The sequence below is a fragment of the Anabrus simplex genome, chromosome 5 (genome assembly GCF_040414725.1).
Source record: "Anabrus simplex isolate iqAnaSimp1 chromosome 5, ASM4041472v1, whole genome shotgun sequence".
NCBI lineage: Eukaryota > Metazoa > Arthropoda > Insecta > Orthoptera > Tettigoniidae > Anabrus > Anabrus simplex.
In genome coordinates, this window is record NC_090269.1 from 258,480,687 (window position 1) to 258,624,865 (window position 144,179).

The 144,179-nt window shown below is 40.5% G+C and overlaps 1 protein-coding gene across 1 annotated transcript; it reads left to right on the forward strand.

Annotated features, from left to right (window-relative positions):
- Positions 1-19,483: 19,483 nt before the first annotated feature.
- LOC136874818 (phenoloxidase-activating factor 2) lies at positions 19,484-82,979 on the forward strand. The gene is made up of 5 exons (XM_067148496.2): positions 19,484-19,687; positions 32,053-32,523; positions 50,537-50,805; positions 79,617-79,774; positions 82,724-82,979. Exons 1-5 carry the CDS (start codon positions 19,503-19,505, stop codon positions 82,919-82,921), a joined length of 1,281 nt encoding a protein of 426 aa, XP_067004597.2. The 5' UTR covers positions 19,484-19,502; the 3' UTR covers positions 82,922-82,979.
- The last annotated feature ends 61,200 nt before the right edge of the window (positions 82,980-144,179 follow it).

A 144,179-nucleotide genomic window follows, 5' to 3' on the forward strand; every position in this document is an offset into this window, starting at 1 on the left:
AATCTGGGTTTTCGGTGAGGAGTGTAAAATTTAGGACTTTCAAGAAACTAGACCAAAAAATATGCAGATGGACATTATTACCCCTTCAACGTGTAGCTGTACGAAAATTTCGCCAAATTAGTCAATGTACAGGCACACAGTCGTTACGATTTTATTTACATAGATAGATAAGGAACCTGCTCCACGTACAACACCTTTTGGGCTATATCCGCTGGACTTAACCTGAAAATCGGACCGTTTATGATATCTCCCTTATTAATCCTCCTGTCGAAAAAATGCACATGAAAAAGTTTTAGAGATGGAATTCCATCACGTTTGGTCGATTTCCAGTCAGGTTGGTCTTGTACTGTATATATTGTGTAAGAGTAAAAATCACCATTTCGGTTCCCTATAAACCGCCAGTCCATTCCGGAAACATGAAATGTTATTGACGATTAACACCTACCGTTGGACAGGTGGATGTTAATGTAAAGTTTGACTCAAATATATTCAGTAGTTTTCAAGTTGTAAAAAATACGCTTTACACGCACCCGCTCTTGAGTTAAGTCCGGTGGGACTTGTACCGAAAAACGGTCCGTTAATGATATCTCCCTTATTAATCCTCGTATTGAAATGATGCAGAGAAAAAAAGGCTTAGAAATTAATTTCCATTAAGGCAGGTAAATTTACATTAAGATTGGTTGTGTATATTTTGTGGGAATTCAAAATCACGGTTTCGGTTTCGTATAATCCCCCAGTCAATTCAGGGATTTAGAAACAATATTTGCCCTAAAACCTACCAAAGGACAGGTGGATTCTAAATATCAAGTTTGGTGGAAATATATCCAGTAGTTTCCAAGTTATAGACAAACAGACAGACACCAAAACTGAATAGATGCACATGGTCATTATTACACCTGAAACGGATAACTGTACGGAAATTTCGCCAAAATTGTCAATGTACCGACACACTCTAGAAGTGCAGACCTTTATTTCGATAGTTACTGCTTTGAAACTGTACGACGTATCTACAAACGGACTTCACCATCAGACGTCCTTTCAGTGCTCTACATGGTTGGTCCTATGACATCTTCTCGTATCTCCTATATTTATGGGTTGGATTGAGTTAGAGTCATTGAATGGGGTGAAATTTTGTACAGTTTTCACATACCACTTTATATTAATGATACTCATGTGACAGCTAGAATCATAAAATTTGGCTATAACATGACCAATGTTCATGTCAATGTGCGTGCCGAATGTCATGATTCTACCTTTCCTATAAGTGTGCCAAATGATAACATGTACGTGTAAAAGTACAAAATCAACTTGAAATCGAGAAATACAGCTATATTTAACGTATTAGGGATAGAAATACGACGAAAAGTCATAGGACAAAAGTTGTAGATCTCTCCAAAATGAAACGCCATTTGCTTTCTGACTTGTGATACGACTTACTGATTAGCCACCAATTACCCCGAAACGAAGGTCTGCACCGTCGTTAAAATTGCATCCATATTTCGGAATTTTCCTGGGCCAAAAGTTATATATTTGCATAGCTTAGAATATTTCCTCAAAGAAAAGAGTGTCCAGCATTCGGAATTAGCATTCGCATACATACGTGGTAATTAAGGAAGAAAATAATACAGTTTAGTAATTTGAAATTAATAGAAAATGGATTATAACTCAGGACATCCAGATGAAGACAAATATGTAAAAACCAAGTGAATGTATTGGAAAATCAAATGCTCCTCAATAAATTATGCCGGTGTGAGTTATGGATATAAGAAAGCGGTAATTGGAGAGGAATTTAGGCGCAGGGATTCTTAGGTAATCAGATAAGAAGATGAATATTTGTGCTATTACTTAAGCTATTCGAGGACGGTTACAACCTCCAATGATATTCCGCCAATATCCCGCAGAATGGCCGATTGACGACTCTCTTGCTTTCTACCCAAGGAACAACCACGAATTTAAAGGAATGATGAGGAAAATGGCAATACGTTACTTCCCTGCTGGCAAGCAGTCAGAGACGTTGCCATGGTAACCCATATATTCGTTGTCGGTCTGTCGGTCACTCAATGCAGAGCATGGTATCGGCGGAAAATAGTAAATTTCTCCGTCATTTGAAGAGTAAGGTAAATTATGAAAATTACAAAAGTTGATTATAATGAAGAGACCTTTCACATACGGTCCACAGAGTTTACAGAAAATCAATAGTATGAGAGAAAATGGAGGAAAACCGTTGTGGTTTTCCTATAAAAAACCACGTCTTTTCAAAGATTTTAAAATGATATGCATATCGAAACCTTCCCCGGGATGAGTATACTCTAAATATGAAGTTTGGTTGAGATCTATCCAGCCGTTTCGACGTGATGGTGGAACAGACAAACAGACAAACAAACAAACAGACAAACAGACAGACAGACACGAAAATTAAAAACCACCGATTTGGTCTTGAGTTGACCTAAAACGGATAAGTATTTGAAAATTTGGCAAAACAAAAGGAATTACAGACAGCGGACCCCCTACAACTTTATTTATAAGATTATGTATTTGTTTCATTCGTTTACCCTCCAGGGTTGGTTTATTGCCCGGACTCAGCGAGGGTTCCCTCCTCTACCGCCTCAAGGGCAGTGGGCTGGAGCGTGAGACATTTGGTCAGGGAATACAACCGGGGAGGAGGACGAGTACCTCGTCCAGGTGGCCTCAACTGCTGTGCTGATTAGAGGCCTTTTGGATGATGGGAAGATTGAAAAGGATGAGCAACGGAAAGGGAAGTGGCCGTGGGCTTAAGTTAGGTACCATCCCAGCATTTGATTCGAAGAGAAGTGGGAAACCACAGAAAACCATTTCGAGGATGGCTGCGTAGGGAACCGAACTTCCCTCCACTCAGCTGACATCCTGAGGCTGAATGGATCTCGTTCGAGCCCTCGTACCACTTTTCAAATTTCGGGGCAGAACCTGGAATCGAACCCGGGCCTCCGCTGGTGACAGCTAATCACACTAACCAGTACGCTACAGAGGCGGACTCTGTAATTTATTTCGTACATAATGATTCTCTCTGTCGTTTACAAGAAATATATTATCCTCTTGTTTGGATCGTATGTCGATAATCACCAGAACGTCGTGAACTTCCTCCGCATTGGTAAGTAGAGGTGGCAAATTCTTCGTTTCTAGGCCGCGATATTTCATTTAATCCTGGCTTTCTTTCTTGCCATCTTCGAAGGAAGTTGAGGGATTTTGTCGTTTGCTTTTATCTGTACACCTTTAGGCATGTCCAGTTCCATTGCTAAGCAGTTAGTGTGCTGGTCACAGGTCCAACGGGTACCGGGTTCCAGGCCCGGCTGGGTCGAAGAATTTAATATTAATCGGTTAATTCCTCCACCTCAAGGACTGGATATGTGTGTGCATGTTTGATCATCCTAGGTATTGCCTCATCATCACAGATGCGCAGGTCGCCTATAGGTGTCAGTTCGAAAGATTTCTTTCAGGCCTCTTCGGAGGCCAAACGCCATTATTTGTTTTTATTTTCTTGCTAGTTGCTTTACGTCGCACCGACACAGATAGGTCTTATGGCGACAATGAGACAGGAAAGGCCTTCGAGTTGGAAGGAAGCGGCCGTGGCATTCCCAATCCTAACCATTTCCCATCCTTGCATCGCCGAAAGTCCTTCGATATGCTAGTACGACGTTAAACCACTCGCAAGTAACTTTGTGAGAGATTGAAAAACTAAGAAACTGTTCTAAATTATTTTATCAACTCTTCACAATACACGAAGAGAACAGATATTAAGTGTCGCTTGTGTTCTGTATCTTCAAGGATAAAATTAATTTATATGTATCTACAACTCGTAATTATGTACCCGTCTCACTGTACCTGAACAATATATTTCCATATTATACCTCTTCACGGAAAGACACGGTCAAGTATCCACATACGACACTAAAGAGAACAGGGACCTGTTCTCAGCAGGCTTAAACCACAACTTCCGAACCTTGCAGTGACGACCCCTACTATCCTCCTCAGCTCATTAGCGACTGCAGGGAATCTTGCAAGTAATAACCCGCTGAGCGCAACTCGACCTGTATCTTGTCAAGGTATATAGGATCTCTCAAAGCTCACAATATTATCTGCATAAGTGTTCATATTCAAAGCCTGCTGGTGAGACGTCGACTACTCACCAACCTCGGACGTGGCACAACAGCTCGAAGCTTCACTGACATCAGCATCAATTAAACAGCATTGTGCCATTACAAGGCGGAAAGCAACAGCTAGAGATAACATCATCAGGAAGCTGACCAATAAGAATTTGGGTGCCAATCCTCAGACATCAAGAACCTCAGCTTTGGCATCATTGTGACCCGTTGTGTGGAAAGAGACCCGAAGTCTGGAATAGACATTTTACAGCAAAGCTGTGTCAGGAGTGTAAAAATTGCATTTTTATGTTTTAACTTCTAGCGCTACCTATGGGTCTTGTTAACAAACCAAATCACACAGCAGTTCAAATCTTTACCACTAAATGCCATGAAAAGTTTGTACAACTATAAAGAAAATAAGTGAAAGCTATAATTGCGTTTTTCTCAAAATACAATTTTCTTAATAGTAACAGTCATTAATATCTTCTGAATATTAAAAATCCGACTTTTAGTCCCTTTCGGCGGAACGGGTCACATTATGTGTCTGCTGCAGAGTATGCTGCACCAGTGTGGAACTGTTTCTGCATGCCCGATACCAACTACTCTTCAGAAACTATATCTACTGATAGAAATAGCGCCAATTCACATCAGGAGAGAAGGTTTTACTGATTTGTAGAGCTGGAAGATGCAAATGGTCCCCCACCATCCACTTTATGTACACTAACTCACAGTTTGGTGAATCACATCTAGGAAGCATTTCCTATCTAGAGCGTAGTCTTTAGGGTGAACCCCAGAAAGCAATTGCATCGCGAAGTAGAGGAACGAATTGGGCTACCCGAACATTCAGTTCAAAGAAGTAGGTCCCGGAAGTGATCAACCTTACACCGTGCGGAAGAATTTAAACCGTTTGCGAGTTGGTGTGCCACGATGCAAGATGACCTTGCAGGGATGGGGCCTCTCACTAGCTCATCCAGATGTTCAGTGCGAGTGTGATATTGTGCATAATCCAGGCCATTTTATGACCTACTCGCAGCTAGAACATCCATGTACAATTCAAGATATCGCGAAAGCCAATGATGTAGCCACAGGCTACTTGCTGCTATGATTTGCAAAATGACCTCGATAATTTTGTGAGATGGACAGTTGGCAACGGGGTCAAAAGTCAGGTTGTGAGTTTCACAAATAGGAAAAGTCTTCTCAGTTTTAATTACTGCGTTTATGGCATTAAAATTACCTTTGGGGATCATTGTAAGTACCTAGGTCTTAATATAAGGAAATATTTTCATTGGGGTGATCACACAAATATGATTGTAAATAAAGGGTACAGATCTCTGCACATGGTTATGAGGGTATTTAGAGATTGTAGTAAGGATGTAAAGGAAAGGGCAGATAAGTCTATGGTAAAACCCCAACTAGAGTATCGTTCCAGTCTACGGGACCCTCACCAGGATTACTTGATTTAAGAACTGGAAATAATCCAAAGAAAAGCAGCTCGATTTGCTTTGGGTGATTTCTGACAAAAGAGGAGAATTACAAAAATGGTGCAAAGTTTAGGCTGGGAAGACTTGGGAGAAAGGAGAAGAGCTTCTCGACTAAGTGGTATGTTCTGAGCTGTCAGTGGAATGACATCAGTGGACGAATACGTTTGAGAAAGATCACAATTTGAAGATAAAGTTCGAATTCAATAGGAAAAATTGGGGCAAATATTCGTTTATAGGAAGGGGAGTTAGATATTGGAATAACTTACCAAGGGAGATGTTCAATAAATTTCCAATTTCTTTGCAATCATTTTAAAAAAGGCTAGGAGAATCAATAGATTGGGAGTCTGCCACCTGGGCCACTGTCCTAAATGCAGATCAGTAGTGATTAATGATTGATTTGTATAACTGCTGTTGTTCGGTCACGGATATTAATATACATTAGTACCAGGTCTAGTTATGAAAATCTACGATATAAGAATCAGTTCATTCATGAACTGCCTCACTAATAAAGAGGCTAATCAGCCCTCAAATTTTGGAATCCGCCTTTGGTAACATCGGTAAGTCACGTAATCACGTGCGTTGTTAGGTAGAATGCCATTTAACATGAATTATAGTATGTTTAAGAAAGAACATAGCATCGAATTTAATGGCATGCAAATAAAGGTGAGCATCGAATTTAATGGCATGCAAATAAAGGTGAACTAAATTATTGTAACATTTTTTCTTCTGGTTGCTGAACGTCGCATTAGCTCAGGTTCTTGGTGACATGGGGACAGTAAGGGGAAGTAAGTGTCCACAATTAAGGTACAGCCCCATAAATTTCCGATGTGAAAACTGGAAAAGAACGGAATGCCATCTTCAGGGCTGCTGGTGGTGGGAAATGAGACCAGTAACAAGCAAATGCAAATCTACAGCTAAGCGGCCCTCAGCTCGCAGCCAGACCAATTTATGTAAACATATTGTTGATTTATTGTTTATCCAATAGTTCAGAATATTTGTAGCACATTTGGAACATGAAATGATTCAGAAAATCATCTCCAGACACACACCTTACCGCTAGAGATGCGAGATGGCAACTAACATATCACGTGACGCGCGCTAATTTTCCCACTCTTTCATAAATAACAATGTTATTTGCTTTACGTCCCACTAACTACGTTTACGGTTTGCGGAGACGTCGAGGTGCTGGAATTTAGTCCCTCAGGACTTCTTTTACTTGCCAGTAAACCTACCGACACGAGGCTGACGTATTTGAGCACATTCAAATACCACCGGACTGAGCTATGATTGAAGCTGACAAGTTGGGATCTGAAGGCCAGCGCCTCAACCGTCTGAGCCCCTCTCAAGTACCGAAATATATATTGGCGCCCCCAAATATTCGAATGAGGCATTTTAAAGGACAAGGAATCAAAACGAAAGAGAAACGAATTGTAGAAAAACTGTAAAAAAAAAAAAGTGTGTCAGTTTGGATGTTTTAGCGCGAGCGATCGAGGGTTAAATTTGAAGATCTCCGGAGTAAGGAAGTAACCAAACCAAACCAAACCCCATGGCACTACAGACCTTGAAGGGCCTTGGCCTACCAAGCGACCGCTGCTCAGCCCGACGGCCTGCAGATTACGAGGTGTCGTGTGGTCAGCACGACGATTCTTCTCGGCCGTTATTCTTGGCTTTCTAGACCGGGGCCGCCATCTCACCGTCAGATAGCTCCTCAATTCTAATCACGTAGGCTGAGTGGACCTCGAACCAGCCCTCAGGTCCAGGTAAAAATCCCTGACCTGGCAGGGAATCGAACCCGGGGCCTCCGGGTAAGAGGCAGGCACGCTACCCCTACACCACGGGGCCGGCCAAGGAAGTAATTAACAATCAGTAATTTTTCAAAAAAGAGGAAAATTACTTTTTGTGTTTGTACCGGGCGGTACACCTCCACGCCGCTAATTTAAAATGTGCGCCTGTTGAAACTCCTCTGCTGGAGGAAGTCTGAACTTTATTGACGGTGTTAATTTTCAAGTTTCTCAGAAGATGTCACTACCTGGAAATTTTAGAGTTTTTGAACTGTGTCATTTTCGACGTATTTTTGTTTTGCTTGTAGTAAGAAGTGTGAACTTTCTCTTCTAGAGGACACTACTGCAGATCAAAAATAGTACACCCTAGTGCGGAGTGAAAGAACTATTTTTTGGAGAAAATTTTATTTCAAAAGTTTGTTTCTTGTTAAATTTCTTTCTGTTATTGTTTAAGTTGGCTGTATACCCCTCTCTTTCCCCTTGTTTTGTATTTAGCCAATCCCGAATTTCTTTAATTAATTTCTGCCCAATCTGATGTATCTTCCCCCAACTTGGATATGTTTCTGTACCCTAGCCAATAAAGCCATTGTGGGCGGGTGTTCTCTTCCCTAAAACGCCTAGAACCTTCTGCGAGAGTATTTAAACTGCTGATTTTTGGGTCTCCGGGCCGACTTCTGTTCCATCTTTCAGTGTGTAAAGTACATAGCAGGGGGCGGGAAGCGCCTCTTTCTTCTCCAGCTGTTCAACACCAGGTAATGGCCTCTTAATAACTTCTTTTCTTGCTAGGTCGGCAGTTTAACTCTCGGGGCGGGTTCGAAGCGTTTCCACTATGTAACCTTTTCCTAAAATGTAACCTATCTTTTCATCTATTCTCTTTTAAAGCTGCATATTGGGATAGAGAGTGCTAACCCTCTCGAGCTCCCACTCATATTGTTTTGAGGTGAACTTAGTTTTCACAACCTGTTCTTCCTTGACGTAATGTAAATTGTTTCTTGTTAAGTCACCTCTTTAGTATGGGATTAGCCCTTGTATTAACGGCCTAGTGCCAAGTAGGTATTAAACAAAGTGCATCAGGAGTGCAAGTTCGCCTCCTCTCAAATTGTTATTTTAGAGGTCATGTAATCAACCTTCTTTTCATTTAATAGACCTCTGTAGGTTGGGTATTTTACCCCTGTGTCTATGTCCAGTGAGGACAACTTGAAGGTGGAGTTTGGTGTGGCCCGTAATTGGCCTAAACTTTGAGAGCCGATTGCTCTTTTGGAATTTGACTTTTGTATGCCTCGAGGAGGCTTTTCTGTGTAAAGAGGAGCTAGTGCTCCAGGGCATGATTGGGGCCTTCTGCCCCTTTGTTGAATTTTGTATATCGTAAGGTTGGGCTTCTAGCTCGAGAATAGTGTGTTTGGCTCTCGGAGCCCAAATCCTGTAATCTCTGTAATTGTACATTTCAAATTGTGTTTCGGCTACCAAGTACCTGTTCTATGTGTTATTACTTATCTTGAAAAGAAAATATAACCTTGTTAAATTTTAAATTAATTTTACTTTCGTAGCTTGAGACCCGTTCACACCCGCACCTTCTTTCACGCCTAACTACCACAAAACACGGTAACAAGTGGTAGCAGAGCGTGGTTGAATGGGTCTCAATTTAGCCCCTTTTGACGGCTAAACATTGCTGTGATCCCAACTCTAACAATTTTCTCAGTTGCTGGAATTTTTTTAATTTTTTCAAAATTGTTCTGTCATCATGCCCGGACCTCGCGATGTTCTCCATCTTAACTATTTGCGCAAAGAGGAGTTAATCTACGAATTAACTATTAGAAATGTGCAATCTGGAGGCACGGTTGCAGTAGACACAAATAAGCTTAGAGAGTCCCTTGATTTGCCCATTTCCATCCCCACCTTGGGAGAGAAAGAAATTGACGACTCTCTTTCCACGATCGTCGAGAATATTACTGGGCTAGCTTCTGTAGTTAGTTTTTTTGATGAAAATGATCCTTCTAATCAAATTAAGCGTGTGCAAGCTAGGCTGTTTCATTTCTCGAATAGAGTTAACGATCTGTTGTCTCTAAAACTGAATGACGTTCAGAAGAAAGAAGCTAGTACGCTGCTTGAAAATATTTCTGAATTATCTAGTAAGGTCACTCAATTGTTAACTGGGGAGGTTCCTCCCAAAAGCGATCTACCCACCACAGTGAATGTAGGTAGCGAGGAAGAGCCTCATAAGGGAGAAGTCAATAGGATAACCGTTGCTGCTCAAACTATCTCTGCCCCATTGGACAACGAATCTGAACGCCGTACATCGTTGAGTAACATCCGTTCGGAATTAACTACCTTGCCATTGAAACCTTTACCTACTATGTCACCCGGGTTTAGCAGCTTGCCTCATCCATTGGCAATGTTGCTCAGAGGTATCTCTAAGTTTTCGGTTAATACCACCAGTGACGTAATTTCATTTTTAAGATTTCTTGTTGAATTTCAGGATCATGCCCTTGTGTTTTCTCTTTCTCCATGTCAAATTTTTCAAATCATCTATCCTTATGCAATTGGTATTCTCTCTGACAAAATCGTAAGAGCCATTGCCGAGCAATCATCTATTGAGGATTTCCATGCCCACTTGCTAGCTAACTTCATCCCGGCTAGGGCCAGGTCCTCCCTTATTCAGAAGTACTATTATCGGGTACAGCGCTTGGATGAAAACTTGGCAGACTTCATCCAAGATATTAAGTTTTATACTAAGGTGTTTGCTCTTCACTTCCCTGAGGATCAGATTGTACAAGCTATTGTGGAAGGGATCTCACCACCCTACAGGTCATATTTGTGTTTCGCGGCGTGCCCGCAAACTTTCTCGGAACTTGAAGCATTCTCCGTCTCAGCAGAAGGAGTTAGATACGCCGATTCTTTGCGTGTAGCGAAAGAACCCCCGCCTTCCTTTAGTAATACTCGGCCTCCACCTCGCCGATCAGTCACCCCTCGTAAATGTTATGCTTGTGGGTCGCCTGACCACCTGCGCAATAAGTGTCCACTGATCAAGTCGAGTGGGACAAGGAATGGGGCTGGTTCATCACAAGGCTGTTTTAAATGTGGGGCTTTCTCACATATCGCCAAGAATTGCCCAAATTCGAATAGCACCCCCTCTTGCTCAACTTCTGGTGCAAATTCCACCTATGCCAATAATAAAAAGTGACCAGTGGCTTCGGCTGAGTCGACTAATCCATCTTCCCGAGACTCAGCCCCTGGTAAACAGGTTGTAAATTCAGAGAACGGTCAGTCTTCAAATTCATCTTTGGAATGCCCTAAAGAATGTCTTAGGATTGCGGCGGATACCCCCGCACCTGTTCCTTTTCTTAAGATTGAGTTAAATAACGAGCCCATAACAGCTCTCTTAGATTCAGGCAGTGTTTGTTCGATTATTTCGGCTGAATGGTATTCTAAATTGAAATCTGTTTGTAAACTACCTGACTATGTCTCCTCTCCAGTTCAATATGTTTCGGCTAATTCATCCCCATTAGAAATTTTAGGTTCCTTACTGGTCAAAATTCGTATTTTTAAATTTACATGGAAAACCAAACTGTTTGTGGCTAAGCACTTGTCTTGCCCCATCATACTGGGAGCGGACTTCATTTCTTACACTGGTCTTGTGCTCGATCTTCAGAGTAAGTCGTGCACATTCAAATTTGCGTCCAATTGTAAAATTCCCTTGTTAAAGTATAATTCTGTGTCATGTTCATCTATTTCGCCTACCCAGGATGAGATGTTGTTAGACCTTAGACATCTACCTGAGGAGCAGGCTGATAGTATTCGTAAATTATGTCAGTCATTTCCAGAGGTGTTCTCTGATACTCTTGGTGTTACTGACCTTATTGAATACAAAATTGAGGTCACGGATTCGATTCCTGTCCGTTTTCCACCTTATAGGCTATCTCCACCTAAAATGAAGGCTCTGAAAGAAATTATCGATCAGATGTTGAAGGATGGTATTATTAGGCCCTCTAAGTCAGCGTATTCTTCGCCTATTTTTCTAGTCCCGAAACCCCAAGGAGGCTTCAGGCCTGTCATTGATTATAGGGCTCTCAATCGGAAGGTGGTGTTGCAATCTGTGCCCCTTCCTGACCTTCATTCTTGCTTTTCATGGTTTCGTAAGGCCAAGTTCTTTACTATCTTCGACTTGAATCAGGCCTATAATCAAATTCCCCTTGCCGAAAAGTCTAAACATCTTACAGCGTTTGCCACGGACTGGAACTTATACGAATACAACCGCGTGCCTTTCGGGCTCCCCACGGGAGCAGCTGTACTCACTAGGCTACTAGATAGGGTCTTCTCCGACATCAAATTTGAGTACTTATATCACTACTTGGATGATGTCGTCGTATTTTCAGAGACTTTTGAAGAACACCTAGATCATCTGCGAGAAGTTCTCAATCGCCTTCGTAAGGCTGGGTTAACTGTTAAGTTGTCCAAGGTTGCCTTTGCTAAGCCCTCTATGTCATTCCTAGGGAATATTGTGTCACCTGAAGGTGTAGCAGTCGATCATTCTAGAACACAGGCCATCCGTGATTTTAAACCTCCCAAGGACATTAAAGGTATCGCCAGGTTCATTGGTGTGGTGAATTTCTTCAGGAAGTTTATTCCTAACTTCGCTAATAGAGCGGCGCCCTTAAACCTTCTTCGTAGGAAAGGCATCAAATTCGAGTGGGGACCTTCTCAACAAGCCGCTTTTGAAGACCTTAAATTAGCTCTCTGTAATGCCCCTGTACTTACTATGCCTGATTTCTCGAAGAAATTCATCGTCCAAACCGACGCGTCGTCGTCAGCAGTAGCTGCAGTCCTTCTTCAAGAGACTGAACTAGGGAGGCGATCCATCGCCTATGCATCTAGGACCTTGTCGGCTCAAGAAGCCAAGTATTCCATCTATGAGCTCGAAGGTTTGGCAGTTTTATTCGCCTTAGAAAAGTTCCGTCTCTATCTGGAACACGTCAAATTCGACCTGGAGACAGATAATCAAGCCTTAAGCTGGGTCTTAGGTAGGCCGCGTCGTACTGGTCGTATAGCCCGTTGGGCCATCCGTATTTCTGCCTTCCAATTCGATGTCAGGCATATCAGAGGTACCGAAAATGTTGTTGCTGATGGACTCAGCCGTATGTTTGCTAACGACGTCGAGACCCATGAACCGGTCGACAGTTCATCACCTCCCGAGTCCATACTATCTGGTGTTAATGCCATCTTAACAGATGCTCCCATGCTTTTTAGGGATATTGAGAAATACCAACGTGAAGATCCGACGCTGGCTCCGATAATGGAAACCCTTTCTTCTGGGGAACATGTCGTCCCTTATGTTCTGAGGAATGGTGTTTTATGTTGCCCTTCGAGGCATGACAAGATGATGAAGGTTGTCGTTCCAGCTGTTCTTGTGCCTATGATCTTCAAATACTATCATGAGACCCCATTGGGGGGGCATCTGGGAATATTTAAAACTCGTGAAAAGATTCGTGAAATGTTCATCTGGAAAGGTATGGACGGTGAAATCCGTGAACTTGTAAAAGCTTGTAAATCTTGTTTGCTCAGTAAACCCACCATGTCCACCAAGGTAGGCCTTTTGTCTTCGCATCAAGCGTCGCGCCCCATGGAACGCCTGTATATTGATTATGTAGGACCCTTCCCCCAGTCAAAGGGAAATGCTAACAAGTTCATCTTTGTATGCGTAGATGGCTTTACTAGATTTTCCTGGTTATTTCCGACTAAGCTGGCTACCGCTCAGTCTACCATTACTTGCTTAAATTCTATTTTTGCTTCTTTTGGTCCGTGCCAATATATTGTATCTGATAATGCTAAGGCTTTTACATCTAATTTATTTCGTAAATTCTGTTCTGACTTGTCCATCTCTCATGTAACTACTTCTGCTTATTACCCTCAACCATCTCTGGCTGAACGGGTTAACCGTAATCTCAGGTCCGCACTTATTGCCTATCATCATGAAGATCATTCCAGGTGGGACACGTCCCTGCATTGGTTAGCTTTTGCTTTGAATTCGGCGGTTCATGAATCACATAAATTTACTCCAGCCTCGTTGATGTTCAAGTTTGTTCCCAACACGCCGCTCTCTAACCTCTGGTCTCTGAGTGGCATTCTACCCGAGACAATAGATCCGGACAACATTAAAGATCTTTGGAAGAAGGCTAAAGCCAATCTTAAAGTGTCTCATGAAAAGGTTAGGGAAAGGTATGATCGTGGACGGAGACCCACCCCTTTGAAGGTAGGTGACCAAGTTATGGTCAAGAACTTTGTTCCCGCGGGCAAGCTTGCCCCCAGATTTCATGGGCCTTGTATCATTCTCGATTTTCTTACGTCGGTTACGTTGTTATTAAGTAATCCAGCCACCGAGAGGATATTTAGGGTTCACCTGTCCCAGGTGAAACCGGTGGAATTTCTGTGTTAACTTGCTTCATATTATTTTGAAACGAATATGAAGGTTATATTTTTTTTGAGTTTCACTTTTAGGCTTTCTGCCCCTTCTATAATATTTTGTTTCATATGTAAGTATTTTTGTAAAACCTTCCCCGATCCGTTAAACTGCCATTTTGTCCTTACCATGGCCATTACCACGCTCCCGTCTCCTGCTATACACACTGTGGCTTGCTTATATTAAATGCCATGGATTTCTGCACGCCGCTGGCCCCTCAGCCTCTCCAACAAGCCTGTGCCCTCAAAAAATGATGATAGTCCAACAATTCTGCCGCCTAGCTTTAATGTTTCAGTGCCCCCGCAGCCGCGCGGCGCCGTGCCGCGACTGGGCTAGAGGACAGGCCCCCTCGACCCCAGCGAGGACCACATGTGCACGGCGAGCCGGAGCTCTCCTCCCGGCCAAGGCTGATGTGCGGGGCACGACCTGCTATTTGCCTGCAGCCTGTATATATTCACCGCGGGCGCGGCGTACTTCTACACCACTGCTCCCCTCATAGTGCGGGCGAGCGGTATCTCAGGTACTTGAGGGGTCCGAGCGGCCTCCGTTTGGACGCAAGCTGCAACGGCCGGTCTGGCCCACCAACTTAATCAACATCAACTATATGGAGAGTTACTATTAGCAATGACTACACTTGGGAATTCAACAGCAATATTTGGTGGACATTGCAAAATTTTTCATCACTTTTAAGTATTAAAAGTTTATCTTCAGAATTCAACTTCTACAAACATAAAGACTTTACTTCACCTGCAACAACAAAATTTTGAAACAGAATCAAAACCAAATTAAGAAAATCTTATAAAATGCTTCTGCAATCAATCTTCATATTAACTTGGACCTTGTTTCAAACAAATTTCATGTGTCACCCCTGGAGGAACTTTTGGGGGGGGGGAGGTCTGTACCGGGCGGTACACCTCCATGCCGCTAATTTAAAATGTGCGCCTGTTGAAACTCCTCTGCTGGAGGAAGTCTGAACTTTATTGACGGTGTTAATTTTCAAGTTTCTCAGAAGATGTCACTACCTGGAAATTTTAGAGTTTTTGAACTGTGTCATTTTCGACGTATTTTTGTTTTGCTTGTAGTAAGAAGTGTGAACTTTCTCTTCTAGAGGACACTACTGCAGATCAACAATAGTACACCCTAGTGCGGAGTGAAAGAACTATTTTTTGGAGAAAATTTTATTTCAAAAGTTTGTTTCTTGTTAAATTTCTTTCTGTTATTGTTTAAGTTGGCTGTATGCCCCTCTCTTTCCCCTTGTTTTGTATTTAGCCAATCCCGAATTTCTTTAATTAATTTCTGCCCAATCTGATGTATCTTCCCCAACTTGGATATGTTTCTGTACCCTAGCCAATAAAGCCATTGTGGGCGGGTGTTCTCTTCCCTAAAACGCCTAGAACCTTCCGCGAGAGTATTTAAACTGCTGATTTTTGGGTCTCCGGGCCGACTTCTGTTCCATCTTTCAGTGTGTAAAGTACATAGCAGGGGGCGGGAAGCGCCTCTTTCTTCTCCAGCTGTTCAACACCAGGTAATGGCCTCTTAATAACTTCTTTTCTTGCTAGGTCGGCAGTTTAACTCTCGGGGCGGGTTCGAAGCGTTTCCACTATGTAACCTTTTCCTAAAATGTAACCTATCTTTTCATCTATTCTCTTTTAAAGCTGCATATTGGGATAGAGAGTGCTAACCCTCTCGAGCTCCCACTCATATTGTTTGAGGTGAACTTAGTTTTCACAACCTGTTCTTCCTTGACGTAATGTAAATTGTTTCTTGTTAAGTCACCTCTTTAGTATGGGATTAGCCCTTGTATTAACGGCCTAGTGCCAAGTAGGTATTAAACAAAGTGCATCAGGAGTACAAGTTCGCCTCCTCTCAAATTGTTATTTTAGAGGTCATGTAATCAACCTTCTTTTCATTTAATAGACCTCTGTAGGTTGGGTATTTTACCCCTGTGTCTATGTCCAGTGAGGACAACTTGAAGGTGGAGTTTGGTGTGGCCCGTAATTGGCCTAAACTTTGAGAGCCGATTGCTCTTTTGGAATTTGACTTTTGTATGCCTCGAGGAGGCTTTTCTGTGTAAAGAGGAGCTAGTGCTCCAGGGCATGATTGGGGCCTTCTGCCCCTTTGTTGAATTTTGTATATCGTAAGGTTGGGCTTCTAGCTCGAGAATAGTGTGTTTGGCTCTCGGAGCCCAAATCCTGTAATCTCTGTAATTGTACATTTCAAATTGTGTTTCGGCTACCAAGTACCTGTTCTATGTGTTATTACTTATCTTGAAAAGAAAATATAACCTTGTTAAATTTTAAATTAATTTTACTTTCGTAGCTTGAGACCCGTTCACACCCGCACCTTCTTTCACGCCTAACTACCACAAAAACACGGTATCAGTGTTAATTTCATGATATATCTTGAACCAGCAAGTGTACAAATGAGTTCATCTATTAAAAATGATATTTTATTAATAATAAGAAGAAATTGCGCACAAATGTGCATTGCATTTTAGAGTAATTCAATAAGGAAATTGTTCTTTTACAGCAGTCACTAAAATGGTATCGATCACATCGTTTGTTACGCAACACACACACACACTTACTGCACAGATGGGTCATGAAAACCAGGTCGTAAGCACAGTTTCTGACGGAAACCATGTATGGTCAGTCTGTTCAGAGCACTCCTCAGTTCGTTGTTCGACCCATTGCGTCCGTCCTGTAGAATTCCAAGTCAATTTCCGCTCGTTTTCTTAGTCTAATTTGAAGTAGTTCCTGTTCTTATTGTGTGGAGGGTAATTGTAGTCTCATCCTTATGTCTTCCACAAGGAAGGTTTCTCTGGCTAGCTCATAAGCAAGTCTTGATGGTGACATTTTGGAAATAATTCTTTTCAAGAATCTAGCCTTGACATTATCAATAACTCTAAGGTCAGATAGAGTTAGATGTTCCCAAATTAGCTCCAAACCGTATGTCAGGGCTGGTAGAACCTTTGCATAGAATAGCGCCATGGTTGTATTTAGAGACAGTTTAGGGGTTCCTTCAGATCATAAATATTTCTGACCGGGCGAGTTTGCCGTGCGCGTAGAGGCGCCCGGCTGTGAGCTTGCATCCGGGAGATAGTAGGTTCGAGTCCCTCTATCGGCAGCCCTGAAGATGGTTTTCCGTGGTTTCCCTATTTTCACACCAGGCAAATGCTGGGGCTGTACCTTAATTAAGGCCACGGCCGCTTCCTTCCAACTCCTAGGCCTTTCCCATCCCATCGTCGCCATAAGACCTATCTGTGTCGGTGCGACGTAAAGCCCCTAGCAAAAAAAAAAAAAAATTCTGATGGCTCTCAATGACCTTTCTCTTACATGAATTATAAAAGAAGTAGAAGAGGACTGGAATGTAATCCCCAAGTATTTGAATGAATTTACAACTTCCAGGGCCGTTTTTTTTCGTAGATCACGGAAGGAAGGAAGGAAGGAAGGAAGGAAGGAAGGAAGGAAGGAAGGAAGGAAGCGCAAGAGTTGAATGGGTAGACAAAGCAAGACATAAAGCTTCCAGAAATTAAGTTAAAATTTTGAAAAACTTTGTTTTTCTTTCTTTTCAGCCGTTAACAAATTCACAATGATAATTACAATATGACAATTACAGTAGTTGATCAAATAGCTCAGAGACCAACCATATAAATGGGAACACCCTAACCCTGAATAAGTTCTACACGAAAGAAGAGCTCAATAGCTCTGAAACCATTACACCAAATAACCTCGGTAGGAGGTAATAAATTACCATTACAAAATGCTGGGTGGAAAAAAAAGAAAATAAACAAGGAAACTAATAGCATAGGACCTTAGACACAGTAATACTTTAGGCCAGCCTATACAACCATAACCAATTCCCAGTAACACAGAGAAAAGGAACCGAAGCCCCTCAGAGATTAAAAGGTCGAAACATAACCCAGTAGTTCATTAGAACTGGGAGATCATAGCGCAGAAAAGAGTACATACCCCATTACCTTATGGCAAGTATACTCGTTACTTCGAGAAAAAGGATCAAGAGATCCAAAATACAGGAGCGGAAGGCCCATACTACAAGACCGTGAAAAGAAATGGAAAACTAATAATTAAACTTAGGTCGAGATCAATAATGAACGGAGGATAAAACAAGCACTCTTAAAAATATTACAAAATGCCCCTAACTGGGCAACAGCCCCGTGAAACAGTGGTAAATTCATACTATGGAGTGAACAAAATACAAGAAATAATGAAGTACCCGAAATCGAGAAATATATTTAGAGGTTAAGAGAAAACTTGGCCACCAACCTCAAGGTGCTAGGAAGTTAACGAGGGTGCCATCACTCGGGCTTCTTCATATTTTACAAAGCCCATCAGGCAACATAAAGAGTCCGAAGACGGAGATCAGAACCTACATGAACATAAAGAAAACAAACGAAACCCTACAGTAAACGTTTAGAAACACGAGAACCTAGCAGTCACATACTAGAAGAGTCGTAATAATCTTCTCAAAACAAACACTTAAGTACATAAGTTCGGTTTTCTGCCGTACCCTTAATTACTGCCGCTGTACTCTATCAGTCCTCCAGCTCCCACCCCCACCCCCCACCCGCCATACTTCTCCTTAAGGGAGAAATCCCAGCCGTAACACACTCAGAGATCCATCGTTGGTAAACAGCTTTGCACTCAAGAAACACCCAGGTTATACAGGGAAATGGGGATGCTTCCAGAACACGACGCAATGTTTTCTCCCCTTGGCTCAACGTTACACGAGAAGACGGACACAATTGGTGGAAAAAGGTAAACAAGAATCGTTATCACGCACGAAATATAGAATGCCAAAGCAGGTTATCAAACACTGAAATACCAATTTTCTCCCAGATAGTTAATCATCACAAAGAGGCCCCACAACATGACGCTAGTGACATCTAGTCCAATATTCATAAACCATTGCACAGTTAAGAGTTTCAGTCTTTTCTGAACTCACTACAGTACAGTAACACTAGGAGGCAATTTTAAAGCAGCCGGAAGTGTCAAACTACCGGCACAGTTATAACTTCAAGTTTTAAAAACATTGTTTGAATTAGAAGTGATGCAATAGAAAATGCACTTGGAACAACAATGACAGCAAATAACATTAGCGTAAAAATAACAATAACAAAAAGTCAAGAAAATATTTCAAAATATACATGTGATTTAGTCTATGACCTTTGTTTAAATGATCTATTACACCCGATGATGAACCAACTCAAGCACCGTCCATCATCTTGACTGATGTTCCATCCTTACACCACGGAGGATAAAGTTCTGCTGGCTGGAAACCAGCTTGAAGTTCAAATGTAAGACATAACACCGCAGCATAAAGGCGTGATGATACACCCTATTTCCACTGATATCTCTTTTTTTTTAAATTGTCACATCCTTATACCGGGGAGGTCTTCAATTATTGCACGAATTGGAGATCGAACTCAGTGTCTCCGAGGAAGTGGAATAGATACCAATCCTACGCTATCGAGCTAGTTTTCTCGTAGGCAGATTTCTATAATCAGTTGGCGTTTAAGAGTGTTTGAGTCCTGTATTAGAGTTATTCCTGATAGCCTTATCTGGAAGCACAGCGATCATTCTTTTTCTTCCTGACTTCACGATAACCTTTTCCAGTAGATAGATCTAGCTCTCAGTCATACCCTGCTATGTCTGTGTCCCTGTTCTGCTGCTTGTTTCTCCTGGTTGTTCCTTTGGCTGGCGCAGACATCGCCAGTCATGCACCCTGTAGGTGCCCCGCAGGACGTTTCGGCGACTGTGAATGCGTCTTCGAGCACCAGTGCGATCAGGACAAGATGATCATCCAAAACGATGAAGGACCTTTTCCTGACAGGTAAACCTTTCATGTGCAAGTGACTTATCGTTGTTAACGGTTATTTACTGGTTTGAATAAGTCCCCTCCATGGATCAGTGGTAGAGTGTCGGCCTCAGGGTCCCAGTATCGTAAGCTCAAACCCAGCAAAGGTAGTCAAGTTTCTGAAGAGCAGGAAAAAAAAAGAAGAAAAAAAAAGACGCATTCGACACTTCATGTCCTGCGATGTCGGATGTAAAAGATTTCTGGAGATTCATTTGGTGTTTATCCGACAACGTTAATTAGGAACTCAGCCATAGATTGCCCAGAAGTATTCCAAGTAAAACATAATATCAAAATTGACACACAGGCAGCCGAAATGCCTGCTCGTGTAGCTAAGACCATACCATTTTATTTTTACAAGCACATGAACACGTAGGATCACTCTTCAACTTCATATCTTTCTCTTCGTGCGGAGTTTTCTCTGTGACCAATACTCCGTGCGTTCGTTGGCCTGCTTCCGTTGTTAATCTGTCCAGGCTCTTCCGGTCTTTTTAGTTCTTCCTGCGGCTTGAACCCCTTCCAAATTTTTTATTGTGTTCCTAAGTGTATTCCTTTCTAACAGCTGGGCCTCCGAGTAGTCAAATACCTGTTTGTTAAGTTTGTTTGCATTTATTCTGTACAGATGTTCGAGAAAAGCTAGTCTCCGTTTCTTCATGGTTTCCGAGATTCTTTCCACCTTCTAGTAAACTTCTCTGTTGCTCCTAAGTTTCCATCCGCTTTCAGTTTGGACAGCCCCTATAATTTTTCTAAGGATTCTTCTTTTTCCAAGACCTCTGGCTTCCGAGTGGAAGTAATAGAACTCAATCATTATTTACATACATTTTCAATATACTCAATGATAAAACTAAACTCCTCAGTGCCTGGACAAGCATTCACTCTCATACAAACAGGCGTTCTGTTTTGACTACTATGCTGAAATATATTATTATTATTATTATTATTATTATTATTATTATTATTATTATTATTATTATCCTTTACTACACAATATTTTCAGTTGGTAATATAGCGCGTATTTCGATACACTGAGTACAAGAAGTAGAATGTAATCATTATTTACATATATTTTCAATACACTAGATGAGAATTTTACAATAAAACTCAACTCCTCACTGCCACTTTATTATTTTCTCCTCTGTATAAGTTTGAACCTCTTCCACTTACGGTCCATACTGAGCAATCAGGGTCATCAAAATGGCACCCTTTTGTGCCACATTGTGAGTGTAGCTGGGGTGTTTACTACCTTTAAGTCTTCTGGAAATGATTTTAGTGTAAGACAAGTGGTAGAAATGATTAGAGGAAGAATTGCCACTCTCTCTTGTTTTCAGATTCTTGATACTTCCATATATTTCCATCTTCTCCCTGTTTTTCTGTTTCACATTGTGATCATTCGGGATAGCGATATCAGCGAAGTATGTGCGTTGGTTCCTTTGGCCTGTTAATGTTATGTTTGGTCTATTGTGCGAAGTTTTTTATCTGTTTGGATCTAGCGATCCCAATAGAGTTTAAATGTTTCAGTTCCCCAGTATACTTTGTGGGGAATATTTGTAGTAATTTGTAGTAAGACTGCCTGTTATTATTATTATTATTATTATTATTATTATTATTATTATTATTATTATTATTATTGGAGGAGAATTCAGATTTCGGCATGGATTACCTGCTATGAGACGCTAGGTTAGATAATTTATCAGGTCGATGACCTAGATGGTAGGCCCCTTTAAACAACAAGCATCATCAGATAATATTTTATCCTTAGTTTGGAAGATGGATGAAGTTAAAATGGAAATTTCATTCCATGTTGAGAATATTGCTTCTCTTCATTTCATCTGCTATTCTCGGACTCTTATAACACTGAACGAGGGCAAGATGTTTTGCTGCTCGTCGTAAAAAGCTATTGATTTCACAGTAGGTTAGGGAATCATATTTGCTTACTAACAACAACTTGAGAAGTACACAAGGTATGAAGGATGAGTTCTCCACCTAATTAATACTTTTTACAGTGTCAATATTATTTACACAAAAGTACAGTACCGGTTTCGACCTGTAAATAGGTTATCTTCAGCTGTTGAAGAACCTGCTTAATAGCGACTGTACCGGGCGAGTTGGCCGTGCGCGTAGAGGCGCGTGGCTGTGAGCTTGCATCCGGGAGATAGTAGGTTCGAATCCCACTATCGGCAGCCCCGAAGATGGTTTTCTGTGGTTTCCCTTTTTCACACCAGGCAAATGCTGGGGCTGTACCTTAATTAAGGCCACGGCCGCTTCCTTCCAACTCCTAGGCCTTTCCGATTCCATCGTCGCCATAAGACCTATCTGTGTCGGTGCGACGTAAAGCCCCTAGCAACAAAAAATAGCGACTGTACAGAATAAATACTACTAAAATTAAAATTAAACAAGAATGCCATTAAAATAAACACGAATTCCACTATTCTAAAAATTATACTTAAGGTTAAGATATGTACATGTGGTATAGTTTTGGGGGTAAGAGGGCTTTATCCCTGGCGCCATGATTTCTACATATTTCAAAAATTGTATTTGCTGAGGTTGGATACAATTCTAAGAGTTTATCAAGAATCACTGACATTCTGGTGTCAAGTTCGAATATCTATGTTAAATGCCAATGCTATGACCAACGGTTTTATGAGATGTTTCAAAGAAGTGTTTGCTAAGAGAAGGTAACTTTTTACCCCTACACACACGTGCGTTTGTTGTTATTATCATTATTCTTTCCCGTTTCGTACAGGCAGACTAAGGGCGAAAATAATACAACTATTCTGTTTAGGGTGGGTTTTGATGTTTGCCCTGTAATTGTGCATCCTCTGGCTGTGTTGTTTATTTCTCTCCTTTTACCGGAGGGCACCTGTCTTCCTTTGTGATGGTTCGTCCTGGAACACCTTTTGTTTAAGCATCCTCCTGAAAGATGTTCTGGTCTTTCTGTTCCTCCCAGTTCCTGGAGATCTTTGTTTTCTTCCATCAATCGTCGTGACTTTGTCTTCCTCTTTTGCCTGTAAACGAGAAGCTGGTTGGTCAATTTGACATGATGCTTCCCGTCGACGTGTCATTTCTTCCTGACCACGTCCGTGATTTTTTTCATAGTATTTGTAGAGCTCCTGGTTGGGTATCCGTTCCTTTGCTTGACTGGTCCTAATAACCTCCTCAGTATTTTTCACTCCTGTATTATTATTATTATTATTATTATTATTATTATTATTATTATTATTATTATTATTATTATGTCCGACTCGCTGGCTGAATGGTCAGCGTACTGGCCTTCGGTCCAGAGGGTACCAGGTTCGATTCCCGGCCGGGTCGGGGATTTTTTAACCTTCATTGGTTAATTCCAGTGGCCCGGGGGCTGGGTGTTTGTGCAATGTGCAGACCCCAATATACCTGCAACTCACACACCACACATAACACTATCCTCCACCAAAATAATACGCAGTTAACTACTCATGGCAGATGCCGCCCACCGTCATCGGAGGGTCTGCCTTACAAGGGCTGCACCTGGCTAGAAATAGCCACACGACATTTATTATTATTATTATTATTATTATTATTATTATTATTATTATTATTATTATTGGACATGAAATCACAGTTTCAGGATAAGCAATCCATTCTGTGAGATATGCTTATCTACTTCTTCTTAATCTGCTTATCCTCCAAGCTTTGGTTTCTTCTTCGGACTCAGCGAGGGATCCCACCTCTACCGCCTCAAGGGCAGTGTCCTGGAGCTTCAGACTTTGGGTCGGGGATACAACTGTGGAGGAGGGCCAGTACCTAGCCCAGGCTGCCTCACCTGCTATGCTGAACAGAGGCCTTGGTGGGGGTTGGGAAGATTGGAAGGGATAGCCAAGGAATAGGGAAGGAAGCGGCCGTGGTCTTAAGTTAGGTACCATCCCGGCATGTGCCTGGAAGAGAAGCAGGAAACCACGGAAAACCCTTCCAGAATGGCTGAGGTGGGAATCGAACCCACCTCTACTCAGTTGACCTCCTGAGGCTGAGTGGACCCCGTTCCAGCCCTCGTACCACTTTTCACATTTCGTGGCAGAGCCGGGAATCGAACCCGGGCCTCCGGGGTGGCAGCTAATCACACTAACCACTACACCACGGAGGAGATATGCTTATAATTCTATTATTTATGAAAATAAAATAGTAAGGACCGTATGTCTGTACACTGACTATTTTTTTGCGAAATTTTTGGTTCAATTACCCATTTGAGGTGTAATAATGAGCGTCTGCAAAAATTTTGGTTTTAGTGCCTGTTTCTCTGTTTGTTTGTCTGAGTTCTTGTAACTTGAAAACTACTGGATATAATTCTACCAAACTTCATATTTAGAATCAACCTGTCCTTGGGTCCGGGTCCATGACTAAATGGTTAGCATGCTGGCCTTTGGTCACAGGAGCCCCGGGTTCGATTCCCGGCAGGGTAGGTAATTTAAACCATCATTGGTTAATTTCGCTGGCACGGGGGCTGGGTGTATGTGTTATCTTCATCATCATTTCATCCTTATCACGACGCGCAGGTCGCCTAAGGGAGTCAAATCGAAAGACCTGCACCTGACGAGCGGAACTTACCCTCGGACACTCCCGGCACTAAAAGCCATACTCCATTTTCTTCTTCCTGCGTTCCGGCCTTCTAAGGACCACGTTACAATTTCAATTCTTCCTCCTTAGTTGTTCTTTCCTTTTCTTCCAGTATTCTTTAATTGTTTCACTGTGCTTCTTTTTCCTGTCTTCAGTCCACTTTGTGCCTGTTTTCTCTTCCTTCCTCCCTTGGAATCCTTCCATTTGTAAGACTTTCTTCCTAAAAATCTTTCTTTCCAATTTTATTTTATTTTATTTTATTTTATTTTATTTTATTTTATTTTATTTTATTTTATTTTTATTTAACCTGTCCTTGGGTAGGTTTTAGGGCCAAAATTGTTTCTAAATCCCCGAACTGACTGGGGGTTTATAAGAAACAGAAGGCGTGAATTTGCACTCCCACAAAATATACACAACCAATCATAATGGAAATCTGCCTGCTGTCGTGTCATTTCAAGGTGGATTACAGGGTTTAAGTAAAGTGTCACCTGACATTTTTCGATAGAACAGATAATAAGAGAGGTTACCATCGACGATTCGTTTCACGAGTCTTCAGACACAGCTCCACTTCCGGTTTCAGATGAACACACTTTGTTCTGTTTTATCCTACTGCCACGTGCTTTAACATGCCGTATTTAACGTTTGAACGAATACAGTGATGTAACTTCGCATGAATTCATGAAGAGGAATCGAGAAATCTATTAGTCTATTACCAATTCCCGTGCGAAGAATGGGTACATATGCTAGTTGTTAATATTATTGGAAGATCTGAATAAATTACCGAATGGCGCGTACACAGTCTTGGAAGAGTTCAAGTTAAATATAAAAACAGAAAGTGGTTGTCTACACCTTAGTTCCGTTTGTTGATACGGGGTTGGGGATGAGTTGAGATGAATTTACATGGCATTATTTTACGGCCGGACACCCTTCCTGATGCCAATCTCATTTGAGCTAATGAAGATAAAATGAATGACGGTGAATGGAATTGGGTAAGTGGGTGGAAGGTATCGGTTGTTGTCAGCATTAGACTGGAAGTGAAAATGGAAAAAATCACAGAAGAATAGATACCTGTGTACGATTCCCGTGTCTCGCGAATGCAGAGCTTGGCTCCGTAGCCGCAGCGCGTTAACACGCACGGCCTCTCCGCTTGCAAATAAAGAAACAAATGTTATGGAATACAACCGAATAAGGTGATGCCAGAAATATTAGATTAAGGAATTAAATATTAAATGAAGCAGGTGAATATTGTTACTTGGTTTGTAGAATTCATTTTATATTCTATTTATTTATTTAGTTATTTATTTATATAGTTATTTATTTATTGTCCACGTTCGTAGCCTAACGATTAGAGTTACTGGCTGCTCTACTCTGTGGTCCGGGTTTGATTCCCGGTACTTCTAGAAATGTAAGAATGGCAGGAGGGCTGGTACATCATTAAAATAGTGCATGCAGCTCACCTCCATTGGGGTTGTGTCTGAAAAAAGCTGCATTACTTCGGGAGGAGGACACGAGTTTAGTCCAGCTCCTTGGCTGAATGGTCAGCGTTCGGTTTGGAGGTAGTTAGTGGGACGAAAATCAATAATATTTAGAGGGCCCGAGTTCGATTCTCGACCGGATTGGAGGTTTCAACCTTAAGAAGTTAATTTCCTTGGATAAATGTTTAAACTTTGATGGACGCTAAGTAGAAAAACAGCATTGTGTCTGTTTTGATATATGCCAGGCGTCATCAGGTACTTGTTCTAGGGAGCCGGTGTTACTTGCTCCGCTCCTGACAGCTGTCAGTCACATGACAAGAGAGCAGAAGACAGGCGGGTTGCGGTACTGCACTTGCAGCTCGGAAATGTTACAATATGAACAACAGCAATGAAATACATACCGGTACATAAATAAATCATCTTTGAGGAATTATCAAACATTATAATATAAATGGAGTTGAGTAGTGTAATATGAAATGTACGTAAATCCTAAAATGTGTTATTTTAAAGTTTTTCTAGTAACGCTATGCCTTCCCGGCCTTCATATTTATCATACTTGTTGGAATTACATAAGGAATAACGGCGCTACAGATTAAATTTTTAATGTGATTCAATATTTTATTACATATTAAATATTTTGTGTGTTATTTTCTTGAAGTATCAAATACTCTTCTTCCCAAGAAGGTTTGAAACTTGTTGGCGTCGATGACCTAGGCTGTGGTGAACTCTCTTCCATAGTAAATACAACATTTACCGCCTAGGCTTGGACGTCGTGTGGTGTGAGGATAAACGCGGGAACACACTACTGTCACCTCACATGAGTTCAAGCGTATCGTGTCGCAATCTAACCTGTCTAGAAAGATGTGCTATACCTTAGCCCCAATGACCTTCAGTGCGTACTACGTCATGCACTTCCCCTACTTGCTCACTAAGCTGCTCTCGTTCCTCAAGAGCGGGGGCAAACTGGCTCCCAACCAAGGCACTTCGCTCTCGATTGACGATGCCTGATATATGCTATATAATAATAATAATAATAATAATAATAATAATAATAATAATAATAATAATAATAATAATAATAATAATAATAATAATAATAATAATAATAATAATAATAATAATAATAATAATAATAATAATTTTAAGTCCCACTAAATACTTTTACGGATTTTGGAGACACCAACGTACCAGAATTTTACCCCGCAGGAATTCCTTTACGTGCCGGCAAATGTACCGATACAGGACTGTATTTGAGTACCTTCAAATACCAGCAGACTGAGGCAGGATCGAACCGGTCAATTTGGGCTCTGAAGGCCAGAGCCTTGACCGTCTGAGCCACTCAGTGCGGCTGTTGGTTATATTAATCTACGACTTTAAAGAAATCTCTTTCATATTTGGTCCGGACATTTACAAGTGAGATATTGTAAAATTAATTTCTGGAGAGCAATCAATTTTAACACACATTAGAGAGGACTAGTACATAAAATTTAGCCAATTGTTCAAATAGCTTACCAGAAACTGAAACTAACGATATAAAGGGATACGAGAGTAAATCACAAGAATAATTGTCAGTTGGAAGAGGAAAAAATATTAGTCAACACATTATAAATGGGAGCTATCTCACTGACAATGTCTACTCACTGTAGTATAGCAACAAAATTAAATGAAAACGTAATTTGCAGTACCTAAAAACAAAGTACAAGAAACTATAAGAAAACGAAGGAAGAATCCAATAGAAATACATAGATCCTTATTATAGACTGCTATAACTTTCAGCGTTCAGTCTGCAAGCCTATCCCCCTGTGGGTGGGGGTGGTAGAATAACACCCACGGTATCTCCTGCCTGTCGTAAGAGGTGACTAAAGAGGTTAAGTTGGTAGCCTGGGTTGGCTACCACGGGTCCCTTAGTTGAGTCCTCACATTGCTTCCACTTACTTGTGCCAGGCTCCTCACTTTCATCTAAGCTATCCGACCTCCCTTGGCCAACACTTGTTCTTTCCCGACCCCGACGATATAGCGTATGGAGGCCTAGGGTGTCTTTCATTTCCACGGCTTTCTTGGTCCTTGTCTTTCTTTGGCCGATATATTCATTTTTCGAAGTGTCAGACCTCTTCCACTTCTTCTCTCTGATTAGTGTTAATAGAGGATGGTTGCCTAGTTTTGATTCCTCTTAAAACAATGATCACCACCACCAACCACCATATTCAAGCCTATGTGAATTTACTAAAAGCCCCCACAATCCTCAATTTGTATGATGCTTTGCGGCCTCGTTTATACCTCTTATCTCTAAACCATTAGAAATTGAGTCTAATCATCGTCGTCTTGGTCTCCTCCACTTCTCTTACCTTTCATGACCGAGTCAATTATTTTCCTGGGTAACCTATGTTTTCCATTCGACAAACATGACCCCAACACCCTCGAAGCCAGTTTATGTGTACCGCTTCATCCATCGGGTTCATCCCTGAGTGGCTCAGATGGTTGAGGCGCTGGCCTTCTGACCCCAACCTGGCAGGTTCGATCCTGGCTCAGTCCGGTGGTATTTGAAGGTGCTCAAATACGTCAGCCTCGTATCGATAGATTTACCGGCACGTACAAGAACTCCTGCGGGACAAAATTCCGGCACCTCAGCGTCTCCGAAAACCCTAAAAATAGTTCGTGGGACGTTACGTAAGCCAATAACATTGTTGTTATCCTTAACTTAGCCTTTATCTCCTCATTCCGAATACCCTCCAGCTATTGTTGCCACTTGTCAGTACCAACGATTATTCTCGCTACTTTAATGTCTGTTACTTCTAACTTTTGAATAATACACTGAGTGGATAAAAGTCACGGGAAGGGGTGTCCCATTAGAAAATGTGCCGTGTATGATCCCTGAGAATTGCGGCAAGCTACGGCGTAGCTGAGCAGTCTGTCACAGACACCAGTGTCGTGAAGAAGGCAACACGTGGTGAGTTAACCAACGTTGAACGTGGGATGATCGTCGGCGCAAGGCGCATGGGTCGTAGCATTGCGAAGATTACACGTGAATTTGGGTTTCTGAGGTCAACAGTGTCGAAGGTGGATATCCAATATCGCACAGAAAATGTTACCACCCGCGTAAACCGCCTTACGGGAAGACCGGAACTGTTTAACGAACGGACATCAAGTCGCCTCCGTAGAACCATACTGGACGCTAGACGGCCTACTGCGAGTCAGATCACCGCCCAGTTGAATGTTAGGAGTCAGGAACCCATTTATGCCAAGACTGTAAGGAGGCAACTGCACCGCATAGGCATCAGCAGCCGACGACAAACTCGTGTCCCTTTGCTGACACCTCGACACAGAGCTCAGCGATGTGCGTGGGCTCGCGAACATCGGCAATGGACCATGGAGCAGGGGCGGTGTGTGGTATGGTCCGATGAATTCCGGTTCCAGTTGTATCGAGCTGATGGGCGCGTGAGAGTGTGGCGTGTGTCCCATGAAGCTATGGATCCTGTGCGTCAACAAGGTTGTGTCTGGGCAGGAGGTGGCTCAGTTCTGGCCTGGGCGGCGTTCTCATGGCCGCAATTAGGCGCCATTGTGCGGCTGCAGGGAGCGCTGACAGGTTCACGTGTTACGTACACATTCCTTCAAACCATCTGAATCCCGTTCTGGCCCTGGAGTACCGTGATGGAGATGCCATGTTTCAACAGGACAGTGCACCATGTCACCGCTCTGTGGTGGCACGCAGGTGGTTGGAGGAGCACTCGAGTGAAGTTACGACCATGGATTGGCCCTCCAGATCCCCCGATCTTAATCCACTCGATGGAATGCTGTCGATACTGGTGTACGCTCCATGAACCCCACACAAACTACACAAGACCAATTGTGGACAGCAGTGCAAGACGCGTGGGTTCAGATCCCTTCAGAACGATTCCAACACCTTGTAGAGCCGATCCCTCGCTGTATTGCTGCTGTTTTGAGGGCTTGCGGAAGAGCAGCTCGTTATTAACATCACATTCAGTGTCTTCCCCTGATTTTTGCCACTTGGTGTATGTTCTGAGTCCACCCAGCTGTGACTCTCGAACAGCAAAGTTGGACTGAAAGCAGACCAGTGTTTTCCAAATATAATTTAGGCTTTCGGTTGTTTTACCGTTCAGCCATCCTATATTTGTATTATTCTTAAACTTCTTTATTTCCTACCAATTGTCATGGAATATGATGACATGAACTTATAACGCAATTGCAATGTTAATACGAAACGCAAGCACCCCCCTCCCCCAGTCCCCGAGCCAGGAAATTAACCAACTAAGGCCAAAATATCTGACCCGTCCAGGAATCAAACCCGGAGCCCCTTGAACCAGACTTCTGTCTTACCGAATACTGTTGGGCGCAACTGCGGTCTCACTGCATTAGCTTTGCTGCACCTTGGTTCAGTCTCACTTACTACAGTGTACTACCCTGCTGGCAGAATAAAAATATTAAATACTTGAAATGATCCAATGTTGTATTCGCAACCTGACATTCAAGTCTCTTATGTTTCTTTCCTACTGATTTAATTTTGGAAATGCTAATTTTCTCATCTTTTCTCAAGTTCCAAGATATTACACGCATGTTCATAAAATACAGAACACCTTGAAAGACTAGAGATAGGAAGTTCATATTCATAGGACGACTTCATTAGTATGTTCTGCAGAAACGATTAGCATTTCAGTTACCTAGGCTCAGCATGTGTCCTGTTGCCTAGTAGGTATTTTGTCCTCAATGAACACTGATAACTTGTTCCATGCGTGATGGCATCGGCGCGTATAAGGCGCGAATGGCGTCCTGGGGTATAGCCATCCATGCTGTATTCACCTGGTTCCACAGTTTATCTTTGGTTATTGGCACTGGGTCACAGCGCTGCATCCGTCGTTTCACCATATCCCACACATTTTCGATTGGCGACAAGTCCGATCCTTTTATTTCCTTCCCGACGTGAATCAAAATGCACAGGTTGTAGAAAAATTAGATTCTACTTCCAAATTTAATTTGTGCTCAGATAATATCCTTTCGGTTTGAATTCGTAAAATTCACATACCGATTTTCACTAAATTCTGTTTACCCATTTTCTCGTGACTCGGCGTTGATATGAACTTGGTAACAAAAATCCAAATTCATGAATATCTCTGTGATTATATGCGGTACGGTAACAATGTACAAGACATAAGTGATCGAAAATTTAATAACTTCTTACATAACTACTACTAACTTACGACATAACTAAAGTTATGTTAGTTATGTGGTATTTATCGATACGACCACTAATAACATAAACAACTTATTTGAGAATTACATTTCAGGCCTTCCCCTAAACTACCATTTCACTCAGCGTGAATAAAATAATTTATAGCCTAGATTGTAGCGGTACATCACCCAATATTACATACCGATTTTGATTAAATTCTCTTCAGCCTTTTTCTCGTGATGCGTGAACATATATACAGACAGACAGAAATTACGGAAAAGTAAAAAATGAATTTTCTTGTTACTGTGGACAGGACCGATACAGAAATGCAATTCTTTTCAAATCCTGAGCGATGTATAGACAAAACTCTTATTTTATATATATGGATTATGAAATGAAGAAAAAAAGGACGAGGCATTTTTTTCTGTGCGTTATTAAAACAATGACTGAAGTTTTTCTATGTCATAAATACTTCCCCGGGGAGGAAGCACAGCCATCGCTTTATTGCTCTCCTTCATTTTCCTTCTGAGTTACTCTGGTACATAGAACGCGTAATCCGTTACGCTGTGAATCGCCGGCAGCTTATCACTGTTGTAGAGAAATAATGTATTTATTTGTGTGTGTTCTAACATTCTTGCACTGTACAGCAGTTGTTACTGAAGATTTTGATGCTGTGGTGTGCAGCGATACATCACGGCATGACTTGTACTGATACAGAGATTCGCTATGATTTCTGTCCGTGCTTGGTTTGTTATTTAGCTTTTGTTTCTTAAGCGTACTTTATTTATTTTGCCACAATTTTATCGCTTTCTCACAAGGGCATTTAATTGTTCCCATTATCTTCGTGGGGCGATATGAAGACACAGCTGCCTGGGCAAATTTATTAATGTAGTTAACTGCATCCCTCACTCTGATTCTATAAAAATTATCTGTTGTCTATTTTCTCCCATTTTCCCTTGAACTTCCATACTGAGGTTTTGCACGTGCAGTAGTTTACCCATGTTGTTGTAAAAACATAAATAGGAGAATCTGAATCAACAATCAAGAAATTCAGAATGTCTATTTTGGAACGGTGAAATGTTCCTTTCTCTTTACAGAAAATTCACTGAGACCTGTCCTAAGGATGAAACCTGTTGCATGGCTCCATACGTTGATTATTTTGAAGAATCCACGGAGCAAGGCCGTGAGACAACGTCCACAACAGCCTCGCCTGTCAAACCTGTACGAGAAACAACTGTGGCTACTAAGAATCCCACTACCACGACGACGACGACAACAACAACTACTACACCGACACCAACAACGACAACTAGCATCCCCACCACCATCACCACCATACTTCCAGAGGAGGAAGAGCTCATTCCACCCCCGCGCCCAAACACTGACGGAGGGTGTGGTGTACGGAGGTCTGCAGAATCCGATTCTCAGGAATCATCTACGTCATTCGGCGAATTCCCTTGGATGGTAGCTGTATTGAACCTCACATTCCAAACACATGCTTCATACCAGTGCGGAGGTACACTCCTTAGCCACCAGGTTGTGCTGACGTCAGCCCACTGTGTAAACAGGTAGGTAACTTGATTAGCCAATTCGTAATTTGCACTTATTATTATGTTCTTATTATTTATGTTCCGATTCCAAACCATTATTTCTAGTAACGCTTATCTTTCCTGCTTAATGAGTCACTGTTAGCAGGGTGTGTTTAATCTTCCCAAGTCCAAACTGATTCATAAATTAACGCATTTTTGCAGTGAAATATAATTTATACGATTGAAATATATCAAGAAAAGAAAATTCACATGCTCCCGTCGCTTCTATAAGAGCTATAGTATGCTAGTAACTAATAAGCTTTTGCGCTTGTTCTGGGTAGTTGCCTGGATGCCAAACTGAGCGAGTTCTTTTCTGTAGGTGAAGAATGATTTTTAAATGAAAATAGTTTTCTGAAATCTAGTTATTTATATTGACGAAGGTATTCAGTGTACCCAACTTATGAAAATCTACGTCAGTTCCATCATTTGCATAGGATGCTTAAAGACGACTAACAAAATATTCTCGAATATTATCGAATGACGCCAGTTACATTTGAGATAGTATAAAGGACCTTACTATAAGGCACAGAAAAACATTCCATTTCAGCAGTAACACTGAGGTAAGAGTATTGATGAAGTTAAAATATTTTTGAATATAATAGACTATAATATTTTCCTTCCTATTATACATAATTATTTTAAAATGTTAAAATCTAAGTGAAATGGAATGAAAAATAATTGTCTTCGTTTCTTTATATTTAGCCAACGGCCGTAGCCGTGTTGAAACACCGGATCCCGTGAGATCTCCGAAGTTAAGCAACATTGGGCGTGGTCAGGAGTTGGATGGGTTGCCACGCGCTGTTGGTGGGGGATAAGGGAATGGAGGAGCGGAAAGGAAGTGGCCACCCTACCGCACGTAAACTCCGGCTCAGGAACGCCTCTGCGGAGGTTCGGACCTGCCTTCGGGCAGAATAACCCTTACCTTACCTCTTAATATTTCGCAATCCATGATTACCAATCTGCTGACAAGCTTCAACTGGTGCGATGAAACCGATATCGGACCAATCAATCAATCAATCAATACTGATCTGCATTTAGGGTAGTCACCCAGGTGGCAGTTTCCATATCTGTTATTTTCCTGACCGTTTCTTAAATGATTTCAAGGAAACTGGAAATTTATTGAACATCTCCCATGGTAAGTTATTCCAATCCCTAGATCCCGTTCCTTTAAACGAACATTTACCTCAATTTACCCACTTGAATTTCAACTTTATCTTCATATTGTGACCTTTCCTACTTTTAAAGACACAACTCAAACTTATCCGTCTACTCATGTCATTCCACGCCATCTCTCCGTTGACAGCTCGGAACATTCCGTTTAGTCGAGCAGCTCGTCTTCTTTCTGCCAAGTCTTCCCAGCTCAAACTTTGCAACATTTTTGTTAAGCTACTGTTTTGTCGGAAATTACCCAGAACAAATCGAGCTGCAGTTCATGAATCAAGTAATCCTGGTGAGGGCCCCATACACTGGAACCATACTATAGTTGGGGTTTTACCGGAGGCTAATATGTCCTCAAATTAACATTATTGCTAAAACCCCTAAACACCCTCATAAACATATACAGAGATCTGTACCCTTTATCCCATTTATGTGATTACCCCAATGAAGATCTTTCCTAATATTAACACATAGGAACTTACAATGATTCTCATAAGGGACTTTTACCCCATCAACACAGTAATTAAAACTGACAGGACTTTTCCTATTTGTGAAACTCACAACCTGACTTTTAACCCTGTTTGTCATCATATTCTGTCCATTACACAACATTATCGAGGTCATTTTGCAGTTGTTCACAATCTTTTAACATTTATTACTCAATACAGAATAAAACCATCTGCAAAAAGCCTTACCTCTGATTCCACATTTTTTCTCTAATTCTCTGAGCTCTATTTTCTAGAAATATACCCACCCATTCGCTTGGTTTATTGGCGCCAGCTAGCAACCAGCTCGCGCGTGATATAATTAGAATTTCAAACGCTTCAACAATGAACCTAGTTTATACCATGTAGCACTAGCTGGCGCTAGCTTGTCATAATCATACCTCGGTCTACCCCTACCGTTCTTACCGCCTACACTTCCTTCAAAACCAACTGAACAAGTCCTGGGTGTCTTAAGATGTGTCCTATCATTCTATCTCTTCTTCTCGTCAAATTTAGCCAAATCGATCTCCTCTCACAAATTCGATTCAGTATTTCTTCATTCGTGATTCGATCTATCCATCTCACCTTCAGCATTCTTCTGTAAACACCACATGTCAAAAGCTTGTATTCTCTTTCTTTCTGAGCTAGCTATCGTCCATGTTTCATTTCCAATTCCTATATCAATGTCTGAAGTGAGCAAATTTATTTTCTTAAGAAAGCTCTTCCTTTCTTGTGCTAGTCTGCATTTTATGTCCTCCTTATTTATGCCATCGTTAGTTATTTTACTACCCAAGTAACAATATTCATCTACTGCCTTTAAGACTTCATTTACTAATCTAATATTACCTGCATCACCTTCCTTCGTTCGACTGCACTCCATTATTTTTGTTTTGGACTTATTTATTTCCACCTTGTACTCCTTACCCAATACTTCGTCCATACCACTCAACAACTTCTCGAGATCTTCTGCAGTCTCAGATATAATAATAATATCATCGGCAAATCCCAAGGTTTTGATTTCCTCTCCTTGGATTCTGATTCCCTTTATAAATTCCTCTTTGATTTCCTTTACTGCTTGTTCTATGTAAACATTGAAAAGGAGGGGGACATACTGCAGCCTTGCCTCACTCCTTTCTGGATTGCTGCTTCTTTTTCACAGCCATCGATTCTTATCACTGCAGACTGATTTTTAAACAGATTGTAGATAATTCTTCGTTCTCGGTATGTGATCCCAATCACCTTCAGAATTTGAAATAGCCTGGCCCAATCAACATTATCGAATGCCTTTTCTAGATCTACGAAAACCATGTACGTGGGCTTGTCGTTCTTACTTCGATCCTCTAAGATCAGTCGTAAAGTCAGGATTGCTTTACGTGTTCCTACATTTCTTCTGAAGCAAAATTGATCTCCCAACTTAACTTCAACTTGTCTTTCCATTCTTCTGCAAATAATACCTGTTAAAATTTTGCAGGCATAAGATACTAAACTAATGGTGCGGTAGTATTCACACTTGTCAGCACCGGCTTTGTTGAGAATAGGTATAACAGCACTCTGCCGAAAATCGGGTGGCACTTCTCCTGTCATATACATCTTGCACACTAGATGGAATAACCTTGCCGTGTTGGTCTCCTAAGGCAGTCAGTAATTCAGAGGTAATGTCATCAATTCCAGATGCCTTGTTCCTATTTAGGTCGCTCACAGCTCTGTCAAACTCTGACCTCAAAATTGGGTCTCCCATTTCATCAGCATCAACAGCCTCTTCTTATTCCAGAACCAAATCATCTACGTCTTCACCTTGATACACTGTTGGATGTGTTTCTGTCATCTTTCTGGTTTGTCTTCTTTCCCTAGAAGAGGCATTCCATCTGAGCTCTTAATATTCATACACCTAGATTTCCTTTCTCCAAAAGTTTTCTTGATTCTCCTGTATGCAGCATGTACCTTTCCTAGGACCATACAACCTTAAACACCCTTGCACTTCTTCTTCAGCCATTCTTCCATAGCTACCTTGCAGTCTCTATCCACTTCATTCTTTAATCGCCTGTATTCTTTTCTGCCCTCTTCATTTCTAGCATTCTTGTACTTTCGTCGTTCATCCATCAGGTATAGTATCTCTTGAGTTATCCACTTACTCTTAGTTATCATTTCTTCCTTCCTAACATTTCTTCAGCAGCCCTACTGACTTCCTTTTTTTAATGATAATTCACACTTCACCTCTTGTGTTTCCTTCAGTCTTTTCATTTAGTCCTTGTGAAACATGTTCTTTGAAATAATCCTTAACACTCTTTTCTTTCAACTTGTCTAGATCACATCTCCTTACATTCCTTCCTTTCTTCAATTCCTTCAACTTCAGATGGCATTTCATGACCAACAAGTTGTGGTCAGAGTACACGTCTGCTCCTGGAAAAGTTTTGCAATCCAATACCTAGTTTCTGAATCTCTGCCTAATCATTATGAACTCTATTTAATACCTTCCAGTGTCTCCAGGTCTCGTCCATATATACAGCCGTCGCTTGTGGTGTTTGAACCAAGTATTAGCAAAGACTAAATTATGTTCAGTGCAGAATTCAACCAGCCGGCTTCCTCTTTCGTTCCTTTGTCCCAATCCGAATTCCCCTACTGTATTATGTTCTCTTCCTTGGCCTACCACTGCATTCCAGTCTCCCATCACAATTAGATTCTCATCAACTTTTAAATATTGTATTAAATCTTCTATATCTATATTCTATATTCTATATTCATATCATATATTAATTCGATTTCCTCATCATCTGCTGAACTAGCAGGTGTATACCTGCACTATTGTGGTGGGCGTTGGTTTGGTGTCAATTTTGACGACAATAATTATTTTACTATACCGGTCGTAGTAGCTTACCCACAGCCCTATCACCTTATTCATTATTAAACCAACTCCTGAATTTCCCCTGTTTGATTTTGTGTTGATAATTCTGTAGTCGCCTGAACAAACATCCTGTTCTTCTTGCCAACGTACTTCACTTATACCAACTACATCTAACTTTAAGTCTATCCATCTCCCTTTTCTGATTCTATAACCTACCACAACGATTCAAACGTGTAACATTCCACGCTCCGACTCACAGAATGTCAGTATCCATCTTCCTGGTAACCGCCCCCTCTCGTGTAGTCCCCACCCGGTGATCCGAATGGGGGACTATCTTGGACTATTTTACCCCCGGAATATATTACCCGGGAGGAAGTCATCATCAGTTCATCATTCATACAGAGAGAGCTGCATGTTCTCGGGAGTTAGTTACGGCTGTAGTTTCCCATTGCTTTCAGCCGTGTAGCAGTATCAACACAGCTAAGCCATGATGAGTATTATTACAAGGCCGTATCAGTCAATCATCTAGACTGCCGCCCTTGTAACTTCCGAAAGGCTGCAACCCTCCTTTCGATGAACCATTCGTTAGTCTGGTCTCTCAACAGATACCCATCCGAAATGGTTGCACCTGCGGCTCGGCTATCTGCTTCACTGAGACGCGCAAGCCTCCCCATCGGGCAAAGTCACATCGTTCGCACGGGAGGGTACTTTTCTTAATGTTTAGTTACAGGATTTGTATAACCTGTTTGAAGTGTATATTTACATATTTCTTTATTGTGGCATTGATAAATATTTTACGACCTCGTTTCTGGATTTATAGTTATTCTTATGTGTTTAATCTTATGTTTTAGTTCTAATGGGCCTAACCCTAATGTTTATGCAAACCTCATAGCATTACCGTCGTGCAGGTAGACTCTACTTGTTACTCGCTTCAGTAAGTTTGCATTCTAACCTATTACTGCATAAACATCCGGGCCCTAGGTAATGACTCTACTATGTATAGATATATTTGCTGTAGTACCCGGTTCTGCTTGGGCACATACCTGAATGTTTAATTTTGCGATTTTTATTACTTGTTTGATGTGATTTTTTGTACATTTCTTTATTGAGACATTGACTGATACTTTACAAACGCTTTTGTAGATTTAGATTTATTGCTATGTGTTTCATTTTAAGATTTAATTTGAGATCATTTAGTTTCGCGTTAAACTTTGCCCTCGTGGCAGCCGAGATTGTCTAAGAAGTAACTAACTCTTTCAAATAAATCATGAAAATAACTTATAACTCTATATATTTACACGTTTCGTTATAGATGTGATGTAAACGATCCCAAATGTCACTGGGACTGTCAACAATTAACATCGCGACCCCGAACACTGAGGTTTCAACACTGCCGTTTGTTTGTTTATTTCTCGCGGACGACGTGACAGCACAGGACTTCCAGCTTAGGAACTATGCACAAGATAATTAGTGTACATTGTTAGCTGGGACAAAAAGGATAAACGAAATTTTTCTTTGCCGTGCGTACAGTATGCAGCGCGGTCATAGAAAAAAGCCTCTGGAAGGGAATGTTGCCCCGAAAGGTCCACTTTTCTTATGACAGAGATGTGCAAAAATAGGTTACAGCTACTAAATGACCTCTGTTTCATGACCTGCAGACAGTATGCGCCGCGCCAATAGAAGTACTTGTGTTTTTATTCTGCACAGGTTGGTAAGAGAAGCTGTGAGCTTTTATTGCTGGCAATTATGGCATGATGTCAGCCAGTGGCAATGTTAGTAGTTACTGAAGTAATAGGCTAAAGAATGGCACGTGCTACATTCATAGTGTGCCATTCCACTATTCCAGTAATAAAACTTATTAAACATTATGAATAACGTTATAAAATATCATGGAAGTTCAGAATAATGCAATGTCGAAATATATAGGATTGTAACGGCAGTGATAAAGACAAAATAAGTATTCGAATTCTTAAAAGAACCAACACTGTACAAGACACACAAATGAAAAGCAAGCTTAGGAAGAAGACGTATTGCGATTGAGAAGCGATCTGAATCTTATAAAATATCGAGAAGAAATTATTAACATCCACCAAATAACAAGATAGCGCAAAACATATATGAATATTAATATAAAACGCGTTTTATAAATACATATAAAATACGCGGCAAGACTTGGTTATTAGCCATACTACAGACGGCAAGAACGAGGCCTTGATCAGAGAAGCAAGAGGTCGATATAACGCAATATCATCATTGTATGAATTCATAAAGCAATTTTTACGACATATAAACTGAGATAATTGCGGACTTCTTGGAGGTCTGATAGAAATTATTATTACGCAAAGCAATACGAAATCTAATTGTTAATGTATGTTAGAAGGCTTGATATAATTCATATGCTACAGCTCATTTCATATTTTATCTTTGTAATTGAGCAAATCAAGTTCGTCATGGGTTTCTAAGAAGACGTGAGGCAAGCTACCTGGATAAACCCGAACTGGACCAACGCCGCAGATGACATCTAGATTACCAGCCACGCAAGATGACCATCACCCACGACTGCGGAGGATGAACAAACAATGATATCATCCCGGAAGCCAAGGAAAAGGAGAGAAGTTCTTAAATAAAATGTATATAGATTGGTAGATATTAACATGAATAACGATTTGTAGTGAAAGCCAAATATGTTTTATCGTCATTGGCATCAAAATAACCTAAATTGTGTTAGATTCTCGAGAGTGATATATTTGTTATGTCAATATAAAGCAAATAGGTAGTCTTCTTAAAAAAACATAACTAACCCATATTATGCCGTACCGTATCTGAAGTTCTTATGAGGAGAATATTTTAAGATTTGTATAATATACCAATTCATGTGTAATGTGTATATAAGTGATACGTTACCATAATGAGTTAGGATAGCACTAGATATGGATATAACAGAAGACAGGAGAAATGTTGATATTATTTAAGAAGATAATGTATCCACAAAGACGCACACGAGATGCTGTCCGTTGATACAATTATTTTATTTACATGTATTTACAAATTAAACACACACATAACCTTAACCGCTGTTGGCACAAAGAAAACACTCACATCACAAGCCGCCATTTTAAAAACAACTGAACGTCACTTCGATATGGAATCCGCAACATTGCATGTCACACGAGTTAAATATTCTTTCTACACCATAACTCTACTGAACAATAACTCGTCGTAACCAATAATTCGCTAACCACTAACTCTCTTCCAACAACTCACTTAACAGTAACTAACTGTCACCGTCAATATCGTCTTCTTATATATACCCTGGCCAGGCTTCCTGAAAGATACATTACAAAAAACTACCTTCGTGAAAATTCTAGATTGCCCAATACACACATTACAATGTACAGAATATTCTCAATCGTTCTAGTCTACCTATACCATTCTGGAAATTACAGCGTGTTTCACAATTAGGGATTACAAATTATATTGGGATGAATTTTTTAAACAGAATGACTCCAACCTTCGATGGAAAAGACCTATCCATAGTAACTACAACAGATTCATCGGTGTAGTTAAAAGAGCAGAGAAACGATGTATCCCAAGCGGATATCATAAAAAATACATCCCCGACTGGAACGAGAAGAGTGAAAGGCTATTTAAAGAATTTGAGGCCAAAGTTGATCCAGATATAGCTTTTGAACTGTTAAAATACCTAGATGAAAACAGGAAGAGAATTTGGCAAGCAACTTCAGAGTCCCTAGACTTCACTCACTCCAGCAGGGAATCTTGGAGCCTGATCAGGAAATCGTATACACCAAACAGCAAAATTAGACCGAAAACAAGCATCATTCTAGACGACATGGCCAAGCATATGACCTCTACCTCAAAGGTTTCAGTAGAAAAACATCTCTTGAAGGTAAAGGAACGTTCGGCTCAACGATCCTCTGAATTCTCTGCCCCATTTCAACCACAAGAAACCAATTCAGCAACATACGACGCACGGTGCTTAACAAATTTCATCACAGTCAGCACAGACCAATAATTCTCCAGTCTGGATTGCTTGTGCCTGTCGTTCACTCCTATCCGAAACAGAGATGGAGTATTTTAAAAGCCAATTGGGATGAATTTTCTAAAACCTGGGAAAGCGGAAAGTGCTGATGGTATATATCCAGAGTTCCTTCTTCATCTTGGACCAGCTGCTGCTAAATGGCTTACTAACTTCTTCACAAACATACTAGGGACAGGTAACCTACCTTCACTCTTCAAGAAAACAAAAATAATAGCTGTATTGAAAACATCTCAGGACCCAACAAAAGTTGGGAGTTACCGGCCAATGGCACTCCTCAGTGTTACAATTAAGTTTCTGAAAAGGCTGATATATAATAGGATCTCTGCGAAAATAAATCAGCATATTCCAGTCGAGCAAACGGGATTCAGACCTGGACGAGGATGTGAAGAACCCAAATTGAAAATGTATTTGAGAACAAAATGGTGAGCACGAGTGTCTTCTTAGATCTGGCAGCTGCTTATGTGTGGCAAGATAAGCTCCTTCTTAAATTTAACAGCATCATGCCTTGCCTAAAACTCTCAACATTACTCAGTAACAAGCTGAGTAATAGGTACTTTCAGATTTTTCAGAAGATTCCAGAAGTAAAGTACATACGATAAATGGTGGACTCCCCCAGGGCTCTGTATTGGCCCATCTCTATTCAACCTGTACACATATGACCTCCCAGTAACCAAATCCAGAAAATTCATCTACACAGATGACATCGCATTGGTCTCCCGACGTCAACGCTTCGATGAGTCTGAGTCGATGCTTACATCAGACTTAAAGATTCTAGACAGTTACTTTCGTCAGAACAATCTTAGACTAAACCCTCAGAAAACTGTTGTGACTACCTTCCACTTGCGGAATAGGAGTGCTTGGTACAAACCAAGCATACCATTCAGAGGAGAGAATCTACAGTATTGTAGTAACCCAAAATACCTGGGAGTCACCCTGGACAGGTCCTTGACCTACAAAAATCACCTCTGTAATGTGTCAGCCAAGATCAAGACCAGGAATAACATCCTGAGGTGATAATGCTCAAATCCTGAGATCCACTGCTCTTGCTCTTTCTTATTCCGTCACTGAATATTGCTGCTCAACCTGGCTTAACCGTGCTCGCACTGGACTAGTAGACACCCAGCTGAACCAAGTAATGCGTATCATTACAGAATGCATCCGACCAACTAACATACACTGGCTTCCCACTGTAATCCACATACCACCTCCATCCCTAAGAATATCACAGTCACTGCTTAACTTATGGAAGAAAATAGAAAACAATCCTCACCTCCCAATTTATTCTGACATAGCAGCTTCTCCAGCTAAACGACTGAAATCCAGACACCCTTCTTGGCGTACTGCAATGAAGCTACAGGACACCTCCTTTAACGTATCGGACGCCTGGAAAGAACAATGGCAACAGCAATCCTCTTTACCACATCGTCACATCACTGAGAACCCCTGAAAGTGCCCAGGTGGATTTTCCCTTCCCAAACGGCAGTGGAGAACGCTAAACCGAATTAGAATCGGCCAAGGTAGATGTGGTGCCACTCTCTTCAAACTGGGATGGAAGACATCACCGCAATTTGAGAAGAAAAGCAGACAGTGGATCACATTGCATTTGAGTGTCCTTTGCATGTTTATAGAGGCTCTGTAGAGGACTTACACTGTGTCTCAAGCAAAGCTGTTTTCTGGCTCACATCTTCTGATATAGAGCTTAAGTTATGAACTTGAGATGGCAGTTGTACATATTGTATATAATATTGTATTCATCATGCGCTAAATAAATAATAATAGTAACCATTAAGAAATATTTAAAGCTATCAGGTCAAATGTTAATTAATTGTTTCCTTTTTTAATTTTAACTTCATGATTTCGTTTTCCTTTACCAACATTTCTATTTTGAATAAATAATAGAAGTCATGATTTACAAGGTGTTACTTAAAATTTTCTGCAATGGTATAAGATAACAAAAAGACGTCAAATTATCGAGTATTCTTGCGACCCAATGATACATCAATTTAGCTGATAGATGAAATATTACTTGGCGTATCGATGTGTCTTTGATCCTACGTAAAAAATATATATTCTTGAACTCTGAGAGACTCTTCAGAATTTCTTTTACGTGACCCATGTTGGACGCGGGAAGGGCGTTATAGTAAAATTCTACCACAGAAATGTCTGTGTAAAATTATGTACTGTATAAGGCTTTTCTGTGGTTCAACGTAAAAATTACTTCAACACTAATGACTATCAGTCAAATGGCTAATATTTGCCTATGTCCAATAAAATCAGGCCAGATAAAATGTATTACCTCTATAACACCATAATTATGGCCTTACGAAAAATTCATGAATTGTAAATGTGATACTTTGTTGGCAAATTGTCTTAATTATCACATTACAACTAAACAGCAATTCATCATTTTTATTATGCACAAATCAGTTAATTAGATATAACACATGGGTGACCGGCCCCGAGAAATCTCGGTTTTATTCACGATATTGTTTTCGGTCTTCTCATGACATCTCTTGACCATATATTGAATTATTTCGGACTTGCACATTGAGTAGAATAAATCGTAGATGTATATCTGCCACTTTTCTTTTATTCACGGCCTCTTTTATTCTTTGATTTAGTCTCGAAACGTCGACTTTATTTCTGCCGATTCAGTCAATGACAAGATGGAGCGCCCGCGGAATACGGTGTTAGCTGACGACGATAAGAATTATATGCCTATGATCGTTCAAATGGATACAGTGATAATCAATTAGTGGAAAATGAATGTGAGAGTGATAGTGGAGGTGATATTCAAGCCTCTACACGCCGTAATTTACCTAGTGTGCTTATTTATTCAAGTGACTGACGACGACAATGATGTAAATATTAATGATGTGTTGTTGAATTGACACGCATTTGCTTGTTTATCTTAGATATTTTAGGTAATACTAGGGGCATTGGTCAGTACTCATACCAACTTTAAAGATAGTATCTTGACTGGTTTAATATGTATGTACATTTTTATAACCAAGTGCACCCTAGTATGCTTAGTAGAAAAATGTCCGGTCCACAGGGTATGTGACAAGCTCAAGCATCCAGTCAGCAATGTGTATCTTAATTTTCGATTTCCATTTTCGATGGTGGTCGTGTATTAGGGATCTTTAGCCGTTATTTGACGTTACAGCATAGATCGTTATGATATTAACTTTCCCATTAAAATTTTTGAAAACCTAAAATTAGTATATCCACTTAGGAAAGTAATGTCATTGTATCATTGCCTAGAAAACTAATTCCAGTATTACCAACTGTTGTCCCTTACTTATAAAAGTTCTCCATTTCTTCCCTTAGATCATATATTATTTCTGATTTGGTTTTTATTAAACATTTTTGCCTTAGACGTTATTTTACTGGACGAAAACTGCTCTAGCATTTTCATTAGACACGTTTCTCATTATACCAGGCAGCCCGCGAGCTCCCGTACTTTCTACTTGCCCCATGCACTAACGATGTATGGGATGCCTAATCACTTGTTTCTTAAGGAACTCTACAACGTGCTGTGTTTCGGATGTTGTGAAGCAAATAACAGCCATTTAGCTGCACACGTTCCATAACAGGGTGCACTTGTAAATACGCAAAGATGTAGCAAAGTAAATTTAATAACTTATTAATTTATACACGTGCAGACATTCCACTCTATAAAAAAGGTGTCAAAATACGTGTGTAGAAGGCAGACGTCTGTTTGGAACCTTCTGTGCACACCGTCTACGAGCTTCAACTACATTCCGACCAGATTCCTCATAAAATAAAATGATGCCTGTATATTCGTTATTGTTGAACACACTAACTATGGCCGATATGCAGACAGCAAATGTAGTGCTGCTGTACGATACTCCAGCCTAGTACTATGCGGTCGAAAACGAGCTTTACTAATGCAAGGGGTTGTATTATACTGGTAGCGCTGAGGAACATGCTGCGAGTGACCATCCGGTTGTTATCTCTTCATATTCTAATGTACAGTAACTTGCCTGCTGGTAGTAGAGCCCCTGTGAAAATACGTTAGTAGATATCCCATTCATCACTTTTGCATGCGGGGCATTTATAAGTAGAAAATACGGCGCTCGCGGGCCGCCTGGTATATAGACCTCTTACCTTTGATTATACTGATTTGGAAGACATCTCAGTGTAGAGTAGCACTAAACATGAGAAACTGTCCATTGTACTTACGTTTTTGTCTATAAGTAGCTGTCGCACGCGTCCATGACGGGGTAAATTTTACGTCATTTCAACAGTAATGCCATTTAGCGGATATGCGTGGCAACAGAAGGAGACAAACCACACCTCAACTAACAGTAGTCAGTCAGTGTAATGTTATAATTGGTATTCACCAGTGCGAAAAAAAGCTTTTATCTTGGTTTAAAGGTACGAAAACCGAGGTAACAGTTAAATTTATGTTCACCAACAACATTATCTCTGATAATGGGTATTATCTCGGTTTATAATTTTATAGGAGAAAGGTTGGCCGGTAAAATAGGAAAGAGAAAATGGCAGCTCGTAGACGTCTTAAATGTTTAACTGAAAGAGAAAATTACTGGGACGAGGAATATGGCCAAGGAATATGCAATAAAACGTCCTAGATGGATAAAAATAGCACGCTACATACTTCTAGGACTAAGTGACACACATTTTAGGTTATCTAAAGCTTCGACACTGTCATTGTTATCCATGTTCGAACATAACCTGGGATTCCCAACACATGGGTAGACTTGAGATGAATTCTCGATTTCTAAGGTGTGTTATAAAGTTATTATTGCGATGGTTAAGTACACTACAGCGCAGAGAATATTTTTGGTCGAGTGTTATTTGCACAAGAAGAAGGTGCCTTCGAAAATTCCGCAGACATTTTCCCGGTACGACAGTACCATCAAAACTTTGCGTGCAACAACTCGTTCACAAGTGGCGTGGTACTGGTCACGCAATCAATAAGAAGGAACAGGGAAAGAGAACAGCTCTCACACAGGAGAAGTTAGAACATATACAGGTAATACTGCAAGTCAGTCCACGCAAGCCGCTCAGGAAACTGGTATTTTATATTCGTTAGCACGTAATGCAACACAAATATAACATTTTCGATTTTACCGGTCTCATTCAGTCCATAATAATAATAATAGTAATAATAATAATAATAATAATAATAATAATAATAATAATAATAATAATAATAATAATCGTATTGCCTCAGCAGCCGTGTGCAGACATTTCAACTTGACGCCATCTGGCTGTCTGCTCGTCAATTTCGACGTTCCGTTTTACTCTAGGCCCACTAGGTGGCAGACAGAGTAAACCGAAACTATCTCGGGCGTCTATGCCTGAGATTTAATGAATTTTGTCGGTTAAACACCAAATGTGTCACCAGAGATCTTTTACATGCCGACATCGTACGACATGGAGTGCCGAATGGACTTTTTTCCGTCCTTCAAAAATCCGACTACCTCTTCGGGGTTTGAACCCGCTATCTTGGGATCCGGAGGCCGACACTCTACCACTGATCCACAGAGGCACTCATTCAGTCCATAATATACAGATTTCATTGCAACAATAAGAATTTACAAATGGCTAATAAATAGTGTTCACGACGGTATCGTGGATCTGAGCTTTATTTATATTTACATATTCATTTGTCCTGAGCAAGTATATAACTGGTGAGATCAGATTCGTTTAGTATCTATAGGCCACCAAGAAATGTCAATTTCTAAAAATATGTACAACTGCAAAAGGTACACATAATAAAGTAGAAATCAAACATGATTGTTTGCTGGTTAAACAACATCTCTCTGGTAGCTAATTTTGTAAAACATATACGAAAGGGAACTGAGCAAGAGAGATGAGTATCTCCTGCGTCAGCTGTCAACGCTTCTTAACACGCCAAGCGATTTGGCGCTGGCTTGAGGATTTCCACGGTCTGTGACCAAACGTGTGAAGCCTTAAATTATACTCCCTGTTCCATTGATACTTGACATGATGTAAAGTCTTTGAGAGAATGGATTGTGGCCAATAGGTCTCCGGAAACGGACTGACTAGCCCATAACCCTGACATAAACTGCATAGAACATCTCAGGGATGCGTTAAATCATCTACTTCGCTCCAGATCACTACAATTCACATTACGAACCGAGTTATGATAAAGCAAAAAGTAGCCTCACTTCCAGATAGTCTATCGCATTTGGAGTCTCATTACAGTTCTACTCTTAAGGTTAGTCGTACTGCAATAGCACTATCTGGCCCTGTGAGGAAAGCAATGGCGAACTACCTGACTCCTCGTCGTGCTTAGTACGTCTCATTGGGTCATCGCCATAGGTTTTTGCGGTTTCCCTATAACTGTATAAACTTCGGTGAGACTATCTGAGGATCCACCCAGCCTTCGGGCTGATGACCTAGCAGACAATAACATGTGTAGTTTAAATGGATAGTTTATTGCTCCACGCCTCATTCCAATTTACAGATGTCCTCAAGGAATTTCAGTGTGATACTAACATCAAATTAAAGAGAAATAGAACCAGGGATAAAAACAACTGCGGAAGAATAATAAGTGCGAAAGTGTATTGAAATTAAAAGAAGACATTATTCCACTCCTTCTGGGAGGTGCCTCTTGAGACAGTTCCCTGAGTTGTCTGTTGAGTTCCATGCAGAGTGTACGTTGCCTTGATACTCATAAGATAAATTTGTAGGCCTCTGGAGTTGTTGATCTTTTCTTTATTAGATCGGAGAAAGTGGACGGGCTTTTATGGCATGTGACATAGTTAGTATATTAACTTGATGTAGATATTCATTCTTAAGTCTGTTCGAAACTTTCACTATCCACGACGTCAGAAAATTTTTAGATTTCTGTTCATTTTAATGTATAATGAATTTACTTTATTTACTTTACTTTACTTTACCTCGAAACTGGGGAATCAATTTTTATACTGTATAACAACATTTTAAACCATACCTACTACAGCAGCAGTAGATATTTGTAAAAACATTTTCTTTTTACTGGGGAACCAACTCCTGTACTGACCCTTGAAATGTTCAGTAACAAACTCGAGTATCCCTTAGAAGATGGTTGGGAACCAACTGACATATTTGGGAACCAGCTCCAGCTCCAGTCTAGCCTGAGGTAGACATCATTTAACCGGCTCCACAAAGAAGCTTCTTCCGTTCAAGTGGGAAAATTACGTTCTTTTAACCTGGTATCTTGGTATTACGAATCTACTGCTCCTTCTGGGAAGGTATCCCTTGCCAGCAGTTCACTGAGCTGTCTGTTAGGTCCCATGGATGGGCATGTTGCCTTGGTGCTCCTGAGGTGAGATTTTACGACCTGAAGTAGTTGACCTATTTCTCAAAACGTTTATCAGATGGTACCAAGTCGGGGAAGGGGATGGGCTTTTGGAGTATGTAATGTAGTACTGTATTAGTTTGTACCAAACCTTGTAATCACATTTTAATTTGAAAATGTAGTTTTGGATTAGGCCTGGTATAATGAGATATCTGGAGAGCCCCACATAGGGCGAATTTGTAATTAATGAAGTTTCTAATTTTTTAACTCTGTGAATTATCAAGATGTAGTTTGGAACAAGCCCTTGTTTAAAGGGTTATCTGATGAATCCATAAAATGTTTGATTTTGTTTTAAAAAATTATCCATCTTTCTAACATTTATGAACTGCTACGAGTTACTTCGAATGTGTAGGTTGGACCAGCCCTTGTTTAAAGTGGTATTTTATTTTTTTATTTTTTTTTTCGATTTTTTTGATTTTGATTTGATTTGATTTGATTTGATTTGATTTGATTTGATTTGATTTGATTTGATTTGATTTGATTTGATTTGATTTGATTTGATTTGATTTGATTTGATTTGATTTGATTTGATTTGATTTGATTTGATTTGATTTGATTTGATTTGATTTGATTTGATTTGATTTGATTTGATTTGATTTGATTTGATTTGATTTGATTTGATTTGATTTGATTTGATTTGATTTGATTTGATTTGATTTGATTTGATTTGATTTGATTTGATTTGATTTGATTTGATTTGATTTGATTTGATTTGATTTGATTTGATTTGATTTGATTTGATTTGATTTGATTTGATTTGATTTGATTTGATTTGATTTGATTTGATTTGATTTGATTTGATTTGATTTGATTTGATTTGATTTGATTTGATTTGATTTGATTTGATTTGATTTGATTTGATTTGATTTGATTTGATTTGATTTGATTTGATTTGATTTGATTTGATTATTTATCATTAACAGAGTTACTGATTCTCCAATTACAGATGATATAATACATTCAAATAATAACAATATTAACAGAACTTACTACTACCACTAATAATTATAAATAAGCAATATATAATATATACATATTTACAAAACACATTAGGAAGAAAAAAAGACATGAAAACAGAAAAGTGTTTATACATTTGAAATGACCGAAGGAAGGAAGTATAACTTTCAGTTACTAAATGGGCAGAACAAGATACAAGGAACACTTTGTCTATGAAGCGTCCATAAGATGTCTGCGAATTTCACTAGCTGACGAGTGAAATATATCCACTATCCCGCTAATTTCGTTCAGGGATCTTAGGGCCTGCATAAACCAAGAGCTCCTGTGTGATTCCGTTCTGCACCTGGGTAAGTGATGATTTGTTTTAAATTTATTCTTCACGCCTTTGTCATTGAAAATTGTTGTTTATCATGGTATTGGATATGATAGGGCTATTGCTCCTACTAAATTTTATATGTAACTCCTTGTATTACAACTTCTTTCTTCTTGGTAATATCTGCGCCTTTCAAATAGGCACTCCCAGAATTACGAGTACTTGGGATCAGCATGGCCATATAATCTTGTGGTACACCTTGTGGTATGTTCAAAAGATCTTTTCCCTGTCACCTAATCCTTTGGTCACTTTCTCCATGATCGAGAAGCGATTCACGAGAAGGGATTTATCTCGTTTCATTATATGACCATACGAGCAAAACTGCGTCTCTCGAAGTTCTCGCTGATAGGGGTGATTTTAAATGTTCCTCTCGGGCGTTCATTTCGAAATCTATCCTTCAAGGTGTTGCAAGCAGAACGTCGTAGCATTGACATCTGCGCCCCAAACAGTTGTTGATGAAGCTCCTCTTTCTTGATCCAAAACTCAGAACCATATTGAAGAGGAGGATGGATGATGGATTTACACGTCTTGCCTTTCAATATGACTAGCGTCTGCCTATCGCACATGATTCTCCTTAACTCACGCCGTTTTATCTTGCATTACTTATTGTATAATAAATATATTTTAATGTTCCTTTATTTTTTTGTAATCAGCTTGATCTTAAACAAATCCAGCAGCTTTTTCTCCTTCTTCCTTGCCATCCTGCACTGTCATTTCAGTCGTATGGTCACAAACTAAACTTTGTTTTTCATATCCTCAGCCGCGAGGCTAAGGGAGTAATCGTACGGGCAGGAGACTGGGACTTCGCCAGCAGCAAAGAACCCCTGAAGCCTCAAGACCGGAGGGTGAAGTCGATCATCATTCACCCACAGTTCAACGACCGAACTCTCATCAATGATGTGGCTCTCTTAGTGCTCAGCAAGCCACTCGAACCCGCTCTTCATCTGGACACCATTTGTCTACCAGAACCCGGCACTGACTTCACGGAACAGCGATGCATTGTATCTTCATGGGGTTCACAGGGCACGGGTGAGAGTACCCCTATGAATACATATTTAAAATAATAATAATAATAATAATAATAATAATAATAATAATAATAATCATGGGGAATAATAGCGAGTGAAATCGTCTTCCGCTTCACAGCAAGATGTCAAGGGTTTCAATTTCGGTTAATGCATGTGTAGTTTGGAAGTGAAAAATTACATATCTTTACACCTAAACTTGGAGGTAGCGTGGCTATAATCACACCAATAGTCACGTAAAACAACAAGCTTACTTTATTAAAGTACTAGCTGATGTACCAGTGCTTCCCTACGGAATTCTACATTGTGTACAAAATTCTAGGCTAGGTAGTGTATACGTTGTGAGCAAGATTGTATTAAATTGCATAGCTCTTAACGTTTGCCTAGAAACGCAACGGGAAAGTCACCAAGCGTCTTTTCTCATATGAAGACTACCGAGCTCGATAGCTGCAGTCGCTTTAGTGCGGCCAGTATCCAGTATTCAGGTGATAGTAGGTTCGAACCCCACTGTCGGCAGCCCTGAAAATGGTTTTCCGTGGTTTCCCATTTTCACACCAGGCAAATGTTGGGGCTGTACCTTAATTAAGGCCACGGCTGCTTCCTTCCCACTCCTATCCCTTTCCTGTCGCATCGTCGCCATAAGACGTATGTATGTCGGTGCGACGTAAAGCAACTAGCAAAAAAAAAAAAAAAAAAAAAAAAAGTCGTATGAAGACTGGGTTAGGAAATGTTCGTTGTAATGGTAGCTATTTGCTTTACGTCGCACCGACACAGATAGGTCTTATGGCGACGATGGGATAGGAAAGGCCTAGGAATTGGAAGGAAGCGGCCGTAGCCTTAATTAAGGTACAGCCCCGGCATTTGCCTGGTGTGAAAATGGGAAACCACGGAAAACCATCTTCAGGGCTGCCGACAGTGGGGCTCGAACCCACTATCTCTCGATGACTGGATACTGGCCGCCCTTAAGCGACTGCAGCTATCGAGCTTGGTCTGTAATGGTAGGACTGCTTGCCTACCATCAGTCACAATCAGGGTGGGGAGTTTTCATCCATTATAATGGCAGACACTCACTCTCCACCTGCCGTTTTACATCATCAGAAAGACTGTCTTAGTGGTTTTCCCAACTGAAATGAACATAGGTCATTACAATGACGTCAGTAGGAATGGCGCGATTAAAAGCAATGCTTTCATATGAAATACTCGATCAAATGAAAAATCACACATTTTCTCACTTTTAATGAACAGTACTACGCTGCCGATCTACCAGCCCAATCTCCCAGAACAGGAATGCCCAAGCCGCAAACAGACGTGGTCGATGATCACTCTTAGTTTTTTTCGGTGGGGGGGGGGGGCGGTGAATATTGGAGAATCCAGCCGTTTCCTAGGAGTACCCTTATAAGTCGTAAAATCCCAATTCAATACACTGGCGGCGGAAAAAATCTGTCTGACTTGGAGGCAAATTTTCCCTCCAAGACGGAGGAGAAACCCCCTCTTCACTGCTAATTTTGAATAAAATGAATGTAGAATTTAATAAAAGTGAAGAGGAAGAAGCTTTTATTAAGGAACGGCTCCTTTTTGGGTTGAATTTTGAGATACTTAGTGAATTGCAGTGCTATAATTTGGAATTATAGGCCTACACTGTAACTCTAGACCATACTATAGGTATCTCTAGGTCATACTACTACTAAGTGAGTCTTTGCCTTAGTTGTGCACACTACTAATTCAAAACAGCGCGCCAGAGCAGGGATCGAGTAGCTGGAATACTATGACGAACCAGTGTGTTACGTACCAGCAGTATCAGAAAATGTATGAACCAGAGGAATGATATGCTAAAGAAGAACGTTTTATAACTCCCTAGCTATTTCCCGCCAATATTCAGTCAGGCTGTTATACTCGGTACGCAGCAGTAATCCCATCTATCGGAGACATAAGAGACAAAGAATATCACAACAAAAAATGGTCAATGTAATATTATTGTTGATCAAAGTTATGCGCTTTCGATATTGTAGGCCTTCACATTTAGTTCTCCTCCGACTCTGAACTACCACTCTTATCATAGTAGGTACGGTAAAAGTGAATAAAACATAAACGATCGGATATTGTATTCTCTATAACATTTGTTATGTAGTACATTTCGGTACGACCTATAACCTAGGTCTTTAAATATTAAATTTTAGGTGCCTTTCCCTAAACTACAATTTCATCCAGGGTGAATAAAATGTTTATAGCTTAGACTGTAGTTTGATATTCCCCGACTCTATATACCGATTTTCACTAAATACTGTCAACCCATTTCCTCGTAGCTGGGCGTTGATATGGACTTAGCAGCAAAAATACAAATTCATGAATATCTGTGTTATCACAGCCGGCGCGGTAAAAATGTTAAAGACAAATGATCGGAAAATTAATTCTATATAACTTTAGTTACGTGGTATATATCGATACGGCGACTTATAATATAAATATTTGAGAATTAAATTTTTGGCTTTCCCTAAACTACCATTTCACTCAACGTGAATAAAATAATTTATAGCATAGATTGTAGTGGCTCATCCCCCGACTTTACATACCGATTTTTGTTAAATTCTGTTCAGCTGTTTTCTCGTGATGTGTGTACATACAGACATACATACTGATAGACAGATAGACAGACAATTACGGAAAAGTAAAAAGTGTATTTCCTTATTACTGTGAACATGACTGATACAGATATACGATTATTTTCAAACTCTGAGCAATGTACAGACAAAACTCTTATTTTATATATAGATATTGTCCCCTTTTCCGGCGTCGCTCAGTCGGCGGAGCGAGAGTCCCAAAGGGTGGAACGTTCGCAGGGCCATTTTTACTGTTTCGGGACAGACCTTATGACTTTTTTAATTTGCAGGTTTATAGGTGACTGGATGGGTGACACAGCATGATAAAAAATCGGAACAAAAAGAACAATAACATTTATTAAATACACAACAGTCTGGACATGCAGATGAGAAAAGAAAAACTACGTATACCAATACAATTCAAATTGAGAGCTCCTGATCTGTAATGTGAACATATTGTACCGGGAAATGATTAGGGATCTGGACATGAGAATCTTCACGTAGGGGTGGACGGCTCTTATGGAGCAGGTACAGAGAGGCGTACGCCGAGCAAAATAATAGTTGGGCTTAAAGCTTAATTTATTCACCATCATGTATTTATGGGCAATGTTTCCTACTGTATTATTCCTGCTCCTTTTCACGAAATATTTGTTTCGTTGGCAAATTATTTAAACATTAAAGCAAGTTATTTTACACAATTTTCGTAATGCAATGTTTACCTGATTTAAAAACATGATATCCACAAAAGATTGCCTTTATCTTGATGTTTTGAAAATAATTTGTTTTTACGCAAGTCACCATAAACTAACTGAAATGAATGTCTTTCACCAGAAGATCAAATTCCAAATTCCAAATAATGAATTGTTTCCCTACAGTCTTTTTAAATAATAAATATCACTTGTTTCCTACAGTCTTTTTAAATAATAAATTTCACTTTAAAATAAATACTCTTTCACTTTCAAAGTTTGTGAAGTTCTCCCTTAAAGTTTTTATACGTATGAAAAATTTTACACTTCGAAAATAACGCTAACTAGAATTTAGTAAAAGTTTAGTTTCCAATGAGCGTTGTAATAATTGTTCGTAAAGCTGCTAAACGAAGTCACTGATTTTACTATTCCACTTGGCAAGAAGAAAGTTTGTTTTGTGGAATTTTATGCACTTGTTTTGAAATTGGTTTAAAATACACTTCATATCACCTGTTTTTACTGGAACTCAGGACTGGAATGTAGACAGCTGCTGGTCAGCGAACAGCAAGTTGTCACCATAGGCAGCCGGTGTCGTGAAGTCATCACCATAGCACCACGCTCCATATCCCATGTTGATACCGCAGTTCCATTCCCTTGTTGACACGTCCCACGTCGACTCGAGATTCAGCTTGTGTAGCGGCAGGCAGATATGATAATAACGAGAAATAGGCACTCGTCAGGATTTCGCTCGTCACTGTGTAGTGTAGCGAACACGAGAAAGTTCAACTGACTGTGATTGCTTGGTAGTGTCCCATTCGAAATAAGTCGTATTTGCACTTCATAAATGTATGCACGGCATTTTGTTATGTGCACTTGTTCACTGTTCTTAACACTAGCAGCAAAATTACGAAAACTCATTTATCGGAATAACTGTTCACAGTACTAATATAATCATTGGTATGATACACGAAAAAAAGGTATATTTACAACAGTAGAAGTGTTCTAAACACATGCATGTTTGTATGTTCAAATAGCTACAGTGTTTTGAAGAAGTCGTCTAATGCGGCACTGTCTTGTTCACCCGAGACGAATCACACTTGTATTAAATACCAATCTTCAAACACTTTCATTGCGTTACTTGCTTTAAAAGACTATGTATTTATGTATTTCACTGGAAAATTGCTTTAATATGCACCCGCTTTTAAATTAAAAATGTTCCAAGTTAAAGATAAATCTGGTGTGAGTACAAGTTCTAAACACTCGCTTTTGACTGAGCTGAAGTTTAAATACATTATACCACAGTTTAAGTTACTGTCACACATTCTAGAAATAGTCCTAGTAGTTCGCGAAAACTAAGTTCGTATTTTAATTTTCGAATAATTTGTAAGTCCACAAGTATCACTTTGAATACAAGTCTTTTGACGACAATTACGGCAGAGTTCTTACCGGCGAACCTCACTCGTGGCGGCTATGTTCGAACCTCGGCGTAGTCACTCGCGTACAACATCGTGTTGTTCCTTCAGCTGCGAGTTATGAACTGACTTTTACTTGGCGAATCCCTGTCCTTTTACACCATTCCTTTCCATGCAATCACGCGCTGTACACGTGATCGGCGCGTCATAGCAATGTCACTCCCTTGCGTGAAGCTCGTGACGTAGTTACTCTCTCTCACTCAAAAGTTCCAGCTGTGACTTTGTTTACTTCGCAGTACCTCACGCTGAAATAAATTATGTTCCAGACCGCTGGCGGTTCCTGGTATAATATGTACACTGGATGCTTATGGGTTCCATTCGTTACAACCCATCTTCATTTAAACACCTTGTCCGAAACCATGCTTCGGTCAAAATCGTCGGTTTACGGAACTGTAACATTGAACCAATCATAATGTTAGCGAAAGTCGTTATGACCAATAGTGCTACATTAGATCATTAAATTATACAATATTCCCTTGATGAATAAATTCTTTACCAATTTTACTGCTCCTTTATACAAGTTCTGGGCTAATCCCCATCAATTAATTCACCAATTCACCATGACTCTTTGGAAAATTCATTGATTAATTCTCTGGAAATTTCCTTTACAAATCTTTGGAAAATTCTTGCAACATTTTCATTGGGAAATTCTTTCGCAAATACTTAGAAAATTCGCTTACAAATACTTAAATCTTTGAACATTATCGTAAGAAAATCCCTTTAACATTTACTTGGGAAATTCTTTTACAATTCCATTGGAAAATTCTTTTACATTTCATTGGAAAATTCTTTTAACATTTCATTGGAAAATTCTTTGGCAAGTTTCCCCTCCTTCTCAGATTACGTTCAACTGTATTATTTTTATTAAAACTTTTAAACAATCATTCACTTACTAATTTACTGTGGATAGACAGCAGAGTATCACGTAGTGAAACGCGCAACAAACGGAATCAAAACTCCACATGACCATAAACCATATGAAAAATCACCAAAAGAAATATTACTGTTGAAACACATGGATAAACTGTCACACAATTACACAGTCTCCCCCAAATTTTTATCAGCAGATTTCATCACAGTATTATTATTATTATTATTATTATTATTATTATTATTATTATTATTATTATTATTATTATTATTATTATTATTATTATTATTATTATTATTATGTCTCCCTTATGTCTCCCTTCAGAATTAGGTTGAATATCCTCGCATTATTTGCAGATAATAGCAATGAATCACCATGACATGCGATGAATGACCAAAATAGGATGAATAAAAACAATCATCACCACCATCACTTAGGGATACATCGAAGAATGCACTCATATAACCTCATGGAAAAAATTATTAAGTCTTTACACAATACAAGCTGTTGAGCCGAAATTTATTAATAATCCCTGAATAATTAACCATATCACCATAAATCACAATACCCTTACGACTAACATGTACCATAGCGGTCATCGTGTTGTCTATTATTATCATTAAAATTAATCATCACAATCATCGCTCACATTTAACTCTCAACAACAACTTTAAATTGTTCCGACTCATTATTGTTATATCCATGATTGTTATTCCTAAACGCATCATCTCGATGAGCTGCCTACAGTCCACAGCTATCACCTTCCCTTTTTTTTTTTTTTTTTTTTTTTTTTTTGCTAGTTGCTTTACGTCGCACCGACACAGATAGGTCTTATGGCGACGATGGGATAGGAAAGGCCTAGGAGTGGGAAGGAAACGGCCGTGGCCTTAATTAAGGTACAGCCCCAGCATTTGCTTGGTGTGAAAATGGGAAACCACGGAAAACCATTTTCAGGGCTGCCGATAGTGGGGTTCGAACCTACTATCTCCCGAATACTGGATACTGGCCGCATTTAAACGACTGCAGCTATCGAGCTCGGTACCTTCCCTTTTAAGGTCAGAATTACTTCACAAGTCATTCTCTACCAATACTTCGATTAAATCGTTGCTGTAATATAATCCGATAATTTATTATTATCGTCATGATTTTTAATGAAGTCATACATCTTCCTTATTATTATTAGCCTTCATTTCCCCGTAATCCATTTTTTAAGACCGTAATTACACGTAACCTCGTGAAATTCACTAACAAATGGGGTTATCAATCACTGAATCAACACTGTAACATTCAAAGAAATCAACAAATGAAATCAATGAATCAATAAATCACTGACTGCTCTACCATCACCACAATTTAAATACTACATCTCTAACTAAATCTACGTTGCATTATATAAGAATACAATCCAACTAGCAATCTACCGAAAGAAAGGAAAATGTGACAAAAGTACTTATTATTCCGATGTAAATCTCCGGCGTCTTGAATATAGGTGTAGATGTAGGTTCCTCCTCCAGATTATGGCGGATTGTAGGTGAACAAATTCATCTGCTGGCTCACACACGTCGGCTTAACACATCAGGATTCCTGTGCAGTCAAATGGTGTAGAATTACTCCAGCGGTGTTTTAGAGTTCCCCAGGATTTCCTTCTTGGTCGGTCCATGATGACAACTGGCCTTCGTTGATGTTGCTGAAACTAAAATTTTATATTAAAATTGGATCCACACTCGTTGTAGTCTAGCAGTTTACCTTACAGTACTTAACTGGCGCAATTATGTACAATGTGGTTCAACCCTGCAGAAAGCTTCAATTCTTGACCTTATTTATCAGTTTACAGCACTTCACTGAGTTGTTGTAATCTCGAATATTCCACTATATTACTGTTGAAAACGATGTTCCTCGGCCAGGTTTACTCTCGAAGCTTCCATTTCAACGATCATCTTCCCTCGTAATACCTAATAGAACATTCCAAAAGTTTCTGCGGCAAACTCGACGTAACGTCTTCTGGTGACTGTCTGTGGTTTGGAATCTTTCACCCAGGAAAATGTACTGCAATGAGATATCGTACTAGGCTGACCCGTCAGTACAGAAAATTAAATTGGCACACTCGAATACCGTAACATCGTACAGTACTATCTCATAGTCAACAAATTTCTTCAACAGCTTTAGCAGTGACTATCGTACTCCATCTGTATCTCAGTCTTACGGAAAACACACTGTTCGTCTTCCTTCCAGAATGATTCTCTGACTATAGAACGGCTTCGCTAATTCTCATTGGTCGACAGCTATTCTGCGACGTGATTCGTTATTCCGTATTTGGTGTAGATATTTCTGGAATCTCTCTCCCCTTCGTCTCCGGCACTCGCTATGTGACGTAACCCTTTTGATGTATGATGTCCTTGACCTCCTGACACAGTTTTAACTCGCCCGCAGCGGAACCGCCTGGTAACCAGCTGATGATCGTTCGTGCGTAGACGCGTGTTACATTACGAGAATTGAACCAACCTCTCTAAATCCAATAAAATGCCATTTGGACGGGTACAATATAGACTTGCAAATGTACCCGTGCCTCGCTACGGTATTCTACATTGTATATGGATTTCTCCGTAAATTACTGTAAAGACTGTGAATAAGGTTATATCGAATTGCATGTCTCTTAGCGCAACCGAAAAACAAAACAAGGAGGACGCCATACATTGTTTCCGATGTAAGCAGTGGCCTACGCTGAGTCCAAGACGTGGACTACCACTAGACTTAGGTTACTCTTTGGCGATGGTTGGTTTAGTGAATGTCAAGTCTTTTAAACGTTTTGATCTGCAACAAAGAACAGTTGCCTTATGGATAAAACAGGATAAACAGGGACATAATTGCCCATAATTGCACATAACCAGCCATTAACAAAAGTCAAGGAGTCGAAACTCCAACACTCCTTATAGAAATTACTAAAAACCTAAGTGGTCTTATGGCGTAAAGATACAGAGGTTAATCGCATACTACAAGAGGGTGACTAAAGGTGAAACCGTTAAAGCCAAGACGAGATTGACAAAATTTAGAGTTTGAAAACTTCAGTAACCCAATTGCAAGGTTGAATGGGAGATGGCGGAGGGTCACCACTATTCTTTCCCTTATATTACGTATTTCCCGGTAGGCAACAGAAACACAGTCCCAGACTTCGCCAAAATCCTACATTTAAACCACCAGTTTAGAAAATTGCATTAAAAGAAAATGGCTAAAACCTTCCCCTCAAACTACCCTCAGGTGCTATCACATGTTTAGGCAAATTCTGCCATTACCTTGTGTCGCTGGATGTTCTTCAAGCAGGCCGCACCCCTGCCTCCTAGGCATCCGTCAAGTCACACTCCCAAGCACTGGAGCAATTCAGACAAGACGGCCCTAAAGTGCCCTGCTTATGTAGTTCTGTAAGGGGAAGCCTCCCGATTAAATTGAACCACACTTTGCTTATATGCTGAATTCCTGAACACAACCCCGGTTTTGATTGGCTAGAGAACATATTTACAAGCATCTGATATTTAGATTACAGTAGAGGAGGAACCAGCTGAAGTGTTGACAACTCAGGTACATTTAAAAAAAACAGTCTTCAGTAAAAGGTTTACTAATAACCAAAATGATATTTCCTAAGTTCTAGGTTTGTTTTCAGTGCCTGAGAGTGAGCTAGCAAATCTATGTTAGAGCCATCTAACTGTAGAAGACGAAATTCTTTGGGAGTTTACAAGTTCAAATCCATTGCCATAGATGGCCGTAGAGAAGGCGCGCAGTTTAAATAGCCGGGGAACACACTTCATACACACAAAACACATCACACTACCACCCACCACAGAAACGCGTAATAGTGATGACATTCCACCACACAGCGTTGGCGTCAGGAAGGGTATTCAGCCGTAAAACTAGACGTAACTACGGTATGGGCTGATTAATGAATTTAGTAATAGGATAGGATTAATAATATCACTTTCCCCCATGTGTGGGACCGGTAGAATACACTCACGGTATCTGTAGCTTGTCGTAAAAAGCCACTAAAAGAAGTACCAGAAGCTTTCATTTTTTAGCATTTTCGACCCTGACATTGCTTCCATTTACTTGTGTCAGGCTATTCGCTTTCATATTTCTTATCTGACCGGTCAACTGTTCTTTTTCTGTCCCGACGGTATTAGGTTTCCGAGGCCTGGGGAGTCTTTTATTGTCAAGCCCTTTATTGTGTTTGTATTTCTTTGGACAATACGTTCATTCTAAGCATTGTTGGAATTTTTCATATTTTGCTTTGGATGGTTGCCCAGTTATACTTCCCCTTGAGTCAATGAAAACTTGATAAACTGTATTCCTTCAGACCATTTACAAATGAAACTGACCAATTAAAGGATGTTGTATATAAAATACATGCATTAATGTAAGTAACCACCAAACACACACTTTCCTTGAAATATACTGATGATTCAAATTTTGCACAATAAATGATAATGACATTACATAGACAATAATAGTTTGTATGTGGATACGATAATAAGATTTTGAGCTTTTCTTTTCACAGAGAGCTTTGCTCTGCGTCCTCAAAAGATAATCTCCTCTGTTCACGAGTAAGACCTCTAAACATGAATGAAGGTTTGAATGACTTGAACTTAAGAATGCTTTACCGTTGTCTATACTAAGTGGTACTCTCGTTTGCCACTAGATGGCTCCCTGTGCGCAGTTTGAACCATCTCGTGATCAAGAGAATACGAATTTGGAAAACAATCAGAAAGAAACAATAATAGTGAAAGGACACCTATATAAATCATTAATGGCTGGCAACCACGTATTACTTTAGTGACAAAGAATGTCCCTGTTGAAATACGTATTTACACAGCTTCTCATATAGGGAGCGTGCACGGTACTAGTAACAGAGCGCTCTGGCGGAGTTCCGAGAATTAATACGGTGAGAGTGCGTTCCGCTGGAAGACTTGCTTAGTAGTTACGGCAAAAAATATCGTTGCATCTTGTCGTCGTCCGACTCGTTGGCTGAATGGTCAGCGTACTGGCCTTAGGTTCAGAGAGTCCCGGGTTCGATTCCCGGCCGGGTCGGGGATTTTAACCTTCAGTGGTTAATTCCAAAGGCTCAAGGGCTGGGTATTTGTGCTGTCTCCAACATCCCTGCAACTCACACACCACAATAACACGCAGTTACCTACACATGGCAGATGCCGCCCACCCTCATCGGAGGGTCTGCCTTACAAGGGCTGCACCCGGCTAGAAATAGCCTCACGAAATTATTATTATTATTATCTTGTCATCAAGATAAATATGAAGTAATACTATGGAAGTTGTAATGCTGTACATATAAAAATACATTTAAGGCTCCTTTCACACGGTCCACTTGCTTTCCACGCCACGCCACGTCACTCCACTCCACTTCTCAGACACTTGCCGTCCACTTCCGTCAACTTACCGGCAACTTCTCGTCCCCACCTCATATTTGCGTCTCGGTTTGAATCTGGTCCATGGACGCGCACATTATCCTTGGGATTTTTATTCTTCCGAAAAGAAGGTTGAGGTGAAAGAACAGTACTAAGGTTCATTGGGTCCATCCATTGAATGCATATCGCCTAGAACGAGGAACTCATCGTTCTTCTAGATGAACGTACCATTGATCTAAAAATGTTCCTTAATTACTTTCGTATGAGTGGGAATTTGTTTGAATTGTTGTCAATCCTTGAAGCAAGTTTACAGTGTCAGGACACCAACATGAGAAAATGTATTCCGCCGATATTTTGAAACAAAAACTTCAAACTTGTGACGCACACAATGTTGACCGTTTGAACGACTGATTTAGTGAGCTACCAGTATGGCCTTGCTACCTACACCTACCTTCTGTAAATAAGACTGGTAGTTCTCACAAATAAGATTTTTTTTTAATTTTCTTTACAAGTTGCTGTACGTCGCACCGACACAGATAGGTCTTATATCGACGATGGGACAGGAAAGGGCTAGGAGTGGGAAGGAAGCGGCCGTGGCCTTAATTAAGGTACAGCCCCAGCATTTGCCTGGTTTGAAAATGGGAAACCACGGAAAACCATCTTCAGGGCTGCCGACAGTTGGGTTCGAACACACTATCTCCCGAATACTGGATAATGGCGGCACATAAGCGACTGCGGCTATCGTGTTCGGTCCGAATAAGAAAATGTTATGTGATTTAATTGGAAGCAGTTCTTTTGAAATGAAGACTGCTAAAAAGCCTTGATTAATTATTTTTCAATGACCCATGTATTGTAATATCGAAAATTGTTAACATATAACACATATAGCCTATTACTGTAGATATCAACCTCTCTCTCTTTGGAGTTGTCTAGTTCGGCAGAAAGTGGAACCGCTTCATGGGAAACTTCATTCCACATTTGAAGCCTTTTATTTTATTTGAATAGTCTGTCGTTCGTTAATCCCACTGACAAGGCCGATTTTGTATTTCTATTATTAACTTTTCAGTATCTATGAATGGAACCGACATTTTGAAACGAAATCTTCGAACTTGTAGCTCATATATATGTTGACTGTCTGAAGGAGCTAATCTGATTCAGTGAGCTTCCGGTCGCCCAGTGTGGAAGACACTTCAGGCCGGTCGACAGCAGCCTGCTGTTGACGAGAGTGGACGGAGCAAGGTCTGTCTAGGGAGGTCAAGTCACGAATGCTACTTATGAAGCCGCCATATTGGGTCTTTAAGCGAGCGTAACCAAAGGCAAGTGCATTCGAATTAAGAGGATTTCGGTACCCTACATTGAAATAAAAACAAAATGCCAACTATTTTTCAAAAAGAATTTAATTGATCATCTACTGGTCATGCATGTATAACTGCATAACACTTAAATGATATGAATACATTCACAGCTATTTGAATGGAAGATCATTAACAGAGCCTGATTTTTTTTTTTTTTTTTTTTTGAGAAACAAGAATCAACCGAAAAGCTCATCCCCTACTCTTTTACTTCCTTACAACTTGGTCTTACTGTGTTTCTTATTATTATCATCTGTCAAATATGTAATCTTATTGACAGAAACATAGAAATCTGTACAGTACCTGTGTCATATTATGATTACCGGTACATGAAATACTGAACTTGAAGTACTGTATCTAAAGTATTAAAATACAGTTGTAATAAATTACCTTCAGCGTTTTCCTTATTAAGTAATTACCGATACTGCGTTTCTAAAAGGTTACCTCAGTATGTTGACAAACACTCAATGCCTCTTGAGTTGTGTGAATTAAATTATGTATGGTAACTGTTGTTATCCATTCATGTGGTATTTCTTTGAGTTCTAAGGCAAAAATATTCTGCACATATGCAACATGAGTGATATTCTTAGCTACTCTTAACTAGTTTATTGATAACCCATGCAGCTATATAGTACAAAGTGGTGGTGGTGATTATTGTTTTAAGAGGAAGTACAACTGGACAACCATCCTCTATAAACACTAGTCAGAAGAAAACAATTGGAAGGGGTCCAACACTTCGAAAAATGAAGGTATTGGCAAAAGTAAGATGAAGGCCTCCAAGTGCGTGGAAATGAAAAAACTTCCTAGGCCTCGAATGCGCTAATGCCGTCGCGGTCGGAAAAGAGCAAGTGTTGACCAGGGGAGGTCGGATGGGCTAGAATATTGAAAGCAATGTCAAGACTCAGCTAAGGGCCTAGTAGTCAAACCCAAAATAGATTTCCCCCCTGTGGGTGGGGGCAATAGAACAACACCCACGGTATCCCCTGCCTGTCGTAAGAGGCGACTGAAAGGGGCGTCAGGAGCTCCTAACTAGCGAGCGGTGGGTTGGCGACTACGGGGCTCTTACCTGAGTCCTAATATTCATGTATATGATAATAATAACAACAATAATAATAATAATAATAATAATAATAATAATAATAATAATAATGGTTAAGAAAATTAAAGCCATTGGTAGACACTATTCTATAAGAAATATAAATTTAGTCACTATTAAGTGGAGTTAACCTTGGTTAGGCTATTTTAGGGATTACATTAGGATATTATGTTAGGCTAGGCTACGGTACGTTAAATTACAGTAGTTGGTTAGTGCGAGTGAAGCGAGTGTTGTGATCTTTAAGAAGGCCTATTTGTCCAGCCATATAATGTACTCTAGTGCATTTAAGATGAATGAAATGTAGCTGTAAATAATAACTACAGTACAGTGTAAGACTGCTATTATCAATAAAATTGTTGTAATGATGGCAAGCTAGACATAAATTGTTGGTTTGAAGTGATAGGCCTATTGTTTGTTGTGACTGTAATTGGTAAATGAACAGGAACAAGCATTTCAAGTATCTGTGAAATATTTCTACGTTGCATATAGGGATAGAAAGACTCCGTCTGTAGTTTACATGAAAAGGAATGGAATGAAATGGCATATGGCTCTTAGTGCCGGGAGCGTCTGAGGACAAGTTCGGTTCGGCAGGTGCAGGTCTTTTGATTTGACTCCCGTAGGCGACCTGCGTGTCGTGATGAGGATGAAATGATGGCGAAGACGACACATACACCCAGCCCCCGTGCCAACGAAGCTGACCAATTATGGTTAAAATTCCTGAACCTGCCGGGAATCGAACCCGGGACCCCTGCGACAAAGGGCCAGCACGCTAACCATTTAGTCATGGAGCCGGACACATGAAAAGGAAATTTTCATAAACATCAATACTACTATTACACATTTCCTGTTACTTTTCTTGTTTGTTTTGAAAGACTATTCTCTTTCTTTGGGAGGTTTCCTATTATATGTCAAAGACTTGGTTGGATTAGGGACGATGAAAATTGTTGGGATGGAATTCCACTTGAGTAGTTTCCGTCCATCTGCCCTCATTGGCTCAAATTGCGATTCTTCAAAACTGTAGTAGAAGAAAATACATAATAAGACCTATAAATTTAATATAAAACATCGTTCATATAAACATACTGTTATTCAGGAATAATACGAATGTATAACTTCACTAACCTCGCACAAGACTGAATTATCTGTAGGTTGCAATTTTTCACACCTACAGTTTTGTACCCACTGAGCTCTCCTTTGTTTATCTCCCGGGAAGCGAAACACTCTCATTCCGTCAGTTGTCTTATTTTGACAATTTGGTGCGGCGCAGTATCCCATTTTCCTTCAAAATACAAGTTAATAACTCACATCATTACATCGGGCACGCCCACATAACAACGATATTTGAGACACAATATGGCCGCCACCGCAAAGGATTGTGGTAGCGTGACCAGACCTCCCTGGACAGACCTTGGGACGGAGGTTGCGCCACACGAAGTGTCTCGTGTGAACGCTACCGGCCTTTTACCACACCTCTGGTGGAGTGGAGTGAAGTGGCGTGGCAAGCAGTGGATCGTATGAATGCTAGCGGCCTTTTACCACACCTCTGGTGGAGTGGAGTGGAGTGGAGTGGAGTGGAGTGGAGTGGAGTGGAGTGGAGTGGAGTGGATCGTGTGAATGCTAGCGGCCTTTTACCACACCTCTGGTGGAGTGGAGTGGAGTGGAGTGGAGTGGAGTGGAGTGGAGTGGCGTGGCGTGGCGTGGCAAGCAGTGGATCGTGTGAAAGGGCCCTAAAACCCGATATAGTTGTCACAGGGCGATATTAATAACAATATTGTAACTACCTCATATCTATGAATCTGTGAAAACTCAAATTTCGCGAGTGAGATTTCCGGTGAAATTGACTGTGTATTTGACAAGCTATTGACAGGCAGCATCCGGTAAGCGAATAAACAGGAATTCAGTTGGAATAAGTAGATAACACGTCAAGTTCTGATAAGATAGATTATACCAGTGGGTTATGTTCTTTATTATTGGTGGCAAGAAAAGTTGCTAGCACACAAGCTACGTAAACAATGTCGCTGATATACGGAATATTTTTCAAGATTTTGAAAATTTTCACCCTCTGTATGCATCTTTCAACATGAATTTGCACACTTGCTACATTCTGATTTTGTAACACTTCATCTTCTGTAAATCTCCCATTGTGAAGAAAAGGCGGCATAAGAAGTAAAGAATGAGCTGACTGTGTTTTAAAACCTGGGAATCCTTTGTCGGCTAATATAACGTCCCCTTCACCCAAAAGATTTAGGAAGCCTGAATTACTAGCTATAAAAGTATCACTTGTTCTTCCACCATAACGAGGGGAAATAGAAACAATAGTTTCGTTTGGGGCCACAGCTAATAAAAATTTAAATGTATAACATGACTTGTATGAAGAATACATTTAACATCTCTCATCTATTCTTGCTGGCGTTTCTGATTTCATTTCAGTGCAATCTATTATAACTTGTGCGTCAGGATAAAATGTTTTAAAAGCGCGAGGCAAAGTATTTTGCACAGATAGTTTGCTAGGCCAGAAAATAAAATTAGAAGTGAGTTTCTTGACTACTCCGAGAGCAGTAAAAAATGTTCGCGCAGCAGTAGTCCGATGTACACCAAATATGACTACCAAAGAAGCAAAGGTCCAACTTCATTTTCATTAAAAAGAGTAAACAAACATAGTTATTACTTATATTTTTAGACACTTTAGAGACAAATAAAGAAAGTAAAAAACTGAATGTTACAAATGAAACACTTGTTAAATCCTTGAACTGTGCCTCACTTTTTATGCTCTGGTATCAATGAAATCCTCTGCATATGTCCAGAGAGTGTTGGGACCACAAATTTTATCCACCTTTCCCGAAATACTTGAAGGTACTGTGCTTGAGTAGCACTGTGTGCCTACATCATCCCCACTAAAAACACAAGTGAATTCGAAAGTCGTTGCTTCAATCTCAAATGCTGCTTGCACCGACTTGTGTAGTTTTTCACACACACATTTTTAACAATAAATTCACGAGTTTCCTGATTAGAAGACGTATGTATATTTGAGCATTTCATTCGTTTACTCGCTCTTAAACCGGGATATATCACATTCTCTTTTCGGTTTCTTCCTATAGCTCTCATGAAACACAGATGGTACATATGACGGATGATTTTCAATATTACTTGGCTTCCCTCCAACAAAATGTTCACTGCAAATAACGGAGCATTTGGTGGATTCCGATGGAATTCCATCTGCACTGAAAGGCAGGAAAACATGTATTATTATTATTATTATTATTATTATTATTATTATTATTATTATTATTATTATTATTATTATTATTATTCGGCGTAGTCAAGACACGTGCACATGGAAGGACATGAATGTAAACATACGAACCTGCTGCAATTCATAATTGAAATAAAATGTACTATTTCAAAGTGTACTTAAATGAACGTGTTCTTGACTTGGCATACATGGTATGTTTGAAATGTGTAATATGAAATGTAATTCCTTTTCCATGCGTGTTTCTTTGTGTGTTGTGGCAGTTCACTGCACAACAGTTTCCATTTGATTTAGGCATTTTGATACACTACTACTACTACCACAATTTCACACCCACAGTTACACAGCCTGGACTGACTGCTCAAGACAAGATCACCAAAATGTTACCGATTTCTTCCGCTAGAGGCGCTAAGAGCGGCCGTGCACGCTCCCTATAATCGCAGACCTGTAGTGTTTAGTGTTGGTAAGAGCTCTCGAACATCGGGTCGGCGGATGCAGGGTGAGTCTGGGCCCATAAGTGTCCACGGCTGGTCCGTGGTCCAACAGCTCTGCACTCTGACCGGCCAGCCGAGCACAGGGGTGATGGCCACGGCTCTACGCCTCTGAATTCTTCGGGAGACGGAGAGTGGTTGGTCCCCACCTTCGACTGTCTTGAAAATTGTTTTCCATGGTTTTCCATTCTCCTGCACTAAGGTGAATGCCTAGACAGTTCCTAGTATAGGCAACGAACGCCTACCCCTTCACTTTCTCCAAGCGTCTCGTGGCCTGAGAGACGGCGTCACCGTCTAAGAGGCTCACCTCCATCTTCAAGGAAGGAATTAATACATGCTAGTAATAGTCGAACATCTTGGAACGCGGCATCATGACCCATTGATAGAGCGTGCTCAGTTGTCTGGCTGGTTGAGACGGATATTGATACGAGTACCAACGGAACTGGCATGTTTGGCTAATATATACCTTGTCGCAAGTACAGAGAATTTTGTCCACCCCAAGGTGTATTTTGTATGGCTTATTACTAAGAGCGGTGCAGCATTTGTAAGGTAGGCCCTTCAACGATGAAGGGCACCATCTGTTACAAGTACAATGTGCCTTAAAGAAAAATAAGGAAACAAGATCATGCATGGAGAAACTTTATTTTACAGGCAGATAAAAGAATACACAGTAGTGTACATTGCTATTCAACATACTCACTATTCTTATCCAAACACTTGTTCCTCTACATCAAGACATCGATGTTGGCAAGACAGAAATTTGCTTTCACTCTCTGAAGCCACGTCATGACGTTCATCCTCGTGCTTCATCAACGATCCGAAGAGATGGAAATCACTGGAGGCCTGGTCGGTTCTAGGCGAGATAAAGAAAATAGATGTATGTGTCTTTTGTGGGGGGGGGGGGTGCTGTGAGGCTCCGCCCCGCCTCACAGCCCGTGGTGACCTACCTGTTTGGACAAATGACCGACAAGCGAGTACTAACGCAGGAACATAGCCTAGTACAAGAGTACAGAATAACTTGAGGTGCAAAGGCTAGTCTTCTGCCAGCTACTTCCACCCCTCCGTAAAGGAGAAGTTATGAGAAACCTCCCTAAACCCACCAGGCAATCCCATATCTCCTTTCGGCACTGGTTACCCTGTCGCGGTCGTACCAAGACATCCCCGGCGCTAGACCACTGCCGCTCAAGAGCCACTGTCACCCCCGGTCCATGGCCGCCTGCAAGGCTTCCAAGGTAGAAAATGGAGAAGATAATGAAATAAAAAAGAAATTTTGACGCGCGGTCGAGAGAGAATAATAAATAAAAAGTAGTCTTGCAAACGACCATGTGGATGGCCAGTAATGCGAAAGCTCTTCCCAAAGGAGCTACTTCGCATACCCCCTTCAAATTAGGATATTATTGCAGCCGTCACTTATAACATTGAGGACGGACCGCATAGAGAATCTGGTGCCGCCCCATTGTTGTCACAGCGGTGGTGGTGAATATTGTTTTAAGAGGACGTACAACTGGCAATCCTCCTCCGATAACACTAATCAGAGGTGAGTGGGAATAGAAGGGATCCGACAATTAGAAAAATGAAGGTATCGGCCAAAGAAAATGAAAGACTCCCTAGACCTCGTGACCTAATAACGTCGGGGTCTGAAATGAGCAAGAGTTGATCATCTGACGTCGGGTAGGACAGATGAAAGTGAGGAGCCTAGAACAAGCAATGCCAGGGCTCAACTAAACACCCCATGGTCACAACCCATGCTCCCAAGTTAAGAGTCCCTGGAGCCCTATTTAGTCACCTCTTACGGTAGGCAGGAGATTTCGTGAGTGTTATTCTACTGCCCCCACCCACAAGGCAAGTTAAAGTATATTAACGCTCGCACAAACTTTACATCTGGTAGAATAGAAATAACTGACATGGCGAGTATCACATCTGGACTAGCATTCATCTCTGGTCTTCTGGAGGTAATTCCCCGTAATATTAACATTGTTACTGCTGAGTGTTTCACTAGAAACTAACGAATAGTACAGGGCAAGGTACAGTATATTGCGGAAATCATATTAAGGAGGTTGTCACGAAAGTTTACGGATCTCTTCAAATGGTTATGAGTTATGAGAGTATTTGGGGGGTGTAGTAAGGATGTAAGGATAGGGCGTGTAAGTCTCCGGTAAGATCCCAGTGTATGGGATCCTCACCAGGACTATTTGTACGAGAACTTGAAATGATTCAATGGAAAGCAGCTCGATTTGTTTTGGGTGTTTCCCGACAAAGGTGTAGTGTGACGAAAATGTTACAAACTTTGGGCTGGAAAGATTTGGAAGTAAGGGGACGAGATGCTCGACTATGTGGTATGTTTCGAGCTGTCAGTAGAGAGATGGCGTGGAATGATATAAGTAAACGAATAAGCTTGAATGAAGTGTTAAAAGTAGGAAAGAAGTATGAAGATAAAGTTGAAATTCAAGAGAAAAATTGGGGCAAATATTCGTTTATAGGAAGAGGAGTTAGGGATTGGAATAACTTACCAAGGGAGATGTTCAATAAATTTCCAGATTCTTTGCAGTTATTGAAGGAAAGACTAGGAGATGTGCCACCTGGACGACTACCCTAAATGCAGATCGCTATTGATTGATTGATTGATTGATTGATTGATTGATTGATTGATTGATTGATTGATTGATTAGTGGCGTATGCTGGGATCAAGACGTGGACTAGCAGTAGACTTAGATTACCCCTTTTCGATGGTTGGTTTAGTGAACGTCAAGCCTTCAGCGTTTTGAGCTGCAGCCAACGGAGAAGCCTGCTGTGTCGTGAAATCTGCTTCACAAGCTATTGCCCTGGCCTCTGCTACTGGCAATGCTCAACACCTGATCGGTGGAGATGGTAGCCAAAGGTTTAGCAAATTAAAGTCCGGTTTTGTGGCTAAATGAATACAATGCTTGCCTTCGGTCCGATGGCCCGGGATCAATTTTCAGAATCAACCTCCTCATACTGTTAATTCCCTTGGCTTGGGTATTGGGTGTTTATGACGTCTTCGCCATTCATTTTATCCTCATTAGGACACCACCAACCCTACACAGATACCATGCATTATCATCATCATCATTATTATTATTATTATTATTATTATTATTATTATTATTATTATTATTATTATTATTATTATTATTATTATGATTATTATTATTAAATACAAATGCTCAATTTTACAGCGGTCGTACCCATTGTTCACTGCTTTATTAGCTTCCTCCGGAGATCAGTGGTGGTGTCTGACCCACGATCACGGGTTCGATTCCAACCAACAAAAGAGAACCTGAAAGATTGCATTTCATTTTAGCAGTTGTACCTGTAAAAATTAAAACGATATCGCTCCTATAACAGCAGTCCTGCAGTGTCTTCCTACAAGGATGTAGAAGGAAACAGGAGTGAAATATCAGTACTCTGTAATCTATATGATTAAGTCAGAAGTACGAGATGAAGAAAAATATACGATGAGTAACACATGGTTGATAGCAGTGGCGATCTGACGGACCGAAGCCTAGCACACCTATCCCCCCGGTCCCAGCTCCTATCCGATATACAGCAGCAAGCCGCTTGGGTGAGCAGAGGGGAGAGGGGCGAGAGTCTGGGCTGCGATATCAGTCTCCGATGCTTAGCTCTCAGAAATACGTGCGACGTTTTTTCTCACTGCTTTCAAGTTTTGAAAATGGAACAATGTGTCAGATGCATACATTATAACGTGCTTTAGACTTCCATCATTCTCAACTGAGGTTTGGGCTTCACCGATAGCCTTGGTAGCCCTCAGTATACGCCACTGGATGTAAGGTAGGCATTGGGGAAATTTTGACAATTATGGCAGGCCACATTCCCTGCTGCCATCACAATCGCGTTCGAGAGTTTCTACTATAACGGCAGGCTCACTTCGCAACCGCCATTCACAGTTGAGATGGAGTTTTCATTATAAAGACAGGCTCCTTTCCTAATGCCAGTCAGAATCGAGTTGGAGATATTTGATTATAATCGAGAAATGCAGCGCTATCTAACGTATCAACAATCGAAACACGACAATAAATCATAGGAGCATAGCTGTAGATATCTCCAAATTGACCTGCAATTGTGCTATCAGTTGTGTAATACGACTTATCGTTTAGGAAAAAACTATCCCGAAACGAAGGTCTGCACCGGCATTAAAATACATCCATATTTCGACATCTTCCTGGGCTAAAATTTATACACTTGAACAGCGCGGAATTTTTCCTCAAAGAACAGAGTGTCCAGGTTTTGAGATTACCAATTGCATATATACGGGTAAATTAAGGAAGAAAGCGATACACTTAAGAAAGTTGAAATTAATAGGAAATGGGATTATAAATGAGGACAGTCGGATTGGACAAATACGTAAATACCAAGTGTATGTATTGGAAAATAAAATACCCCTCAATAAATTGTGATGGTATGAGTTACGGATATAAGAAGGCGGCATCAGAGGAGAAATTCACGCGCATGGATTCTTAGATAAACAGATAAGAGGATGACTTAAGCCTAAAGAGGGAAGGCAGAAGCAAGAAATTAAAGCGGAAAACAGAAGTAGAATAGAAATACAGTAAAAATAATAGCAAATACCAGATAACACCTTACGGTGTGAAATAATGGGCTACACTCCGCCGTACTGTTCAAATATTAACAACACCCCTTAGTGCTATCCGAGGACAATTGTATCCTCCAACGGCATTCCGCCAATATCCCGCAAAATGGCAGATTAACATCTCTCTTGCTTTCTACCCAAGGAACAACCACGATTTTAAAGGAATGATGAGGAACATGGCAATATGTCACTTCCCTGCTGGCAAGCAGTCAGGGACGTTGCCATGGTAGCCTGTAGGTTCGTTGTCGCTCCGTCATTTGAAGAGTAAACGAAATTATGAACATAACAACCATTGTTTATAATGAAGGGTTGTTTCACACTTAGTCCACGGATTGCACAGAAATTCAATAGTGTAAGAGAAAATGGAAGAAAACTGTTCTAGTTTTCCTGTAAACCCCCCGTCTATTCAGACATTTTAAAGTCATATGCGCATCGAAACCTTCCTCGGGATGAGTATACTCTAAGTATGAAGTTTGGTTGAGATCTATCCAGCCATTTCGCCATGATGGTGGAACAAACAGACAGACACCAAAAATAAAAATCACTGGTACGGTCTTGAGTTGACCTAAAACGGATAAATATCTGAAAAATGTGCAAAACAAACAAAATTACAGACAGTGGACCGCCTACAGCTTCATTTATAGTCTATAGATTGAAGATTAACTATAGAGGACCCATAATTAGTTCAGATAACGTGTTTTGATAAAAATTATTCCATGTACTGCTCGGGTACTTTTTGAACGTTTACTTTCAGGATTTCTATTAATTGATAATTGTCTGTGAAGTGATTTTTTTAAGCTTTCTTTATAGTGACGTTTGATATTTTACGAGTTTCTTTTGCTTTTACTTCACACCGACACATACAGGTCCTATGGCGAAGATGAGATTAAGGTGCAGCATGATGTGAAAATAGGAAATTGCCAAAAACCACCTTCAGAGCTGCCGACAGTGGGGGTTCGAACCCACTATTCCCTGAATGCAAGCTGACCCAAACCACGTAGCCACTCGCTTTGTTTTTGTGTATTTAATGTAAACTTTTAGTTTTAGTTTATTTTGTTTAGTCTGGAACTTTGTCCTTGACAGCCCTGATTGCTGGGAAGTAATTGATACTTTCAAATGATAAAAATAAGTGATAACTGTATAGATATGATGTGCACGATTCCAACTGTCATTCTGACTGTCACCAATCAGCCTACCGAACTCGAAAACTGCGAATTCAATACAATTCTCGGTCATTTTGGACATTTTCTTTCTTACGCCTTCTGATCCATATGCCGATGGAGCTGATTTTGGACTTAAACGGCATCCAGAGTGTCTCAATTCATCTCAGTGACCCTGAAAAGTATGGATTCGACACTAATAATGGTCGTTATCGACAATCTTTATATGTCACTCCCTCCCAACCCCAACTGTAGAGGGGATAGGAGTGTTTTTACCCCACAGTATTTTGCTTCAGATAGTAAGACATATGTGTACGAAGTTTTGCTGAAATTACGGTTTTGCAAATAGTCGCCGTCATTTGTAATCGTTTAGCTTTGCCGATATCTTCACGTGAATATATTTCTCCTTAACAGCAGGCAACCAGCTACAGAATGAATTGCGGTTAGAGTAAGCCTTCGCCTGCATTTATTGGAGTGATAATTTAATGATTTAACTTTATGATTACGGAAATTTTACAGAACGTAGAGACCTATCAATGCCTGATGATTGACCGGCAGGTAATTCTGGAGAGAATAAAACAAAAATGAAGCAAATCGGTCCAGTAGAACGGAAGGACCGACTGGACAAATCTGCTATTAGTAAACTTTTTAAACATACAAATTCATAAAAACCATTTACTGAATATATTCGTACAAATAATCAAAAATCTTCAAAATAGCACACTCTTGCGTCGATACACTTCTCGAGGCGGTGTTTCCATGCCTGGAAGGCATCCTGGAAGGCCTTTTCCGGAATGTCCTTTAGAGCCGATGTAACATGCGCCTGGATTCTTTCAATCACGTCCCAGTGTTTTCCTTTCATGACTCCTTTTAACCGAGGAAACAAAAAAAAGTCAGTGGGAGCCAGGTCAGGACTGTAGGGAGGCTGGGGAACCAATGAGGTGTTGGTCCTGGTCAGGAAGTTGTTGACAATGGAGGCGCTGTGACTCGGCGCGTTGTCGTGATGAACTTTCCACGTGTCCTTGATGTCGCTTCGGCAGCGCGAGACCTCCTTTTCAGTCACAATGCGGGAAACGGTTATTTTTGCCATGTTTAGAGTTTGTGCTATCAATTGAAGGCTCAGCCGTCTGTCAGAGTTCAAACAATCGCACACACGCGTCACATTTTCGTCGACTCGTGAGTTTGATGGCCGTCTACTGCGAGGTTCGTCGGTGATCTCCTCTCGGCCCTCCATGAACGACTTGTGCCATCGGAAATCTTGTGATTTGGACAAGCAATCAGTTCCAAACGCCGGCTGAAGTAATGGAAACGTTTCGGCGGTGGACTTTCCAAGTTTAACACAAAATTTGATAGCGTACCGTTGCTCTACAGAACGATCCATTGTGCCGTGTTACATGAACTCAAAACGGGCTTGACGGAAACGCACATCCTGACTCTCCGGCAGCTCGCTGCCGAATGAGACAAAGAGCGTTTGAAGCTAAGACCCCCCTCCACCTAGCCCAGCAGGTTAGAACATGCTGCGGTGTACAGTTGCGTCAGAAAAAAATTGGTCGTATCACTTATGGAGCGCACGTTGTATAAATAATAATAATAATAATAATAATAATAATAATAATAATAATAATAATAATAATAATATCAAAAAATAGAAAATATATCAGATGTAATGAGGAAAAGGAGACTTATGTTTTTTGGACATTTATATCGAATGCAAGATAGTAGATTAACCAGTAAGATTTTCAGATATTTGTGGAGTAAGAAATCAACGACAAGCTGGGTCAACGAAGTAAGAAAGGATTTAGAAAAAAACAATATAACAACAGAAGAAATAAATAATAGAGAAGGCTTTCGGTTAAAAGTATTGAAAATAGAAGGATTCCAAGGTAGGAAAGTAAAAACGACTGGTTCAAAGTGGTCTGAAGACAGAAAGAAGAAACATAGTGAACAGATGAAAGCGTACTGGAAGAAAAGGAAAGAACAAAGAAGAAGGAATTGGAATTGGCACGTGGTCCTCTGGTGGCCCATTCGAAAGAATAATAATAATAATAATAATAATAATAATAATAATAATAATAATAATAATAATAATAATAATGGGGAATGATAATCGAGTGATATAGTAACCGATTTATCACTAGGGCAGCCATAGTTTGAATCCTAGACAATTCATGTGAGATTTTGGAAATTAAAACTTACATCCTCGTAGTTCTCATTCCACGTGCAACTAGAGATCCCATGTCTATAATAACGATTCTAACAGTGACATAAACACGTCTTACAAGGGAACATCGGCAATGGGTTAGTCGCCGATCGCGATGAAACTTGGAAAATACATTGAGTTACACGTAAAAACGATGTCGGCATCAATTTTGGGTGCCAACATTCATTAGGGCGTTAACTACGGGGCCTAAAATTTGCGACATTTCAAATTCCGCGCGATCAGCGATGAATACCTGCTGGCCAATGCTAAGCTGGCACACTGCGTACTTGGAGACACGCCTCTGCACCTCCTCCCCTCAACGCTCCAATTGGTTTGCCACCGCACGTTTCCCTTCTCCCCGCGCTTGCCGGCTGCGATCTCGAACCAATTGGAGCGTGGAGGGGAGGAGGTGCAGAGGCGTGTCTCCAAGTACGCAGTGTGCCAGCTTAGCATTGACCAGCAGGTATTCATCGCTGATCGCGCGTAATTTGAAATGTCGCAACTTTTAGGCCCCGTAGTTAACGCTCTAATGAATGTTGGCACCCAAATTGATGCTGACATCATTTTTACGTGTACCTCAATGTGTTTTCCAAGTTTCATCGCGATCGGCGACTAACCCATTGCCGATGTTTCCTTGTTAGTGTAATAATAATATTAATACACTGGCGGAAAATAATAAGCAAACACCAAGAAGGGGTTGTGCTAGGTTAACGAACGTTGGTAGGCGTTTTTATTCATCTGAAAGATGACTCTGATTCAAATTTTCCGCAAATCGCATTAGCGTCGCGCTAGTAGCGGCCCCATGACGTTGCACATCCAGTTTCTTGTAAATACAGGCTGTACTGTGCGAGAGCATTAGTTACCTGTGAGATTGGACTCTGAGTGGGTGAAGAATGCCTTTACGACGACGAAGAGACCAGTATCAACAGCTCACTGCGGTTGAACGAGTCCGTATAATAGGGCTACGTGAAGGTGGATTTTCCTTCCGCTCTATTGCAGAACGACTTGGCAGGAATGTCTCCACTGTGCATGCGTGCTGGCAACAATGGTTACGAGAAGGTATGCTCGCAAGAAGACCGGACTCCGGATGTCCCCGTCGCACCATCGAGAGGGAGGACCGCCGTATTCGGCGTTTGACTGTGGCGCAGTGACTGCGTCTGCAGCAGCAATTCGGGCGGCGGTTGGAACCGCAGTGACGCAACGAACTGTTCGAAATCGGTTACTTGAAGGATAGCTCCGGGCCTGAAGCCCTGCGGTGTTCATTCCATTTATCTCAAACCACCGCCGTCTCTGACTTCAGTGATGTCAAGCGAGAGCTCATTGGAGGACTGGATAGGAGTGGAGGTCCGTTCGTTGTATTTTCCGATGAAAGCTGGCTCTGCCTTAGTGCCAGTGATGGTCGTGTGTTGGATAGAAGGAGGTCAGGTGAGCACCTGCATTCCACCTGTCTGTGGCGTCGATACACTGGACCTACACCGGGAGTTCTGGTCTGAGGAGCAATTTCCTATGACAGCAGGAACACTCTCTTGGTTATCGCACCCACAGATGTGTACTTCCGTCTGGTGATTCGACCCGTTGTGCTGCCATTCTTGAACAGTATTCCCGGAGATGTTTTCCAACAGGATAATGCAGGCTCAGAAGCCAATACGGCGGTTTTCCCTCTCCGTCGTGGCCTGTCAGGGCCGGAAGACAATTTTCTTGAGATAGTGTCTTCCCGTGACGATTGTTGCCAACGCAGATGCACTATGGATACACCCTTGTCAAGTTTTCCTGCAATATCACTGAAAGATCATCCCCCTTCTGTCCGCCCTATTACACGGCCTCGTTCCAACTCAGTAAGCTGGTGACACTGCCTTCTTCATCTCCATAAGGGCATATCGGACTCACAACGTCAACACCGGACGATGACTAAAGCTCGAGAGAGAGCCATCTCGGTGGTGCAGGCCTATCAGCCTCGTTTTGGGCTTTGAGCGCTATTTCCGAAGTTTCTTCTTTCCTGGGCTTGACTGTTTGTATTGTGCCCGGTGTTGCTCTTCATTCTCGACTGGTCAGGATGTGAAGTGTACAGCGCGTATTTAAAGCAAAATTGCTTTCCAAGGACATAGCGGTGCTACTAGCACCACACTTCGTCGACTAGCGCGCAACTTTAAATGGCCGTCATTTTTGAGATGTTCAAACACACCTCCCGAATTGCGTTTATCTTGCACAACTCCTTGGTGTTGGAATTTCATCTTTCTCCATATCACCTCTCCGTACGTCATCAACATAGTCGAGATGCTACAACAAAGAGATAACTTTGGATGATTTGCAAATTTTCTCTTCATAATATTAGTATGGATATACTGCTGTCTGGTTGGGGGCGTGATCAGCTCAGTATACCCAATGACTCAGTACACTCGTCCATAATTTATAATTACAATAATTATTTCTCTCCCTACTGTCTGTGAAAACCCTTGGGAGAGGTCAAATATTAACTTCCAATATTTGTAGCCCAGGCACTAAGTCGAACACCGAGCGAGTGGACCTTGCGGTTAGGGACACGCAGCTGCTGCTGACTTTCCATCCGTCAGGCTGAGGCTGAAATCTCGGTCGATCCTGTGTTGAGGTGCTCGTCTCAATAATCTCGTGGTGCCAGGAAGGCCTTGAAGCAGTCCATAACCAGAATGAGCCTAGGTTGCACCAGCCACTGGGATAAGCTAGTGAAAGTTTATATACTGCAGCCTCTCAACACGGGTATACCTAAAGACTCAGTACACTCGCCCATAATTTATAATAACAATAATCATTTCTCTCCCTACTGTCTATGAAAATCCTTTGTAGAGGTCAAGGATAAACTTCCATTATTTGTAACCCAGGCACTAAGTCGAACACCGAGCGAGTGGGCCCTGCGGTTAGGGGCACGCAGCTGTGAGTTTCGAAATTTGGGAGATAGTGGGTTCGAACCCCATTGCCGGCACCCCTGAAGATGGTTTTCCGTGGTTTCCCATTTTCACACCAGCCAAATACTGGGTCTGTACATTAACCAAGGCCACGGCCACTTCTTTTCCACTTCTAGATCTTTCCTATCCCATCGTCGCCATAAGACCTATCTGTCTCAGTGCGACGTAAAACAAACTGTAATAGAAGGGAACTAAGTGGAACAGAGTATTTAGCTCTATGCGACCTGTCTTTCTCCTCAGGAGGAAACCTGGCACTCATTTTTCGTTTTGACTGATTAATTAACAAACCATGTACTTCTCCATAAGTGGAAATAGGTTTCTAAATTTTTCGACTTTCTGACGAGGAATCGAACCATCCAGCATTTGCGTATTGAGGCGAGTTTAGTCGCTACAGTGTGCCCGCTCACCATATCTGCAGCCCCAGTGGTGATAATATTCAAATCCACACTAACTAGAAACTTTATATCAACAATACCTATCACTGGATACGTATTCTAAGTCGAAACTTGGAGGCGTTGACCCCGACACAGCCCCGTTCGAGATTTTCTATTTTTTGATCTGCAAAAGAGAATGAGTTTTTAATTAAAACAATCATTCTGATAATAATAGACTACATTATTTTAGGGCACTTTGCAGTATTGTTGACATTTTGTTGATATCTTCCAGGAAGAAGTGATGGCGGTACAGTTCTTCATCAGGTCAAGTTATCCGTGCTCGATCATATGAAATGTCGTGCTGCACTTCGCAAGACCAAACTCGGCAAGTACTTCCGACTGGATAAGAGCTTCCTGTGTGCAGCCGGGAAGGACAACTCTGCTTGCGAGGTAAGTCACAGTGTCACAGCCCTCTTGCTGTAACGGTAGTTGAAAAGTCCGAGAGAAAAAAAATCGTCTAACCTTCAAGAAATGAACGAATGATGTTTCAGTGTCATCTGGTAGCATTTTTAGAGTAATATGAATTAAATTTAATATAAAAAGGTAAAATCAAGCCAATTCATTAATTTTCAATGGTTTGAAATGTTTGCATTCAATGGATAAATCGTCTAAACCTCAGCACTCAATATCTTAAGGTGGAGATGCGAATGCTTCTTCTTCTTCTTCTTCTCCTTCTTCTTCTTCTTCTTCTTCTTCTTAATCTGCTTAACCTCCAGGGTCGGTTTTTCCTCGGACCCAGCGAGGGATCCCACCTCTACCACCTCAAGGGCAGTGTCCTGGAGCTTCAGACTTTTAGGTCGTGGGATACAATTGGGGAGAATGACCAGTACTTCGCCCAAGCGACCTCACCTGCTATGCTGAACAGCGGCCTTGTGGAGGGATGGGAGGATTGGATGGGACAGGCAAGGAAGAGAGAAGGAAACGGCCGTGGCCTTAATTTAGGTACCATCCCGGCGTTTGCCTGGAGGAGAAGTAGGAAACCACGGAAAATCACTTCCAGGATGGCTGAGCTGGGAATCGAACCCACCTCTACTCAGTTGACCTCCCGAGGCTGAGTGGACCCCGTTCCAGCCCTCGTACCACGTTTCAAATTTCGTGGCAGAGAGCAAATGAATAAAGTAGAAGTACTTTTGTACTAGTCCTATACCCTGTATAAGGAAAATAAAATTAAATATGAACTTAGGAAGACTTTGATAATACGGAACGTCATAGTATTCACTATTTTTATAGGACCATCAAATTAATAAAATTGTCGTTAGTATAATATTAATTTTCATTGTGTACTCCGGAAAGTGTGTATATTTATCGATATTCACGATCTCACTATTGTAAACTTCGCAGATAGCCCCTTTCTCTTCACAGTATCTTGTAGTTGTTGTTTTTTTTTTGCTATGGGCTTTACGTCGCACCGACACAGAAAGGTCTTATGGCGACGATGGGATAGGAAAGGCCTAGGAGTTGGAAGGAAGCGGCCGTGGCCTTACTTAAGGTACAGCCCCAGCATTTGCCTGGTGTGAAAATGGGAAACCACGGAAAACCATTTTCAGGGCTGCCGATAGTGGGATTCGAACCTACTATCCCGGATGCAAGCTCACAGCCGCGCGCCTCTACGCGCACGGCCAACTCGCCCGGTTCTTGTAGTTGTGACAAAATTAATCAACCTTTCTGTTTTTGAATTGGTACAACCATTAACGTCTTCTATATTATATTTAACGGAATAATTCATCTCCATTAATGTAACCATGAAAACTGAAGAAGCTATGGAGTTCAAATTATTAAAATGGCTGCCTCAAAAATGACCTTGGGTTACGTGATTTTTCCTTTGGACTGCTCAGTTGTGTTGGACACAGAATTAGACTGATTAAAACTTCTTTGTTTCAAAAATAGTATATACTTATGTACTGAAATGAAATGGCGTATGACTTTTAACGCCGGGAGTGTCCGAGAACATGTTCGGCTCGCCAGGTGCAGGTCTTTTTATTTGAAGCCAGTAGGCGACCTGCGCGTCGTGTTGCCGATGAAGTGATGATGATGACGTCACATACACCCAATCCCCGTGTCAGCGAAATTAACCAGTGGGGGTTAAAAATTCCCGAGCCTTCCGGAAATCGAAGCCGGGTCCCATGTGACAAAAGGCCAGCAAGCTAACAATTTAGCCACGGTGCCGGACACTTATGTACTATAGAGACTAGAGAGATACTAATGAGCAATCAATATTCAATAACATTTTTGACGACAGATAAAATATTTCGTACAATATATCATTTCATTAAGCTTTAAAACTACGTCCTTGGATCAATGGTAGAGTGTTAACCTCCAAATCCAAAGATGGCTTGTTCAAACCTAATTAAGGTAGTGCGATTTCTGAAGGGCGAAGAAAAGTCCATTCGACACCCCATGCCGTACGCTACGACGTTGTAAAAATATCTCTGGTTACACATTTGATGTTTGCCAGACAAAATGTATTAAAACTCGGCCACAGATCACCAAACAGAGTCCCGTTGCTCTATCACCTGGCGGAGTAAAATGGAACGTTGAAGTTGTTACGTAGGCACCGCAAAAATAAAAAATTTTCAACACGTTAGCTGAGGGCATATATCTTCTTCTTCTTCTTTTTCTTCTTCTTCTTCTTCTTCTTCTTATTATTATTATTATTATTATTATTATTATTATTATTATTATTATTATTATTATTATTATTATTATTATTATTATTATTTCGTTTTTGGGGTAGAACCCTGATCTATTTTATTCAATCGAACTCTTTAATCTACTTTTCTTTCTCAGTACTCTGACAAGTCTATCACTTCTAAACACATATGCATAGGCCTACATGCCATCAAGTGGCCGTTCCATTGTTCATGTTCTCACTTTGGTGAAGCGTTCACTGGTATTAACGCATTCCTGTCCAGCTCCATAGCTAAATGGTTAGCGTGCTGGCCTTTGGTCACAGGAGTTTCGGGTTCCATTACCGCCAGGGTTGGAAATTTGAACCATAATTGGTTAATTCCCCTGGCATGGGCATTGGGTGTGTGTATCATCATCATCATCATTTCATCCTCATCACGACGCCCGGGTCGCCTACGGGAGTCAAATCAAAAGACATGCACCTGGCGAGCCGATCTCTTTGAACACATCCCGACACTAAAAGCCATACGCCATTTTTAACGCAGTCCTGGAACCTATCAGATTATGTGTTGATGTTGTGTATATCATGCATCTTTTCTGTGTTCAGATTTCACTTTTATGTACTTAGACCGAGGTTCTTCCAATGTTACAAAATATCTTCTTGACATTCATCAGTTTTGAAGCTGACTGCAGATCGTACTATGTTCCTAGGCGGATGGAGGCAGTCCACTCATGTGCCAATCGAGTCGGGACCCTCGGCGCTATTTTCAAGTTGGTGTGTTGGCTGGAGGACTAGGATGTGGAGCGAAGGGAACTCCAACCCTCTTCGCCAACATGTCACTCTTTAGCAACTGGGTCTTCAGCGAAATGGAGAAGAGGAATCTTGACAATGAGGCTGAACATCCGTGAATAACATGTGATTGAGATTATGTAAACCAAATTAATGAAATATACTAAAGAATTCTGACTCGTTGTTACAGGTCGCTTCATATGTTTATGAAGGTATTTGGGGGATGCAACGATGTAAAGGAGAGGGCATGTAAATCAATGGTAAGACCCCAATTTTAGTAAGCTACTGTTCCAGGTATGGGACCCTCACCATGATAAAAAAAAAATCGAGAACTGGAAATGTTCCAGAGCGAAACAGCAAGATTTGTTGTAGGCGATTTATGACAAAGTGATATTCTCCTTGCAACGAAAATTTTGCAAACACTGGGTGGAAGGAATTGGGTGTAAACAAACGAGCCGCTCGACTATGCGGCATATACCGAACTGTCGGTGGAGAGATGGCGTGGGGTGACATTAGTAGACAAATAAGCTTAAGTGGAGATTTGAAAAGTAGAAATTATCATAATACTGTACTAGCAAATGTACCCGTGCTTCGCTACGGTATTCTACATTGTATTCGAATATCGAAGTAAATACTGTACATGCAGTAAATAAAATTGTTTTAAAATTGCATGTCTCTTAGCGTTTTGCCGAGAAACAGCAAGGGGATGTCCCCATACGCTGTTTCCAATGTAAAGTGTTTGTTACGGATTTGTGATATAACGGGAGACTCACTTGCCTACTGCCATTCACAATCGAGTTGGGAAGTTTACATTATAATTGCAGGCCCCATTGCCTACTGCGCGGTCAAAATCGATTTGGGGAGTTTTCGTTACAATGGCAGTCCTCCTTTTCTACTTCCAGACAGATAACAGTTGAGGAGTTTCTATTATAATGGCAGGCAATTACCCTACTATCAGTCGAAATTGAGTTGTGCAGTTATAACTATAATGTCAGGCCCATTTTCCTACTGCCAGCCAGCTTACTGCCAGTCACACCAAGTTGGTGAGTTTCCATCAAAATAGCAGGCCACTATGCCTAATGCCAGTCACATTTTAGATGAGGACATTTGTTTATAATGGCGGGCACACTTGACCACTGCCAAATACAATCGGGGAGGGGAGTTTTAAACATAACTGCATGCTCCCTTGCCTTCTGCAAGTCAAATCGAGAAGTGAATTATTCATTACAATGGTAGGCCTTCCTTACTAATGCCAGTTACACAGGAGTTGGAGAAGGACCCCATTCCTACTGCTGGTACTGATTACAATAGCGGACACACCCTTTCTCGATCGCTACAAATCGACATCAGTGAATATATAGATCGACATACGAAAGTATATGCGTGTTTACAATATTGAAGACCTTCATTTACAGATTAACTGCTACTAAACGTACGTCACATCGACAAAGGATTATACCATAAGACACGCCGGATTTAGTGGCCTAAATGGCTGGTCCTATGATATGTCATCTATTCTTGGGTCACACTGAGTTAGAAACGTTGAACAGGGTAAAGTTCTTGTAAGATTATCTTACATTGGATTACTTTTCGGATAATTATGTGACAGCTACATACATAGCATTTGGCTCACATATGGCTACTGGGTGGGCCAATTTTCGTGAAGAGTTTGATGATTCTATATTTCCTATAAGTGATTGAAAGTATGAATTATGCATGTGAAAAGTCCAAATTTACTTAACATCGATTAATAGAGAAAAATAAAACGTAAAAAGGATACAGATACGACAAAAATGTCATAGGACATCCCGAAGATCTGCACCATCATTAAAATTTCCTCTATATTTCGATATTCTTCGGGGATAAAAAGTGAAAAATTTAAAGATCAGATCTTGAAAGTTTTCTGTCCGTTACAGGCTAAAATGTATAATTTTGTCAAATTTCAATTTTCTTTTTCGTCTGGCATATTATGCCGCAATCTGGATTTTGCGCGAGGAGGGTAAAAATTAGGACTTTCAGGAAACTAAACCAAAAAAATATGCAGCTGGTCATTATTACCCCTTAAACGGGTAGCTGTACGAAAATTTCGCCAAAATAGTAAATGTAGAGGCACACAGTCGTTACAATTTTATTTATGTAGATAGATAAGTAATCTGCTCCACGTACAACACCTTTTGGGCTATGTCCGCTGGACTTAACCTGCAAAACTGACCATTCATGATATCTCTCTTATTGATCCTCCTGACGAAAAAATGCACATGAAAAAAAGTTTTAGAGATGGAATTCCATCACGTTTGGTCGATTTCCAGTCAGGTTGGTCCTGTACTGTATATATTGTGGAAGAGTAAAATCACCATTTCGGTTCCCTATAAACCACCAGTCCATTCCGGGAACATGAAATGTTATTGACCTTTAAAACCTACCTTTGAACAGGTGGATGCTAACTATAAAGTTTGGTTCGAATATCTTCAGTAGTTTTCAAGTTGTAAGTAATACGCTTTACGCGCACCCGCTATTGAGTTAAGTCCGATGGGACTTGTACCGAAAAACGGTCCGTTAATGATATCTCCCTTATTAATCATCGTATCGAAATGATGCACATGAGAAAATAGGTTTAGAAATTAATTTCCATTAAGTCAGGTAGATTTAAATTAAGTTTGGTTGTGTATATTTTGTGGGAGTGAAAAATCACGGTTTCGGTTTCGTATAAACCCCAGTCAGTTCAGGAATTTAGAAACAATATTTGTCCTAAAACCTACCCAAGGACAGGTGGATTCTAAATATGAAGTTTGGTGGAAATATATCCAGTAGATTCCAGTACTCGCGTACATACGGAGTAATTAAGGAAGAAAATAATACAGTTAAGAAAGTTGAAATTAATAGAAAATGGATTAAAACTGAGGACAGGCGGACGACGACAAATATGTAAATGCCAAGCGAATGTATTGGAATATCAAATGCCCCTCAATAAATTATGCTAGTGTGAGTTATGGATATAATAAAGCTGTAACAGAGGAGAAATTTAGGTGCAACGATTCTTAGGTAAACAGATAAGAAGATGGCTAATGGTGTTCTTACTTAATCTATTCGAGGGCGGTTATAACCTCCAACGATATTCCGGCAATATCCCGCAGATAGTCCGACTGACGCCCCTCTTGCCTTCGACCCAAGGAACAACCACGAATTTAAAAGCAAGATGAGGAAAATGGAAATACGATACTTCCCTGCTGGCAAGCCGTCAGAGACGTTGCCATGGTAACCTGTAGGTTCGTTGTCGGTCTGTCCGTCACTCAATGCAGAGCATGATACCCGCAGAATATATTAAATTTCTCCGTCATGTGAAGAGTAAGGTAAATTACGAACATAACGAAAGTTGTTTATGATGAAGAGACGTTTCACGTATGCTCCACAGAGTTTAGAGAAAGTCAATAGTATAAGAGAAAATGGAGGAAAACCGTTCTGGTTTTCCTATAAACACCCCGTCTATTCAAAGATTTTAAAATGATATGCATATTGAAACCTTCCCCGGGATGAGTATACTCTAAATATGAAGTTTGGTTGAGATCTATCCAGCCGTTTCGACTTGATGGCGGAACAGACAAACAGACAGACAGACAGACAAACAGACAAACAGACACGAAAAGTAAAAACCACCGATTCGGTCTTGAGTTGACCGAAAACGGATAAATATCTGAAAAATTGGCCCAAGAAAAAAAGAAATTACAGACAGCGGACCCCCTACAACTTTATTTATATAGATGAAGATAAAATTTGATTTCAACACCATACATTAGAGCAAATATTTATTTAGGGTAAGGGGAATTAGGAAATAAAATAAATTATCAAGGGAGATGTTCAATAAATTTCCGACTTCTTTGACATCATTCGAGATTGATAGGGAATCGGTTATATGAGCAGGCCTAAATGCAGATCAGTGGTAAATAAAATTAAACAAACGTCTCTGAAGCGCCCTTATTTATGGCTAGCATGCCAGCAATTTCGCCATGGACTTAGACATTAGCCCAGTAAAGATCTTTCTTTATGTTTACACCTTGGTATTTACAGTGATTCCCACGAGGTATTTTCACCCTATCAATACAAGAAAAATTTCAGTGAAAATATGATGAGAATTTGGCAAAAGAAGAGAGTAAATAAATTCAATCGTGCTTCTTAGTTGCGTATAAAGATGTAAAGGAGAAATAATATGGTCTTAGTTACCCCGTGCAGGCATTTTCATTTTACGCATTTGGACCCTGAGTAAAAATGTCGACGATCCTGTTTACTCTACCAAATGCAGGAGAAAACCAGAACTCTAATGCCAACACCTTGATGTCGGCAGGTGAAAGATCTCTGGTGTCCCATTCATTGTTTACTCGCTAAAATTAATTTAGAAACTCAACAATCGGTGGCATAATAGCGTTCTGGTTTTTGTTTTATTTACATCTTTATACGCAACTAAGGAGCACGATTGAACTTATTTATTTTCTTCTTTTGCCAAAATCTCATCATATTTTCGTTGAAATTGTTCTTGTTCTCTTCTGTGTTGACAGGGTAAAAGTACCTCATGGAAATCAGTGTAAGTACCAAGGTGTAAACATGAGAAAGATCTTTATTGGGGTAAGGTCTGGGTCCATGGTAAAATTGTTATCATGCTAGCCATTTGTCCAAGGGGCCCGGGTTCGATTCCAGGTGGCGTCGGGGATTTCAACTTTGAATGGTTAATTCCTCCGGCTTGGGGACCTAGTATTCGTGCCGTCTTCAACATATATCGTCTTAGGTAGGATCCCATCCTCACAGACGTGCAGATCGCGTACAGTGCACCAACTCGAAAGGAAGGATGTAAAGGAGATGGCTTGTATGTCGCCGGTAAGACCGCAGTGTATGGGACTCTTGCCAGGATTATTTGATATTCGAGAAACGAGAAAGAACCAAAGAAAAGCAGCAAGATTTATTTGTTCTGGGTGATGCCCTAAAGAAAAAATAGAAAAGAGTAGCGCTCCGAAAATGTTGTAAACTTGGCGTTGGGGAGACTTCGGAGTAAGGAGACGAGCAGGATGACATGGAATGATATTAGTAGATGAATGGAATATTTTAAATTACGAAAATTCATAATATGATGATACAGTTGGAATTCAAGACGACAAATTGGGGCATATATATTTTTTATAAGAAGGGGAATTAGGGATTGGAATAATTTCCAGGAGAAATGTTCCATGAATATGAACATAATGTTGGAACTCCAGAGGACAAGCTGGGGCAAATATTCGTTCATAGGAAGAGGAATTATAAAATGGAATAATTTACCAAGTATCATACTTCATTGAAATAATTCAAGAAAAGTGTAGGTAAACCATTTTTACAAGTTGCTTTACGTCGCAGCGACACAGATAGGTCTAATGACAACGATAGGACAGGGAAGAGCTAGGAGTATAAAGGAAGCGACCGTGGATTTAATTAATGTAGAGCTCCAGCATTGGCCTGATGTGAAAATGGGAAACCATGGAAAACCATCTTTTGGGTGGCCAATAATGGGGTTCGAACCCACTATTTCTTTTACAATATGCTTTAAATCACACCGACACATCGTCTTATAGCGATGATGTGATTGGAGGGGGCTAGCGACCGTGGCCTTAATCAAGGTGCAGCCCCAACACTTGTCAAGTGCGAAAACTGCAAACCACGGAAAACCATATCCACGTCTGCCGACAGTGGTGTTCGAAACCACTATCTCCGGAATGCAAGCTGACAGGCTAAACCATTAATAGAGGATCGGCCTCCTGGGGACAACCTTAAAATACAGATCGGTGGTGATTGATTGATTGATTGATTGATTGATTGATTGATTGATTGATTGATTGATTGATTGATTGATTGATTGATTGATTGATTGATTGATTGATTGATTGATTGATTGATTGATTGATTGATTGATTGATTGATTGATTGATTGATTGATTGATTCTCTGTCCAGGTTTTGTTGGCTTTAGATTTGGCTTTGTCAGTAAATTGGCGATTGTGCTCTGAATGTAGATCTACCCCGTACAGTTTCCTGTCTGTGACAGTGATCCCCTACACAGTAGTATCAAAACTGGATCTTCACTGAATGTCAGAGGTTTCCTTCTCCGATGAGTTCCGGTGTCTGCCTCATCAAATTGATGGAAGATGGCGTGTCAAACGAAAACTAGCGGAGAACAAACACCTTGCAACCATCGCTGGAAGAACACACCTTAGTGGTGGAAGCAGTATAACCAGTGGGATATTTCATGGCATTCTCTGGCGCCATTTATTCGCGTGAAAGTAAGTATGGTACTCCTGGTTATGAATTCAGCATTATAGATCCCGTACAACCTTACATACTGATTATTTCCACTGGGGCGGGGATTGGATCCTACAACAAGGCAATGCAAAATTCCACATGCCTAGAAGTGTCTGAACGATCAAGACGTTCAAATACTCCTCTGACCCTGTAAGTTGCTGAAATTGAACTCAATTCAGGTCTCAGATCACCTCGATCATCCTGCACATACTGCACCCTCCAGCAGCTGAGGGATGTACTACCGGCAGCAAGCGTCATAACCTATTATCGGATCACTTTCGTCTAGCTGCTGTTCGTGCTGACGCAGCGCTTACAGAGGATATTAGTTGGTGGTCATAATAATGTGGCTCGACAGTATACGTGTCCGCCCTTGGATATGAACCCACATCCACCGTTAGTTTCATATTTTTTAACATTATAAATGGCCCGTATCTATTTTCATTTCCTTGTACTTGCCACAATTTTAAGGAAGTGGCAAAGGCAGGGAGTCTTTAGGCGGAAGGAAGAAGCTTTAATTGGTAGAAGAGTTAAAAAGCCGACGTAAACAGGAATTGTTTTCCAAATGCCTTATCTCACATTGCTAATACCAATGTGGCTATAAACAGGAAGCGTATTTCTAGGGCTGGGTTTCTTATTTAATTACATATTCCAGTCCTTCAGTTGTAGATAAAGGAAAATGAAAAATGTCGGCGGATCGTGCTTCTGATATGGTTATACCTGCGTTTCATTTTACATATTATTGGTAATATTATATACATTTACATATTATGTAAAGAATGTAACATTTTTGTACATTTCTAGGTTATTTCTTTAAATAAAATAAAAATGGTGTCAGTTGGTTTAATTTTCAGACTACAGGCCTAGTAAAATAATATATATATAATACATATATTTTAATTGCTAAAAGTCAAAAAATTGGGATTTTAAACCATTTGTCGCTGAAATACAGTAGGTCCGAGTGTCCCAGCTGCATACCACAACACTAATACTTTCTCAGATCCTAAGATGGCTAGTTGTCTTTATTTGGTCAAGAGTTTCTAAAAAATCTCCATCCAGTCTTGAAACGAAATCCAGGTTATTCAAACTCTCTACCTGTTTGTAAGATCATTAGTGGTGAGCAAGAAGAGCCCCGAGAAGTTATTTCACGCAGCCAGTCGTATATTTTAAAACATGCACCGATGACTTCCTGCGATGTTGAACGGTCCTTCTCAGCCTACAAGCGAATTTTATCAGATCAGCGCAATAACATCATAATGGTGACACACTGCGCATCGCGATAAAAATGGTACCGTACCGTTTAATACTTAATAGGTGTTTAAAGACAGATTCTACTATGTTAACTTTATTTAGTAACATTTGTTTCATTTTCAGGTCATGAAGGCAACGGGAAATTAGATACAATATGTTGTGTAATATACTCCGCGGTGTAGACTGCATAACATATTTTTTAAATATTTGAAATATTTTGATTATACGTTTAATTTGATTATTATTTTAATACTGTCAAAATTAGAAAGAAATATAAATTATATAAAGTAACAACGATGACGGTTTTATAAAATATCAAGGTATTTAAAACAATTGTATTGTCTCATATCTTAACCATAAGTCATAATGAAAGGAATATAATTTTTTTTTGTAAATTTAGTGCGTTAATAGTATTACACATTTTTATTAATATTACATACTTAATGACATATTTTACTGATATTTACTACATTTTTATGTACATATTTTGCACTTTGATATTAAATAAAATTCCTAGCGCTGGTAATCTGGTATAGATTTCATATCTGAATTAAATACTGTACGGTTATCGCAGAATTCTTATTGCAAATCGGATAACTTTTCATATAGTAAATATGAATTCGTACCCTCATCCCGAGATGGCACACCTTTCTTCAGGCACACTCCCATGTATCCCCCTAACCATATACCAGCCCCCATGCCAATCTTAAATTTCTCGTAGTAAAGAAAATCGAATCCGAATCTCAAAGATGGCGTTAAGGCTAACCGTTACACTACGGGGATGTACAATTTCGCAAACAATGAATGTGAAACTTGAGGAGTGCGACATGTACTTAACCTCCACGTGGTGTGCCCTGGGCAACGAACTGCTTATGCAGGACGGCAGGCAGTCTACAGAAATAGGCGACCGAACGAGATGTTGGATCCCACACGGTCAATGAAAGCTACATCAGAAGATGAAACCTTCCAAAGGCACTTATCGGAGCCAACTGACAAGAACACTTGGAAAAAGCGCTCATATTCTACAGTAAATGCAGAGGCCTGTCAAATAACAAATGTGAATACCTTAGTAAACTACCTGCTGACCTCAACATCCTAACAATACAAGAAACTTATCTGACAGAGGAAGATTTGGAAATTACAGGTACACTAGCAAGATACAAAATGATAGAGAGACTTCTCTCACCTGTCCATAGATCAATTATATGTATGCCAAAAGTAACATTTTCAACAGTTCAGAAGTGGACAGGCAAATAGTTAAAGATATAGAAATAATCACTCCCAAAATAAATCATTCGACTACCACATCAGTTTACAAACCACCTCACTCCAACTGGCCAATTCCACCTCTGCCTCCACTACCCACACCTTGTAATTATGTAGGAGATTTTAACAGCCGTCACAGACTGTGGGGATACCCAAACATTGATGAAAATGGAGAAAAACTTGCCATATAGTGTTAAAGGCAAGACCTTTCTCAGGTTTGATGCTAAAGAAGAGAAAATATTTCATTCTGCTACACGGCAATTTGGCACCAATCATGATCTGGTTATTGTTCCCATAGATGATAAAAAACTTACTCTTAGACCACACAAGGGAAGTCCTTCAACATTTCCCAAGAAGCTAACACAGAGCCGCCCTTATCAGTATTGGTCATGAAATACCACTTGCCAGACCCATATAAAAATCAAGATGGAACTTCAATCAGGCAAACTGATCCCTTGAACTTACCGTTCCATCGTTGGTCGTCCGCCTCGGCTGCTTCGCTAGGGCAATATCGCACTCTTGGATCTTGGGGTCATTGCGAGTTATTTTCGGTCACTTCATCGACCAAACGATAGGGTTCAGAAGAGAGCAGAACTACTTCAAATAAGGGTCAAAAATGTGCTTACTAAAATATATATTCAATATAAATAACGATAATTTATTTATTAAATAGGCAAGAAAAGTCAATTAAAATTTTCACAACATGTTTTAACGCCATCACAATGCATAATGTGAGTGGTAACATTTTACTGAAATTGTTTATTATTGTCTTTCAAAGAATGAAAATGTAGTGTAACATTCGTGGACAGCAAAAACCAGAAAACAATTTTAGAAAAACCTGAAAATTGGACAACATTGATCCAAGCGATGGCTGAGAGTTAATCCACATGATACGTGGAAAATCTGACTTTCAACAAATAGAATTTCAGACATACATTTAATACATTTAAGGTTATCCCCCAGTCGACTATCCTCTCCGATATTGGAACATCCCCCATATGGATCCTTAGTCGAACTAAATCGACTATCAGTTGCTAAGGATAGGTTGCATGGTGTTAATTCCAAGTTAACAGCAATTGTCATAATCAAAAGTAAAATTCCACCGTGCATTGCCATCTCGTGATACCCTTCAGTTACAGAGGAATCATGCATCACCCCGAACAGATGTTCAGAAGGAACCAACACCACTTGATCCGAGCCGATCTTACGTTACATCATTGTGAAGGAACAAAACTGCGAAATGCAGGAAAACATTAATTCATTATGCATTTAGAAGAAATGCCAAACACTGAATTTAAAGAAAAGTGATAAATCACTTGAAAATGTTCTTACTAAACCAAATTTCAGGTTATGAAAGAGTTACGTCTTAAATTAGTTAAATACGAGTCCACAATATATAAAATAAAAGGAAATCTTTCTAATTTTCTACAACTACGACTGCAATTACAAATCTGTCTGCCTACACTTGCCCCATTAAAGCAAACTACAAGTGATCGGTAGATCAACGTCTCACATAATTAATGTGAATAACGAAAAATGAATATAAAATGTATTTACAGCTGACGAATCGAAACTGTGTTCGTAGTGTAAATCCTACATAAATCAACCAAGTATCAACACACGGCATTATCATAACATCGGAAATCCGAACAATAAATCTTAAAGTAAAGACAAGCAAATAGAAAACGAGAGTTCATCGAACTTGAACACGCGCGGCTAAGCAATAGTAATCAGTCTCCATTAGCCAGGTTTCCACATGGGTAAACCTTACATTTTTGCCGCTATGATGCAACGTTATTATGGAAGCACCTTCTGGCTAGTAAGAATTATGGCGAAACGTGGCCTAAATAGTACTTGCTAATATCTTTCACATTCGCATCCACTACTGCAAACAGTAACATCGTTGAAGTCGATTCACAAAAATGCCTAACTTATTGCTTTACTGTGTACAGACGACGCCCTCATTCTGTCGTTGAGCCTACGTTACAGTGTCTACTCATCCTTAAGTTATATAATACACCCGGCATCATAAATCTATCGTTGAGCCAACGTTATGGTGTTTACATATCATTCATACTACCAGGCGCAATCGAAACTTTTAATACAATGTCCGGATATTTAAATCCGATCCCCGTTGAAATACTAACACATGAAGTGAAATTCGCAACAAAAGTGAACTCGACTCTCGTTTGACATTACTTAATATCAGTGAAAACAATAATCCCTACCATGACGATTTTCACGGCATAACTCGAGTGTGAGGCTCCAACTGACCTGCAATGTCACCACTCCAAACATATATCATCGTGACCAAATGTCTTATAGATAAATACAGGACCCTCATTATACTGCGTTCACTACTAATTCTTTTATTTAAATATATTTATTCAACATAAACTTTCTTCTGTATCCATCCACTGTCGACAAGTGTGGATGACGTCACATCCCATAGCATGGGACGGAAGGTAGCCACCCTCCTTTGCCACGTGTCACCTCTGAGATATATAAAAATTCGAGCTTCCTATTACAATTGACATGGGGCCTCCTGTAATAATTTTAATACTTACAATTCTTAGGGCACAAAGGTCATGAGTTCAATACCATTAAAACATATTCTCGGCTTTGCACATGATTTTAGACGTATTATAATCAACGCAAAACAAGAGCTCATTCTGATCCGTGATCGAAGTGATTACAATTCTCTTAAAGCAGCAGAAACACCAGTAGACTCGAAAATTACACTTTATCGTATATTGTGGAGGATTCCACATGCAACATTATCTGATCGAGAAAAACTTCGATAGCTAAAGATTGTAGGAAAGAATGCATCATTACCAATAATTTCTCGAAGTTGGGAGCTGCATGAATACCCTGTGTTACGACCTACAAAGAAGCATAGCTGGGCTGTTAAAACGTCACGTTTTACTGAAAAGTCTTTGTATATTATTTTTGGATTTCAAACCCATCGTAAATTCAACCATGAAAAATATAGCTCACAGTTTGATCACTGTAAATTAAGAAATATTAGACTATATCTCAACGGAATTACTTATACGAAAACATGGATATTCATTTTGAGAAAAATAAATTTGGGTTGCTCTTTGACATGTTTTGTAAATTCCAATCATCGTATTATCAGAAAGAAGACCGTCCGCTCTTCTCACCTGAAGAATTTAAAAATAAAGCACCGATTGTAGTTATATACTGCTCTTATCATGAAAATCTATAAAATAATCTTCCGTCGACATTCGTTTAGAATTTGAAACGTCTGAAAATATTCCTGCTATCACAACAGCCGATTGTCTTATAATTCATATGTGTTATGTCACTTACCATCCGCTAACGAATATTTTTACAAAGCTATAAACATGGATAGCTCTTAGAAATTATATAGGCTTTTGGGGTTATGCCGTGTCAAGAAAATTAGGGCGATATTCTTTACGTTTCGCAGAGAACTATGCTCTGCGTCATCAGAAGAAAATCTCGACTATCTTCGAGAAAGGCTTCTAAAACAATGAGCTTCGAATTTAGACGTTACCCAATAGAAGTGGAAATGGTACGTTCATTCGTCACCGGATGGCTCCTCGGAGGCGCTACAGCGCTAGCGTTCGAAGCGGAAGCTGACGGAATCATCAGAACCAGTCTGAGAGTGTCACATAACAGGCGTACGCACATATGAAGGTATGACATTGACACAAGTCTGGAATGAAACATCTGGCGATGGGGAACGTACGAATTTGGAAAAGACCGAAACGAAATAACAACGGTGAAATGACAAGAAAGGGAACTACCTACGTAAATACTTAATGTCTGGCAACCAGGTATTACTTAATTGATAGCCAGTCTCCCTGTTGAAATTATTTGGACTTCTACGTATTTCTACAGCTTCCAGTATAATCCTAGACCTGTAGCGTCTTGTGTGAGTGCAATCTCGAGCATCTTGGAACATGACATCATGACTCGAGGATAGAGCGTGCTCAGCTCTTGCTGATTTGTCTGGATGGTTGAGATGAATATCACGTTCATATTTTTACGAACAGACGGACAGAGTGGCTATGGAAAGTCGAATTTCACTCGTAGTGGCTAATTCCTTTATGGAGCATTTTGAGGAGGAGGCTATTTTTTCGGCGCCCGTCAAACCTATGATATGGTGGAGGTATGTTGATGATACATTTGTGGTCTGGACAAAAGGTCCTGAAAAACTTCATCTATTACTAAACCACCTAAATCAGCAACATCCTTCAATTTAATTCACTGTGAAGATGGAGTCGGACGGATGCCTTCCTTTCTTGGATGTTCTAGTAAGAAAGAAACCGGACGGCTCCTTGGGACATAACTTCTCTCATAAACCTACCCACACAAATCGATATCTTCACGTGTTTTCACAACCATCCAGCACAAAAACAAGGCATTTTCACGACACTCACCAAGAGGGCGAGACAAATTTGTGAGTCATCAAATATCCAGGTGGGGATGGTCACACTCAAAATCACGTTCAAGGTTAATGGTTACAGCTATTTGCAGATTCATAGCGCCCTTCATCCCAGAGAAACGACGAAACAAAACAGAAGGAAGAAGTGAAGGGAACTGCCTACCTGCGTTACATTCATAACACCACAGATCGAATTGCGAAGGTCCTCCACAAACACAAATGGCACCGTCACTAAAATTTCTCACAGTCTGGGTAAAACCTAGGACAAATTGTCCCCACTTTTACATCCCGCCGTATGTGAAATTCCCTGTACATGCGGTAACGTATACATTGGCCAAACATGCCGGTTCATGGGTACTCGTATCGAGGAACATGAACGTAATATTCGTCTCAACCAGCCAGACAAATCAAGAATAGCCGAGCACGCTTTATCGTCGGGTGATGTCATGTTCCAAGATGCTCGAGATTTCATTCACACAAGAAGCTACAGGTCTAGGATTATACTGGAAGCTGTAGAAATACGTAGAAGTTCAAATAATTTCAACAGGGAAACTGGCTATCAATTAAGTAATACCTGGTTGCCAGCCATTAAGTATTTACGTAGGTAGTTCCCTTCCCTGTCATTTCACTGGTGTTATTTCGTTTCGGTGTTTTCCAAATTCGTACGTTCCCCATCGCCAGATGTTTCATTCCAGACTTTTGTCAATGTCATACCTTCATATGTGCGTGCGCCTGTCACGTGACACTTTCATACTGGTTTTGATGATTCCATCAGCTTTCGCTTGGAACGCTAGCGCTGTACCGCCTCCGAGGAACTATTTGGTGACGAATGAACGTACCGTTTCCACTTCTATTGGGCAACGTCTAAATTCGAAGCTCATTGTTTTAGAAGCCTTTCTCGAGAACAGTCAAGATTTTCTTCTGATGACGCAGAGCATAATTCTCTGCGAAACGTAACGAATTTCACCTTATTTTCTTGATACGGCATAAACCAAAATGTCTATAAGTACGGGCCGTGAAAGCATCAGTGGCAACATATATAGCTCTTTATCACAAGCATTAGTGTGTGCTTCTACACCGTACACTAAGGAACAGAAAGAAGAAAAGGACTACAAGGTTACAGACAATCTTCTTTATAGCAAACAAAACTGTGAATGTACATCCTGTTCGCCTACCAGCGTAACTAATACGCAACATCTTATTTATCTCACACAAGTAAGTGACGTTACTAAGTTGTTCTATCAACATAGAACTTTATATCAGATGCCAAAACATTTGATTCAATGTTTACCACCAGGATTTTTATCTACATTCGCTGCTCCTTTCGTAGATGCTTTTTGGGACATCCTTCCTCTCCACAGTAAGATGTCAATCGATGTAGCTTTATGTACGCCCTGTCGACGCCATTACAAGCATCGAGGTAAAAATGGTTCGGATGATTGGGATGTACCTAAGCCGAAGAGTGTAAACTGTACACAGTGTACAGTCAATTAAGTAATACCTGGTTGCCAGCCATTAAGTATTTACGTAGGTAGTTAGTTCCCTTCCCTGTCCCTTCACTATCGTTACAGTACCTGATAATAATTCAGAAAGGAACAAAACATATTAATAACAACAAGATGAGAACTACTTCTTTGTAAAGCATAACATTCATAGTATAATATATTTAAAAATTAATTTCATAAACAATAAATGTGTTTGTTTAACTTAAATGTTGCAGGGGCATTACAATTTTGGAGGCATGCTACCTCTTCGCAGTAAGCTGTAAAGGAGTACAGCAACTATGTCGGCAGCATACTGTTGTATAACCAGTAGAAGTTTGATTAATTTTGTAAATAATTACACAATAATTATTTCATTAAATTCAACTTGTTCTACTTATTGCATTCCCTTTGCCTCCTTACACCTATCGAAATTATTCACACTCATACCATCTATAAAGGCTTGAGTTTATTAGAGAGTGATCTTGATAACGAACAATTCTAAACATCCATAACCATGTCGACGTCATCGCTTAAAACGTAATGACCTTAGTATAGCACATGCTCAGTTCCATCGGAGACAACTCTGGCACAGGTAGACAACTAAGTAGAGATGAGTTTTAGGGGAAGGAAAAGATGGGTCTTGTATGAGGTAAGGTAACATTTTGCGACGGAAAGTCCAGAGTGACAACCGTCTAAGCCATTCAGCCTAGCAGAGTAAGGTAGGTGTTGGTATACAATTTCTAATTACTAGATTGTGTGCCCAAAAAGAGCTTTCCAATCCTCTCCGCTGTTGTTGTTTATTTGTCCGTCGGATGGAGACGCAAAGCCTTGAGCTGACCTCTCGATGCTATTCGACAGGAGAAGGCTATGTCTTACTAGCGGATTTTACCCTCTCTCCATACTACATAACATTCATTTTATCTTCTCCGACGTCAGGAAGGGCATCCGGTAATATATATTAACAGATTCATCTCATTCACAAAAAACGACACCGTAGAGAAATGAGACAAGGAATGGACACGCGTCATGCATCCTTAGCCATCAGTCCACATTTCAAATCACTCACGCTGTGACGTCATATCTCTGTCAGGAGAAGGCCGGCGCGTTCGGTTGTGTGCATTTTTAAATTGCCCGCGCTTATTACCTCACTGCTCTGTTACCACTCCAAGGGGGCACTAAGCCAGATGAGGAGGAGGGAAGGACATCTGATCGTAAAACTGGAACTAAGATGTGTAGTTAAGCCCTTCAAAATGACACCTGTAAGGAGGGAAGGGCATCTGTCCGTAAAACAGGGCCAAAGATGGCGATGAGAGGGTCATCTATCCATAAAACTGTGCCCAAGATGGCGACAGTGTAGTTAGGCCCCTCCAAAGTGGTGACGAGAGAGGATCTGTCCGTAAAACTGAGCCAAGATGGCGACAGTGTTGTTAGGCCCCTCCAAAATGGTGACGGGAAGGGCATATGACCGTAAAACTGGGCCCACGATAGCTACAGTATAGTTAGGCCCCTCCAAAATGGCGACGGTAAGGGCATCTGGCCGTAAAACTAGGCCCTGTATAGTTAGGCCACTCCATGAGGTTAGGCATGCTCTCTTATGCGAATCCCTCATTGCCCTACTACTCAACATGGCGTCGGGAAGGGCATCTAACCTTAAAAGTGAGGTTAGGCTTGCTCTCTTACGTGAATCCACTTGTCCTACTACTCAAGATGGCGTCAAGAAGGGCATATTGCCATAAAAGTTAGGATAGGCCACTCCGAGATGACGACTGTTGCCGTCGGGAAGGGCATCTTCATGTAAAAGAGGTTAGGCTCCTCCGAGATGGCGACTGTGAGGTTAGGCTTGCTCTTTTGCAAAATCTGCGTCGGAAAGGGCATATGACCGTAAAAGTGAGGTTAGCCCCTCCAAGATGGCGACTGTGAGGTTAGGCATGCTCTCTTATTAAAATCCGCATCGGGAAGGGCACCTGGCCGTAAAGTGAGGTTAGACCCTCCAAGATGGCGACTGTGAGGTTAGGCATGCTCTCTTATTAAAATCCGCATCGGAAAGGGCACCTGGCCGTAAAGTGAGGTTAGACTCTCCAAGATGGCGTCTGTGAGGTTAGGCTTGCTCTTTTATGAATATCTGGCGTGGACAGATCGTATGTATGCTAGGGGTCAGTGACCTTGCCAGCGGTCAATGACCTCGGGTGCTGACTTAGCACAAAAATGCTGACGGTTGTTTGTTTTAGAACATACACTGCTATGCTACTGCATGTGAATTGAATGAGAACATTCATTGTTTCATTAAATAATTAATTCATACACTCGTCAAGCTATCTCCCCAGTTTGTAGTTATCCGTGACTGGAAAGAATTTTCCTCCTGGTTTTTTATGCATGCAGAAATTCAGTCCATGCATTCATACACTCATTCACGCATTCATTCATACGCTCACTCATTCATTCATTCATTCATTCATTCATTCATTCAGTCAGTCAGTCAGTCAGTCAGTCAGTCGTCAGTCAGTCAGTCAGTCACGCATAATGGAATGTTCTCTCCTTACCTATTGGGGTTCTGTAGCGGCAGGCTGAGAGCATTCATTGAATTCATTTCAGTAATTCATTCAATTACCCATTCATTAAAGAATGCTCTCTCCCCAGTTAGTGGATATCCATGACTTTGGGATAAGAGTGTTTATTAATTCACGCATATATGAATACAATTCAATTATGAAATCATTAATTTATCAATACATTCATTCATTCATCATTCATTAATTCATTCATTCATTCATTCATTCATTCATTCATTCAGTCCAGTCATAATGTATATTGTATAATAACTCTGTACAGTCTGGTGATACAAAAGTAAGCACTAATTCAACTTATGAAGGGTAAGACACATGTTGTCCTGGACTATATAACACTGTTAACATAGAGGACAAAAATAAATAATTGAATTTAAAATCTATAATTTAGAGATTGGATGTAAATCGTCAATATTCTTAATTGTAATGTTTAATGTAGTAACAGATAAACAAAATATAATAAAGAAAAGAATGCATGTATCAAAACAATTTTTATTACAGATGATCTGAAACTAGGGGACGGGAGCAATCTATTAACACGCCCAAGCTGAAGATATACAAATGATCATGGTTGAGGGTGACATTCCCAATGTCATTATGTTAAAGACAACCTCAGTGAATTTACCAAGTGAGAAACATGCCGTGTTTTCAAAACGGGTATTGCGGTGTAAAGTACGTATTATATCAATGGAATTCGAAGTTTTACCATTTATCGTTCCACTTCCAGAGGCTAAAAAGTAAAAGGTCTGTGATCAACTATTTTCAGGGTGAAAATAAAGACTTTCACTGTAGAATTAATGTTTGAGTGGAAATCAATGCTTGTTGCCTGTTGTTTAAAGAGCCCTAGAGTAGCAATCAAGCTCAGAGTTTGCTCAATTTATTATAAGTAAAATCATAAAGCATGAAACTCTTTGCTAAAATGTAAATGTAAAATGTAAACCCCAGTGTCAACAGTCCTGAAGATGGTTTCCCGTGGTTTCCCATTTTCACACCAGATCTTAATTAAGACCACGGTCATTTCTTTCCCGATCCTAACCTGTCCCATCTTCGCCGTAAGACCTGACCGCGTCCATGCGATGTAAAACAAAATGATTGATAAATCACTATGATAACATATGAAGCTAACGTAAAATCAATTAAACTTCACATACTGCATATTTTATCAAAATTGTTGTTGTTTTTGTTGTTGCTTTAGTAATCTGTCAATAGACTGCTTTGATGCAGCTCTCTATACTACCCTATCCTGAGCTATTTTTTTCATTTTTACGTAACTACTGTGGTGTATTTTGTCAATGTGGGGTGCTAATAAATATTATGTTCATACCAATGGCTAAAAGGACGAAAATCTTAGCATAGATAATTATAGGATGGTCGACCCACAACATCAAAGATCGTCAAACGGTAATCATTAGGACACCATAACGCTATAGGCAAACAAATGTTATTTCACTGGTGGTGACTTGTCGGAGCACGGAAAGGCATGCGCTTAATACCTCGTTGGGTCAAACCTAGTATATCAGACTTATTATTCATCAATCAGCAGAGCCAGTGGACGCCACGGCGGGCTAACCGAAAGGGGTGTTCGTGGTAAGTACAATGTTCAAAAAAAAAAGGGAGAAGGAAAAAGTAAAGAGTGAGAGAGAACGTACAATAAACCAAATGTAAGACAGGAGAATTGATTTAAAATAAGTTGTATTTAAACTTCAAATGACTAGAATAGGCGGCGTATAACAAACAAAGAATGGAATTACAAACATTTAACAAGGGCTCAGCCCGTTTGACAACCAAAGTACAATCAAGAATAATAATAATTAAGAATTCTTGGAAATAACGATTATGATTTTCAAGAAAAGCCCAAGACCAGAGTTCGACAGAGAAAACCAGAATCAGCACCTATAATAAGTTCACTGCCTTTTTTTAAGACACTTTGGTTAAGAAATATTTGAAAAATAATGATTTAAGGCCACCCTTACAATCTTCATTTAAAACCCAAAGGAGGGCGAGAGAGTTATAGCACGTCGGGAGACAAAAATTTTTACAACTCAATACCGGAAAAGAAGAAAGGGAAAGAAAAAGGAAGCAGAGTGAGAAGGGAAGAAAGAAAAAGGGGGGGGGAATCCTTCCAGGCTGCTTAAACGCTATCACGTTGGCAATGTAAGCGACCACTCGAGCCTGTAAAAGAGTTCAGGATGTGGTAACACTTCTATCACTTGTCCAAGCGCAGTTTATTTTGGCGTATGAGATAGATAAAGGTATCAGTCTGAAGGACTCAGTTAGAACGGAGACCATGAAGCCACTAAATAATTTAACATTCAAAGTTCAAATCTTGATATAGACCACGAAAGATATAAAAGGTTGTAACATTTTGTTCACCCAGTCTGTTGGTAAACAATGCAGCTATTCACAAATAAAAGTAGGTAAAACGTCGCTACGGGCCAGCCGCTAGCGAACAGTTCCGCTCTCGCCACTCGTGTTGTTTTCCAACTCAATGTCTGACCGCGGTAACTAAGGAATAGCTTGCTTATATAGGTGGTGAACAGATTCGACAAGTTACTCGATGAAAAATACGTAGGTGTGACGTCACAACGAGGGAAGAGCAACAGTGCCGGAGAACAGGCCAGTTAGTGAACAGCTGGGCGAGCAAGCAGATGAATGCGACAGAAGGCAGAAGGTAAGATGTAGTAGAGCGGTCGTAACATATTCCCACTACTCGGCGAATCCGAAGGATGGGGGAGATGACGATGATGATCCAGAGGCGGAGAAGAAATTCCCATGGTGACCACGGAAGATACCATCGCCGGAACTCGTAGAACGATGGAGCAGAAACGGAAAGCAAAAACCAAACAGGCATAAGCAGGGAAATAAAAAAAGAAAAAAGGGAAGAAAGGGAAAAGGGATGGGATGGGATAGAGAGATAAAGAAAAAAGGGGTATAAAGTAAAAAGGAAGAGAAAAGTGATATGGAGTGAAAGAGAGAATTACAAATATATACATATATACATTAATAAAAAAGGAGTGGCCTATATATATATATGCAATAGAAATAAATGTTTTACAACAATATATGTAATTTAAAGTAAAGTTTCCCATATTAGAAATAAAAAATGGAATATAAAACCCCCAAAATTTATATATGGGAGCGTCAGACATACGGCGAGGGTGAGTGGAGAGAGCAGAACTGAGTGAGCAAAACGAATAGAAAAAAATGCAAAAAATACAAGTATAGAAAACTCAAAATGGACAAATGAAAGAAGATAAATAACCTAACCAAAAGGAACAACAAAGGCAGCCTGGAAGAAATCTCTATCCCTAACCCTCAGGAACAGAAGGAGGAAAAAATGTCTTCATCTGAGAAAAATGAGCCTTTTTAACATCAGTAGGAGTGTCAAGGGATTGGAGGAGGGCAGTGGTCGGAGAGGGAAAAGAGAGGATACGGAAAGGGCCAATCCAGCGAGGGGAGAGCTTTGCAGATAAATTTTGAGAAGTAGAACTAATGGGGTGATTCTTTAATAATACAAAATCAGAAACTTGAAAAGATGGAGAACGGACTCGGGAATTACAAGCCTTACGATGAAGATCTCTGGCGTGAAGAAGTTGTTGAAGGGCGTGATTCAGTTGAGTATTAGTAAGAAGATGAGAGGGGGTATCCAATAATGAGGATAAATTCCAAGATAAAGAAAGGGGTGTGTGTAACTCTCTGCCAAGAAACAACTTGGCAGGATTAAAAGAGGTTGAAGAATTAATAGTAGCATTAATTGCCAAAACAAAATGGGGGAGTTCGGAATCCCAAGACTTATGGTCAGTAGAATGAAAAATAGAAAGAAAGGTTTTGAGATTTCGAGGGTAACGTTCTACAATGTTACCCTGAGGATGATATGGGGAGGTAAAAACTTTCTTGATACCGTGAGAGAAACAAAATTTATAAAAGGCTTTTAGAGGCATTATCGGAAATTAATACTTTAGGAAGACCAATGATAGGAAAAATCTGAGTGGATAATAAATTAATAATTATTTGGGAAGAAATATTTCGTAACGGACGAACAATAGAAACTTTGAAAAACCGTCGAGCAAAGTGAATATATAAGCATTTGCTTTTGAAGATTTAACTAATGGGCCAACAATATCAATATAGAATTTTTCAGCGGAATAAGTGGCAGGAGAAGCGGCATAGGTACCATAGGGTTGGTGGTTGAGTGGCTTATGTTTTTGACAAGAATCACATAAACGAACCCAAGAATATTGTCTTTTCTCATCTGTGGCCAAAAAAATAAAGAGGCAAGACGAGCATAAGTTTTGGCCATTCCAAAGTGGCCCCCAACAGGTGAACCATGGAAATACTGAACAATCATAGGACGTAAATTTGAAGGAAGAACGAGGCGAGAAATAGCACGTAGAATAGGTTTAAAAATAAGGAGATGATTCTGCAAACGAAAAGGACCAGAGTGATTTGGAAGAGAAAGGTCTTGAATCAGCTGTTGACAATACGGATCTTGTTTCTGATGGTCTACACAGGACTGAAAAGAGAGGGGAAAATTTGTAAGGGAGGAAATAGAGGTAATAGCATTAACAGGCAAAGAATCAATTTCAGGATCATGGGATTGATTATCTTCAAAAAGGCGGGATAAAGCATCAGCAACTGAATTATGGAAACCCGATACAAACTTGAGCGAAAATTTAAAGCGAGATAACCGAAGGAGCCAACGACCAGTACGGCCTATTTTAGGAGCATTATGAAGCAACCAGGATAATGCTTGATTGTCGGTATGTACTACAAATTCCCGATGGTCCAAGTATTCGGCAAAATGTTCAATAGCCAGAAGAAGCCCCAGAGCTAGACAGAATATTTTCGTTCTGCAGGAGATAAAAGACGACTAAAATAGGCAATGGATAAGGTTTGGCCATTACAAGTTTGTTGTAAGACAGCACCAAGAGCGACGTCAGAGGCATCAGTTGAGAGTTCAAAGGGGAAGGAAAAATCGGGGATTTGCAAGAGAGGGGCATGAGAAAGTTTTGATTTTAAGGTATCAAAAGCAATTTGTTGAGAATTAGTCCAATTAAATTTAATGAATGCCTTTTCTTTTAAGGAGATTTAAAGGTTACGAAATTTGAGAGAAATTAGGAATGTATTTGACATAAAAGCCCCCATGCCTAAAAGGGAGCGCAATTGTTTCAAATTCTGAGGAGGGGGAATTTTATGAATGGCGGAAACACGGTCAGGATCAACAGCGACATCCTGTGAGCTGAGGATATGACCAAGAAATTTGATAGATGTTTGAGCGACAAGAACCTTGGAAGGGTTAACAGTCAAGCCAACGGAACGAAGACGTGTAAGAACTTCACGGACATGCAGTAGGTGAGATTCAAAATCAGGAGAATAAACAAGGATATCGTCAATAAAAGGAAATAAATATTTGTACTTAAGATCGGAAAATAAAGAATCAACAAAACGCTGCATGATCTGGGATCCAATATTTAACCCAAAAGGAACTTTTTTGAACTGATATAAACCATTAGGCGTAATGAACGCAGTGTAGTGAGAGCTAATGTCATCAAGGGGAATCTGATTGTAAGCGGAGTTGAAATCAAAAATAGTAAAATAATGAGAATTAGAAAAATGTTGAAAAGCGGATTGTAATTTAGGCATCGGATAGGCATCATACAATATACGGGAGTTCAATTTTCTATAATCGACAATAAATCGAAAGGAGCCAACAGGTTTATTAACAATGAAGGCAGGAGAAGCATAATGGAGAATGAAGGAACGATAGTGCCATCACGAAGCATCTTATCAATTAATTCATTAAGAATCTTCATCCTAGGATGGCTGAGAAAATACGGAGAAGAACGAACCGGAGTAGTGTCAGTCAGATCGATATGGGCACTGAAGTTCTTAACAGTCCCTAAGTTACGGGTGATCACATCAGAAAATTCCTGGAGGAGAGACTGTACCTGATCAGAATAAAGGGAATTAATTGTGAGGGAGGAAGACTGATGGAAAAAGGGATAATCAAAGGGGTTTACCAACGGAACAGATTTAGATGAAAAATGAAAAGAAACCTGGGAATGAACTGAATCAAGAATGAGACCAGTGTGAGAAAAAAATCAAAACCTAAAATGAGAGGAGACGATAAATGTACAACCACAAGAAAAGTAAAAGGCCAGGAAAAATATTGCATTTTAGTGTTTAAAGATATAGTGCCAAGGATATGAAGGGGTTGGTTTGATGCGGAAATACATTGCCGAGAAGATGGAGTATACTGCAAATGAGGAAAATTGGCTTTTAATGATTCAAAAAATGGTAAACTAATAAGGGATACGGCAGCACCTGAATCTAAAAGAGCAACCGATGGCAAATTATTCACAGTTATCAACACATGAGAAGTACATGGAAGAAAAGAAGTATTATATATACTAGAAGAAAACTGAGGAACATTTTCCGCAGGAGAAAAAGTAGATGAAGGCAGGTTTTAACCAATAATACGACGACTGCCTAACGACGTGGGTGGAAGGCGTTTCCCGAAATTGAGGCAGTACAATACTTAGAAATATGTCCCTGACCTTTACAACGAAAGCATGTTATAGTTGAACGATTTGTTGATGGAGAAGGGGAGACGGAAGGCGAAGGTAACGAAATAGGTAGGGGAGGGGGTACGATACCAGGTGGGGAAACAGATGAATAATATGAAAGATCTCCTAAGGAATTAACGACATGAGACTGAGCCAAATTATATAACTGAAGCATGGTAGTGGGGGGGGGTTAAGTGCATCAAGGAGCTGACGAAAGGAAGGAGCAGCATAAAACGGAAAATTGAAATTAATTCAGAAGTATTATAAGCAATGTTCAATACATCACTATAGGTAGTAATAGAATCAAGATAGTCATGTGTAGATTCAGTAGGTAGTTGGTGGCGACGGACAAACTCAGTACTTAATTTGTAACGAATCTCATATGGTAAAAAATAATTGTGTATTATAGTCCGTAAGTGAAACCATGAAGAAAAATTAGACATATTATCTAGCCAAAATTTGGAAAAGAAACCAGTAGTTTTAGCCGACAAAAGACCGATTAATTGAGGAAAGGAAGCAAGTGTAATATTTAAAACAATTCTCACAGAGAAAAGCCAAATGGTCAAGCTGCGAGGATCAGTAGCCTGTAGCTGAGGTACAAGAAGCAATGACTGCTTAACTATCTGAATATTAAGTGCACTGTCAACAGAAGTAAGATGAGGGGAGGAAGAAAAATGGGATGGTGGAGACGGAAACATTGCATGTTGAGCAAGGACTGGAGGAAATTTTATGTCATCAGAAGAATGCATTAATGAATCAGAAGAAGGAGAGAAAGAAATCAAGTCCCCGACAGGAGAGTTGGGTAAGGACAAATGATGATATGAAGGAAGTGGTGAAGAATTAGAACTGTCACCCAGAGGAAAGTTATCCGAAAAACATGCCATAACGATAAGTAAAAGAAAAACAGAGCGTATAATTAATGGAAAAGATTGTCTGCTACCATTTGTGGTGTATTTTGTCAATGTGGGGTGCTAATAAATATTATGTTCATGCCAATGGCTAAAAGGACGAAAATCTTAGCATAGATAATTATAGGATGGTCGACCCACAACATCAAAGATCGTCAAACGGTAATCATTAGGACACCATAACGTTATAGGCAAACAAATGTTATTTCACTGGTGGTGACTTGTCGGAGCACGGAAAGACATGCGCTTAATACCTCGTTGGGTCAAACCTAGTATATCAGACTTATTATTCATCAATCAGCAGAGCCAGTGGACGCCACGGCGGGCTAACCGAGAGGGGTGTCCGTGGTAAGTACAATGTTCAAAAAAAAAGGGAGAAGGAAAAGGTAAAGAGTGAGAGAGAACGCACAACAAACCAAATCTAAGAAAGGAGCATTGATTTAAAATAAGTTGTATTTAAACTTCAAATGACTAGAATAGGCAGCGTATAACAAACAAAGAATGGGAATTACAAACATTTAACAAGGGCTCAGCCCGTTTGACAACCAAAATACAATCAAGAATAATAATAATTAAGAATTCTTGGGAATAACGATTATGATTTTCAAGAAAAGCCCAAGACCAGAGTTCGACAGAAAAAAACAGAATCAGCACCTATAATAAGTTCACTACCTTTTTTAAGACACTTTGGTTAAGAAATATTTGAAAAATAATGATTTAAGGCCACCCTTACAATCTTCATTTAAAACCCAAAGGAGGGCAAGAGAGTTATAACACGTCGGGAGACAAAAAAATTTCAACTCAATACCGGAAAAGAAGAAAGGGAAAGAAAAAGGAAGCAGAGTGAGAAGGGAAGAAGAGAGAAAAAAGGGGTGGGGAAATCCTTCCAGGCTGCTTAAACGCTATCACGTTGGCAATGTAAGCGACCACTCGAGCCTGTAAAAAAGTTTAGGATGTGGCAACACTTCTATCACTTGTCCAAGCACAGTTTATTTTGGCGTATGAGATAGATAAAGGTATCAGTCTGAAGGACTCAGTTAGAACGGAGACCATGAAGCCACTAAATAATTTAACATTCAAAGTTCAAATCTTGATATAGACCACGAAAGATATAAAAGGTTGTAACATTTTGCTCACCCAGTCTGTTGGTAAACAATGCAGCTATTCACAAATAAAAGTAGGTAAAACGTCGCAATGGGCCAGCCGCTAGCGAACAGTTCCGCTCTCTCCACTCGTGTTGTTTTCCAACTCAATGTCTGACCGCGGAAACTAAGGAATAGCTTGCTTATATAGGTGGTGAACAGATTCGAGAAATTACTCGATGAAAAATACGTAGGTGTGACGTCACAACGAGGGAAGAGCAACAGTTGCCGGAGAACAGGCCAGTTAGTGAACAGCTGGGCGAGCAAGCAGATGAATGCGACAGAAGGCAGAAGGTAAGATGTAGTAGAGCGGTCGTAACACTACTACATACTACATCTGCTGTAATCTGCTTGTCATATGCATACATTGGTCTACCCGTACCGTTCTTACCGCCTACAGTTCCCTCGAAAACCGACTGAACAAGTCCTGGGTGGGTGTCTTATTTATTTATTTATTTATTTATTTATTTATTTATTTATTTATTTATTTATTTATTTATTTATTTATTTATTTATTTATTTATTTATTTAATTTATTATGCTTCCACCAGGAACAAACCTAATGATGTGAAACACATATACATATATTATTACATTAGAAAAAAAAACATATATTAATTTAAAATTATCATATCTCTCATGAAAGTCCTTGTAAAATAAAGTGATAAATGAAAGAAAAATACAATTTTCTTCACTAACATAATATTACCAATATTCAGTTACATATGCACATAGTATAACAAGGTATTTAAAATATTACAATTAAAAATTAAGATGTGTCGTACTATTCTGTCTCTTTTTCTGATGACATTTAGCCAAATCGATTTCGTCTCATCAATCCCTTAATTTTAAAATTTAAACAGTTTGTATTCAATGTCCCTAACTTACTTTTGGCATTTACATTGACTGACAGAGCAAATGCAACACCAAGAAGGAGTGGTCAGAACTTTATGCCAATTGCAGGGTAGACTGACGTCACTGAGGTATGCTCATGATGTGAAATGCGCCTCTGTGCTGCGCACGTAGCGAACGATAAATGGAACACGGCGTTGGCGAATGGCCCACTTCGTACCGTGATTTCTCAGCCGACAGTCATTGTAGAACGTGTTGTCGTGTGCCACAGGACAGAAGGGCAGGTTGGTCGCTTCGTCAAATCGCAGCCGATACCCATAGGGATGTGTCCACGGTGCAGCGCCTGTGGCGAAGATGGTTGGCGCAGGGACATGTGGCACGTGCGAGGGGTCCAGGTGCAGCCCGAGTGACATCAGCACGCGAGGATCGGCGCATCCGCCGCCAAGCGGTGGCAGCCCCGCACGCCACGTCAACCGCCATTCTTCAGCATGTGCAAGACACCCTGGCTGTTCCAATATCGACCAGAACAATTTCCCGTCGATTGGTTGAAGGAGGCCTGCACTCCCGGCCGCCGCTCAGAAGACTACCATTGACTCCACAGCATAGACGTGCACGCCTGGCATGGTGCCGGGCTAGTGCGACTTGGATGAGGGAATGGCGGAACGTCGTGTTCTCCGATGAGTCACGCTTCTGTTCTGTCAGTGATAGTCACCGCAGACGAGTGTGGCGTCGGCGTGGAGAAAAGTCAAATCCGGCAGTAACTGTGGAGCGCCCTACCGCTAGACAACGCGGCATCATGGTTTGGGGCGCTATTGCGTATGATTCCACGTCACCTCTAGTGCGTATTCAAGGCACGTTAAATGCCCACCGCTACGTGCAGCATGTGCTGCGGCCGCTGGCACTCCCGTACATTCAGGGGCTTCCCAATGCTCTGTTTCAGCAGGATAATGCCCGCCCACACACTGCTCGCATCTCCCAACAGGCTCTACGAGGTGTACAGATGCTTCCGTGGCCAGCGTACTCTCCGGATCTCTCACCAATCGAACACGTGTGGGATCTCATTGGAGGCCGTGTGCAAACTCTGCCCCAGCCTCGTACGGACGACCAACTGTGGCAAATGGTTGACAGAGAATGGAGAACCATCCCTCAGGACACCATCCGCACTCTTATTGACTCTGTACCTCGACGTGTTTCTGCGTGCATCGCCTCTCGCGGTGGTCCTACATCCTACTGAGTCGATGCCGTGCGCATTGTGTAACCTGCATATCGGTTTGAAATAAACATCAATTATTCGTCCGTGAGGTCTCTGTTTTTTTCCCAACTTTCATCCCTTTCGAACCACTGCTCCTTGGTGTTACATTTGCTCTGTCAGTCAGTGTATTACTGTTACCGCCTTACATTTATAAAAATGGCTATTTATTATTTTTTTTTTTTTTTTTGCTAGTTGCTTTACGCCGCACCGACACAGATAGGTCTTATGGCGACGATGGGACGGGAAAGGGCTAGGAGTGGGAAGGAATCGGCCGTGGCCTTAATTAAAGTACAGCCCCAGCATTTGCCTGGTGTGAAAATGGGAAACCACGGAAGACCATTTTCAGTGCTGCCGACAGTGGGGTTCGAACCTACTATCTCCCGAATACTGGATACAGGCCGCACTTAAGCGACTGCAGCTATCGAGCTCGGTTATAAAAATGGCAATATTGTACCTACTATGCGGCCATATGATTCCGATACACCGAAAAATTTGTCTCCTAACGACCAATAGGAAACATGCGATGGACCACGTTATTCACTCCCACCAAATCTGTCATGTACTTCCGTTAGACAACCATACCACAAACAGTAGTTTAGCTACAAGTTACTGAATGCTGTACACATTGTCCGTTGAACGCTTCCTCTGCTATCTGTTTCCCAGTCACCTTCCTGTGTCGCTCACCACAATAGCCATAAGTAAACGAAATCATTATTTCTAGGAGACAGTTCTACCAGACGAGCCGAGATGCATTGTACATATTGCTTGATGCTACTGGTAGCTCTGGCTTATCTGTCAACAGATTCCACAGTGCTGGCAAAAGACACTTTCTCCAGACAATTGGAATATTCTGACGAAGACGACAACGATGATACTGACTATGGGGAGTTCAGTGACCGTAGCAGTTACGATGTTTGTGAATGTAAAGGATCATTCCCCTGTTTCTGCGTAATGAGATCACTGTGTTTACCCAGCGGAACGATCAACACGCATGGAAACCAATCTGTATACAGGTAAGAAAACTAGTATTGTAAGATGTACGTCCCAAGTCACGCATATTTTTAATATTATTATTATTATTATTATTATTATTATTATTTCTTCGTTATGCCCGACTAAGGAGCGATTCAACTTATTTAGCTGATGACATTGCCTATTTCTTCTCAAAAGTCTCTTCATCTTCTCGTCGTGGCTTTTCCTGCGATCTTCTGACTAAGTTTTGTTGGTGGTAGTGCTTGGATGGTATGTAAAGCGATGATTGTCGACTAATTTTTCGAACTTAGATCTAACACAATGTCACCTGTGATGTCTATCTCCTGAAGATATTTTCCAACTTCAAGTAGCCATTTTTTTCTTTCTTTGATAAAACAAAGTGCAGAATTTCTTTTGGTCAATCTCTGATTATGTCCGTAAAATTTGAAATTTCAACCAACCTTTCCTCCGAGTGTTGGTACAGGTCACGAGATTTCCTTATCATCCAAATTCACCCTGTACAGACTGCTCAAATAATTTTCCTTAAGATTTTTCTTTCTTTGCTTTTCTACATCTTTAATCAATGATCTAACCCCAATGATCAGTGTTTCATATGCACATAGTGCTTCGGCTTGATTACAGCGTTGTAATGCCTTAATTTTGCATTTCGGGGTATGGAAATTGTATCTGTTCCAGTCTGTATGCTCCTCGTAGTTTAAAGACACTTGCGATATTATTATTATTATTATTATTATTATTATTATTATTATTATTATTATTATTATTATTATTATTATTATTATTATTATTATTATATGCGAACAAGCCCATTAAGACGACGCAAAGTATTTAAAGGCGTGCATTTGCCTTCCTCTGCACCCATACTTCTTTCATTCCTTTACTGAGGGCTTCCTTTCTATCTTCAGACCACCGAGCTCGATAGCTGCAGTCGCATAAGTGCGGCCAGTATCCAGTAATCGGGAGATAGTGGGTTCGAGCCCCACTGTCGGCAGCCCTGAAGATTGTTTTCCGTGGTTTCCCATTTTCACACCAGGCAAATGCCGGGGCTGTACCTTAATTAAGGCCACGGCCGCTTCCTTCCAATTCCTAGGCCTTTCCTGTCCCATCGTCGCCATAAGACATATCTGTGTCGGTGCGACGTAAAGCAAATAGCAAAAAAAAAAAAAAAAAAAAAATCTTCAGACCAGGTTGTTCCAGTCTTCTTTTTTTGGTGTTTCCTCTTGATCAACTTGCAGTTTGTGAATTTTGGATCCGAACATTACCCTGTTTTGGACATCTGTTGGTGTAATTCCCGCCTGTTTCAAATCGGTTTTAATTTCGGCAATCCATTTCACTGTGTCTGTTTTAGCTTTACTCCTATTTTTATAGATTTCAACTATTTGGTTGGTAAGCCTGTCTGGATGCGTTCTTTTAATATGGCCATAACCTGCCTCAAGGGCAGTGTCCTGGAGCGTGAGACATAGGGTCGGGGATACAATTGGGGAGAATGACCAGTACCTCGCCCAGGCGGCCTCACTTGCTATGCTGAACAGGGGCATTGGTGGGGGATGGGAAGATTGGAAGGGATAGACAAGGAAGAGGGAAGGAAGCGGCCGTGGCCTTATGTTAGGTACCATCCCGGCATTTGCCTGGAGGAGAAGTGGGAAACCACGGAAAACCACTGCCAGGATGGTTGAGGTGGGAGTCGAACCCACCTCTACTCAGTTGACCTCCCGAGGCTGAATGGACCCCGTTCCAGTCCTCCTACCACTTTTTCAATTTCGTGGCAGAACCGGGAATCGAACCCGGGCCTCCGGGGGTGGTAGCTAATCACATTAACCACTACACCACAGAGGCGGACGTTTTCTAATGTCACTGTGAATATTTGTGTATTGTTTGATTCCCTGTCTGCCTGTAAGTTGGTATTGTCCGTTGGTGAGTTTTGGGCCTAGAATTTTTCTTATCATTTTGCGTTCCTTTTTCTCGATGTTTTCAATGTCTGCTTTCCTGATCAAAATTATCGTCTCTGATCCATAAAGACATTCTGGTTAAATGACTGTATTGTAATGTCTCAGTTCTGTATGCTGGGAGATACATTTTTCGTTATATATATTTTGGGTTAGTCGATATGCAGTTTCCATATTTTATTATTTTTCTTATTGTTATTATTATCGTCACTAATTAAATACATTTACGTTGGCAATCGGGCCAGAGTGAGAATGGGCGGTAGAATGGGTTCTTGGTTTGGTCCAAATACTTATAGGAGTTAGACAAGGTTATACTCTTTCGCCCTTATTGTTCACACTTTGCATGGATCTTTCGTTGAAACGTATAAAAGGGCGGGATGGATTCAATTCAGTGAAAATGCAGCAAGCAACTTCGCCTGTATCAATGACTTGGTCTTAATAGCAGACAGTGTCCGATACGTTGGCTGAATGGTCAGCGTACTGGCCTTCTGTTTAGATGGTCCCGAGTTCGATTCCCGGCCGAGTCTGGGATTTTAACCTTCATTGGTTAATTCCAATGACCCGGGGGCTGGGTGTTTGTGCTGTCCCCAACATCCCTGCAACTCACACACCACACATAACACTATCATCCACCACAATTACACGCAGTTACCTACACATGGCAGAAGCCGCCCACCCTCATCGGAGGGTCTGCCTTACAAGGGCTGCACACGGCTAGAAATAGCCACACGAAATTACTATTATTATAATAGCAGACAGTGGCTTGCAGTCTAATATCTCGGAGATTGAAAAGAGGTGCAGAGAGTACGATATTAAGGTTAGGAATACCAAGACTAAAGTGACGTCAGTTGCGATGAAACATAAGAGAAGTGAATGTCAAGTGGGAAATACGAAAATTAAACAGATGGATCATTTCAAGTACGCAGGGTATGTATTTTCCACCAAGCAGATTGGGCTTCGACACGACAGTGGCAAGTTTTACTAGCCTTGTAGCTCTGCACTGGTCCGGCCCGGCGGTATAGAGGGCAACGCGTCCGCCTGTCATCCGGCGGCCTCGGGTTCGATTCCCGACCCGGTCAGGGGTTTTAATTGTATTAATTAATATCCCTGGTCTAGGGACTGGATGTTTGTGACGTCCTTTATCTTCCTTTCCTCACACACAACATTCCACACTACCGCCATTCCAATTACACGCAGGTTCATAAAATATGGTGCCAGTAGGGGCAAAAGCTTTGCACTCGGAGGGCGCAGGGGCTGGTGCCCTCCATCAGCTGCCCTGAGAATGCTTTTCTGTTCTCCTACAGTAAAGCAAATGGCGAGACAAATTATTTTATAGGCCATGGCCGCTATCCGGTCACCTTCTCTACAACTCGAATCACCGTTTCAAATTTCTTTGACCTGAGAAAGGACGTAACCACTAGGACCCCTTCAGGCACGGAAAGAAAACAACTTAGTTGTAGTGTATTTTCCTAAGATGGTGGAATACTAAGGGAATAAAAACCAAGCAAAGTTAATGATGGGAGCTCTCGGTTGGCATTATTATGACTTCGTCCAGCTCCATGGGTAAATTGTTAGCCTTTGGTCACAGGGACCGAGTTCGATTTCCGGCAAGATCAGGAATTTTAACCATAATTGGTTAATTCCGCTGGTACGGGGGTGGATATATGTGTCGTCTTCATCAATATTCCATCCTTGTCACGGTGCGCAGGTCACTTTCGGGCGTCGATTCAAAAGACCTGCATCTGGCAAGGCGAACTTCTTGTCGGACTCTCCCGGCACTAAAAGCCATACGGTATTACATTGCATTACGCCTTCGATCTGTTTTCAGACGGGGGTGAAAGCTAAGTGTACTCAACATTTCTTATTCATACGTTGGAAGTAACAGACGTGAAGGTAGGGAGAAGGATTGTTTGTGCAAACAGATGGAAACAGTGCAGGAAGGTATTCAGAATGAGAGGATAAGAGCTAAGTTAGGGATGAAATTGATGGATAAAACTCTACGTGTTGACCAGCTTCGGTGACGGGGTCAAATGAGACGCGTGGAGGTGGATAGGGGCTACCTAGGAGAATAATTGACGCGGCTATGGACGGAAAGAGAAGCAGAAGGAGACGCATTGGCTGGGGGCGGTAGAATACATCCACGGTAGACCCTGCCTGTCGTATGAGGCGACTGAAAGAGGGACCATGAGCTCTCAACTTTGGAGCGTGGGTTGGTGACCACTTTTCCCCTAGCTGAATCTTCCCCTTGTGGGTGGGAGCGGTAGAATACCTCCACAGTATTCCCTCTCTGTCGTAAGAGCCGACTAGGGGCTTTAATATGGTAGCGTGGATTGGCAACTTCGGGGCCCTTAACTGAGTCCTAGCATTGCTTCGACTTACTTGCGCCAGGCTCCTGACCTATCAGACCTCCCTTGGTCAACTTTTGTTCTTTTCCGATCCCGGCGGTATTAGGTTTTCGGGCCCTAGGGGGTCTTCCTTTTCCACGCCCTTTCCTTTCTTTTGCCGATACCTTCATTTTTCGAAGTGTTGGACCTTTTGCATTTTCACCCTCTGATTAGTACTAACAGATGATGGTTTACCACTTGTACTTCCACTTAATACATTTATCAATACCACCAACTCCGTCCCACGAGCCCATGGTAACGACGGTTAGACAGCATTAGTGATTTAAGGCCAAGAAAGGTGGGCCACAGAGCTGTACTTTCACGGCCCGTAATTGTAGACATGATAACAAGCTTTTTACTTGTCAAGAAAACAAGGTGAAATTCGTTACCTTTCGCAGAGAACATCGCTTCGCGTGTCCGGAAGAAAATCCCGTCTCTTTACGAGGTAGCCTTCTCTTTTCAAATGGGTGATTGCAGAGGCGCATCGTCGATTTACATAGGCTCGCAGACTGAACGATCGAAAGCATAATGTTCAATTATGTGTGTATATGTATGTACGCACGCATATATGTATTTTGTTGTTGTTGTTTGAGTAATCAGTCCATAGACTGATTTGATGCAGCCCTCCATGCCAGCCTATCCTGTGCTAACCTTTTCATTTCTACGTAACCACTGCTTCCTACATCTGCTTTAATCTACTTTTCATAGTCATGCCTTGGTTTGCCCCTACCGTTCTTACCGCCTACACTTCAATCAAATTTTATACAAATTGCTTTTACGTCGCACCGACGCAGACAGGTCTTACGGCGACGATGGGACAGGAGAAAGGGCCTAGAAGTGGGAAGGAAGCGACCATTGCCTTAATTAAGGTACAGCCCCAGCATTTGCTTGGTGTGAAAATGGGAAACCACGGAAAACCATCTTCAGGGCTGCAGACAGTGGGGTTCGAACCCACTATCTCCCTAATACTTGATACTGGCCGCAATTAAGCGACTGCAGCTATCCAGCTCGGTACTTCCCTCAAAAACCAACTGAACAAGTCCTGGGTGTCTTATTAATCGATCACCGGGCGAGTTGGCCGTGCGCGTAGAGGCGCGCGGCTGTGAGCTTGCATCCGGGAGATAGTAGGTTCGAATCCCACTATCGGCAGCCCTGAAAATGGTTTTCCGTGGTTTCCCATTTTCACACCAGGCAAATGCTGGGGCTGTACCTTAATTAAGGCCACGGCCGCTTCCTTCCAACTCCTAAGCCTTTCCTATCCCATCGTTGCCATAAGACCTATCTGTGTCGGTGCGACGTAAAGCCCCTAGGAAAAAAAATTATTATTCGATCTCTTGTTCTCGTCAAATTTAGCCAAATTGAACTCCTCTCACCAATTCGATTCAGTATCTCTTCATTCGTGATTCTATCTACCCACCTCACCTTCAGCATTCTTCTGTAACACCACAATTTAAAACCTTCTCTTTCCTTCTGAGCAAGTTATTGTCTATGTTTCACTCCCATACAATACCACATTCCAGACGAAAGTCTTCGAAAACATCAATGTTCGAAGTAAGAAAATTTCTTTTCTTAAGAAAGCTCTTCTTTGCTTGTGCTAACCTGCATGTTATGTCCTCCTTACTTCTGCCATCATTACTTAATTGACTACCCAAGTAACAATATTCATCTACTTTCTTTAAGATACTTCATTTCCTAATCTAATATTTCCTGCATCACCTGCCATCGTTCGACTGCACTCCATTACTTTTGTTTTGGACTTATTTATTTTCATCTTGTACTCCTTACCCGAGACATCGTCCATACCATTCAGCAATTTCTCCAGATCATCTGTAGTCTCAGATAAAATAATAATGTCGTCGGCAAATCTCATGGTTTTGATTACCTCTTCTTGGATTGTAATTCCCATTCCAAATACCTATTTGATTGAAAAGAAGGGGAGACAAACTGCAGCCTTGCCACACTCCTTTCTGTATTGCTGCTTCTTTCTTAAGGCCTTCGATTCTTATAACTACACACTGGTTTTTATATCGATTGTAGTTAATTTTTTGTTCTCAGTATCTGATACCGATCACCTTCAGAATCTTAATTAGCCTGGTCCAGTCAGCATAATCGAATGCCTTTTCTAGATCTACGAACGCCATATACGTGGGCTTTTGCTTCTTAATCCAATCCTCCAAGACGTGTATTTTATTATTATTATTATTATTATTATTATTATTTTTATTATTGTGCTTTTATTGGCGGGACCTAGTGTTTACAGTGCACTATGTCTTCAGATATAGGCTAGACGCTAGAGCAATTTTGTTACTTTCATTGACCTTTCTCAGTCTTATCCTTGGCTTTGACAATATGAAAGTGACCGAGGTATGAGCGATGCTAGTAATGCCATTCCTTGCGGTGCCAGTCCCTGCTATGAATGGTGTGAAAATGTTGCTCATAGGGTTGGTTGATGCATGCATTTCAGTGGGCTTAACAGACTGTTATGTAATAGCAACTTCTGGCTCGGTGAGGAAAATAACGGGAAACTACCTCACTCCTCATTTCTCCAGTACGCCTCTTCAGTGATGCCTAAGCCATCTATGACAGCTAGAGGCAGAGCTGTTGAGGATCCAACCAGCCTTAGGGCTGAGGACTCAACAAACAAAAACATATATTATTATTATTATTATTATTATTATTATTATTATTATTATTATTATTATTATTATTATTATTATTATTATTACTATTTAGGATAGTTTCAACCTCCTATGGGTTACGATTACACAACTTCCTTGACTGTTGATGTTCTTTCTTTTTACGTCAATACTCCTTCATTCTCTGGCTCGGTTTTGCTCGTTCCTCATCCGATAACACCCTTCTTCTTATTCTCTTGGGTCTCTCTACGAACAAATCCGTTACTTCCGCAATTTTCATTCCGAACACTGTTCTGTTTGTAACATCTTCCTCCTCAATGCCACATTTTTAAGATCCTGATGAACTTCTTTCAGCCATGGTACTTGGGTCTGTCTTCTTTCCTGGGAGATGAGGATCTTATTTGCTAGGCGTTCCGGTCCCATTCGTCTCAGATGTCCATAGAAAGTTAGTCGCCTTTTCTTATCGAGGTTGAAATGTTGTCGCATTTTTCATACAGCTCTTGATTTGATCTCAAACGGGAGGTAAACTCATTTCCTGTTTCTTTCTTGGGTCCCAGAATTTTCCTGAGAAACTTACTCTCTTTCTTTTCTATTTCGGTAATCCCCTCTCTGGCAATTGTCTCTCTGCGCAGAGGCATTCAGGCTTCACCATGGTATTATAGTGTCTGAGTTTGGCTTGATAGCAGAGGGATTTATAAGTTTCCTGGCATAATCTGAATGCAATCCCCATCTTCTTTGATCTTTCCTCGATAGCTAGCTTATCGTTGATGTTAGGAGTCAGAATCTCCCCTAGATATTTGAATTTGTGGACTCTCTTTATGTCACCATACTTGGTCTTCATTGTCCATGATGGTTCTTTGAGATCTATGTTCATATATTTAATTTTCTCAAAGGATATTTGAAGTCTTGCCTTTTCTGCTGTTTCTTGCAAAACCTCTATCTATGTAGTGGCAGTATCTAGATTTTCAGCAAAGAACACTAAGTCGTCTGTAGATGCAAGGCATTGAAATTTAAGTCCAGCCTTTTTGTGTCCTATGTTGAATCCATTCGGGATATTTTCTGACTCATTTCTTTTCGCCATTCTCTTATCACCTTCTCCAAGGCACAGTTGAAAAGGACTGGGGAGAGACCATCTCCTTGCCTCACGTCTGTCTTGATTTCAAACGGTTCTGATAGCTCTCCAAGGAATTTTACTTGTGACCGGGTGTTTGTTAATGTGTGTTGTATTATATTAGTTGTTTTGTAATCAATTCCAAATTCTTTCAGCACTTTCATTAATGTGTCCCTGCCAACAGAGTCATGTGCCGTTTTGAAATCTACAAATGTCATAATTACCTTCTTGTCTGCTGCCAAAGTTTTAGTGTTGATTAAAGTCTTGATGGTAAATACCTTCTCCGCACAGGACCGTTCTTTCCTGAATCCTACTTGGTATTCCCCCAACTCTTGATCTATGTGATTCTCTATTCTATTCTGGAGCACTTTAAACAATATCTTGTATGCGAGTGACGGGAGTGACATGCCTCTATAGTTGTTAACATTAGTTTTATCACCTTTTTTATGTAATGGGTGAATGATAGCATCCTTCCATTCATCTGGTATCTTTTCCGTTTCCCACATCTTTTGGATTAGCCTCACTAACTGTTCTAATACTTTGTCCCCTGAGTATTTTACAAGTTCCACCACGACTGAATCTTTACCAGATGTTTTGTTGTTTTGGAGGTTCTTAATGATTTCCTTTATCTCCTCTTTGTCTGGTGGGGCTGAGTCGAAAAGTTTGGATTGGGGTTCTTGGAAAGAAATCTCTTTCTTTGGAGGTTCACAGTTCAGTAATATTTTATAATAATAATGTTAATAATGTTATTTGCTTTACGTCCCACTAACTACTGTTACGGTCTTCGGAGACGCCGAGGTGCCGGAATTTAGTCCCGCAGGAGTTCTTTTACGTGCCAGTAAATCTACTGACACGAGGCTGTCGTATTTGAGCATCTTCAAATACCACCGGACTGAGCCAGGATCGAACCTGCCAAGTTGGGGTTAGAAGGCCAGCGCCTTAACCGTCTGAGCCACTCAGCCCGACAGTAGTAATATTTTAAAGTATATTATTATGATTATTATTATGATTATTATTATTATTATTATTATTATTATTATTATTATTATTATTATTATTATTATTATTATTATTATTATTATTATTATTGTGGTTCGTGGTGTTGGTTACTGTAGTCACGTCCTATTCGTGTACTATGGGCAACGGCTGAGTGGCCTAGTAACTGATCCTGAGAGTCGTTGCCATGGAATGGGAGTGAGTATCTCAGACATATCCTGAGTCATGGCCCTTTTTGTGCTCACCGGGACTATGTGTAAGTAGGGTAGCATCCTGCTTCACAGAAATTTCACCAAAATTCGCTTAGATTTTTTAAGCCATCCTCGGATCTGTGGGAGTAACGGAGTTCCACTTCCATTTGACAGGCGAGAGAATTCTTCGAATCGGCGAAAGAAATGGAATTCGATGGGGTGCTATTAATATTAATGGGACTGAGTCAGCGAATTGTATGCCCTTGGATGTGTTAGGAGTTAATGATGTTCGGATAAAGGTACATAACGAGAAGGAGATAGTGGATTACAAAGTATTCTTAACAAGTGTTAAAAAGGGAAGGGCAGATGGTGAGGTAGGACTATTCATCAAGAATACTATTGCACGCAACATCTTTTCATTTAGGTACGTAGATGAGCGAATGATGTGGGCAGATTTGACTGTTCAAGGAATTGGGACGAGAAATGTCTCATTGTATTAACCATGTGAGGGTGCACATGAGGATGAAGTAGACAAGTTTTATGAGCACTGAGTGACATTGTAATGAGGGTCAACGGCAAGGATAGGATAGTGCTCTTGGGCGATTTAAATGCGAGATTTGAAAATAGAACTGAAGGATACGAAAAGGTGTTGGGTAAATGTGGGAAAGATGTGAAAGCTAAAAGGAATGGGAAGCGTTTACTGGACTTCTGTGCTATTATGCAGTCAGCAGTAGTTACCATTACACGTTGGAGGGTAGGGGCCAATAGACTATGTCATAACTCATAACCGACTTTGAATTCAAGAAATCTGTTAGGAATGTGCGAGTATTGCGGGGAGTTTCTGATGATACAAACCAGTATCTAATCTGTAGCCAAGTAAGTATATCTAGGCCTAGGACAGAGAAAGCGAAATATACCTATTGACGAATAAGATTAGAAAATTTTCAGGACGGGGAAATTAGACAGAAGTACATGGACATGATTAGTGAAAAGTTACAAACAAGAGACAGTAAGGAAGTTGAGGATATAGAAAGATAATTGGTGGATTACAGGGATGCTGTAGTAGAAACAATATGAGAATGCCTTGGAACAACTGTGTGTAAAGATGGGGAAAAGCGAACATCTTGGTGGAGGGATGAAGTGAGAGCAGCTTGTAATCGTAAAAGGAAGGCGTATCAGAAATGGCTCCAAACAAGGACTGATACAGGCAGAGAACTGTAGGTAGATGAAGGAAACAGAATGAAACAAATAATTGTTGAATCCAAGAAAAAGTCCTGGAATGATTTCCGTAATAACCTCCTGGAAAGCCTACAACAAATAGCCCATGTCAGCAGATATACCGGCAGATATTCGGAGATTCCGAGTTGCCGGAAGTTTGCTCCGCAGGAATTCTTTAACGTGGCAGTAAATTTGCCGACACATGGCTGACGTACTTGAGCACCATCAGATACCACCGGACTGAGCCAGGATCGAACCAGCCAAGTTGAGCTATTTATCACGGCATTATTATTATTATTATTATTATTATTATTATTATTATTATTATTATTATTATTCCTATGTTCTTGAACATTGTGTTTAACTTCTTATTAGTTCAATACTGTAGAAGTAGTCTATGTTACAGTATACAGTATGTATGCTTTGTAATATGTCGTAATAATATTATTTAGGTGATTTATTCTGTCGTTAATTTCAGTGGTGGGGACGGGTTCTTGCGATAGTTAGGATTTTGATCCCAGCTTCGATCCGCGTCACCTTACTTTATGTCATTTTCCTGATAAATTGTAGTTAATGCGTTTTAGCTGCTAGAAGCAGTTAATGTAAAATCACACAACTTAATGAAAAATTGGTGTATTTTGCCTGTTTATTTTCCACTACATGCGGCATGTAGAGCACTTAGGACTTGTTAGACTTCTGATAATGGGACCAATAAATATTAACAGGAAAAGTACACGACGTCCAGCTAAGTAACTACTCAAATCACAATTAAATCTGCTTGAACACACTCAATATATTTGGCCGGAATAAAGTTCCTCTCTTGAGGCTTAGCAAGAAAATTAATATTAGGAAATTCAATGATCAAAGGACCTCGTATGACATAATGGATATTACCAGTGAATAGAGCGTAAAACATTACGTAGAGATGTGTGAAAACGTCAAAAATTCAAAATACTGACTTTGGAAACATGTTTTGCTAGTAAATCCAGGATTTAGTATTTTGTGTGGTCACAGACTCATTAGTGAGAGTGTAAAATTCTGCACAATCACTTTAATAAGTGGTCGACATTCGCATACAACCACATCCTGGTAATTAAAACATCCGACTGTACTTCTGCTCTCGCATTAAGAATTATACGTCCGCTCTCCTTCTTTCCTTCCTTTACACGGTGCTTCACTGCATCAACTCTTCCTGGTAAATACAGATACAGACTCTCGATTAAATTGAAAGTTTTATAAATAAGGTCTTCTTCAATTAATGTATTGCGGATTCAACCTTCAGAAACAGAGCTCCGGTGTACTAAGCTCGTAGAACTAGGTTAATAAGTGAAGAAAAATTGATACGTACCGTAGTCAAGTTATTGTTTTTAAGAACACCAGCGCAATTACTGTAATATCTCTTGTAAACATGTCTCAGTAAAAACATCTAGCTTCCTGTTTGGTGTAATGAATAATGATGCATTGACCGCCTCCAAATCGTAAGACTGCGACCCGGTAGTCGTCCTCGGTATTTTGAAGGATGGCAAAATCCATTCAGTAATCCATGTCATACAATATTTCGAGCTGTCAGTGGAGAGAAGGCTTGGAATGAAATTAGTAGAGGAATAAGATTAAGCGGAGTTTCAAAAGTAGGAGAGATGAAATGAAATGGCGTATGGGTTTTAGTGCCGGGAGATCCTAGGACGGGTTCGGCTCGCCAGGTGCAGGGTCTTTTGATTTGACTCTCGTAGGCGACCTGCGCGTCGTGATGAGGATGAAATGATGATGAAGACAACACAGAAGTACAGAAGACAACACATACACCCAGCCCCCGTGCCATTGTAACACTACTCTTATGTCGAAAATCACTCAGAAAAAATCGAGCTGCTTTTCTTGGGATTTTTTCCAGTTCTTCATTCAAGTAATTCTGTTTAGAGTCCCATAATGAAACCGTACAGTGTCCTGTACAGCTCATTGGAATTATAGGTGCCTTTCTACTTCATTAAAATCACTCCTAAAGGTCGCGTCATTGGTAGCAGTATGGGCGATGGGGATCGAGCGGCGTCCGGCCACAATGGAACCCGCGAAGGAGCGCCTGGAAAACAAAGGGAAGACAGAGCAAGAGCCAAGCCCCCGCGGAAATACCCTCTCAACTTGCAGAGAGAGCTAGAAGAGGACGCGATGCTGGAGTAGTCAGAGACGCCCCGAGGTGTGGCTTAGCTTCCCAGAGTTCCAAACTAACATAAGGAACTTCCGGTTTTTTATGCACGTGTCACGGGTGCCAACGTCGGATTCTGGCGCATAAAAATGGGATGATATTTTGATCCAGACATAGGAAAATTATGTGAGACACACCAATGAATAGAGCTGAATTTTCTGCGTTTCCCAGACTAAAAATATGTAATAATTTATTCAGGGGAAGAAATGAGGTCACCAGCTGTCCAGATGTAACATATCGCTAACACATGTGAATACAACAGCGTCACCCAAGCTAAGAGTCGCGCTCAAAAGATGACTCCACCCCCCAAGGGACGCTATGAATTAATCAAAGGCGGGAAGCAAATTGCATAAAAACTGCCGATCGTAGGTCCAGCACGCCTTGCTCAAATGAAAAAGGAGATAGAGGGCCACAAGATGCACTATTTAAATGTCTTCAATTCTTGGTATGAAAGGAGCTCTTGTTTTTAATGAACCGTGAACGTTTACGCCCCCAGGCTTCCGGCGGGGGAAATAATATAGGCCGGGCTGGCCATCGCAGAAGACAGTTCTTTGCGGGTCGTTGAGAAGGGACACTGTGTCCCGCGGTGCTCCAGTTTTACAGTCCGAACCCATTTTACCGCTTACTAAGAGTGTTATTGTGTCCATCGCCGCTGTGAAGTACAAAGCCTCTGTGAGGTGTAACGGGAGGCCAAACGAGCCTAGGTGAATTGTCTCTGTGCCGCGTGTCAGACTAGTTAATCCGCGAGCATAATTTACAAACGAGTAGCGGAAGACGGCTGGGACAGTGCCGGCTTAAATGAGTCAGTGAAATTCATAAATTGGTATCACCCAAAGTGTTACTCTAAATCAGGGTGCTCGAGTCTCGTGAGCCACCCGATCCCTGCTGTGAACGCGCCCGCCGTGATTTGAAAGACCGGCTTATTCGTGGTGTAAACTCTGGAAATAGAGGCCGTGTGACGAGTGGTGAAGTGTTACACATTTTGGATTACTGTAAGATTTCAGCTGTGAACGAGTTCCCCAGGATGTCCGACTTGTATGGACCAGGGATGAAGGACTGCATGCCCGCCACCAGCCCCGGGGTCATGCAGCACTAAACTCCACCATGGGTCTCCCCTGGAAGGAAAAACAACGGCCACCAAACAGATGAGTGATGTCCAAATCTAATTTCTTAAGCATGGTAATGTAACCGGGGATAGGATTAGCTTTCTTTTGTAAATATCAAAATGTTGTAAGATAATGCATGTCCTAATATGGAAATTTTATTGATCTTTATAATGTTGAAGTAAATTCAAGGGAGCTAAATTCCCGGACGACTCATTTTTTTTCTTAATGATTAGCTTATCGTGAGGGTTATATTTTTAGTAATATGTAGAATGTCCTAGCAAATATGGGAACAAGGTTAGGAGAATATTTGAGTTCCCCTTAGGGGTGGCTGGAACAATAATCCTGGCGAGCAGGGAGAACCATGTCAAAATGTTGGTAGTTACTATCCCACGTGGCTGTCGTATATGCCGGGGAAACTCATGGGTCAGTCAGACAATGCATGCCTAGCTTACACATATAATCAGTGCATGTACAGCAAGAGAGAAGAAATCCCGACCGAGAGAGGTATATGCTGTGTTATTAGGTAGTTGTGAGGGACCATGTGTAAGTCTCCCGTGATTTTTTTATTAATCGGCCAGAATGGTTTGGAGTGTTTTTTAATCTATAGCCGGGGTGAGACACAGAGGCAGGAGTCTCTAATCTTTGGTCAAAAGATTTAAACATATGTATATTTCCTGTGCGAGGAACGAGGAGTATGGAAAAAGTGGACTGAGGGGTCATGAGAGCCCTATGCCCAAGGGAAGAAGATACGCGATATGAGACGTAATGAGAGGACCGAATGCCCGAGGAATTTACGATGAGATGAGTTAGAAGTGATCGTGCCCACAGTCAGCGTTCAGCGGTAATAATGAGAAGGGAGAGAATAAAAGAGTATTTCATGGGAATTCTACGATAATATGAATAAACAAATGAAGTGGGCCATGGATATGTGCCCCGGCTGGCCATGGTAATTGAAAGGGGTCAAGAATCTGCCGTGGCTAATGAATGAGTGATGGCTGGAGTGGCGAATGACCTTCCCCTTTTTTGTGAGCATTTGCTCCTCGTCCCTACGACAGAGCGGGTCCCGCTGTGCTATTATAGTTAAGGTTTGGGGCTATGAGCTTCCCCCGTAAGTTACTGTTGTTTAACTGGTCCAACTAAAACACTGCCGGCAATGATATTATCACGCTGATTTTGAAGGTATTTAATAAATGAGTAGGGATCTCCCCCAGATATCCGGTGATATGAGACTGTAGCTAGTCTAGGGATTTTCAGAAATCCACAGTACCTCTCGGTCGGGAGTCGGCCAGTTCGACCCTGGATTATGATGGCGCCCTTGAGCGAGCTGCCCCAAGCTTGCGCCTAGGGCCGGAGACAGTGATAACCATGCTGTTTCTTTCTAGGAATGGCTCTCCGTTATGCATGAAGTGTATATATATATATCTGTGTATGTGTAGAATTAATGTGCATATATATTTTTTTGAGTTCAAACAGAACCTTTGTTCAGCGTTGACTGGTCTTGGTGACAGATGAGGGAGTCCGGGGTTTAGCTAAATGGTATGTGTGTTTGTTTGTGTATCATGCAAATGATTCTTTTAATATGGTAATTATGTAGCGTAGGCCCCGGTTATTTTCGTGCTAAGAACAGGAAGTAATCTGTGAGTAGGGACATCAGATCATCTCACGGTGTGATCGACAGAAGAATATTTAAAAAATGTCATGAACGGTGTGAACTAATGAGGAAAGATGAACGATAGCAATCGCAAAACCCCAATAACACCGTTATGCAGACGACGCCCATGGGCGATTCATATCTTAAAGTGATCATTATTTTCTTTTCCTCCCATATGCGGAGAGTTCATTGTATAGAGCTGTGTCAATTTCTTTAATATGTCATATTTGAATATATTAGTATTCGTAACCCCTATTTTATGATTCTTGTCATTTGTAGCAGTGCTAAGCAGTATCCAGTAGGCATTTGAACCCAGAGATCCTACTTTCATATTATATACATAAGGCTCCATCTTAAGTATTTGTTTCTTTTTTTCTTTCTTTCGAACGTACCACTCCCCAAGTGCTCAGGCTGCCGGGCGAGCACAGAAAGTAGGAAGGGGAGCGGTTCGAAGCTCGTTAAGCAATTCGACCCGCTCTTCAATCCAATCTCATCCGTAGGTGTTTACCCCGTTACGTGGAGGCATTCTTATGCGTGGGTCATCCATTCGAGGCCCGGAAGGGTGTAATACACCGGAACCATACTCTAGTTGGGGTCTTACCAGAAACTTATATGTCCTCTCATTTACATTCTGACTACAACCCCTAAATACCCACATAACCTTGTGCAGAGATTTGTACCCTTTATTTACAATCATATTTATGTGATTACCCCAATGAAGATCTTCCCCTTATATTAACACATAAGTACATACAATGATCCCCAAAAGGATCTTTCACGCCATCAACGCAGTAATTAAAAAATGAGAGGAATTTTCCTATTTGTGAAACTCACAACCTGAATTTTAACCCCGTTTATCGTCATACCATTGCCTTCTGTCCATTTCACAACGTTATCGAGGTCATTTTTGCAGTTGCTCACAATCTTGTAAATTATTTATTACTCTGTACAGAATAACATACCGAGCTCGATAGCTGCAATCGCTTAAGTGCGGCCAGTATCCAGTATTCGGGAGATAGTAGGTTCGAACCCCACTGTCGGCAGCCCTGAATATGATTTTCCGTGGTTTCCCATTTTCACACCAGGCAAATGCTGGGGCTGTACCTTAATTAAGGCCAGGGCCGCTTCCTTCCCAGTCCTAGCCCTTTCCTGTTCCATCGTCGCCATAAGATATATCTGTGTCGGTGCGACGTAAAGCCAATAGCAGAATAACATAATCTGCAAAAAGTATTTGATCACACTTCTTTACTCATATCATTGATATATAAGAAAACATACAAGTCCAATACATCATATATACATCATAAAAGTTCAATACATCATATTCCCCTCTTAATTATTACAGGGTCAGATAAAAATTCGTCTACTCTTATCTTCTGAGTTCTGTTTTCTGGAAATATAGTCACTCATTCAGTCACATTCATAACAATGAAATTTACAATAAGATACAAAAACTGAAAACCAGAAAAGCAGCTGGAATTGATAAGGTTTCGGGGGATATACTAAAGACAACGGGTTGGGATATAGTACCATATCTGAAGTACTTATTTGATTATTCTTTGGTTGAAGGAGCTATACCAAATGAATGGAAAGTTACTATAGTAGCCCATGTGCATAAAGGAAAGGGCAATATACATGAAGCTGAAAATCACAGGCCAGTCAGTTTGAGACGCATTGCATGTGTGCTTTGGGAAAGCATTCTTTCTGACTATATTAGACATTACAAGATATTAGAATCATTCCGTATTGCCGGTTTTCACTTTACAAAGGTGAAAAAATTGAGTTTATCCTCCTAATTCAATACATCATATATTCCATCATTAGACGGAGTACCGGTAATCAAATTCATGCATGTTTCCGCTCGTTTGAGCCATCTTCAGTGAAAAACGGGGAGGGGTAAACAGATGATGATGATATGGAGCAAAAAACAACTCACTGCGATAAAATTCAGTGAAACAGGGGTTAATACAAAACCTAATTGAAACTAAAAACTGTGTTAACCTAAGAAGAAGAGAAGTGAAAACAAATGATACAGATGGAAATGAACAAAAAGTGCACATAGTGAGGTTGCGAACCTCTCTTTTGTTTTTTCATTTGTTCCTTCATTATATTTTTGGCATTTTTAGCTTGTATTATGTAAATTATTTCAACCCCCTCCCCCCTTTTTTCACTGAAGATGGCTCAAACGAGCCGAAACATGTTTGAATTTGATTACTCCGTCTAATGATGGAATATATGATGTATTGAATTACGAGGATACACTCAATTTCTTCAGCTTTGTAAAGTATATTAGACATGTTTGCGAAATTAATGACTGGTTCGATAGAAGGCAGTTCGAGTTTAGGAAAGATTATTCCATGAAGCTGAACTTAAAGGATTCCAGCAAGATATAACACGTTCTGGTTTCAGGAGGTCAAATGGACGGTATCGCAATTGACCTATCCCAGGCATTTGTTAGGGAAGATCATGGGAGATTATTGGCAAAAATGATTGCAATTGGACTAGACAACTTTTATTATGTACTGTACCATTACGTTACAATTGACGTCAGTTGACATGAAGATAGATCGAAAGAAAGATGGCGCAGATCAGCTTCAAGCGTTGAGAATGCACGGAATAACCTTTTATGACAAGTTGAACGCAATTAGGAGGCATTGCCTGGTGAGAAGGAAAGGAAACTCTATGAGAAATGAACCATTGTACGTAAAAAAAATGAAAAACGTTCTATTATTATCTACTTTGGCGAAAAGATTACACCAGAAAAGAACTGTAAATTGTGACTACCTAACCAGAAGAACATCTATTATAATCAATACAACCATACTAAAATCCGTACGAGGGAAGAATCCAATAACAAACTACTGAAAACTACGTAAAAAACGGCAGGGAAGCACGTATAATACATTTCAAGTACTGTGCTGAAGAAGAGGTGTCGGAATACGGCATTCGTAGATAAGGCCTATACTAACTTAATAAGCGGCCAGATTTCCTCAAATAATACGAATAACCCATCTATAAGATTCAAAGAACATTATTTTGGCAATATAGAAAAACAAGAAAGAACCAATTTATAAAGATATAATTAACTCTGAACATTATCTATAGAGAATAAGAAGCATAAATACAATTAGTCAATGTCCTTGGAAGAGCTTTGTATACGGAAAATTAAGATGTATTCTGTGAAATTGACAATGTCTTTTCGTTACATGGAAATTGAACACGAAATGGAGCTAGCGTAAAGCGATGGAGGAAGGCTGACCAGATCATCGTAAGCTCAAGCCCGAAGACTTAGAGAGATCCAGCATGACGTAATCCAGCACAAGGCTAGACGTTCCGAGATGCCGTGAGGAGAAAGAAGAAACCAACATCGGACATAAAATGGCTTGAGATAAGTAACGTTTTCAAGAAATTTAACTATAAAATTACTTCATTTAGTGTAGTATAATTGTAGAAATGCTGAAGTGCCAAAAATATAACCTGTTTGTGCCAATATGTGAATTCTAAGGCACATGCCGGAGAAAATAACCACAGATACGTATTATTTATGTGTAAGTAATATACTGCCGTGCTCATAAGTTGATCTGAGGTTAATGTGAGCAGTATCGGGAAGTGGATAATGATGTTTTTGAACCTATATGCTTAAGAGAACGTCGTATATCAAACTCTCAACCAAATCCCGATAAGGACGACAACGTTTTGCCTACATCAAAGATTAAGCTACTATTATGGAATATTGAAGGACTGCTGAGCATGACAAACACACTAGAAGAGATGATACAGGAATTTGATGTAATAATCCTAGTGGAAACATTTTTAACGCATGCGTGGCAAACTAGTCGATATTATTCAACATTCGTCATGGCAGAAGAACCTCCAGTAGGGAGGCCCAAAGGAGGCATTGCATGTCTGTTCACTGATCAGTTCTCACCATTTAGTGTACAATACAGATCTACGAACGTTTTAGTAGTTCGAACCAAGCCGTGTGTTTGTGTATGTGTATATTTCAAGCCAGATTTCTCATCAACTGAGATTATTGAGGAAGTTAGTAAAGCTTTAACTGTGACTACTAGGGATGATGCCATTATCCTTGCCGGAGACCTAAATTGTCGCATCGATGCAGAACATCGAAAATCAACAGAAGTTTTGGACTTCTTAGAAGAGGAAGGTCTTTGGTTGGTGAATGCCTCTGACATGAATACCTGCATGTCTCATAATGGTGCTAGCACAATAGATCTGGTGTTTATAAACTCTAAGTTTGTGTCGATCAAGCAGGAGGTTATTCTCGAGGCGCAACGGAAACACCTACCAGTTGCAACTCCCTTACAGCTGGAGAATAGGCCTAGTGCGCTTGATACAGTTAGAGACCGTACAAAAATAAGTAGAAAAAGTAATCCGTCTCTTATCTGTGGTGAAGATAATCAAACGATACTTAACCTATTACGAGAGGGTAATCTTAATGAGGCTGCATTATATCTAGAAGTGCTGCTCCAGAATGCTACTCTACCAACAATACCTGTGGTCAGGAAATCTCAACCCTGGTTCACCAATGAATGCTATAAATGTCGTAGAGATGTGCTGGAAGCATTACATTCAGCCCGAAGAGAGAAAACAACAGAATTCCTTGAAATATATGCCAGTAAAAGGAGAGCATACAAACTACTACTAAAAGAAGCCAAGAATCATTATAGAGAGGAAGAAGAAAAGAAACTTATAGAACGTGCCAGTCTAGATCCTCACCTGGCTCTGAAGCCTAGACAACCGAAGTTCTCCAGGAACTTACCAATGGAAGTTTGGGAAAAGCACTTGAGTGCAGTGCTTCAAGAGAGAGACACACGACCTACTAATTATTTCGTGCCAGTTTTTCAAATAATCCCTGAAATTGACGAATTTTCAATTAATGAGGTTGTATCAACTATTACAGCATCTAAAGATAACAAGGCATGTGGCCCAGATCACATTTTTAATGAACATCTTAAAGCTGCTCTCCCAAAATTGGGTGAATCCATCACTCGCCTAATGAATGAATGCTTGCGGCAAGGTAGGATACCAGACAACTGGAGAAAATCTACTATTAAAATGCTATATAAAGGCAAAGGTGATACCGCAGATTCCAACTCATATAGAGGAATAGCGCTAGAGTGTACTCTACTAAAGACTTTAACTTCATTAGTGGGTAAACGTCTCATTAAACTGGTGGAAAATAACCTACCGGAGTCGCAATTCGGATTTAGAAAAGGGAAATCAACGACTTTAGCTATCCGCTGTCTCCAGAATGACATAGAAGAAGCCTTAAAGAAACCAGGGGGTAAATTGCATGCCATCTTTATAGATTATTCGAAAGCTTTTGGCACCATAAGCAGAACCATACTGTTAGAAAAATTGGAGAGTTTCATTGGTAGTACGAACTACCTTATACCGCTGATTAGGAACTTACTGCTCAACAATTCAATAGAAGTAGATGATGGCATTACCAAATCTATTATTTTGGAACAAACAACCGGGGTATTGCAGGGAGACCCGTTAAGTCCATTATTATTCATCATTGCGACAGCAGACATAGTAGATTTGGTAAACCAGGAAAGCGTCAAACTATTAATGTACGCTGATGATATGGTCTTAACATCAACGTCAGAGAAGGAACTCCAGCAATCATTCAACCAAATAGTAGGCTGGATAAAGAAAAATGAGCTCAAACTGAATGGAGAAAAAACAGTGTCCATGACGTTTGGAAGAGGGGGACCTCATGGAATCTTCTATTATGAAGACCAAGAACTTAAGTCCGTAAAGCATTTTAAATACTTGGGTGTAACTTTTCAAACCCAAGGTAATGTTTTCACCCTCCATCTCATAGACCGTATAAATGCATCTATGAAAGCAATATCTGACATTAAGCACCTGAGAAACTTGTCTTTAGAAACGGCCATAAAACTCTTTCATCTAAAAATCAGCCCTATAGCAACATATGGCTTGGAAAACATTTGGGGACATTTGAGTATAAAACAGTTAGATAAAATCGAGAAGTTGAAGGCCTTCTACTTGAAACGGGCTCTGTGCCTCTCCAAATATTCTCCTTCCCGGCTCGTGTATGAGCTACCCAGAGAGGGATTTTATGTGGAAGAGCTAAGGTTACAGTTGTTACTTCCAGCAACAACACCCTATGTACATCTGCTTCGAGACCTACGATCGAAGAAGGCTGACATCTGAGAAGATTTCTACTCTACCGATGCCATGCTAAATCGCGAGTGGGTTCAAGGTGGATATGAACTGCGACACTTGCTGACAAGGTTCTCCGTTCATGGGTTCCATTATAAACTGTGTAATATAAAGCTTTATCATGAGCCAGGTTTGAACTGTGTATGTTTAAGATGTGGTGCACACTGTACTAGGTACCATGTTTTAAATTGTAGACAGCGATCAGAATCACTGGTGAAATTTTGCAACGAAGACTAATGTTTTATATAGTAATTCTTTGCACATTGTGCGCGTTAAATAAATTATTATATCAAACTAGGCGAGGCTAAGATAAGAAAGTGAAGTGTATAATAATAAGCCTAGGCTACCCAATGACCAGATCGACTAACTAGGCCAATATCGTTCATATTTACGAAGAGTTGGAATAAATAGTAGCAGCTTGCGGTGTTATGAATAGATATTGAGGTAAAAGAAGTGTTTTACTGCGACGTAGTAGTCATTATGGAGAAGTTGAGTAAAGATATTGATTGTATGCGGAGGAATCGCAGTAATTAGAAGCGTGAATAATAATATGTTGTTGGTGTTTTGAAATGTTGAATAGTTATTGTGTAAAAAATGATTGAATGAAATAGGCGCGAATTTATGCTTAGCTACGGTTATGTTGTGATTGAAAATGAGGCAAGCAATGGAATTAAGGCCTAGATACGTAAATATTAAGTATAGCAGTGAGGTTAGATGGTCGATTGGTCGAACTTAAATGAAATATGGAGACAGGTTGATCGTAATTTACATGTGTTTGAAATGCATATGGGAAAGAGATATAGTCGCCTAGTAATATATTTGTCTCACATAGTGAATATACAGTATTGGAGCACGCTTTAACCTGAAAATGGTAAAATTAGTAGGCAGTAGAAGGAGTCATTTTAATTGAAAATGCACATAATATTTAATTGATCTGTACGATTTTAGCAGGTTATGACGATTGATGAACATGGATATGGCACTCGTAAATGAAGATATTTGATTTTATTTTGGCACATATTTTAAAATATAAGGATGTTGGAATTGATATTAAGACGGTTAGGATTTTTTTTTCTTTTTTCTTTTTTTTACTCAAGATGGCATTTTGAAGCCATAGTTGGAAAGGAGGTACTTATCTCATGCCACAGACAAGTCAATACGTATTTCCAAACCAATCCCAAAGAAGATCCCAAATATACCTAAAGGAAAGAAAGACCACTCCCTCCTTTAATAAAGAATTAACCATACTTGTCCCCATGATGAAATAAAATCATGAAATGTGGTCATATAACAAAATAATAATTAATGCCCAAACGAATTAATGAAACCTACCCAATTTTAATTGTATTAATTCAAGAATTTGATTTGTCAAGAATGATAATGTGTTATATTTGAGTTTATTTTCCTCTATTACCAGAGATTGATATTATTTTATTATTTATAGTATCGGCATGCTAATAAATTAGTTTTAAGATTATTTAAGCGTTTATTTTCCAAGGTAGAGATAGGAAGATTAGTTATAAGATAATATATAGACTGCTATTTCGGAGTCATGGTATATTTAGAGGCTCATATTGATTTTACGATAGGATTTCGGAGAAAATGAGTAACTTATTGAACAAATACACCCTCTTCAACGGAACTTGCAAAGGTAGATAGTAGTATTGAATATATATAGATGTTTTTACCCTGAGATACTGACTAAACATTGACATGCAACCACCGCGCTTGATCTGTATATCCGTCCCCGATTTCGTAGCCGATTAGTAGCATTTAAGAGGAAATATAGCGCGGGCAACAACATATTAAATTAGTACTACAACATGAGGCAAATTGAGAGGAAGTACAGCGCGATGGTTATACCTATATTTTTATCGGTCCAACGTGGAACTTGATAAGAAATAGGACAACGATGCCAGTATAGTGTGCCCTACAGGACCCTATGGTTCCGGCCAGGCGAATGCCGGTCTCGAACCCAGAGTACAGTAGTGAAAGAACTCCCACAAACGTGAGCTTGTGCACTTAGTCTTACCTGAACACATATCCACGCTCGGCCGCACAGTCGCGCACATCTCAGGGATAACAAGGGTGAACAAAGGGCAAAATTAAGATAAAACAATAGGATATGTGACTAATCAGGTAAGAATCAGCTAAAATAACATGAAAAAAGATATCTAACAGAAAACATCGCTGCATTCAAAGTTTTACAAACAGGGATTTATTACATAAAGTATACTATTTACAAATATAAGAGTTTTCAAATGTGATTGGGGTAAAGATAATGTTGAGCCGATGACAACCAGTTCACTGCCTTCACGAAACAGCTCTGCTGTAACAAGCATGTTACAATTGTGTCAGTAATGAAATCTAGAAAAATGGATATCTGCTGAAATACACATCTAACAGTAATTTCCATTAAATTTACTATGCCTCATATCATCGAACCCCGGTGCAAACAAATATAAACACATAATGTACAGTGCCCTGACCCGGCCTCGAACCCTGGTCCCATGAAGAGCAAGGCGTTGAATATTCATATACAAACAATATAAAAAGGAACACAACCAACTTGTCCAAAGGGTCCATATCAAACGGGCAAGTGTTAAAATAAAGCTGAACAAACAGAACTAAAATCTCTCCCTGCCTCAAAATGTCAAGGTCGTCTTCTCCCCTCTACACCCTCGACAAGCTGCAGACAGCAATATAACCGAGTTCCAAGACTGTGTGGTCAGGCACAATAACCCTCACCAGCAGTGCACTCGACCGGCTGCAGTCCACACAAATTTATGAGCTCAGCTGACTGACTAGTAGCTAAGTGCTAAGAAACCTCGCCTTTCAAAGTACCTCACATAATCTGGCTGCTAAAAGCGCTCTATTAAATACACATGGGCTACACGCCCTCATCTTAATCTCACCAGCAATATAACAAATCTTATTTCCGCCTCCCATGGGCTCAACCTTGATAATACAAAGGCACAATTCAGTAAGCTATAATCACATAGCCACAATAAGGCATCTCAAATGCATCCAATACTCTCAAACTGTGCTGGGCTCTCTTATATCAATTCATACAGTCAGCTACATGCATAATGCCCACATCTCAAACATACGGACTCGCTCGCCCTGTCAGTAAAGCTAGGTGAGTTACGGGGTAAATCCTGATCTCAAATATACAACCTACGTCTGCAGAGACAAATGCCTAAACGCTACACAATAAACAGTGCCTGCCTGTCAGATTTACCTACCATGACCAAGGGAGTTCGACCTTACCCATGAAGATTACACGTACACTAATTTAATACTATCGAAATGAAATATAATCACACCAACAAGGAATATACAAACTATCATCTACCCTAATGTACGGGGTTCGAGCTTGAGGCCTAGCTCTTTATTACCAAGAATTTTCCTACCCTAAACTAACCTGTTGGCTGACGGCCCCTTCTGTTCCTATCTAAATTTAAATGACATGCTTGAAACAGAATTGGAAAGCTCTGACCTTATATGATTGATGACATGACGGAGCGGCCCTTCCTGTGGACTACTGAATTTACCACATCATGACAAACTGCGACGCTTGCAGCAGATACTGGTGAACAATTGGAGACATTCTATCTTGCGTGAATCCTTCGTACAGCTCCTTAGATGGTTGGAAGATGTCCCCTTCGACGTCGCGCTGATCAGGTACGCCCAACGTTCCTGGATCGATTCCCGATGTCTTGCCGGCTTCAGCTCCCGTTGTGGCTTCCTCGCAATGATGATGTAGAATCTCGTTCTGGCTTGATGCAGGGGTAATTCCTCGCAGATTCAGTAGTACTAGTTGTATGTGCAGCTCGAAGATAAAACGTTGTTCGCGGTGCCGACTCGCAGCATGACGACTTCGTTCAAGCAGCCTTACGGTCAGAGAATGAGTCTGATGTGCCAGGCGGCCTTGCATTTATAATCAGGTTAGCGTAGCCACGCCGCTTGATCGCGTGCAGGATACGCGCGCCCGCGACTCGAAGTTTTCCCGCACAAAGCACGTCAAGTACCCTACTTAACGAATGCATTTATGATTGCAGCCACATTGCATATCAAAATTAAGCATAAATTATGCTGGTTGCAATTCTTGTATCAGATCCAATGCATCTCTTTCGTAACCAAAGATATTAATTTAATTCTTTCTTCCCTCCGAAGGTTAGTTTTGCCAGGATCCGGGAAGCGTCCCCAATCTTCATTAAGAGGCTTGGCTTGGGACATAACTCCCTTTAATGAGGTTCTGGAGATTTTCATAATGACTCTCTAGCTCTCTTCCCACGAGAACGCTTCTTCTGGAATCCTTTATGAAATAAACTATAAGACAATGACTTCCTGGGTGGTCTTAGGTAATCCCAATATCTAATACTAAAATCTATACTATTGGTCCATGAACTGAATGGTTCAATAGGTCACATTAAATTTGGCGTCCCATACGTGAGGCAAGTTTGAAGAGGTCGGATGAATAATTAGGTTTTGGATATACAGAAATTTGATAACTTGATCGTGGAGCAAATCTTGAAGATGAGATATGGATGTTAGGCTTGGACATATGTTGTGTGATGCCGCAGCGTCGAGCAAGTCTGAAGAGAAGGACGAATTGAGGAATGAGATAGTTTCAAGAGAAAGATACCGGAGTTGTTGAATTAAATCTTGGACCACAGCCATGAAATTAATTTGAAGAAGGAGATGATGCCTGATAGTTTATGAACTTAGATATGGCATGCGACGCAGAACGGATTGATAGCCATGAGGATTAAGGAAGAGAGGGCTTAACTCATGGAAAAAATTATATTTTTGGATGGAGAAGAAGAAGGTAGCAAGGAATTTGATGCGGAGTCTCGCAATATTTAACAGTCTCGTGGAAGGAGAAAGTCCACTGTATATGTATTTAGGTTACTTTAAGGAATTTGAATGCATGACTGATGATGATGGAAGAATTATATAACGCCAGTTTCATATTATTTGTTTTATATATATATGATTATGTGAATAGGACATAAATATATTTAAAGTTGGGTATATAGGTTAATGTTTGCATTTACGTATGACTTGTATAGGTTGTCGTGGCTGAGTTACGATGGTCTGGGTTAGTCCTTCCCAGTTAAATAAGAAAGTACAGAGTAAACTTTGAATTACTTATAGTAATAGATATAGTTATAAGTCTGATAGACTATTTTATGTTGAGATTTGATGATTGGTTGGTTGAAGTTGAAGGATAAATAGAGAATTAGGGTTATAGATAACTTACCTGGAATTATAGAGCATTTTAAGTGAAATATTTAAAAAATGTCGAACTTAGCTCAATTAAAATAACAATCTGAGGATTACAAAAAAGAAATTGAGGAGGATAACAGGAAGAGAGATGAAGTAATACAGAAAACTAAGGAAGAGCAAATAGGGATTCGTGAAGTGTTTAGACAGATAGTTGAAGAAAATAGGAAGCAAAATGAAAAGATGCTCCAAGACATAATTAAAAGTCAGGAGGAGAGACAACAACAGGCGAATGAAGAAATTAGGAAGCAGAATGAAGAAAATAGGAAGCAAAATGAGAACTGCTCCAGGACATGATTAAAAGTCGGGAGGAGAGACAACAACAGATGGCTGAAGAAATTAGGAAGCAGAATGAAGAAAATATTAACAGTCTGGAAAGAAAGCTCTTGGAAAGGATGAATGAGAAGAATGAGGAATTTCAGAAAATAGTCAACGGACAGGATGAGAAGCAAAAGCAAATGATTGAAGGAAAGCTTCAGGAATTCATTAGCAGGCAAGAAGAAAAACAGCAGGAAATAATGAAGGAAGTGAGAGAAGCTGTAAGGATGGAAATGGAAGAAGTCGGAAGTGAAATGACACAAACTAAAGTGGATATTGACGTTTTACGTAAGGATATGACAGGGATTATGGAAAATAAGAATCAAGAGCTAAATCAAGAAATAAATATAGTTAGGGAAGAATTGACAGAAAGCAGAAATGTCATTCAAAAGTTGAAAATGGAAGAGATAAAGAGTATAACGGATAATTTGGAGAATTTGAGGATAGATTCCACAGAAAGAATTAACAAATTGAATGAGGCAATCGAAACAACGAATACATCAGTGGAAGTAAATATCATTCTGGCAAGAGAGCAGGTGTAAGATAAAATTAAAATAATACAAGAAGAAGCTGAACGGAATAAAAATGAAACTGAGAACAGAATCGGCAGAACGGAGAGAGAATTACATACGATTCGTAAGGAAATTCAAGAAATAAGAGTAGAGAACCGAACAACAAGACCTAATGTAATGAGAACAGTAGAAATTCAGGCTTGTGCTAGGGAAACAACGCCAGAAATGACTACGGGTTCAAGCCAAGGTATTAATGGAAATTCGATGGGGAACGGAAATGGTAATAATGGAAGTCCAGCAATAATAAATATAATTAAAACCATCGAGGATAGACCAAAACATTTTAATAATACTGCAAGTTTATCCCCAAAACGACTTTTAAGGGAGATGCAAGATTATTTCCGAGATAATAGCGTTCCAAACGAGAAACGACTTAAAGTGATTGAGAAACATTTAGATTCTAATCCGAGTATGGAGGAGCAGAGAAAGGAGATAGGGAACATGAAGAAATGGCTTGAAACGAAGACAGAGGAATCGAGCAGGAGAGTGGTCAATAATGAGAAAGAAATCGAGTTATTGAGAGGGGAAGTGAAACATCTGAAAGAGGAGGTGATGAAGATGAAGAAAGAAGCGGAGGGGTACAGACAGGAGAGATTGAAAAAAGCCATATTTATATATGGAGTAGAGGAAGGGGCGAGAGAGAGCAAGATTGAGCTGATATATAAGGTGGTGGAAGTTATACGTGATGCAATGAAGATAAACTTTAGTGAGATAGACATAGATGATGTAGAGAGAGTTGGTAAAATCAAAGGTCGGAGGCCAATTAGGGTTAAATTGTTCTCAACCTTAATGGCAGATACTGTGTTAGGTAACAGCAAGAATTTACAAGGACTGAAAATAGGGGTGAAAGGAGACATGGGAAGAGAAGGAAGTGAAAATATGAAGATCTTGAATAGGCACCTATGGAGAGCGAGGAACCAGGGGCTAAAGGCCCGAATAAGAGGTCTGAGGTTGGAGGTGACAAACGGGCGATGGGTTAGAGTACATTCAGTGACGAAGCTAAAGGAAATGGACGAAAACGAGAGGGTTGAGGGTGGTGAGAGGACAAGGCAAGATGGGAAGAAGAAAGAAGAAAAGAAGAGGAGGAGGGACGTGGCAGGAGAGCAGAGCATCTCGGAAGAGAATGGGCAGTGCAGCCGGGAGACAGAAGATCAAGATAGGGAAGTGGACGGTGAGAGTGAGCAGCAAGAAACTGGGAGAGTAGAGTGTAGAGTTGCAGTGAGCAAGAAAGGACAAGGGAAGATGGATTCAGAAGTCCAAAATAGTGAGGGGGTGAGTGGGGGTGAGCAGCAAGAAGCGGTGAGAGCAGGGTGCAGTGGTGTAGTGAACAAGAAAGGTCAAGAGGAGACAGATCGACAAGAAGGTAAAAAAATTATGAGTAAAGTCAGAAGTAAGAGCTTAAAAGACATATGGGGAAAAGTACGTAAAGGCATGGAGGATACAGAGGAAGAGAGGTCGATAAATACTAGAAGTAAGAATAGAGGGGGAGACCTAGAAGGGAGGGAGGGAAAGTTATAACTATATTGGAAGATAGGATGTGTGAATATTGAGGGACTAAGGAACAAATTAGGAAGCAAGAAAGTTCGGGAAGTAATTGAAAGTTTTGATGTTGTGGCACTCTTGGAGACGTGGTTGGAAACAGGGAGGGAGATTTCATGGAAGGGGTTTGAGATAAAATATAAATATAGAAGAAAAGAGAGGAATAAGGGACGAGCACCAGGAGGGATGATAGTTCTAATTAGGGAAGAAATTAGTGAAAGAGTAGAGGATATAGAGACCGATATGATGGAAACCATATGGCTGAGATTGAATTTGGGAGGGAGTGAGGGAAGGAGGAAGAAAATAAATCTAGCTTTTGTTTACTGCCACCCTAGTAATTCAGCATATGCAAATAAATATTTTTTGAAGAGTTATTGGTGGATATTGGTAGGATAAGGGGAATGTATCCAGGTGAGGAGGATATGTTGTTATTTGGGGATTGGAACGCGAGAATAGGAGAACAGAGCCCAGTTTATAGTAGGGAGGATGGAATGTGTTTGTTGGAAAGTAGAAGGAGTGAGGACAAAATTACAAATAGTTATGGAGAGAAGCTCCTAGAGATGTGTGCTGTGGGAAATTGGTATATTCTGAATGGGTGGATAGAGGGTGACAGGACGGGGAAATTGACATATGTTACGGAGAAGGGGGGTAGTGTGATAGATATGGTTTTAAGTTCGGAAGGGATGATTGAGGAAGTTGTAAGTATGGAAATAGGAGATTGGATTGAATCACACCATTTCCCGGTGAGGGTTATGCTGAAAAGGGAGGAAGAGAAGGGTACAATGAAGGAAGATGAGACAAATGATAAACGAGGGAGTGGTTATAATAAGTATAAATGGACAGAGAAGGTGGGCCGGGATTGGAATAGGGTAGTAAAGGAGGAGCTACATCTTCTGAAATATGGGTGGGAAGGGGCGTTAGAAGAGAATAATACTGATAAAGCTTTGGAATTGTTGCTACATCCAATAAAGATGATAGCGCAGAAGGTGAAAGCTAGAAAAGGAAATAAGAAAGAGGGAGAAGAATGGTTTAATAGGGAGTGTGAAGGATTGCGGAGGAAGGTGATGGACGCGTTAGGAGAATATAGAAGGAAAGGTGGGAGCCAAGAAAGGGAGTTTTTCTGTAGTTTGAGGAAGGAGTATAAAAAGAAAATCTCTGAGACAAAAAAGACGTGGTTAGAGGAACAGATGGAAGCCATAAATAATGACTGCAAGACAAACAATTTTGAGAGAGTTTGGGATAAGATTAATAAAATTATTAAGTGTGGAAGGAATATAGAGAGAACGAGTATTGAGGAAGTGCAATGGGTCAGGCACTTTGATGAATCACTAGGAAAAAAGGGGGGTGATAGATGGAGAGGTTCGGGAGAAGTAATTTGGAGGAATAGGAGAGTGGCAATTTATGACCTGGATAAAGAAATCACAAGAGAGGAAATCCGGAGAGTGATAAGCAGAGCCAGAGCGAAGTCGGCCGGGGGGTGTAATGGTATAAATAACAAGTTTTGGAAGGAAATTAGTAAAAATGAGATAATGATAGAGGGCATGGTTAAACTATTCAATAGGATATTTGAGGGAGGAAATTACCCTAAGGAATGGGAAACAGGAATTATATGCCCTATATACAAGGGGAAGGTAGTAGGAACAATGTGAACAGTTATAGAGGTATATCTCTGTTGGATTCTTTGAGTAAAATATATACTGGGGTACTAGCGAACAGAATAAGCGGGTGGGCGGAAGAAAATGAAATTTTGACAGATTACCAAGGGGGATTTAGGAAAAAGAAAAGAACAGTGGATAATATAATGATAGTAAAGACTATTTTAGAAAAGTATAAGAATATGGCTAGAAGTACGGTTTATGTAGCAGCAATAGATTTTGAGAAAGCTTTTGACAAGGTGAATAGAGAGGCCCTACTAGAGAAATTAGGCAGGTTAGGGATTTCGGATAAGATGTTGAGGGCAGTGGAAGGAATATATAGGGACGTCAGGTTTTGTGTAAAATTGGGAGAAGGGAGACTGAGTGGACCATTAGAGTCCAAGGTGGGTTTAAAACAAGGATGCAAGTTATCGCCAATACTGTTTATTTTATTTATCAACGATATTTTAGAGGGGTTTGGGGCAGAAAATTGGGCTGTACCAGTAATTAATGGTTTGGAAGTACCAGGACTGATATTTGCGGATGATGTGTTATTGATGACGCTAACTTCAGGGGCGATGAATAGGGCCTTAGAGTCAGTGATGCTATTTGCGAGGAAGTGGGGATTGAAAATTAATGGAAATAAGTCTAAAATATTGGTAGTACAGGTGGACAAAAGAAGAAAGATAGAAGGGAATTGGGTAATTCAGGGAGAAAGATTGGAACAGGTAAGGAAGTTGGAATATCTAGGAGTTATTTTTAATGATAAAGGAACTTGGAGTGACCAGATCAAAAGAGTGAAATATAGAGGATTGGCAGCCTTAGCCTCAGTCAGAAATTTGCTACTCAAGTACCCGGGGATCAGTTATAAAACACTGAGACTCGTGTTCAGGTCGGTAATCGTTGGGAGGGTATTATACGGAGCAGAAGTTTGGGGGCTGGATGAGAAAAGAGAGGAACTAAGAAGGATTGTTAGTAGTTTTGCTAAGTTAGTAATGGGCTTACCGAGGTGTACAGCAAATGTAGGGGCGGAATTAATGTGTGGGGAGGATTTGGAATCAGAAGGTGTGAAAAGAATAGTTAGATACTGGATGAATTTAAAAAGACAGGAAGGTGGGAGAGTATTACAGGCAGCATATGTACAGCAATTTAAGAGCATGTATAAGGGTGGATGGTTAGAAAAAATAAAGGGATATTTGGAGAGGATAGGATTAGGACACCTGTGGGGGGAGGTTTGGTCAAAGACAGAAGTGAGAGGGATGAATATACTGGAAAGGAGAATTAGAGATATCCATAGGCAGAAACTATTGGGGGAAAGCAGACTAAGAAATTCGCTGACTGTTTTGACGAAAA

Bases quoted from the DNA above. Each gene is read 5' to 3' on its own strand.
- LOC136874818 (XM_067148496.2), top strand. From the start codon at position 19,503: ATGTCTGTGTCCCTGTTCTGCTGCTTGTTTCTCCTGGTTGTTCCTTTG. The intron at 19,688-32,052 runs GTAAACCTTTCA...TTCTCTTTACAG, and splicing joins GAAGGACCTTTTCCTGACAG to AAAATTCACTGAGACCTGTC. The intron at 32,524-50,536 runs GTAGGTAACTTG...TCATATCCTCAG, and splicing joins TCAGCCCACTGTGTAAACAG to CCGCGAGGCTAAGGGAGTAA.